The following is a 144,179-nucleotide window of genomic DNA, read 5'->3' as shown; positions in this document are numbered from 1 at the left end:
CTCCTGATTCGCTGCTCTGTTTCCCCTATCAAAAGGTTGCCTGTGGGAGAATGGCGGTGGACTTCTGCACTGGATGGGTCTCTGCGGAGGAAACACTTCTTCTACTTTCTCCCCTTCACTTGCTTGGTCTGTACTTATGCTTTCTCCACCAGATTCGGCAGCATCCTCTAATTTTGGCTGGTAAGACCATCTGTGGAACTGACGTCTGTTGGGAGCAAACTGGCTTCCTTTAACTGGTACGCCGCCAGGGCCCGTCACGTTGGCTGCCTCAGCACCCTTCTCTCCTTCTACCACATCAAATTCAACCGTCTCGCCCTCTCCAACACTGCACAGAAATTTCTGGGGGTTGTTTCTCTTTATGGCTGTCTGATGGACAAAGACATCCTCTTTTGTATCATTCCTGTTGATGAAGCCATACCTCTTCCGGACATTAAACCACGTGACAGTTCCTTGTACCTGAGTAGCCAGCACTGTCTTCTCTACCTGGCTTCTCCGGCCATAGATAGTGTGCTGCATAATTCGGTTCAGAGTCTGAGGTGGGCTGTACGATTTTCGTGTCAGTGTCGAGATTAGTTCTTCCGGGCAATTTCTTAGGACATTCATTCCAATAATTATGGGCGGTAACCATTGTTCTTTAACGGCCGTAATTAAACATCCTTGATTGAGGAGATGAGCTTGTCCTATCTTGATCTCAGCTTCGAAGTACCCGCAACACTCGATACTTTGTCCATTGCTGGCTAACAAATTCAACCTGGCCGGTGGTGTTGCTATGATACTTTCTTTCCTCCAATGCTTAATGAACTCATCCCATCGAATCGTAGTCACTTGTGACCCGGTATCCAACAATGCTGGTATGCTGACTCCATTCACTTTGATTTCAATGGTAGGGCAACACCCAATGAATTTTGGTATCCATTCTTGCGATGTGGGACCTTCTACTGAAGATTCTCCCGATGGTTGGTCCCGGACCTCGGGAGTTCTGTTTAAATGTTCCATACTGCGGCAATTTAGCTCAATATGCCTGCTCCTTTGGCAATGCCTGCAAATGGGTCTTCCTTGTTCATCGAATGTATCTGTAGGAAGTCGTCGAGAGCTCCATAAAGCGTTTCTCCCATCATCTCCGTAACAAGGATCTCTCTCCATCTGCCAGGGTCTCTGTGGTGTCTGCGTCTCTTTCAGTGTTCTCAATTCTCGACAAAGATCAGTCATGCCTTGTGTCAATTCAGCAATTTGTTCTTTAATTTCTTTGATGGGGTCTTTAAAGGCAGCAGATTGAACTTGCTGAAAAACGGTTTCAACGGATCCGAGGGTAGTTCCTTTTTTGGGCTTATCACCTAACACCCTTGTTATCAAGTCCTTGAAGTCTGCAAAGCTTATAGGTGATTCTTGTCGATACAACATTTTTATTTGTCCTTTCATATTTGCGTCGTAGATTCCATCGAGGAATTGATTGGTTAACGTCCCATCTTCTTCAATCGCTTCTCTTGGGGCACACAACTTTATATCTCGTAATGCCTCCTGTAATACTACAGCATATTCTCGAAGCGTTTTTTATACGGTTGCTGTTTTCTGGAATAAAACTGTGTTTTAAGTTCTGATAGAGTCTTCTCATCGAACACTGTTGCCAATTTGTTCAGTATGTCCTTTGCCGATTTCTTTTGGCTTTCCGGCCATGACTTCACTTCCCTTTTTGCAAACCCCTTCAGCTGAGCCAAAAGGATCTCCACTTGTTGGTCTTCATCTAACCTATATACTTGGAACATGGTCTCAATTTGTTCCCTGAAGTCACGGAACGCATTGGTTTCAGTCGTCCTCATATCTCCAGTATAAGTGGGAAGCCATGGCGCCCCCAAGTAATAGGGCATAGTTATCACTGCCGGTTTACGTGGCGTTGAACTTATTCTAGCCGCTGCATCTCCTTGGTCCTCGTTGCCAAGCATATCTTCTTGTCTCTCCTGACTATCGTCTTGAGACATTTTGAGTGACGCTGGGTTGGGTTTTCTCCGATTTTGATATACGTATCCTGTTCGTGACGCCAAATGTGAAATCTATCACAGGTAAGTATTTCTGTTCTGCTCTTTACAGTGTTCAATTTATTGTAAGCAAACAATTTGGTACTTTTTAAATAAGCAAACAATTTATTCTTCAGGAACAGATACCGTCAATATGCATAGAACATTCAATATGTGCATCAAATAAAGCTACAATCACAATTCAATTTTTATTATACAGGAACTGAAGTTCGATGCCGACCTCTGACCACTATTCACGAACTATTTCCTTAGGAATAGAACATTAAGCAACCCTACCTTTCCTTCCTAAACCAATAAATAGATTATTAACATACAAATATTACATTAAATTCTCAAATAGATATATGAATTTGCTCAAGTACGTTGAATAGTACTTATGGCTACTATTATTGCGCAATAATATACACTCAGTGTACACTATAGTATATACCTTAAGCAGTCAGTAAGAAGCGCTTCTGTGTTTGTTTTCAGAGTCCCAGGGTGTACCCTGTTTCACTGTTCCTAATGAGCTCAAAGTTCTGCACTAAACAGTCCCAGGTAAATTCTAATCCTCTGTAGTAGCAACTAGAAGCACTGGATTTGTAATCCAAAGGGCAACTTTGTAACCGGAGGCAATGTCTGTAGTTGTAAGTATGGTATCCACTCCAGTAACTCTGTCTACAATAAATCTTTTCTCTGTTGAGTGTTTCCTTTCTCCCTTAATGTAGTTGATTGAACTAAGTTGCTCTATTTTGTTGCACGGATAGATCAATTGCTAGTAGATGGACCACAGGATATAATAATATATTGGGGATAACACGTTAAATATTCAGGATTCTGTTAACTGTGCTGTGTGTCACACTGTCCTTAATAAGTCTTTCTTCCACGCTTGACTGCTTATCAGCCTAACATATACTGCAGTGATATTAGGCAGTTTTCTGAAGCTACTCTGTCCTCTCAGTACTGGACACTGTTGACAGTGAGTTGCTATGGTGACAAACACTGATGTCGAGCACTAGCAGATCTGTATGCCTGGACTGCAGTCACCACACTTTCCTTGTTATATATTTATGCCAATGTAGGATTCCCTATGTCCATTAGGCTGGAAGCTTTATGTGGCGATTTTCTACTTTAGCCGTAGTATATTTCACCTCGCTGCTGCGTACCGGCTTTCTTCCATAATAAGATGTATGGGCCACCTCCAGATAATTACTCTGCTGTGTAGTATATACTGCTAGGCTGTACTGACTTGAATGTTAACTCTTTAACAAAAACAAATGACAGTCTCTTTTTCAGCTAAGTAAATAAATACTGTCCAGCATTTATCATCCTTCTCTCTCTCTCTCTCTCTCTCTCTCTCTCTCTCTCTCTCATAAAGACTGCGGGCTGGCTTTGTAATGTCTGTCACTCTTCCTCAGTGACTCCCCTCTCTATGCATAAGCGGCCTGTGTAGGGGCTGTGCTATGTATTTTGCGGAAGGCTGGCCTGAGGAGATGTTAAATTGCATAAGGGGCTGGAGTACCACTCACCGCGCCCCTCTCCACAGAGACTCTCCATCTTCCCCTCACAGACTGCACAGCCCAACTCTTGCTCCCTCTCAACTGTCATCCCCTGACCCTGGTCATGAGACCAACTCCTGACCTCTTCAACAGTTGCAGAGACTGCTGGGAATTGTTTATCACTCAGACAATGTCCACTGTGGGGATAGCATATGTTTATAGCACAATATATCTTATATTAAGAATAACTAGTATGGCATTGTATGCCTATAAATCACTACATGCACATATATATGAATTTATCACAAGAGGCCCCATAGATTTTTATATTTTTTGCTTTCCTCCCAACTCTGTCAGCCCCATTGTTTTAATGCATACTAAGTGCTTATTTAGTATAACGGAAGCCAGTGGTGTTTCAGGGAAAGACTAAGAGAAGGATGATAATATGAATTTAATAATATAAATGTTATTATACTATACTTATCCACTCTACTTAACCCTACAGTATCTCTGATATACACCAATCACAGCATGCTCACCAAACTGCTACTTCTCATTTCATTACATGGAATACTCACCAAACTTCTACCATCCTATAATCTCCCTGACACTCTCCACTCAGTACACATGACCGCTTCCATTATTCACTCCCCTCTTCTAAACACTCATGAGCTCTTTACTTACTTCTCTACTTGTACTTTCACATCCACATCCTACCAACAATACCAAAAAACACAAACAACCACCTTCAGATGGGGCAGGTCCCATCTTTGCAGGGGATGGCGATGGTGATGCCAGCCGCCATCCCCCGCCAGCTCCATCTCTATAGCGAGAAGGGGACGCGCGCACACGTCCCCTTCCGACTGCGCTTCCAGCGCTTCCCCCGGGTCACCGCCGGCTTGTCGGCGGTCACCCGGGGTCCCCGCCGCCTGCCCCCCCCCCCTAACCCTGTCCATCTCCCTGAAGCGGAGACGGACAGGGTTCCCGTCGCCCCACCGACAGAGATTGAGACGCGCGTGCACGTGAGACGCACGCGCGTCTCAGTCAGATGGTGAGGCAGGCTGCTGGCGGATCGCCAGCACTGATGTTCTGGCGATTCGCCAGCAAAGAAGAGGCCTGCCCCATCTGTATATCTATCTTTCCTTCCTAATCTTATTAGCTGGTGACATATCACCAAACTCAGGTCCCAACCACCTGTCCCACTCAGATTTTACTGGTTGTAAGCCTAGAAATTCAGCTAACCTCATAAATATCACATGCCTCCCACCACACTCCAAACAACTTAAATGTGCCCTATTGAATGCACGCTCAGTTTGCAATAAATTAACATCCATCCATGACCTCTTCATCTCTCACAACTTCAATCTGATGGCTATTACAGAAACCTGGCTCACACAATCAGACACGGCCTCGCCTGCAGCACTGTCACATGGGGGTTTCCACTTCACTCACACCTCCAGGCCTGGTAACTGTAAAGGAGGTGAGGTTGGTATATTACTGTCACAAGACTTCACATACTCTGTTCTACCACCAGTTCCTTCACTCACATTTACATCATTTGAAGTTCACTCTATTAGGATTTTTTCCCCTTTCTCCCTGCGTGTTGCTGCTATCTATCGCCCACCTGGGCTTCCCAAAACTACATTTCTAGAAGATTTCTCTGCCTGGCTCCCCCATTTCTTATCCTCTGACATCTCCACTATCATCCTGGGTGACTTCAATATTGCTATTGACAGTCCACCATCTTTGCATGCTTCCAAACTCCTCTATCTAACCTCCTCTCTTGGCCTCTCCCAGTGGTCCGACGCCTCTACTCATGAGGAAGGCCACTGCCTTGATCTTGTTTTTACCAGGCTGTGCTCAGTCACTGATTTTACTAACACTCCCTTCCCTCTCTCTGATCACAATCTCATTACCCTTTCGCTCTCCTCCATTACCCCAAGCTCACTGACACTGAAATCATGCAAGCCTACCCTAACCCGCAGAAATAAAAATGCTATCAATTTTCCACTTGATGAAATGGCTCCAGCTACCCATTACAGTCCACGTAGGCTTAGATGCCAACCATGGCACTTCAAAACAACAAGACAACTACAAAATCAGTCACGTAAAGTAGAATGCCAATAGCGTAAATCTCGTAGTATGACTGATTTCCTCACATATAAGACTAGCTACCACTCCTACTACAATGCTTTGGACACTGCCAAACAAACATACTACCAATCTCTCAACTCTTCTTATGCCACCAACCCTAAGCAACTTTTTAACACATTTAAGTCTCTTCTGTACCCTCCCCCTCCTCCCCCACCGGCTACCATCAGTGCACAAGAACTTGCCTCCTACTTTAAGGACAAGATTGATAACATCGAGATGAAATGGTATGCTCCACAACCTCTAATCCTCTTTCTTCCCCAGCTGAACCCTCTGGCACTTTCTCTTCATTGAAATGAAAAGGAAGTATCCACACTCTTCTTATCCTCCTACTTTACTACTTCACCTCTTGATCCTATACCTGCACAAGTCATTAAAAATCTATCTCCTGTGCTTATTCCAACCTTCACTAAAATCTGCAATCTTTCTCTTGCTACTGGTACTTTGCCTTCTCTGCTCAAACATGCAGCGATTACTCCCATTCTGAAAAAACACAATTCTGACCCTAACTCTCTCTTTAACTATCATCCTATCTCAGCTCCCATGCCTCTCCAAGCTACTGTAGAGACTTGTCTACTCTCGCCTCACAAACTTTCTTAACTCTCACACCCTATTAGACCCGCTTCAGTCAGGCTTTCGCTCTCAACTCTCCACTGAGACAGCTCTGACTAAAGTGGTGAGTTATCTGGTAACTGCTAAGTCTAAAGGCCATTACTCACTACTTTTAGATCTTTCTGCTGCGGATCACACTCTTCTCTTTCAAACACTACACTCCCTAGGTCTTAATGATACAGCCATTTCCTGGTTCACATCTTACCTATCTGATCGCTCTTTCAGTGTTCGCTTCTCTGACTCTACTTCTTCTTCACTACCTCTGTAAGTCGGAGTTCTGCAAGGCTCAGTGTTAGGTCCTCTGCTTTTCTCAATCTATACTTCCTCTCTTGGCAAACTAATCAGCTCTTTTGGATTTCAGTATCACTTATATGCGGATGATACAAATCTATCTATCAACCCCAGAGTTGTCACCAGTGGTTTTGAGCCGAGTCCCTGAATGTCTCTCTGCCATCTCATCTTGGATGTCTTCTCGCTAACTCAAACTCAATATTTCCAAAATGGAATTACTTATATTCCCGCCAACTAAGAACAGTTACCATCCTGACATCTCCATCGCTGTTGACAACTCGACAATCTACCCTACCCCACAAGCTCATTGCTTAGGGGTCATCCTCGACTCTGAACTGTCCTTTCTTCCCCACATTCAATCTGTTTCAGAATCATGTCACATGTATCTAAAAAACATATCCAAAATACGACCATATCTCACACAAGATACTACCAAATCTCTTATCCATGCACTCATTATATCCTGCATTGATTATTGCAATAGTCTCCTAACTGGTCTTCCCAAGAACAGACTCTCACCACTACAATCCATTTTAAATGCTGCTGCTAGGCTGATCTTCCTTGCAAGATTCTCATTGTCTGCTGATCCGCTCTGCCAGTCCCTTCATTGGTTGCCTGTATCTTACCATATTCAATATAAAACACTTCTACTCCCATATAAAGCTATAAACCATACTGCACCAGCATATATCTCTTTACTTATCACAAAATATCTCTAATCTCGACCACTCCACTCTGCACAAGATCTACGTCTCTCTTCTGCACGGATTACTAGCTCCCATTCACTATTACAGGACTTTCATTGGGCTGCTCCCATCCTATGGAATGCCATTCCACGCACAATAAGACTCTCCACTAGCCTCCAAACTTTCAAGTGTTCCCTGGAAACTCACCTCTTTAGGCAAGCCTATCATATTTAAATTCTACACGCATAACCCTCTGAGGCACTTACTATATAGCTTCCCTTCTGGACCAACAAGCTATGCTATTACTGGTGCCTGTCCTTGTGTTTCCCTCCTATATCCCTATAGATTGTAAGCTTGCAGCAGGGCCCTCCTACCTCCAAGTCTGTCTGTCTGTTACCCAGTTTGTTTTATCACTGTCTACAATTGTAAAGCGCAACTGAATCTGCTGCGCTATATAAGACACTAACGGAATCTGCTGCGCTATATAAGAAACTGTAAATAAATAAATAATAAATAAATAAATAATATCAGCCTCTTGAAACTTTTTCAGGTGATGTCAGTAGCCCAGATTAGTTGTATAACAACATAAGAAGATAAAGTCACTACCACAATGGATGCATCATGTCTCGGTTCTGATCATACCTTTATGTTGTTTTGCTGCATTGACTTGTTTCTATTATTTGTGGAGAAAATAAAAATGTATGTAAATTCAACTATTTTTATTAAGTCGTGCCAATAGTAATCAACATTTTAATAAATGCAGCTTCATCAAGGATACAGTTAATTAATGCTGCTTTCACAATGCCTAAAAGACCCGGTATTTCGAAACGGTATTTAAAACGGGTCCGAGCCACTAAACCGCTTTCACATTGCAGAAGAAAACCATTTTAAATAGCATGTAATACCATTCACACATTCAACCCGTTTGACCCCCAAAGGAACACGTTTCAAGCCATAGAAATAGAGCCATTCACACTGCATAAAAAATGGCTCTGAAATGGCTAGGACCCTGCTTTTTAACCGTTTAAACAGTCAAAGCACCCTGGAGCTTTCACACTGCAGCTCTAAACGTTTCAAAAGGCAAAAAACCCAGCAATATACCATTTAAGAGCTGCAGTGTGAAAGGGGTATTAGACTGCTGCTTTGCATTTAAAAATATACATTTTCTATAGCAATTCAGAGGTTTTGTGTATCAATTTAAATAAATAGTAACATATACTGTACTGTTACCATAGGCGTGCGCACATAGAGTTAGGGGTGCACAGGCACCCCCTAATGCTGTGCCCACCCTTTTGGACACCTCCCTGCCGCTAGCAATACCAGCAATACCTTTTACCATAGACTTTTGCTTTTTAGAACTGTATTCCATTAAAACAGAGGTGGGCAATAAGCGGCCCTGCAGCTGTTGATGGACTACACATCCCAGCATACCTTGCATCAGTTTCAGCATGGCCAAGTAGCAAAACTAAGACAATGCATGCTGGGATGCGTAGTTCATCAACAGTTGGAGCGCCGCTTATTGCCCAACCCTGCATTAAAAGAAGCGCCCATCAATCAATTATGTGTGTTTTGCATTGTTACTGGAACTAGGCCACTATCATATCACTACATACCAGCGTCATTTATATATGTTTTTACTTTCTTTGCATGTACTGTTACATAGAGTAATTAGAAGATTAAACTAAAACAGGCAGGAGATTATAGTCAAAGAGCCACAAGAGGGCCTCCAAGTATTTGTAGACCTTTATTCAGTCATTTCATGTATACAGTACAAACTATAATTGCCGGGAGAACCTGCAGATGAGGGTACAAAACTGTAAGTGTGTTTAGTATATTGCTAAATTATAAAATACATTACAATCTTGCATAAATTGAGCTGCACTGCTAAACAGAATTTTTGTTGAGATAAAGTGATGGTTATAATGTTTTCGAGAAAAATGAATGGGTCTGATTAAAGGTTCCAGGTGCCCTAGTCTAATACACATGTGGCTCCCCTTGTAATGCTGCTAAACACATGTATTGGTGCTCAGAGACTTGCCATTCATACTGCCCATGTGCATGTAACAAAGGTTTTAAAACTACCATGTACGATCTAATGCTTGTGGCATGTGAAGGAGACTGGGGGGATGGACTATCCGCCTCCCCCACTTTGCCGCACATCATTGGCTACTGCATCGATAATAGTTGCATATGCAGTAATAAAGGCCATTATTATGACAAAGGACAGCTCTTGCGTTAAGAGCTGCCCTTTGCGAAGCAGTCAGCGACGTGTCAACGAGTCCCTGGCGGCTCTCCCCCTCCTCCTGTGGCTGTGCCAGGCTGCTAGCTGCAGGTACTCTGCCAGCTCCACCTCCCTGCCTGAAAGGGGAATTTACAGTGCTAGGGAGGAGGAGCTCACTTCAGGTGAAGGGAAGTGGCTCGGGCAGTGTAGGGCAGTGGCGGAAGGCTTGAAAAGAAGTCTTTATCCCAGCATGCGGGTTTTAGTGCATATGAAAAAGTGGTAAAAACCCAGATAACGTGGTTCTTCTGTATTTTCGTGTTAGAACATCCCACCCTATCTCCACTGTAGCATAAAATACATAAGGTTCCATCAGTAAGTTACATTTGCACAGCCATCTGGCAGTCACCTTAAGAACTTTATCCCCACAGTACATTGGAATGGGTTATAGCTAAGAAGAATGCAATAAATTAGGCCCTCATGTTATTCCTCGGCTGTCACTTGCAAGGTGTCCACCCTAGACTTCAGCCTAATCAGCCTATTGTTTAATCAGGCACTGGTCTAAGATCACCTACACTTCTCCCAAGTGTCTTGTATAAGCTAGGAAAGGACTGATTCCAATAGTTTGTTTTTACTGCTAGTAGTATTGGGAGATACTGTACATCTGCCACAAGCACCAACAATGTGCTTGGCAATGTATGCATGTAATTATGGATGATGGTTTGGGCTGCAAACTGTAGACAACACCCAGGTAATGTATTGGTGGTTCAAGTTAATAGATCTACAGTGATTTACAGAGTTAATAGATCTACAGAATAGATTTACAGTGCCTGCAACCCATGGCAACGAGCATGTAAGCCCCTGATGAGCATGGAAACCCCCGGAAAAAAGAGCATGTAGGTAAAAAAAAGAATTAATGTATGGGGGGGGGCGCAAAATTTCTAGTTACGCCACTGAAGTAAAGAGATATATGCTAGTGCAGCATGATTAATAGCTTTATATGCGAGTAGAAGTGTTTTATATTGAATACAGTAAGATTCAGGCAACCAATGGAGGGAATGTTTCCATTCTATTGTTTAATTCTCCCACAATGCACTCTGTTTACCTCAGAGCTCTCACTCCTGTACTGAGACTTCAGGGAGATACCAGCATTGTGCAGTCTGCTGATATGAAAATGTTTTTTATAGGAGAATTTGCGTTTTTAACAAGATATCTACTTTCATATCATTGACTACAAAAATTGAGCCTATCTCTGATACAATTGCCACTTTCCTCTTTGAACTTCTTGTGGTCAGATGTCGTCATCAACAATAGGGGAGAACTCGACTTGTCAAGCTAAATTTTCATGTCAAGCAAAATGAGAAAAACAAATGCTCGACAATTCGAAATGTTACTGGTGGGATTGAATACCCCCCTGACTCTTGCGAAACTCCAACTGAAAGAGGTAGTGAAGAGGAAGTAGAGTCAGAGAAGTGAATACTGACCAGATAGGTAAAATGAGAACCAGGAAAGTGCTGTATCATTTAGACCTAGGGAGTGTAGTGTTTGTAAGAGAATAGTGTGATCCACAGGGGGAAATTTACCAATATGAAAAACCTAGTTTTTCGTATTGGTATTTCCCCTACGGCTGCATACGACTGTTTGAGTCGTATGCAAAGTCGTGTTCCGGAGGGGAAATTACAAAGCAGTCAGATACGACTGCTTTGTAACCCTCCGATGGTGTAACAATTCGTATTAGCTGGCCATATATACGGCCGCTAATACGAATTTTTCTAGCAGTCTGCACGGATCAGGCAGATCCGTGCAGGCTGCAGTGTGTAAAAAAAAAAATAGAAAAATAAATAAAAAAAACGGCGTGGGGCCCCCCCCCACAGCCGAAACCAGCACTAGGCTGAAGGAGCCGGGGCCGGTAATTAAAAATCAGGGAACCCGACAAATAGGGGTTCCCCAATTTTTAACAACCAGCCCCAGGCTCCAGGTCCGGGGCTGGTTCCCAAAATACGGGGGACAAAATGACTAGGGGTCCCCCGTATTTTAAGAACCAGCCCCAGGCACAACCAGCCAGCAGGGTAATGCCACAGCCGGGGGACACTTATGATATAAGGTCCCGCGGCCAAAACATTAACCCCCTGACCGGTCAGCCTGGCCAGGGGCCCTGGGGGAGTGGGGACCCCCCCAATGAAGGGGTCCCCCCCCTCCAGGACTTACCTGACCAGGCTGAAGCCTGGTACTGTCCCCGATGCCCCTGGGCGGTGGGCATCGGGCTGATTCAAGTGTAAAAAATAGATGAAACTATTGTTTTTTACTGTGGCACTACAAGTGCCAGCAAGCCTCCCCAGCAAGCTGGGACTTGGAGAACCACAAGTCCCAGCCTGCTGGGCATTAAAGGGCCCGCTGGCACTTGTAGTTCCACAGTTAAAAAAATAGTACACAAAACACACTGACACACATTTTAAATAAAACTTTAATACATACAAAGCCCACACATACTAATACCTATCTTCTTTCCGTAGGTAGCCCTGGTCCTGATGTCCGGTCTGTGTCGGCGTTCTTCTTCATGTCGATGTCCTTCTTCATGTCGACGTCGCTGTCGGCGATGGCGTCCGGTGTCCGGGTCCGACGAAATCCATGGAGGAAGCTGTGGAAGGAAACCATACTCACCTGTCCCAGCGCGACGTAGTCCAAGTAAGGGTCTTGGCAAAAAAACAAACCGAGAACGCGAAACCAGCCGGACAGCAGGGAGCCGCACGGTGTTTGTTTACATCGTGCGGCTCCGCCTCCCGAATGCCGCTATTGGCCGCCTTGCGGCCTAGTGGCCAATCAGGAGCCGCTAGGCCGCAAGGCGGCCAATAGCGGCATTCGGGAGGCGGAGCCGCACGATGTAAATAAACACCGTGCGGCTCTCTGTCCGGCTGGTTTCGGGGTGTCGGTTTGTTTTTTTGCCAAGACCCTTACTTGGACTACGTCGCGCTGGGACAGGTGAGTATGGTTTCCTTCCACAGCTTCCTCCATGGATTTCGTCGGACCCGGACACCGGACGCCATCGCCGACAGCGACGTCGACATGAAGAAGGACGTCGACATGGATCCCGAAGACGACACAGGACTGCAGGACATCAGGACCAGGGCTACCTACGGGAAGAAGATAGGTAAGTATTAGTATGTGTGGGCTTTGTATGTATTAAAGTTTTATTTAAAATGTGTGTCAGTGTGTTTTGTGTACTATTTTTTTAACTGTGGAACTACAAGTGCCAGCGGGCCCTTTAATGCCCAGCAGGCTGGGACTTGTGGTTCTCCAAGTCCCAGCTTGCTGGGGAGGCTTGCTGGCACTTGTAGTGCCACAGTAAAAAACAATAGTTTCATCTATTTTTTACACTTGAATCAGCCCGATGCCCACTGCCCAGGGGCATCGGGGACAGTACCAGGCTTCAGCCTGGTCAGGTAAGTCCTGGAGGGGGGGGACCCCTTCTTTGGGGGGGTCCCCACTCCCCCAGGGCCCCTGGCCAGGCTGACCGGTCAGGGGGTTAATGTTTTGGTCGCGGGACCTTATATCATAAGTGTCCCCCGGCTGTGACATTACCCTGCTGGCTGGTTGTGCCTGGGGCTGCTTCTTGAAATACGGAGGACCCCTAGTCATTTTGTCCCCCGTATTTTGGGAACCAGCCCCGGACCTGGAGCCTGGGGCTGGTTGTTAAAAATCGGGGAACCCCTATTTGTCGGGTTCCCTGATTTTTAATTACCGGCCCCGGCTCCTTCAGCCTGGTGCTGGTTTCGGCTGTGGGGGGGACCCCACGCCGTTTTTTTTAATTTATTTATTTAATTTTTCTATTTTTTTACACCGAAGCCTGCACGGATCTGACTGATCCGTGCAGGCTTAAAGCAAATACGACAGGAAAATGGTGTTCTATTTTTCTGTCGTATTTGCGTGGGTGTTTCACACCACTTAACAGACGTATTATTAGTACGGCTGCTTAGTACATCAGGAACCACCATTCTTTTGAATGGTGATTTCTGTCGTATCCTATCGATGGTGTAGACATTCGTATTTGTAAATACAAATACGAATGTTCCATCTTTAGGAATACGAATTGTTGTATTTTTGGGATTGTAAATCCCGAAAATACAAATTCGTAAAAAAAAGGTGTATTTCTCCCTACGAATACACCTTTTTTCTACGAATCCATTTTGGTAAATGTCCCCCACAGTGTCAAATGCAGCAGAGAGATCGAGAAGAATAAGTAGTGAGTAATGGCCTTTGGACTTAGCAGTTACCAGATCATTCACCACTTTAGTCAGTGCTGTCTCTGTAGAGTGTTGGGAACGAAAGCCTGACTGAAGTGGGTCTAATGGGGTATGAGAGTTAAGAAAGTGTGTGAGGCAAGAGTAGACAAGTCTCTCGAGTAGCTTGGAGAGGCATGGGAGCTGACATATAGGACAGTAGTTAGAGAGAGAGTTAGGGTCAGAATTGTGTTTTTTCAGGATGAGAGAAATCACTGCATGTTTGAGCAGAGAAGGAAAAGTACCAATAGCAAGATAAAGATTGCAGTTTAGATAAGGTTGGAATAAGCACAGGAGATAGAGTTTTAATGACTTGTGCAGGTATAGGATCAAGAGGAATGGTAGTAGACAAGGAGGATAAGAAGAGTGTGGATACTTCCTTTTAATTTGTGGGCTCAAATGAAGAGAAGGTGCCAGAGGGTTCAGCAAGGGAAAAAAGGGGGTTAGAGGTTGAGGAAGAGCATACTATTTCATCTCGGATGTTATCAATCTTGTCCTTAAAGTAGGAGGCAAGTTCTTGTGCACTGATGGTAGCCAGTGGTGGAGGAGGGTGAGCGTAATGAAGAGACTTAAAGGTGTTAAAAAGTTGCTTAGGGTTGGTGGCATGCGAAGAGATGAGAGATTGGTATTATGTTTGTTTGGCAGTGTCCAGAGCATTGCTGTAGGAGTGGTATCTAGTCTTATATGTGAGGAAATCAGTCATATTACTAGATTTACGCCATTGGCGTTCTATTTTACATGACTTATTTCATAGTTGTCTTGTTGTTTTGGAGGGCCACTGTTGGCATCTAAGCCTACGTGGGGTGTAATGGGAAGCTGGAGCCACTTCATCAAGGGCTGTTTCAAGAGTCTGGTACAGGTGGGAAACAGCAGAGTTAGGAGAGGTAAATGTAAAAATTAGTGAGAGCTGTTGTTGCAGGGAGGTGAAAAGTTGTGGAAAATTAATAGCATTAGTATTTCTGCGGTTAGTGTACTTCAAATTATGTGAATGTGAGTGAAGGAACTGGTGGTAGAATGGAGTATGTGAAGGATTGGGACAGCAATATACCTACCCCACCTCCTTTACAGTTACCAGGCCTGGAGGTGTGAGTGAAGTGGAAACCACCATGTGACAGTGCTGCAGGGGAGGCCATGTCTGATTGTGTGAGCCAGGTTTCTGTAATAGCCAGCAGGTTGAAGTTGTGAGAGATAAAAAGGTTGCTGATGGATGTTAATTTGTTACAAACAGAGCATGCATTAAATAGGGCAAATTTCAGTTGTTTGGTGTGTGGTGGGAGGCATGTGATATTTATGAGGTTAGTTAAATTTCTATAAGGCTTAGAACCAGTTAAATCTGAGTGGGACAGGTGGTTGGGGCCTGGGTTTGGTGATACAGTATGTCACCAGCTAATAAGATTAGAAAGGAGAAATAGATATACAGTAGGTGGCTGTTTGTGTTTTTTTGTATTGGTGGTGAGATGTGGATGTGAAAGTACATGTAGAAAAGTATTTAAAGAGCTCATGAGTGTTTAGAAGAGGGGAGGGAATAATAGAAGAAGTAGGGTTACCACCTTTGTGTTGAGCGATTCCCGGACAGTGACCCGCCCCTTGACACACCCCCAGCCCACCCATTGACCCGCCCCCAGCCCCGCCCCTTGACCCGCCTTATTATTATTATTTTTTACATTTGCTTCAAATCTATTCTTGATTTCGCACACAGTAATACCACATACACGTTACGTCACACACACTGTAATGCCCATTACATGTTATGCCACACACTGATGTCCATTATATATTATGGCACACACTGTGATGCCCATTACACGTTATGCCATGAGTGGACAATTTTTTTAAAAAATAGGGAGAAGATGGACAGTGCGCGCCGAAGGCGCGCACCAAAAATTTGCCTCATAATGCCTATTACACGTCACACATCCATATTATACCACATGCCATAGTGCCTATTACACATTATGCCAGGGCTCAACAATTTTTCCATAAAAGAAGGACAACAGTGACCGTGCGCACCAGAGGCCATGATGACCATTACAAGTTATGCCAGGGCTCAACAATTTTTTAAACCTATGGATAACACCGTAATGCTTGTTACAAGTCCCACACCCATTACATATTATACCACATGCCATGATACCCATTACATGTTATGCGACACACCGCAGTGCCCAATTCATATTATGCAACATGCTATAATGCCCATTACACGTTATACCAAACACTGTAATTCCCATTCCACATTATGCCACACACTGTAATGCCCATTACATATAATACCACATGCCGTAATGCCTATTACATATTATGCCACATAAGTGCCGCTTACCTACATGCTTGCTGCTACGGGTTTCATGCTCTATGCCAGGGGTTGCATGCTCTATCAGTCAGGTCAGCAGGAGCAGAAGAGAGGGTCCCTGTTGAGGGCAAGAGGGGACCCTAGGGCCTGCTAAGGCAGGGGGGCAGCCTCAGCCACAGGCAGCCCACACAGGGCTGGAGACAGCACTGGCCTGCAATACACAGTGGTGGGGCTGGGGTGGGCAGTGGAGGGTGCCTCAGTAGTCTGTCAGACAGACACTGACTGGGACTTGGGTCTCTGGGACAGCTGGTATGGTGTCAGTGTCACTTAGTCTGGACAATAGGCCAAGCATTAAAGCAGCAGGGGGCAACTTAGGGCTCCTCAGATAGCCAGTGCCAGTGTGCCACACAGCAGCAGCCATGGGGGGGGGGGGTGTCACTTTTACTGTTACTGATGGTAGGCAGTGGAAGCACACTAGAATGGCTGGACATGCAGCATCCAGCCTGATGTCAGCCAACCTTATAATTATAATGTCGTCGGAATCCTTGACACTGACCGTGACAACTCTCTGGCACAACTCACTAACAATGCTCCCTGACACATCTCTCTAACATTGACACTGCTCCCTGACGCTGACTGACACTGCTCCCTGACGCTGACTGACACTGCTCCCTGACGCTGACTGACACTGCTCCCTGATGCTGACTGACACTGCTCCCTGACGCTGACTGACACTGCTCCCTGACACATCTCTCTAACATTGACAATGCTCCCTGACGCTGACTGACACTGCTCCCTGACGCTGACTGACACTGCTCCCTGACTGACACTGCTCCCTGACACATCTCTCTAACATTGACAATGCTCCCTGACGCTGACTGACACTGCTCCCTGACGCTGACTGACACTGCTCCCTGACGCTGACTGACACTGTTCCCTGACACATCTCTCTAACATTGACACTGACTGACACTGCTCCCTGACGCTGACTGACACTGCACCCTGACGCTGACTGACACTGCACCCTGACGCTGACTGACACTGCTCCCTGACGCTGACTGACACTGCTCCCTGACGCTGACTGACACTGCTCCCTGACGCTGACTGACACTGCTCCCTGACGCTGACTGACACTGCACCCTGACTGACAATGCTCCCTGACGCTGACTGACACTGCTCCCTGACGCTGACTGACACTGCTCCCTGACGCTGACTGACACTGCTCCCTGACGCTGACTGACACTGTTCCCTGACACATCTCTCTAACATTGACACTGACTGACACTGCTCCCTGACGCTGACTGACACTGCACCCTGACGCTGACTGACACTGCACCCTGACGCTGACTGACACTGCTCCCTGACGCTGACTGACACTGCTCCCTGACGCTGACTGACACTGCTCCCTGACGCTGACTGACACTGCTCCCTGACGCTGACTGACACTGCACCCTGACTGACACTGCTCCCTGACGCTGACTGACACTGCTCCCTGACGCTGACTGACACTGCTCCCTGACGCTGACTGACACTGCTCCCTGACGCTGACTGACACTGCTCCCTGACGCTGACTGACACTGTTCCCTGACACATCTCTCTAACATTGACACTGACTGACACTGCTCCCTGACGCTGACTGACACTGCACCCTGACGCTGACTGACACTGCACCCTGACGCTGACTGACACTGCACCCTGACGCTGACTGACACTGCACCCTGACGCTGACTGACACTGCACCCTGACGCTGACTGACACTGCACCCTGACGCTGACTGACACTGCTCCCTGACGCTGACTGACACTGCTCCCTGACGCTGTCTGACACTGCTCCCTGACGCTGACTGCTCCCTGACGCTGACTGACACTGCACCCTGACTGACACTGCTCCCTGACGCTGACTGACACTGCTCCCTGACGCTGACTGACACTGCTCCCTGACGCTGACTGACACTGCTCCCTGACGCTGACTGACACTGCTCCCTGACGCTGACTGACACTGTTCCCTGACACATCTCTCTAACATTGACACTGACTGACACTGCTCCCTGACGCTGACTGACACTGCACCCTGACGCTGACTGACACTGCACCCTGACGCTGACTGACACTGCACCCTGACGCTGACTGACACTGCACCCTGACGCTGACTGACACTGCACCCTGACGCTGACTGACACTGCTCCCTGACGCTGACTGACACTGCTCCCTGACGCTGACTGACACTGCTCCCTGACGCTGACTGACACTGCTCCCTGACGCTGACTGACACTGCTCCCTGACGCTGACTGACACTGCTCCCTGACACATCTCTCTAACATTGACAATGCTCCCTGACGCTGACTGACACTGCACCCTGACTGACACTGCACCCTGACGCTGACTGACACTGCACCCTGACGCTGACTGACACTGCACCCTGACGCTGACTGACACTGCTCCCTGACGCTGACTGACACTGCTCCCTGACGCTGACTGCTCCCTGACGCTGACTGACACTGCACCCTGACTGACACTGCTCCCTGACGCTGACTGACACTGCTCCCTGACACAGCTTTCTGACACTGACACTGACTGATTTAAAAAAAAAAAAAAAACTGCTTGTAAGGTAGCGGAGGCTCGAGGTCACAGGGATGAGGTGCTGCCCCGTCAGGAGCACTGACATGGCGCTTCTTACGCAGCAGCAGCAGCCGCAGTTACACTTACTGTCTAGGTCTCATGATGTAACTAGCAGCGCGTCTGCTCCCACAGGTACCACACATGTCCCGCCTGCCAGTGCAGTGCCTGCTACAACGCCACCCCCGCCCGGCTATTTCAAATCTCACGGTCTAGCAGCCAATCAGGATCCACCACTCCTGATTGGCTGAAGAACCGCGAGATTTGAAATAGCCGACGAGCAGACTGTCAGACAGGTCTGCACAGCGGCGATCTCTCCCCGTGTCAACTCCCGGCGCATCTCCTCACCTCGGCTCGCGCGTCGCGCTCTAGTAAGTCACTAGTAGTGGTAGTGACATTGCGGTTCCCGGACACTGTATAGTCCGGGAACGTCACCCGTCCGGACTCCGGACATCTGGCTTAATTACCGGACTGTCCGGAGTAATCCCGGACGGGTGGTAACCCTAAGAAGAAGCCATGTGCACAGAGTGGTGATTGTTAGGGAGATTATAGAATGGTTGAAGTTTGGTGAGAATTCCATGCAATGAAATGAGAAGTAGCAGTTTGGTGAGCATGATGTAAATATGGGAGATACCCACGTTTTTTCTCCCTCTGATTGTTCCTCAGCCTGTTTATGCTGAAAGCAGTGGTTCCCAAACTGAGTGCCTCTGGGTTCTTGCAGGGGTGTCTTAGATTGGTGGTCCAGGACCAAGTCAAATTATTTAGGGTCAATGTAATAGACAAAACCATTGCTGGTTGCTGCCAATAATAAAATATGTGTACAATCAGAAGCAAATTCCAGTCCCTCACCACATAACTTAACCTAAGATGACATATATAAACACAATCTACTGAATTTTATAATATTTTTCTCTACATATTCTTTCTCATAGGGGTGCTGTGAAACAATTTTGATACTCTAGGTCAGTGTTTCTCAACCTCGGTCCTCAAGGATCCCCAACAGTTCACATTTTCCAGGTCTCCACACAGAATCCAAAGTGAAATAATTAGCTCCACCTGTGGATCTTTTAAAATGTGTCAGTGAATAATGAATGCACCTGTGTACCTACAGGGTAACCTGGAAAACATGAACTGTTGGGGGTCCCTGAGGACTGAGGTTGAGAAACACTGCTCTAGGGTACAGTGATTCAAAAAAGTTTGGCCTAAAGGGTCAGCACTGGTTATGACTGTTCATTTCACTTATTTTGTCAAAATCATGGGCTCCATGAAACACTTTGAAACTGTTTTTATGGACGAATTGCACTGAATTAGAAACCAACATTGCTGACAGGTTGATTTTAGTAGATCTAGTGATTTTAAACAGTAATCTATTATCGATCCACTGTGCTTCGAACCCAGTCCAATAAGGATGCTCAATAAATGTTGCACTACAGTATACAGTAACTTATTTCCTCAGCTTGGATTTGCAATGAATACACACTGAAATGGCAAAAGGAGAAAGTTGTGTTTATTAATAATAACTGTGCTGCAGTGACCCTGCATTTGTTCCCTGAAGATGAATTATCTCAAATCCACTAATTGCTCTAACGACCAAAGGAGGAATCTGAAAGTTTGCATAATTACCGGTCTCTTTTGATAGCTTGTATGAAAGCATCTGTGTACAGCATGTCTTGCACATTTTCTATGTCTACTAATAACTATTTGACACATTTCTTGTATATTTCTGTTTTAACTTTAAAAACTTTTCCTTTTTTTATCATTAAGCATTTGCAAACATAAATCCGCTTCGGTGATGGGAGTACCTGACCCTTGGATAACCTCTAGAATGCCAAAAATGAAATACAAAATCTGTCAGGATGATTGAAAGAGAAGCTTTATAGCAGCAGCAGACTAAGAGGATGAAAGAGAAAATGTATAAGAAGAAGCCTCAGGGTAAAACAGCTCGAACTACAGATACTTTATTTAATGCAAGTCAAGGGACCAAAGAACTGCTTCCAAGTTTAAGGAAGTACTGCTGATTACTACTGAATGGCTAAATAATTAGGGAGTCAGGACTGTGAAACAGTATGTACCCCTTATATCTGTGTTATAAGCTATAAATTATTAAAGTATATACTGAAAAGTATACAGAAGCAAAGTCGAAAAAGTGTCAGGCAAAAGAGACGTTAATTAAATGTAAAATAGCAGAATTATGTATCTAAGCTGAAGGGAGCAATGAAAATGTGGAATAACTTTGGCTTAAGCAATGCCAGGTCCTGAAGCCAAGGATCAGCTGTCTAGGTCCTGAAAGCTCAATAAATAAAATGCCGATATGAAGCAGTGTCACAGAACATTCCAGACGTGGACCTACTGTACCACTAGCCGGTGCAAACAAATTGTTTAGATATGTTTATGTTGAACTGAAATCATATGCGCCATAGTGGTATGAAGGAGCAGACACATGCAAGAAAAATTGGGCTGACATATAGGGCCTGAATCACACCTGATCGCATGGCGGAGAATACACACAGCCAACGTTCAGTTAAGATTCTGCCCCGCTAGAGTGAAATCCCACCTTGCAAATTGATATGCTTGCTGTGTGAATGGACGTGTATGGCTACAGGCTTACCATCAAATGATTTTTACACTGGGCACAAGTCATTGCATTTTCCGGACTTGCCCTGGACTTACTTGGCTGCTACAATGAAAACAGGTACATCAGGACTGGAGCTGACGTCATATATCCTCCCCTAAAATGCTTGGGCATGCCTGCATCTTCCCTGACACTCCCAGCGGTTTCTGTGACTTTTTTTTTTAGCACTCCCCCTAGACGGCCAAAAATGAAATCCTGTTTGACTTTACACAAGTCCTCATACTGTATGTGAGTGTATTGCTAATCGGGGTTGAGAGTGGAGTGGTTGAGACTGGCAGATGTGAGGAGCTCCTTCAGATGGGCATGCACACTGAACACAAAGCCTGTTTTGGCGGGGGGGGGGGGGCTCTTTCTAAATGGTCTGGCAATGTAATGGATCACTGGATTCCTTGTTTATGCTGGATCAAGAGAAAAATGTATGAGAAAAACAGGCAGCAGACTTACATTACAAGGGGTGCCGGATGATTAGCCTGACATCAGAATCCTGGCTGTTAAATCCCCGACAGTCGGGATCCCGACTGACAGGGGCTATTCTCCCTCGAGGGGGTCCACAACCCCCATAGAGGGAGAATAGAACCTGTGGAGAGTGCAGCAGGCATACAAGCCCACAGAGTGACGAGCACAGCAAGCTTGCAAGGGCCTTCGTAGAGCCCACCCCCCTGGCGGAGTCCTGGCAGTTGGGATTCTGATTTCAGACTAATGACCTTTGGAATCCCGACTGTCTGAGCGTCATACCACACCCCATTACAAGGGTGCAGGTCAAAATGTGCATTGCACATGTAAATATGAGTCAAGGGTGCCCCACACCACTCAATGCACATATAGACTACTTACTGCTTCTGACACCACAACAGAAATCACAGGGAAAATGGCGATGGTGTATTTTTCTTAGAGCATTGCTAGAGTATACTCAGTGCTTGCACTGGCTTGAGAAGAGGGCCCATATGAGGACTTTCTCTTGAGAATGCTGAAGAAAAGACTTCACAAATACATGTGGACAATAGAACTTCTGATGATCACACAAACCCTAATTGTGGTTATGTGAAAATAGATTATACTGATGTAGCTATGCTAATTGTTGCTGCATACAATATGCCCCTGTGCATTACTCTTTTATTTCATAAAATGCAGATGTGAGTTCATGCACTTACTCACTGAACTATAATGTCAGGTAAAGATAAATGCTTTATTCAGAGGTATTGTACATTTCTGTACCAGGTGTAAAAACAGACATACAAATCCACCAATGTCACTTACCAATATTAAAACCGGGATAGTTTGTTTCATTTGATAATGTAAATGATAAGTAATATATTTTGATATTTTACAAGACAGTGGGGATGAATGATTAGCAACATTTGACCAATCAGAAAATATTTTAAAATGATGATGTACAGATGTTTCATTACTTTTATTAAAAATAAAACCTCTATGAAAACAAATATCCTTGTATTATGTTTGCCTGTAACAGGTCCAGTCTTATTCGTATCACGGTTTCATTATAAGAGAAGTGTGTTGGGTAGGGTCTTTTATAGCCACTAACAGAGATATTATGGAGGATTATCAAAGAGATGAAATAGAAAGCAACCTCTTTTCCATGTGTAGATGTTTAGGATACAGATTTCCATGGAAACATATCTTAAATATTTGTAATATTTGTTATCATTTATATTATTGTTTTCAATATTTTTCTTTTGTGGACAGATATTAATCACTCAAAGATTGTATACTATATACAGATGTGGGGCACACTGCTGCCCCTGTCACCCACTCGCTCTCCCTACCTCTTCCTGTCACCCTCTGCCTCCCTAGGGGCCATATTCTAATTCACTCTTTCTGACAAAATCCTTCTTAGATGGACAAAACCATTTTCACTGCAGGGGGGCAGATGTAACATGTGCAGAGAGAATTAGATTTGGGTGAGTTATTTTGTTTCTGTGCAGGGTAAATACTGGCTGCTTTATTTTTACACTGCAATATAGATCTCACTTTGAAGTAAAACCCCACCCAAATTTAATTATCTCTGCACAAGTAACATCTGCCCCACCTGCAGTGCACATGGTTTTGTCCATCTAAGAAGGATTTTGTCAGAAAGAGTGAACTAGAATAGGGCCCTATGTCACTGCTGTGTTGAATATTGTGAACTTGCGTTGGAGTGGATGGAGCCCAAATTATATTTTTGCACCTGGGCTAACCACCCACATATTCCGCCACTGCCCCCGATGACATAAGTGTGACAAGCATGCCCATTTACTAGCATGTGCAAATAATCGCACCAGTCACCCATCATGAAATACACTAATACTGAATGTGGGTGTGACTTTTCCCACCTGGTTGCTTGTAATCATTGTTGCGATGCCTGTGCACATGCAAATGCATTGCAGCAAAAATTAGCATGGCTAAATCGGTATAATCTATTTTCACATAACCAAAATGAGGTTTTGGGAGATCATCAGAAGTTCTATTGTCCACGTGTATTTGTGAAGTCTTTGCTTCAGCATTTCCAAGAGAAATTATACAATTTTAATAACTGATTTAATTGATATAATATAGCCAAAACACTAATGAATTAAGTAGTTTCATCTAGAGGTCAAGCCAAAATTAAGGATTAGAAAATGTTCTGTTAGTTCCCATCATGGTCATCATAGTGTTATCATCGTATTTACAACTGAACCCTGAACCTATAACCTGCATCTTATACCACTTCTGACAGGCAAATCTGCAACTATATCCAGTTCTAATAGAATCAGGAACATGTTGGGCTACGAGAAAGTGGGAAGTTCCACCTGGGCCGAGCCCATGCTCTCCCCTGTCAGGCTGACTTATGCTGCAGGCCCTGGACTGATTGATTCTTCTGAGTGGCTGGCTGACACATTTCTGGGATTTGCTTTCCACTGTGGATTTCAAATTGTAAGTTTTTATTTGCTCTGGCTAGCCAGGAGTTGGACAAACTGCAGTTGCCTCTATGGTTGAAAGTGGCCCACAAGGCATTTCATCCTTGCAGCACCTGATAGGTTAGTCTTTTGTGGGGGGCTGGGGCAATTAATGTATGACCCAAAGTGTTTTATATTTTTCCTGTGATCGACAATATATTTAATGTTTTCCCATGAGGGAAATTGTTTTTTTTTCTCTGTGGGGATCAATGTTTTAAGGCATTGGATTTAGGCGCCAGTCTCTATGGAGATGTGGGTTTGAATAACACCACTGCAAATTTATGTTTTAAAGGTGCAGACTTAATTAGCCAAGTGGTTCTTATCTGCTGTCAAATTATGTTTCTATTTTTCCTTGTGGTGACCAATGTGTTTTATTTTTGTCTTGAGGAGGCCAGTATGTTTTCTTTTTTATTGTGTGGCCTATTTATTCATTTTTTCTGTGGGAGCCAATGCTTTTTTCTTGAGAGGGCCAACATATTTATTTTCCTGTGGTGACTACTTAATTTTATTGGTGTGTTTTATTTTTACCTGTATGAGACTATGAGTGGTATTGTTATATCTTGTCCGAACTCCCATCTAAAATGACAGAAGATCATAGGGCGATATTAAATTGATCTATTTTCTGGCATATAGTGCACATTGTCGTTAGGTTTAACCACACATTTATGCATTTTTCCGCTCACCACACCAGGGATAGTGAGCTGAAATGCTGGTGAAAAACAATCGAATACCTCCCAATGTGTTTTATTTGTTCCTGTAGGAGCCAATGCATTTTTTCTTTTGCAATGATTTTATATCTGTGCATGCATCTCAGTTGCACTGTGCATTTGTCCCGATGGTATTCATACAGAGTCACAGTACAAATTCAGATGCCTGCACCAAGAAAGTATATTACATATTTATTTATTTATTATTTATTTATTAACAGTTTCTTATATAGTGCACACATATTCCGCAGCGCTTTACAGAGAATAGTTGAACACTCACATCAATCCCTGCCCCAGTGGAGTTTACAATCTATATTCCCTACCACATGTACACGCACACACAGACATTCTAGGGTTCATTTGTTGGAAGCCAATTAGCCTACCAGTATATTTTTGGAATGTGGGAGGAAACCGGAGTACCCGGAGGAAACCCATGCAAGCATGGGGAGAATATACAAACTCTGCACAGATATAGCCATGTTGGGAATAGAACAGTGCTGTGAGGCAGTAATGCTAACTATTACACCGTCCGTACTGCACGGTGTTCCAAAACATTTACAGGGGGTTGGCTAGTCACACACAGATGTAACTTAGTAGTATGGGTGTTTTATTGGGGGGACATGGGCATGTTGCTGATAGTGGCTGTGTACATAGGCACTGAATTGCTCACACTAAAGACCAGACAGCTAGCTGATCTGTACCTAGCATAAAGCTCATAAAAATTTCAATGGTGCAACCGTTGCTGTCATCTAAAGGCACATAGAGCATGAGTGCAGCGTCTGTAGGCACTGACTCTAAATAGGGTTAATAGAGTCTGCAGTATATATTAGAGATATGTCATGTGGTCCAGTGACACAGTAGTCCCCATAGGTGTATGTGGGTTGCTATATGGCTGCTTGTTCATAATATATAATGACATTATTATGTGAAATTCACTGGTATTCTGTTGCTTGTAAGCTAATGGCCACTCATGCACAGGTCAACTTCCAGGTTGGAAATTCAGAAGTAACTACATCATCGGGACAGCTGTATTGGAAAATCTGTCACAGCAACGAGGGGATTATACTGTACACACTGGAGGACGCCTATTCTGGTCACAGGGGTGAGATTGCAAAATAATTGTGACCATCTTCCCATAAACTCGCATTTTTGGTTATTTTTCACTTTGTTGGATGATCTACAGAAAAGAAAAACATTTTGAAGTTTTATATATTGCTGAGGGGTATATGCAATAAACTGGACAGAAGGTGCTAAAACATACTTGCCTACTTTTGAAAAACAGTTTCAGGGAGATTATAGTTGGTAATAGAATTTTCCAAAGCGCCCCATTGAGGGGGCGTGCCATGCTCCTCCCAAAGGGTGTGTCTAGTTCCATATATGGAGAGATTGTGAAAAGAGATTGTGCATGTGGCACTTAGAAGTGTGGGTGTGCACTGCTACATCTGAGAGGAATCTTTTAAAATGACTTATATCCAAATGTAGATAAGCCCCAGAGCAGTTAGTAAGAGCTACTACACTTGCTAAAGTGCTGGGGAATGGCGTTGATGATTCAATGTAATTGTATCTATTACTCATTCCTTTTCCCCCCAAAAAATGCAAGATTGGTTGACTAATGAGGGAGAGAGGCAGATTGCTGCTATTTCAGGGAGTCTCCTGCAGAATGCAGGTGGGTAGGCAGCTATGTGCTAAAATGGTAAAAATTTATGAAAATTCCTATAGAAATTGCTTCTCTATATACAGAACAGGGCTGGCTCTACAAATACGCAGCTACCTCAGGTGCTGGCATTTGAAGGGCAGGACAAAATTAAGGATGCCTATGATAAGACCTTGTTGTACTTAGTGCAGGTGGAACTTCTTATGCTGCCCATACACTTATGCGATCGGATGCGATGCGACTTTGCAATGCGCTATCCATCGCATCCGATCGCATATTATGGTGCAAAAAATGCCCTCTTCCAGCAACCGATGTCACATGCTATCTTGCGATAAAACATCAGGTGCTTGAAGAGGGTGTCAGTTTAGCGTTGTGCTGTAAAGGAGCACTAGCAGGCGGCGGGGGTCAGTGTGGCGGCAGAGTTTGAAAAAAAAAAATGAAAACACTGGCCGGCCCTCTGATTGGCTGAGAGAGCTCAGCCAATCAGAGAGCTGCCCAGTGTTTTAAACTTTTTTTCAGATCCTGCTGCTGACCCCCACCGCCCTCTAGCGCTCAGACAGACGCCACCATCGGTCCCTCTGGCCCCCTCTTCCCACACCCAATGGCGCCAAAAGCGGTCCCTCTGCCCTCCACCCGCAGATTGCATTTAAGCGATCGCATGTGGTTACTCCTGCAATTCTATAGATATTATGTGCAGCACATACAGTACTACCACACTTTTGCCTGCTAACAACAAATATCTAGTTTCTGTTGCATGTTGAATAATTCTGTATAATTAATTTTTGTTCCCATAGTCAGAGTCAGACTGGGAGCATGAAGCACTTGTGCATGCCAAGCACACAAACCCACGTTTATTTACAAGTCAGTAGCAAAATATCTGTGCTTATATATTCCTAAATGTAATGTCACAGGGAGTGCACATTTCCTCTAAAGCCTCAGGATGGCATCTGCCTGCTAGTGCTACTAGTGGCCCTAAAGGGTTCAAGAAAAGTTTAATGTATTTTTAGTTGCACTTATGACTCCAGTATTGGAATTACAATTTGTTATAGTAACCTTGCTTAGTAATACATGTATTTTTTAAATTTTCTATAAAAAATGTTGGGTACTTGTTTCCTAGCACGGTGCCACCGATTTTAATTGTATGGCATCGGGTCGATGAGATCGGGTCGCATCGCGCGAATAGACCCGATTTTTAATTGTACAGCCACCCTGATGGGTAATTAGTCTGTCTAATGCACCCCCATTGTTAACGCCACGCCACTATCAACGCCAACCCGAAGCGTGGCGAGCGCAGCGAGCCCGCGAGGGATGGCGGTATGCGTCCTCCGACCTTTTCATACCCCCACTATCCACGCCGGCGTGGAGTTGATTTTAGATAGTGTGGCGAGCACAGCACGCCACCGAGCCTGAAGTGTGGCGAGCGCAGCGTGCCCCGCGAGGTGCCGCGGATTACTTCACATGTATTCCGCGTCCCCTCGCGGGGCTCGCTGCACTCGCCACACTATCTACAATCAACTCCACGCCAATGTGGATAGTGGGGGTATGAAAAGGTCGGAGGACGCGTACCGCTGCCCCACGCGGCGGTATGCGTCCTCCGACCTTTTCATACCCCCACTATCCACGCCGGCGTGGAGTTGACTTTAGATAGTGTGGCGATCACAGAGCGCCACCGAGCCCGAAGTGTGGCGAGCGCAGCGTGCCCCGCGAGGGGCCGCGGATTACTTCACATGTATTCCGCGTCCCCTCGCGGGGCTCGCTGCACTCGCCACACTATCAACAATCAACTCCACGCCAATGTGGATAGTGGGGGTATGAAAAGGTCGGAGGACGCGTACCGCCGCCCCACGCGGGCTCGCTGCGCTCGCCACGCTTCGGGTTGGCGTTGATACTGGGGTGACGTTAACAATTGGGGGGGGGGGGGCAATTTGACATAATAATTACCCATCAGGGTGGTTGTACAATTAAAAATCGGGTGTGTGGGTGCATTTAACAATGTAATCAATGGCAAATCGGTTGTAATCGCGTCGCATGCGATGCAACGCAATTTTTAAATTGTATATGATGGTGTTAAAACCCGAATATCGGGTCAGATCAGGTCCCATTGCATACCTTAAGTAATGGTATGCGATGGGACCCGACGGGCGCCGTGCTAGGAAACAAGTACCAAAAGTTGAGTTAAACCATACCATACTTACCTACTTTTTTAAATGTATTTCAAGGGTAGGGGTGGGGCTAAATGACACAATTTGCAGCATTATTTGTGCTCCCTTTACTCCCTCACTGTGATTCCTGTGATTTTAGGGCCTGATTCTGATTCACTCGCAAAGGCAAACTCCTTCTTTAATGAACAAAACCATGTGCACTGCAGGTGGGGCAAATGTACCATGACACCGTTGGGTTTCGGACATGAATGTCAATTTAAAAATTCCCTTTGAAATGAATAGGCTGGCCGCTGATTGTAGATTGAGAACTGTACAGTATCTTACTGTAATCAGCCAATGGATCTCTGTTGTTCACCCTGAGGCTGCTGCTTCGCTGCTATAAGTCCAGCCTGACAACCATGGAGAGAGTGCTGTGCATACTGCAGCACTTGGCCCAGCATCATCCTTACAGACACCATCGGGAGCATATAAAATAATAAATGATGTATAGAGCAAGCAATATACTAACTACATGAGTGTCAGTGCCCATGGTAGGGATTTAGGTGACTACACAAGGATTACTGTAATTATCTGATATGACCACAAGATGGTGCTTTTGATTTTATTAGAGGCTTTTTTTTGTGACCGAGAAATACATTTATAATTGGAGATACCAACACAAACAAAGGAAAAGGAAAGTAGAGAAATTTATTAAATACATTTTTAGAAAATCTGCCCTTGGCTGGTAAACTGTGCACACTTTATAAACCCAATTTGGTACTTATGTAGTAACTGGGCTGCCGATTTTGAAATCAGGTCCATCGCATCGCATCGCACCCGACCATATCGCATGCGATGCGATGCGATGCGATGCGATGGACCCGATTTTTCCATAGGATTCAATGTTAAAATGGACTCTGTCCATTTTAACATAGAATTCAATGGGAAAAGGGGTCCTTTTCATACCCCTACTATCCAAGTGGGCATGGAGTTGGATATAAACCTGTGGCGAGCGTAGCGAGCCACCGAGCCCGAAGCGTGGCGAGCGTAGCGAGCCCCGCGAGGGGACACAGAATACCGTCCCCTCGCGGGGCTCGCTTCGCTCGCCACGCTTCGGGCTCGGTGGCTCGCTACGCTCGCCACAGGTTTATATCCAACTCCATGCCCACTTGGATAGTAGGGGTATGAAAAGGACCCCTTTTTCCCATTGAATTCCATGTTAAAATGGACTCAGTCCATTTTAACACTGAATCCTATGGAAAAATCGGGTCATCGCATCGCATCGCATCGCATGGTCGTATGCGATGCGATGCGATATCGCATCGCATCGCATCTGATTGTATGCCTTAACTTAAGGCATACAATCAAAAAATCGGCAGCCCAGATACTACATAAGTACCCCCAATTTCACTTTACGTGTCCCCAGTCTCACCTCAGCCACACAACACTGCAGAATAATCTAGCTGTCATCGCCCGAACTCTATTCCTAAACTATTAATTCTGTGAAATTGAAATTTGAATTTACAAACAGTGCGAATTATAATCCTATTTAACATTTAATTGTGGAACAAATGCTAAACCCAAATGATATTGCTGGAACATCCTATTGCTGCAAGACACCTTCTGCTGTAAAATTCCAAATTTGTGAAATTTCACAGCATCTTTGTCCTGTTCACGTCCAGTTTAAACCTGTCAGTCATAAGGTATCACTAAATTGTTGTACACCAGTCTTGCTCTACTTGTTAGCGGAAATTAGTAATTGGTCTTAAATTAAAGTATGATGTATTCTAGTATGATGTGCGCCAGTAGCAAATAACCTACTGAAATACAAAGCGAGGAGGAGGCCCATATGCAACATACATCACACAGCATGTACACACATAGCATACATACACATATCATGCACACGCAGCATGTACATGTACACACAGCATATACTTGTATACAAACACCGCATATACATCAGGGTTGCCGACTTTCAAAAAATCCTCTCCGGGAGAAGCCCGGAGAGGTATCTTGCATTACGAGTTTTGGGGGCTGGGCTTAATGGTGACGTCATTAAGCCCCGCCCCCATTACGGCAAATAGCCGAAATACCTGATATCCATGGAGGGGGCGGGGCTAAAATGACACGATTGTGCCATTTTAGCTCCGCCCCCTCCCCCGAGACCCGCGGATTGCAGCATATAAATGCCGCGATCAGGGGGCTCAGTGGGGGTCCACCTGATTCCGGGAGGGTTGCCCACCCTTACGGGGGCCGGGAGAAAGGACCCGATTTTCGGGAGACTCACGCAAATTCCGGGAGGGTCGGCAACCCTGATATACATATAATATACATATATATATATATATATATATATAAACACATACAGCATATACACATACATAGCAAACATATACACATCTTGTACACACATATGCACACCAGCACAGGGACGGCGCCACCACTAGGCAGGACTAGGCTTTTTCCTAGGGCGCCGGCCACTGGAGGGCAGTACCGAACCACTGAGGTACCATAGAGAGGTACCAGAAAGCAGGGAGCGGGGAGCGGGTGAGTATGTAATCCTCCTCCCTCTCCCCTCCCTGACCCCCATCCCACCCGTTAATTAACGCTTCCCCCCTGCGCGCCGCCCGCTTCCTGCTCCCCACTGGGGGGATTTCAGCGCGGCAGTATCGCCCGCACACACAACCCCCCCCGTGCCGCAGTATTATCCGCACCATCCCCCCAGCCGGGCGGCGGGTGGCACAGGGGGTTTTGCTTGGGGTGGGCGGGGGGCTTGCACCGGCCCTGTACCAGCATAATTATTATAACTCACAACCCATAACACAACCACCTGGGGACAGTCCCTGCATCACCGGCAGCTATCTCCCACAGCTACATGTAGACCAGCCTGGGAGTAGCAGCAGCAGCAGCCTCTCACTGTAACAGGAGGCAGCTGCCAACAGCTGAGCCTCCGTTTAGAATAAATAAAATTAGGTCAGTGGCACAGGGGATTGGCAGTGGCATTGGCGGGTGGGCGGGGGTTCGTTTATGCACTCAGAACCTCCGTGCATGCGCTTATGCAGACCCTACTGCGCATCCGCAGATCTCTGAAAAAATGACACGGCAGCCATTTTTCAGGCAATTTCCACACCAGCAGCAGTAAGGAGTCTGAGCACTACAGCATTCAGACTCCATTGGGCATGCGCAGTTCTTTTTTTAATTGAGTTTTTATTTGTGAAAAAAATATTTTTTGAAATAACATATAATACAGTCATAAAACAAACAACTTTCATACATTAAAGCACATATCCATATCGCATATCTAACGAATACAAGACACTTTTTAATTCATATAAAATTTACGTCGGGGAGGGTGAGACATCTTGTTCACTTTAATAAAGATATTTACCGGTATGGTAGATGTATTAAACTTAAAGATTTCAATTTTTTATCACATGTATAGGTCGCAATTTAGTAAATTTTCTACCGGCCCTAGATGGCTACTGCACGTCACCTTAGTGGCATTGCGGGCTGACAGCTCTGCTATTTGGGCCTTTGAATTGATATTGGGTGCTTTTATTTCGGGGTGGTATATTCTTTATTATTTATTATAGATGCGCAGTTCGCTGGAAAAACGGCGTGATGGCCATTTTCCCCGCAACTTCTGTAGTACTGCTGCCTCTGTCACTGGATTCCAGAGGGTAAGAATTAAAAAAAATGGATGCAGTGTGCCCGATGTGGGCCCACTGCACCCATTATAAATATGCCACTGTTGTGAGTGCACAGAACCAGATGTATCAAGTTCAAAAAGTGGTAAACAGCAATACAATCAGCTCCTAACTGCCATGCTACAGGCTGTGTTTGAAAAATGACAGGTAGGAGCTGATTAGGTGGTTGTTCATTACTCTTCATTTTATCACTTTTTGAAGCTTGATACATCTGGCCCACAGTATGGATCTGGGGTGTGAATCTATGGATTAGCTCACAGGTAAGGTCTAGGTAAACAGCCAATAGGTCCACACCAAAGGGTCGGCATACACACAGTCGACATTGGTAAAAGGTCAACATGCACAATGTTAACATAGAAAAGGTAGACATGAGTTTTTCTCATTCTTTTGTGTCAGTGTCGACACTTGAGAACGTGGACCTCCAATTAGTGTAACATGTCCCCTCACATGGCTTGCTTCATTTCACTTGCCATTATTATGGCCGCTTTACCGTTCCCAATCAGAGTCTATGTGTATGGTAAAGTATGAGTCAAAAAAAAATTGAAAACAAATATCAAGAAAAAACTCTTTTCTGTATCAACCTTCTCCATGTCAACCTTTTGGCTTGTTTCAACCTTTTGTCAATGTCGACCTCATGCATGTTGACCTATTGGTGTCGCCCTATTGACCTAGATAGTCTGTCAGACATCTAGATACCATGGATATGTTACTGTACATCTACGTCAGCAATGGATTACATTGTCACTTTATGAAAGATTATCCTTCCCACAAGCCTATTGCCATGTGTTATCAATGCAAAATGGGTCTCCTAGGTCTGGTTATCAGGGATTTTGATTAATCCTTGATAAATGCAGGCTTCTCATGGCTAATTAAATAGACCCCAGGGGATTCATTAGCATCTAATTGCATAATTACACCCCCATTATTCTCTTAAAAGAGCATCATTGACTGGTACACTGTGTCAGCAAGTTATCTGTCAGCGTATTTATTCAAGAAGAGTAGATTCTTTTAGGGAAATACTTATGGGCCCTACACACTTGACGACATTCAGGCATTTTCTGAGCGATTTTACTAAATCACTCAGAAAATGCCTGAAAACGCATGTGAATCACTGTGTGTATCCCACACATCTAATTAAATGCGCCGCCCGGCCGTTCTGAATCTAAAGATTCAGAACGGACCGGCAGAAAATTGAGAGCAGTCGCTCAGAAGCTCCTGCATTTGTGGCTTTGGGCAGATGAGCAGGGCCTTTTGAGCAACTGAGGATGCCGCAGAAACCCCCCCCCCCCCTTCTGCACCTGCTGGCACCCCTGACCCACCCCACCAGCGGAAGCACCAATCCCCTCCCCATCTGCGGCACCACCACCAACCCCCATCTGCATACCTCATTACCAAGTGTGCCGAGAGGAGGGGAGCAGGTACAGTTTACCTGGGTCCGGACCTGTCAGGGGGGCCCTGATCTGGACACACATTTTCTATTTATTTGGTGGTAAGTGCGCCGGGTCTGAGTGCGCCGGAGTCAGCTGTTCAGCGGCGGCATTGTGAGTGCAGATGTAGGCAGACGTGGGCCAGCCTGGGGGCAGTAGCATCACAGAGGTTCTTCTGAGCGTAGTTCCGCTCTCCAACTCCAGGGCCTGCTGCAAACCAGCAACGTGACTTGGGAGTTTACAGTGGCTCGGCGACAGGAGGATAATTAGGGTAGGTAGTCCCTGGGTGCCGGGAGGAACTGGGTCAGAGAGAGGCCACCTCCAGCGGGAGTACCACCCACTCTGCAGAATCCAGCCCACCCTGCTCCCCACATTCCCATCCCAGCCACCACCACCAGCAGCAGGTGCCAGTGCCATGTCTCCAGCCCAGCAGTCCCAGACCTGGTTCCCCACCCATGTCCAGGTCACTGTGTTCCAAGGTGGAAGGTGGGTGGCTGGTTGCTCTGTGTCTGCTGCCTCCCTGCATGCTGCTGGGGCTGAGATCCAACTCTGGAAGTCAGCATGTAACCCCTGGGAGAACATGTACTGTAACTCCATGACAACGAGCGTGTTAAACCCTGGCATAGCATGTAATCCATGGCAGAGCATGTAACTCCATAGCAACGAGCATGTTAACCCCTGGCAGAGCATGTAACCCATGCTATGGCTAGGAGTGCAAAGTAGATCTGCGGTCCCGACTCCCAGCCAGGAATGTGGACAGGTTAGACAGATGGGAGAAGGTGGGCGGAGACGGACGGATGAGGGGGGGCGCCAACATTTTGCGGTAGGGGTGCGCAAAATTTGGCGCTACGCCACTGGTGCATGGGATAGCCCCGGGCTTCAGCCCAGGCCTGGGGTGCCCTGGAGAGGGAGGACCCCTTTATTTGGGGGTCCCCACCTCCTCAAAAACTCCCGGCCTGGGCTGACTAGTTAGGGTGGGTAATGCTTTGGCCACGGGACCCCATCAAGCGTGTCCCCTGGCTATGGCATTACATTCCCTGCTAGTGGAGCCTGATGCTGGCCCCCAAAATAGAGGGGACCCCTATTTATTTTGTCCCCCGCATTTTGGAAACCAGGGGCGGCTTAAGAGCCTGGTTCCCAAAATACGGGGGACCCCCTCTCACTTTGGCCTCCGTATTTTGGGAATCAGGGCCACTCCAAGAGCCCGCGGCTGGTCATGCTTGTGAGGGGGACCTTAACGCCATTATTTTTTAAAAATGATTTAATTATTTCCACCAGGCTCTATTCCCACCTATTATTTCAATTTGAAGAATTGTTTTATTCCTGAAGTCGCCGAAATACTTTCTGTGAAAGATTTGAAATTTCTCATGCTGAATCTCCCATTATGAATCTCTGGCACAAATCTCTTTGTGTGTGGGCTCATTATCTGAGAGATTCAGTTTAAGGGAAATCTATCATGCTGAATCTCCCATTATGAATCTCTGGCACAAATCTCTCTTGTGTGTGAGCTCATTATCTGAGAGATTCAGTGTAAGGGAAATCTCTCATGCTGAATCGCCCGTTATGAATCTCTGGCACAAATCTCTCCATGTGTAGGGCACTTTAGTCATTCTCTTCAACATTGGTTCAAATTTAAAAAAATATATTTTCATCACAATGGAACTGTGTTATGGCGTCAATGTGCAAATGCAGAAAAGCAGTTCTGGAATCACAAATAGCAACATATCTGGCAGTCTGTGATGATTGGGCATTTATATATGACCCCTTGAAATGTCAGGGATGGAGTGAAACAGTGCTAACCAAGGGTGGACTCTACAGCAAGAGACTAACTTTATGTTCTGCACCCATATCTGAGCCACCAACCACTGATGCAGGAAGATGCTGAATGAGATTAGTCTCTCACTAGCGCAGTCATACTGTACTGTACATCATGTTCTTATCCATTTCTGTTTCCCTATTTTATACTTTAAAGTTATGCACTGGCCACTTTTAGTGTTTTGTGAAACGTATTTTGGGTCTGTATCTCTGGATCTTTTCCTAAATACCACCCTTCAGTGTTTCGGATTTCGTGTTTAGAATCTGTATTTTTTTTTAAACTTAAAAATCACTAATATTGCAGAATTTGTGGTTTTTTTTTTGCTCCTACACTAATATTAATCTCAATAACATTAATTTCCACTAATTTCCAGTCTTCCTGAATACCTCACACTTCACAATGCTGTTTTGAGGCCAAAAGGTTGCACAGAGGTAGCTGGATGACTATGCTAAGCGACACACGTGTGCAGCACAAACTCATCTAGGAGTGGCACTGCTGCAGCAGACAGGATGGCAGTTTGAAAAACTAGGCCCCAAACAGCACATAATACCAAAAAAAAGAGGTACAAGATGGAATTGTCCTTGAGAATATGATGCATGCACACTTTAACAAACCAATCATTTCAGTAACAGGGTTTGTCAGACAACTGTGGCTGAAATGATTGCTTTGGGCCCCCACAAAAAGATAAGCAAGTCATCACTCCCTGTACAAACTGGTTCTACAGAGGCAAGATGTCATCCTCATCCTCAGATTAAACCGGGGTTTAATGAAACTATTGAAGCGCTACTAGAAGTATTCAATGCTGAAATTGATCGGCATAAACTGGACGGTGGAGGGTGTAAGAGGGCGTGGTACCTGTCACTTTTATGAAAAGTGGTTCTTTCCCTATTTATGTCTAGTGTCCGTTTTTGAGTCTCCGAATCAGTGCCATCTCACACAAGCACAAACACAGAGGCAATCACAAGGTAGCAGACTAGCTAGTGTAGCATAATTTACTATTGGTATTATTAATATAGGTTTCTTAATTGTTTAGCTTGGTACAGTATGTATTGTACTTATTGGTGTTGGTGGTCCAGGACCAATTCAAATTAATTGTCATTGTAAATGGCAAAACCAGAGCATGTGGCCGCAAATCATAACATATATGGACAAACTGAAGAAAATATTGTCCCTCACCACATAACTGACCATAAGGATGACATATGAACACAATTTAATCGCTGGATGTCAGCTGCCTGCCCACTTCCTCCCAAGGGTGCATGCAAATCTAAGTTACCTAACAGTCATATACAGTATGTGTGCACGTTCCACATCATTTGATGGTCACAGGGTTTGGTGGACTCGCAAGCCTGCGAATTCGCCGCCTTGCTAATCAACCTGTATAACCCCCTATGTTTGCAATTTGGGGTGCTATTGCATCCTGCCCTGCTTAATCCCCTATAGTCAACAAGCAAGGTTGGGAAAATGACAATTACTAAAATACGTACTGTGGTTGAAAAAAAAATGAAGCTCAACTTTCTCTTCCTCTACTTTTTAGGAATAAACTCAATCAGAAAGAGCAAGTAACTGTGCGTCTGCACTAAACCATGTTGCACAGCAAGGGATGCAAACACATGTGTGTTGAATTCTGGCTCTTTTTGCATGTAGCCCACAAAATGATGGACAGGTTTATGTTTCCAATGCCCTTTAGACAAGAATATGTGTTTAAACTGCTATTTAGACAACAATATGAGCACAAATCTAATTCTAAACCTTCTCAAATCGAAATCTGCCCCACCTGCAGTGCATCATGGTATTTACCAATGTGGGCATTTAGAAACATAGAATTTGACGGCAGATAAGAACCACTTGGCCCATCTAGTCTGCCCCTTTTTTAAACATGTTACCTCAAACCATATTTGATCCTTATTTTTTTGTAAGGATATCAATATGCCTATCCCAAGCATGTTTAAATTGTACTACTGTATTTGCGTCTACCACCTCTGATGGGAGGCTATTCCACTTATCTACTACTCTTTCTGTGAAGTAATTCTTCCTAAAATTTCCCCTGAATCTTCCTCCCTCTAGTTTCAGTGCATGTCCTCGTGTTCTGCTGCTCCTCTTCCTGTGAAGAATGTCTCCCACCTGTACCTTGTTAAAACCCTTGATATATTTGAAAGTTTCTATCATGTCCCCATTTACTTTACTTAGTCCTTACTTTACTAGTTAGCAGCCGGGAACAATATAACAGTAACATCATCGTGAACACCTGAAAAGAGCAAAACTTGAATTTACTCCATCATGTAACACCTAGTGGCTGCCGGCACAAAAACACTTGTATTACCCACACGAGGTGAGGAGCCGTTTTAGTCTTTTATTATATAGGATTCCCAAATCAGAATCAATCCCTTACTCAGTTGACTGCTGACAAAAATGTTCCTTTGTAGGTGTATAAACTATGAGGTCAATCCTATTGGGTCCTATTGGTGTTTTAATGGCAGTAATGGCACCAGAACTCACACCCTCCACGTGCTGAAATCAGCCCGAATTCACACAAAAGTGTTCAGAGCCCTATGGGGTAGCAAGCACTTTTGTGCAAATCTCGCTGCCGAATTCATTCACCCATGTATGAGCAACACTCTGTACAGTGATTGGTGGTGCTATATAAAGTACAACAACAATAATAATTATAATACATTTACAGCTGTGTTGATACAAATGACAACAGGAAGAGATCAAAGGAGCATTATTATTTTGTTGATGCTAAATCATAAATAAGTGAAAACTCTTCCTCAGGTTCTACTGTTTGTCCTAAATTGGATATAGCTGTGAGGTTAATATACTTACCACTGATACAGTCAGGGCCGGATTAAGGTTTGTGGGGGCCCTGGACAACACAAGGTCCAGGGACCCCCCTCCCCCTGGGCTCGGTCAGTCGGTCGGGGGCACAGTCCACACACACACCGCCTCTGTCACCCTGTGGATAATCCGCCGCTGGATACAGTATACTGTAGTGTGTTGCTCTAATTTTACTACAGTAGATGTAATATCCAAGTATCATGTTTACTGCAATATTTTGCTCATCTATTGGTAGTTAGACTAATGGGCCCCATACATCAGCAATCACAATTTATGGATTTTCAGATATTGGGATATTTTGGCCAGATAAATGGATTTTACAATCTATCTGACTTTGCCCACACATTACAGATTTATTTCAGTGATCGGCAGATTTTTCCATCTAAAGATTGCATCTTCATATCTGGAAATTGCCCCAATCGATTGTCATTTCAGCTGTTCATAATGTAAATAGATGAAGAAGACGAATTGGGAATGCCCACACATATAAAAAAGATCTGCAGATAATACCAGATTATTAAGCATGTTTAAAAACCTGATTAAGCAATCGATTGGCGATTTTGATTGGGATTGCCAAAAGGGGGAGCCCACACATCTAAAATTAATTGTGGCAATCATCTCCATATCTGAAAATTGTCACAATTAATTGCTGATGTGTGGGGCCCTTAACTATTAGCTAGAGATTTTATATTGATCAACCCTAAGCATGATGAGTGGGTCATTTGAAGTTGTTGATATTTAGTATTATCCCAGTCATTTATGGGCTGATGGTTTGTTATTTTCTGGCAAATAGACAAATCATTTGCTAGGAATTACATATTGATCAATTATACGTATAATAGGCTGGTTGTGTGTTTTTGGTTAATAGTCTTTTGTACAGTGTGATAACCAGGTATTTGCTGGGTGTTAGACTGATTATTTGCTACACATGATGTATTGATTAATTCAGGTATAATAGATTGGTTGTCTGCTATCCATTCATTGATGCAGTGAGTTTTTTTAATTTGTCATCCATATATGTTTTTCTGACAGTACTGTGCTATATTATACTACTGGACTAGATGCCTAATTCAGACTTGTTCACAAAGCACATTTATTCTCAAATGGACAAAACCATGTGCATTGCAGGTGGGGCAAATGTTCTGGGAGAGTTAATGTTGGGTGGGCTGTGTTCAAACTGAAATCTAAATTGCAGTTACCTTGCACAGAAACAAAATAACTCACCCAAATCTAAATCTCTCTGCAGTAACTTTTGCTCCACCTGAGGTGCAACATGGTTTTGCCTATTTAAGAAAAAATATGCTTTCCGATCAAATATTAGGCCCTAAGCAGAGAGGAACATATGCTCATTTGAAAGTATTTTGCTTATGTTCACACTGCACATGCTCCGACAATGAACATTGGGGCAGGTAAATTTAGATAAAGTGGTGATAAAGTAAAAGCTGTGAACACACCAACAAATAATCTCCTAACTGTAATTTTTCAAACACAGCTGTTTGGTTGGTGCGTTATCACCTTCCACTTTATGACCATTTATTACAACTTTATTACTTTACCAGACTTAATACGTCTGCCCCATAGAGTGAAATGAACCGTGAACACACACTACCATTCATTAAATTAATAATAAATACACTCTATACATTGTTAATGTGGTAAATTACTACACTATGCTAGGTGTATAGAGGCCCATTTCCAGCAACCATCACTCCAGTGTTCTAATGGTACATTGTGTTTGCTAATTGCATTAGTAGACTAATGGATGATTAGAAAACCCTCGAAAACCCTTGTGCAATTATCTTAGCACAGCTGAAAATGGGTTTGCTCATTAGAGAAGCTATAAAACTGACCTTCTTTGAGCTAGTTGAGAATCTGGAGCATCACATTTGTGGGTTTGATTATACTCTCAAAATGGTCAGAAAAAGAGAACTTTCAAAATGAAGGCTGTTCCATGTGAGGAGGTGCAAAGAAACTGAACATGGTGTGTACTACACCCTTCAGAGAACAGACAGGCTCACAGTTCCTCATCTTGGCAAAAAAAGCCATATCTGAGACTGACCAATAAAATTAAAATATTAAAATGGGCAAAAGAACACAGACATTGGACAGAGGAAGATTGGAAAAAAATGTTATGGACAAACACATCAAAGTTTGAGGTGTTTAGATCACACAGAAGAACATTTATGAGATACAAAACAAGTGAAAAGAGACTGGAAGAGTGTCTGACGCCATCAGTCTACATGGTGGAGGTAATGTGATGGTCTGGGGCTGCTTTGGTGCTGGTAAAGTGGGAGATTTGTACAAGGTAAAGGTATTTTTACTAAGGAAGGCTATCACTCCATTTTGCAACCCCATGCCATACCCTGTGGACAGCACTTTATTGAAACCAAATTCATCCTCCAACAGGACAATGACCCAAAAGCACACCTCCAAATTATGCAAAAACTATTTAGGGAAGAAGCAAGCAGCTGGTATCATGTCTGTAATGGAGTAACCAGCGCAGTTTCTGGATCTCAACCCCATTGAGCTGTTGTTGGATTGCTTGGTAAGCAAGAAGTGCCCATCAAACCAATCCAACTTGTGGGAGGTGCTTCAGGAAGCATGCGGAGAAATTTCTTCAAATTACCTCAACAAATTAACAGCTAGAATGCTGTAATTGCGGCAAAATGAGCATTCTTTGTCTAAATCAGTTTCAAGGACTAAATTATTATTTCAAATAAAAATCATTATATCTAACATTGCCAATGTCTTCACTATATGTTCTGCTCATTTGGCAACTCATTATCCAGCTTATACATGGCATATTCCAGTGAGGAATGACTAAGAATAATATGAATTTTGCTTGGTATCTCTTTAAAAAATCGAGAATGAGACTAAAACATTGAAAACTATAAGCCATAATTAAAATTATTTATCTGCAATACTGGTGAATGCTTTTCAATATATTTTGGATATTAAAAGTAAACATATTTAAAGTAGCCTGAAGATTAACCAGTAGCTCAGCTATATCTAAGTACATTTAGGTTCTTTTGTATTTGGAGACAGACAAATATTTTGACATTTTAGCTTTTTGCTAAAACAGTTACAGTAAGTTACAGTTATATAATAAATATGGTTTTAAAGTACAGTTTATTTTTAAGTTGAGTGTGTACACATCCAAACTGGGATTAATGTCATCACACACCTATTACATATTATACCGCATGCCATAATGCCCATTACACATTATGCCACACACCGTGATACCCATTACGCCACAAGCCATAATACCTATTACACCACATGTCGTAATGCCCATTACAGGCTATACCAAACACCATAATGTCCATTACATGCCCAATACACGCTATACCAAACCCAGTATTGCCCATTACACATTATACCAAACCCTGTAATGCCCATTACACTCTATACCAAACACCATAATGCCCATTACATGTTATACCAAACACCATAATGCCCATTACACGCTATACCAAATACAGTAATGTCCATTACACATTATACCAAACACTGTAATGTCCATTATATATAATAACAAATGTCATACTGCCTATTACATATTATGCCTTATAAGTGCCACTTACCTGTATGCTCGTTGCTATGGGTTTCATGCTCGATGCCAGGGGTTTCATGTTTTGTCTGGGGTCTCTGCGACAGGCAGCCAGTGACACCTGTGTGGTGTCAGTGTCACGCAGCCTTCCCTGTGGACAACAGGCCAAGTAGGAGGGCCCTGCTAGGACAGGGCAGCAGGGGCCAGGGGAACAATTTAGAGGGTAGGCCCACAATCACAAGGCTGGAGCCTGGCTGGGCTTTGCTAGGGCAGCCTGATCTTTTGGCAGCACCAGGGGCCAGGGTGGCAAGGGCTCCTCACAGCCTACCAGTGCCACATGGTGAGGGCAGCTGAGCCACAGGGTATGCTGGGCCCCACACACAGCACTGCACTGTCTAAGTTTTTTGCCACAAATTATCAATTGCACTTACAGTACATATACTGATTATGTGGAGGCACTGGGACTTGTCCGCACGGGTGGTGTTCAATAGTCAGGGAACATCGGGCAGTCACACAGACTGGCAGCCTGCAGCCCCATCACCCGATTCTCCGGGGGTGGCGGCGCAGCGCTGTGTGCACTGCAGCCCGAGCGTCCGTGATGTACTTCTGCTAGTTCATGTATGCATGTTTATCAGCGTGTAAATAAACATGCTTTAATTATGAAAGGCAAACCTTTAATCAGGCTCTAAAAATTCCCATAATTTAGAAAATCATTTGGCCAACTAAATAAATGAAAACTTGCAACAGGAAAGCTGTTTAAAAAAAAAAAAAAAATGATTTAACAGTAAAACAAACTTCAAATTCAAGCATTTCTGTTCAATATTCAAATCAGAAAAACTACTGTGTCAAAATGTAATTGTAAAATCTTGAATAAGCAACATTTTGAAATAAAATGCAATACCTTTGTTTTAACTCCAAATTTCAAACCTGGAACTTCATTTGTGGCAATCATAACCAAATGGACACTTCAAGAAAATTGGCACCTCAAGCTTTGATTTAAACAGCTCTGCATATTTTGTTGAGTTTCTCACTGGAGTTAGGCTGCTGGAAGTGGGATTAGGTTTAAGGGCAAAATACTTATACCCCTTTTACACTGAGGCAAAAACCCAGGTTTTTGCCTTTTGGACCTGGGTCAGTGTCGGTGTCGAAGGGGTACTGAAAAAAAAAAAAAACCCGGCTCCATTTTCCCAGGAATCTTACCCTGGCCCTGACCAAGGTGGAACACGGGGAGGACCCAGGTGTGTGTGTGTATGGGGGGGGGGGGTTAGCAGTGTAAAAATGGGTATGCCGGGTCATTCGACCCAGCTCCTGCTTACACCAATGGGGAGCACAATCTCCCAGCTGCAGCATTCTGCAGTTTAATATGGAGGTTGGGCAGAGGGCACGCATGCTGTGCAGACAGCAACGGAACCAGGGAAGAGGTGAATGGATGCCTGTTTGTGGCATCCATTCACCTCATGGACAGGGGCTAGGGGGTGCACAGAAGCTGGGGGCAGCCCAGTGGCTTACCTTGTTGCTAGGCTTGCTCCCAGAGCAGCGGTCTCTGCGCTTGGAGAAACTATCTCCAAGCGCAGCACCCTGCACCCGGGTCGGCCCATGGTGTAAATGGGGAAAATCCTGGATCCAACTCAGATTTGAACCATGTTCCAAATACTAGGTTGGAGCCAGGATTTCGGTGTAAAAGTGGTATTACTCGGAAGCTGTTGCTTTCTCAGCATCGAGTCTTCCACATCGGGATTCCAACCATCGGGATCACGACCACTGGGAGTTCTGGATTTCATACCCAACCTTCTTTTAGTTATCTATTCCTTGCTGGGTAAGGCATAACAAATGAGACACAACTCTACCATCAGTATTCAAAGTATTGGATTTCTATTGTGGCATTCATGTTGATTGCCTAGTATTGAATTTGGTGTGACAGTGAATGCAAATAATCATGTAGTAAAATAAAAAAAAATAGTGGGGCAGATGTATTAGGCCTTAAAAAGAGATAAACATGAGGGTGATAAAGAGAGATAAACGTCCAGCCAATCAGCTCTTTACTGACATTTTTCAAACACAGCCTATAACATGACAGTTAGGAGCTGATTGGCTGGATAATTATCTCTCTTTATCACTCTCACATTTATTTCTTTTTAAGGCTTAATACATCTGCCCCAGTGTATGCTAATTAGATTTTCTGTCTAATAACGTCACTTAGCCATTTACCAAAATGTTCCAAGAAATTGAGAAAAATTCATATTTTTCCCTGAGAAACTGAGTGGATCTGTAAGATTTTTGAGTGACACATAATCAATCAGCAGCTAATGTGCAGCAGTATGTAGGCACTTCATCTCTCAGGTGACATTATAAATATCACTTTAGGACAGCTATTAGAAATTGAAGTGAGAAATGAATATAATTTAAAATAAAATAAAAAAAAATCAATTCTATTTTCAGCATTGGTGTATGTCATATTACCATTTAATTTTTCCCTGCATACTGTGAATAAGAAAATAAATAGGAAAGCTTACATAGCTGTTGGGAAGTGGCCTCTATTAACCGATGATCCCTGAGGCATTTCTCACTATTAAAATAATGGAACCTAAGCAACATTTTCCTGCTGCACAATTAGAGACTGTCTGGCCCCAGATGCCTGCCTGAAACCAATATGGCACAAGCATGATTCACAAAATAATATCCTTCTTTTCATATGGGATATAGGATTGAAATGCAAATAGATTTCTTTTCCCCTGACCTAGGAGACAGATAATTTCTCTATGATTGTGCCAACACAATAATAGTTCTCAGAACCATCTTACTGCCTCAATCACATTTTTTAATTGCTTAATACTTTTGCAAAACAACTATATATTTAAAAGTATTAGAGTTGATGATAAAAGAGAGCACTTTCAATTCAAAAAGGGAGCAAAAAAAACACACAAATAGCTTCTATGTGATTTTCGTCTTTCATCTATTCACTTATTAACTGCAAAACAGATCACTATACTGTATAAAGACCTGTGGCTTCTTCGTACTCCGTTCCGCAAGTGGAAAGTTAAATGTCATTAATTTCAATCTTGTCTCATATATATGCATGTCATATTGCACGTTGCCTGTGCTCACATTAATCTTCACATCATCACTCTTTAGAAAAAAAGATTTAATAGGGGTTATGTGCACAGCGACAGACATTTGTTATGCTAATCTTTGTCATTTATCTAGCATGTGCGTGGCTATAAGACAGGATACAAGTCACAATTGTAAAGTAGTCAGGTGTACGCTGGCGCTATAACAATGAGTGTGTTTGATAGGCATGAAAAATTGATATACCTGTATTGCAGACTACAGCTATTCATAGAGCATGCATTAGGGGGCACTATAACCTTTAGATCAGTGGTTCCCAAACTTTCTTGCATCACGCACCCTAGAGAATCAGCATTTTTTAAGGCACCCCTAGTCCAAAAGTTTCTTATTGATAGGTAAATACTGGCTGCTTTATGTTTACACTGCAATTTAGATATCCATTTGAATATGAACCACCCAAATCTAACTCTTTCTGCATATGTTACATCCGCCCCACCTGCAGTGCAACATGATTTTGCCCAATAACATGCTTTTTTTATTTTCTATTCAAGTTAAATCAGAGCTTTTGACTATGTTCTAGTAAAGATTGAGGGGCGATGTGCAGCTCACCCCCTCCTCTAAACAGCAACAACCCCATCCCTGCATCATAGGGTGTGGTATAGATTTCCGACAGTCGGGATCCTGACAGTTATTAGCCCCAAGTCGGGATCCCGACTGGCCGGACTCAGGCAGCATGGCGAGTGCAACAAAGCCCCTCGTGGACCCCCACAAGGGAGAATTGCCGGTGGATGTTGGGAACCCGTCTGTCTGTGTTTTAACATGCCTATGTTGCCGTGTGGAAAATCCGCCTCTGGTCTGTAAGGAGCACCTGCTCTTTTGTTCCATGTAGTAGTACTATGTCTCAGCTAGGTAGCAAATCCCATTATATGTAGCTAGGGTGCGCAATCCAGACCCCCTCCCCTCAGTTGTGGGCGTAGTTGGAGTCCATCCCGCAAGAGCAAGATCTGTGAACATAAGAAAATGAAGAAAAAAAGTACATTTATCCAGTGTTCCCATTAATCTCTTTAAGATTCAAGTGGTTTTTTTAAATACTAAAAATACTACACCATGAGCACCTTCCTAATTTGCCTAATTATGTCTGTTCTGTAGGTTACTGGATATCCTCTCCACTGGAGGATGCTGCTCTTCCTGAACCCAAAATTAGGACCAGGGCCAGATTAAAGGGCTAATGGGCCTGAAGCAGGAAATGTTTAAGGGTCTATTATTGGAATTAGGGAATGTAATGCTAATGCCATGTAGGCATGTAGAATCCATACACTGTATGCCCTAAATATATAAAAGTCCAAAACTTGCATACATTTGTAACATAGGAATACATTTTTTTAACAATATTTTTCTTTATTGAAGCATGACATACAATAAATGTGCATCGTAAATGCATATCCATTATGTAGACACAATCTGCAATCACATAAATTTGTGCAGAAAAAGAATACCATATATACTCGAGTATAAGCCTACTTTTTTAGAACATTTTTTATGCTGAAAAAGCCCCCCTCGGTTTATACTCGAGTGAGGGTCCCACTTGAGTCAATAAGTTTTCCCAGTTTTTTATTGTAAAATTAGGTGCCTCGGCTTATATTCGGGTCGACTTATACTCGAGTATATACGGTAAACAAATTGTTACAAACATTCAGCAGCAGTGTCTTTTGTTACAGACAATCAACATAATGCGTAAAAGGGAAGATAGAGATGTATTTCTGGATCCGTGCCTATACCCTTCCTAGTCCCAATGAAGGAAGCACATCATGTACAGCAAGTGATATTGGGGGGTCCTGAACACACACTCGTGTTTCATACCACATGGTGTTCTTGAAACACTTCCATATTTGTTCCTTCATAGAATCTGACAAGGTCTCTATGCAGCTTTCCCACGTTTCGAAAAATTTCTCCGTAAATTTTTATTTTTGTAATGAAGCCTCCAGCCACTCCATTCTAAAAATATGGGACAATTTATCCAAAAACATTGAAAACGGGGGGGCTGTAGGTTGTATCCATAATTGGAGGATGTATTTCTTTGCAGCCGCGGATACTATTATTAGTAACTTTTTGACCCCCAATGCTATTCGAGTACGTTCCGGTGTTATACCGAATATCGCCCATTCAGGTGTCAGAGGTAGGCAATTTACTAGATGTTGAGTGACGAATCTCCAAACCTGGATCCAAAACCTCCTTATTATCGGGTAATCCCACAAGCAGTGGAATATGTCTGCCCTTTGGGAGCCACATCTAGGACAGGAATGATTTGCTAGCGTTCCCATAAGATATGTACATTTAAGAATAACTCTGTATAGGATGTTGCTGATACTAGCTTAACCGATATATCAAATATTCACAATATTTTTTTAAGGGTAAGGGATGGGATTTGGCTTTTTCATTGTGCTAATCCTGTTTGCTGGGTCTCATAATTGATGGGAGGAATACATTTTTAATACTTACCATTTATGGCTAACCGTGTGGCCAGCTGGTTTCTATCTTTTGATCATCATTCTGTTATGATGGTGGGCCTATTTTTATGTGGAGGCCTGGAGTTGTAGCTCCATCCAAACATTGTTTATCTGGCCTTGGAGTAGGGGGACACTATGTCCTACCATTAATAGGACATTTCCGTCAGTACCTTGTACCAGTGGCGTATCTATAGCCCCGTAGCCCCCCGCGGTGGCGGGGAGGCGCTGAAGGACAGTGGGTGCAGGCTATAGGGCGCAGGCCTCCTCTAGCATCCTTAAAAACTGTCTGCTGTTAGGGGGCAGCCATTTTGTGAACAGAGAAAAACATGTAAATCATTATGTCATCATAATGTAAAAAATTAAAAAATAAAAGGTGATGTGTAGGTCGATTTAATTATTTATCGTACCTCGCTCACCTCACGTTGAGGAAATGTACAAAGATTTCTTTGCCTTCTATATGAGTTGTTATATTTCAATGAACTTTAAACAATGCTTCAATCAAAGACAAAGAGGCGTACCCCACTCACAATAATATGAGAATGGGTCATACATCACACACTAGTGTTACCCAGACACCAGTTTTAAAATTTACAGTGAAATGCATGATGTCACGGTATAACCTGGAAGTGCGGCGACGATATACCCATGTCCGCGATCGCTAGGTGTTCCCTAGTGTGATCAAGGGCATGGGGGCTGCACAGAGGGGCTGGTGTGCACTGGGCAAGGGCTGGGGCGGACCACTGGAGATGAAGAAACGTGCATAGAGGCAAGGCATTCGACTGTGCACGGAGGTCATGTGTTGTATATCACATGCCTCTGCTTACTGCTGCCTGAAATAGGCTAAAATAATCATATCAGGCAAAGCAGTAAATAGGACAGGTATACACAACAAGTGTTGTGACAGCTGTCAGTGTGCAGCTAGCAGGGGTCAGACAGCTTGACAGGGGGGGGGGGGGGGGGGAATAGATCATAAACAAATACAATCATGCTCCACTCCAGGCGTGGTTGAAAATAGATGGGTATGTAAATTTTTTTTTACATGAAATGCAAAAAGATAAAGAATAAAAAATAGAATAAAATCAAATAAAAATAAACATTAAAATAGACATGTAATGGAACAATAGAAGTAAAGTATAAATAAACCTAAAAATTAACAATAAATATAAATGAAAAAAATATTAAACAATAACAAAATAATAGTATGCAAGATGAAGGTAAATAAATCAAACATAGTGCAATATTACAAAATAGCTAGATAAAAGTGTGATTGACAGAAATGCAAATAAATGAAATAAGACAAATCAGGTAAAAGTATAATGAGGTCAGAGGAATTGAAGGGTATGGGGACTAGAGGTCCAAGCATGGTTAATGATCGTGATCATAGAGGGGAGCGGAGTACAGTACCACAAGTAAAAAACTAGGTGATCCATGGGTGGGAACATAATAGCCTAATATAGCAGTAGCTTATGTGTGCTGTATCTTGTGACTGGTGAATAGATTCATAAGTAATCAATTTCTGACTTTTGGGCAACAAGGCTGTTTTTGTAACTTCTTGTAGAAGACCCACTTGTTCCTTATTGTTTTATAGTCACTTGGCCTATCTAGTCCATGTACTATTTTCATCCAGTTCTAACAGCTCTGTGTCTATGGCTGACTTCCACTCTGTCAAATCCACTGCTTGACTTAGCTTCTTGGATGTTTTGAGGTTCACGGTAAGCTATATGTGCATACTCCTCGCTGTATCTCTTGGCGAGTAAGCCTTTGTTACTCCTCATGGAAACTCTGTTCCATGATTGGTTTTCCACTTTGACAGTCTCTGTTTCAGACAAGCTTTTTGCTGCCTGTATATCCAGCAATACATTTCTTCTTGCTCCACTACATTAGTTAGTGGTGCTGTTTCATGGAATACCAAATCTCTGGATTATAGAGATACTGTATATGTATATGTGCAAAAGCTTTACTCCAAAAGACACTAAGATGACTGACACTTGACTTTTTCCTGGACCAGGCCTCCAGCGGTGTTTTACCTTTACCAGTTACTGTAGATGCTTGATTGTTTAGCTAAACTGCAGTTACTGCTTCTGCCCAAAATCTTTTTTCCAGGTCAGCATCACTTACAGTAACATCGCCCTTTCTCTTTCAACAATTGTGTGGTTTGCCCACTCACTCATGCCATTCAGTGCCAGTGTGTAAGCAATTGTTAGTTGATGCTTTATGCCATATTTTTTAAGGAATTTGGCTGACACTTTGTTGTCGTGTTCTCCACCGTTGTCGGATCTCAGGATCTTTAACTTCAGACCCGTCTGAGTCTCTACTAAGGTTTTGTACTCCACAATTTTGCTAACTATTTAACTTTTTTCTTTAATGAAGTACAAGTGCGTCATTCTTGTAGCTTTATCAATGAGAGTCATAAAGTATCTGTAGCCACTAATTGATTCCACTTCCATTGGAACACACTCGTCGGTGTGCATTAGAGCCACCTGTGCCCCCACAGATGCCAACTGCTGAGCTATCGACAAATCTTATCGATGTAGTCATTAATATTCTTGAAGGCACTCAACTTCATTCCATACAGCATGCGCCTTAACTTATTCTTCTCATCAGACCTTTATCTTCGTATGCACTTTGTAGGGCAGTCCACATGTACTTGGCGGATGCTTTCCCACCAATTAAGGAATAGACATGCTGCTCCACAGCTAAACCTATTGTTCCAATGGCTCTGTCTACCTCATCTGGGTCTGGACTTTCCCCTGGCTCTACCATGACCGTCCAGAGCTTTTCCCTCTTAAACTGCAATTCCATGGCAAACTTTCACATGTGTAGTTCTCCGAGCCTTTTAGCTAAGCAAAGCTCATACTGTGCCTTGTGCTATACATCTCATTAACTCTTCTATAAAATGTCACTTCAGTCTTGTATGTGTGTTCTTTTATATTCAGTGCTATCACTCGGGTACTTTAGGGGTTGATCTTCAAGTTTGCGGGGTCTGAACCCATAACCTATTAGCAGAGTATATAGGGGTGCTTGTAATGTTGTTAGATGACACACTTTTGGATGCTTAGGGGGAAATTTACTAAAGGAAATTTGGGTACTTATGTAATATCTGGGCTCCCGTTTTTCTTATGAGACCGTGTCCGCTCGCCACGCTTCTGGCATGGTGGCTCGCTGCGCTCGCCACACTATATAAAATCAACTCCATGCGTAGTTGGATAGTAGGAGTATGAAAAAATGGGGTGCATTTAACATGGGAGTCCAGATAATACATAAGTACCTAAATTGGTAAAAAATAGGTGTATTTGCATTTAGAAATACACTTATTTTTGACATTTACTATCCCGAAAATATGGCAATTCGTATTCGTATTGATAGCACATCAATACGAATACCAATTGCCGTATTTTCGGGATAGTAAATGTCTAAAATAAGTGTATTTCTAAATACAAATACACCTATTTTTTTTACAAATTTCCTTTAGTAAATTTCCCCCTTAATCAGGAATGTAGGTTTATTTAGTAATATGCACAGAATATCAAGGGTTAACATGCAGTTATGAGAATAGCAGTTATAACAGGCTGGTGTACACAGATGTATGGGTGCAGGTACTTATCATTCCAGGGATAATGGAATGATGGAGGTCTCTGTAGCAGGAATGTCTGCACAGCCATGCAAACTTGTAGCAGGTCTGTGAAGGCTTACAGCGGGGCTAGCATAACATACATAGGGCCTTATTCTGGTTGGTGCGGCCGGGCCGTACGCGTACGTCCCGGGGTTTTTTATGATCTGCGCATGCGTACATTCGCTAATGCGCAGGCGCGAACACTCCACAACGCTTACGGACGGGTCTCAACGTGCGAAAAAACCTATACGCGAGTGTACGGGCATTGGGGGCGGCATAGGGGCGTGATGAGGGGAGCGGCCGAAATAATGAGGGAAAATGGGCGTAAATATGGGCGTACACGGGGGTGTGCACCAAAAATGAGCGGTGCTACTACCGCACGATCGACTAAAGCACCGTTCATTTCGGACACAAAACAGGCGGCCGCCAACCGCCATCTCAAACCACCCCTACAGATACCGCATGCCAGCGTGCGCCTGGATTTGCTAATTTACGCTGATTACTACCAAACACATACACCTGAATGTAATAACCAATGCTGCAGTCTATTAAGTCCAAACCATGATTTCACTACCTGCAAGCCACACACAGCACTCAAACACATTGGAAGCTTATCTTTCTATACTTCTCTACATTTAAAGGTTTGTTTAATTTAAGGTAAGAATCTTTTTAAGACCTGCTTATATATGCTAAGGTAGGTATTTGTTAAACAGTTAGACACATTCACTACGTGCTTTCATAGACTTTACACAGTAGCACACTCAATCTACACAAGTCGACATGTGTCAACGTGTTCACTCTAATACAAACATAGGTTTTGTATTTAGGATACAATAACATAAACCACATCTAACACCTACAAAGGATGTTTCAGCAATGTTTTAAGCCCATGGCCACTATTTTGCACATTAATTAATTCAATCAATTAATTAATTTTCATAATTATAGTTGAAAGCCAAGATTTGCAGGTCCATATATGTGAAGGGTATGTCAGCGTACACGGACGTACGCTCACTCTCACGAGCGGTGACATAAGCTGACTTTTCTATTGAAAACAATAGGGACCCGTCCGTGCAAGCTGGCGTACGCTCAGATAGCCGCAAGAAGTCGGTGGGAAGACGGACGAGAGACGTCCGTAAACGGTGGTGTACGCTCAATTGTACGCCAGTTGTCGGAGTGTAAGGGCTGGCCCGTCCGTGTACGTTGGCGTACGCTCAATTGTACGCCACTCCCCTTTGACGTTGTTTCTGGCCGTACGTATGCGGCTGAGTTGTGGGTGGACTTAACCCCAACGGCCGCGTACGGATAGCGTACGTTAATAGCGAACGTACGCACGTTTGGCCGCTCCGATCAGAATAACCTCCATAGTAACATAGGGGGTTATTCTAGTCCATTCTTTCTGACAAAATCCTTCTTAGATGGACAAAACCATGTGCACTGCGGGTGGGGCAGATGTAACTTGTGCAGAGAGAATTAGATTTGGGTGGGGTTTAAAACATAGAAACATAGAATTTGACGGCAGATAAGAACCATTTGGCCCATCTAGTCTGCCCCTTTTTTACCCTTCAGGTAAATTCAACCCTTTTTAATCCTTATTTCTTTGTAAGGATATTCATATGCCTATCCCAAGCATGTTTAAATTGTTCTACTGTCTTAGCCTCTACCACCTCTGATGGGAGGCTATTCCACTTATCCACTACCCTTTCTGTGAAGTAATTCTTTCTAACATTTCCCCTGAACCTACCTCCCTCCAGTTTCAGTGCATGTCCTCGTGTTTTATTACTTGTTTTCCTTTGAAGAAAATTTCCCACCTGTACCTTGTTATAACTCTTGATATATTTGAAAGTTTCTATCATGTCCCCCCTTTCCCTTCTCTGCTCCAAACTATACATGTTAAGATCTTTTAGTCTATCCAGGTAAGTTTTGTGATGTAGGCCATGAACCATTTTAGTTGCCCTTCTTTGTACACTCTCCAATGTATTTATATCCTTCTGAAGATATGGCCTCCAGAACTGGACACAGTATTCCAGATGAGGTCGTACCAATGACCTATAAAGTGGCATTATTACGTCTTTTTTTCTGCTACTGATTCCTCTCCCTATGCAACCAAGCATCTGACTAGCCTTCCTCATTGCTTTGTTACATTGCCTCCCTGCCTTTAAGTCACTTGAAATAGTGACTCCTAGATCTCTTTCCTCCTCAGTAGTTTCCATTATAGTACCCTTGATACTATATTGAGCCTTTGGGTTTTTGAGTCCCAAGTGCATAATTTTGCATTTTTTAGCATTAAACTGTAGTTGCCATTCTCTTGACCAATTCTCAAGTTTACTTAGATCATCAGTCATTTGATTTACCCCTCCTGGTGTGTCTACTCTGTTGCATATCTTTGTATCATCTGCAAAAAGGCATACTTTCCCTTCAATACCATTTGCAATGTCACTGACAAAGATATTAAAGAGCACTGGTCCAAGTACAGATCCCTGGGGTACTCCACTGGTAACATGTCCCTCCATAGAATGCACTCCATTTACGACAACTGTCTGTTTCCTATCCTGCAACCAGGTTCTTATCCATTTAATTGTTTTATAATCCAATCCCACACTTTCAAGTTTATTTAGCAGCCTGCGATGTGGGACAGTGTCAAATGCCTTACTAAAGTCTAGATATGCCACATCTACAGCCCCCCCTTCATCTAGTATTTTGGTCACGGAGTCAAAAAAGTCAATGAGACTTGTTTGGCATGATCTTCCTGCAGTAAAACCATGCTGTTTTGGATCCTGTAAGTTGTTTAATTTAAGATATTCCACTATTCTTTCTTTTAATAGTGTTTCCATTATTTTCCCTACTACTGATGTAAGGCTCACTGGTCTGTAGTTACTTGCTTCTTCTTTGCTTCCGCTTTTGTGCAGTGGAACTACATTTGCTTTTCTCCAGTCCTCTGGAACTGCACCTGTATCTAGTGACTGGTTGAATAAATCTGTTAATGGCGCTACCAACACATCTTTACAGTTCTTTTAGTATCCTTGGATGCACTCCGTCTGGCCCCATTGATTTATCCACTTTCAGTCTTGAAAGTTCTGTTAGGACTTTCTCCCTAGTAAATGTACCTCCATCTACCTTATTTTTATGAATGTCCTTGCAACTTAACTGTGGTCCCTTCCCTTCTCCTTCTATAGTGAATACAGAGCAAAATTAATTATTTAGATGATCTGCAATTGCCTTGTCTCCCTCCACCAAATTCTCAGTGTCTGTCCGCAGTCTTATTATTCCTCCATTTGATTTTCTCCTTTAATTTATATACTTAAAAAAAGTTTTGTTTCCTTTATCTACCGACTGAGTCATTTTCTCCTCAGCTTGTGCCTTGGCACGCCTGATCACTTTCTTAGCCTCTTTGCGTCTGGCAAGATACACTTCTTTGTCATTATTATTTTGAGTCTGCTTGTATGTCCTAAAGGCCATCTTTTTTGCTTTTACACTAGTTGATACCTCTTTTGTAAACCACACTGGCTTCCTTTTCCTGGTACTTTTCTTAACCCTTTTGATACAAAGGTCCGTTGCCTTTAGTATTGCACTTTTTAATTTTCTCCACCTCTCCTGCACTCCTTTCAAGTTCGTCCAATCCGCTAATGAGTCGCTTAAACATCTCCCCATTTTTGCAAAGTCAGCCTTCCTAAAATCCAACACCTTAGTTTTTGTGTGACTGGAGTTGGACCCTGACTTGATACTAAACCATACTGCTTGATGATCACTGGATCCCAGGTTCTCACCCACATATATGTGTGATATCCTGTCACCATTTGTGAGTATTAAATCTAATATTGAGTCTTTGCGAGTAGGCTCCCTCACCAATTGCTTGAGAGAGGCTCCCTGTAGGGAATTTAGAAATTTGGCACTTGTAGATGATCTTGCAAAAGACTCCTCCCAATTCACATCAGGTAGATTAAAGTCTCCCATGATTATGACTTCTCCCTTTAAAGCCATTTTAGTGACATCAAGCAATAGGCTCCTGTCCAAATCCTGCCCCTGGCCTGGTGGCCTATAGATGACCCCAGTACGAATAATGTCCTTCTCCCCCATTTCTATGGTCACCCAAAGGGCCTCAGTTTTTTCTTCAATGTTTTGTATTAAAGTAGCATTTATGTTTTTCTTTACATACATTGCTACCCCTCCTCCGATTCTTCCCATTCTGTCCTTCCTAAATAAATTGTATCCTGGTATAGCTACGTCCCAGCCATGGTTCTCATTCCACCATGTCTCTGTGATAGCCACAATGTCTAGGTCATCCCTTGTCATTATTGCGATTAGATCAGGAATTTTGTCTCCTAGGCTTCTAGCATTTGCACACATAGTTTTAAAAATTTTGCCTGTGCATCTGTTATTCCTAGCCATGTTCATACAGTACAAAATCGAAATCTAAAGTTGAAATTACCTGTTTGATGATGTTGTTCAATGTCTGTTTTTATTTTTTACTGTTCAGAAAAGCTGCAGGTCACTAATTCTAAGAATATAGTGAGTCTGTTCAGGTCAGGCTACACCTGAACACTAATGGCCAAAGGAGATAATTTGCACTGTGTTTGAGTAGACATCAGGCAGAATGCAACACTAAACTATGCTTCACTGAACAACTTCACCAAACAAGTAATAACAATTACAAACAATTCATTAAATCAGAACTTCTCAAATCATACAAGAGTTTGCATAACACAGAAATAAAGAGAGCATATTGGAGATGAATTACATACTCTTGAGGTATCAATGCAGTCCATGTGTGTTTTTGTTGATTTGTAGTAGTTTGCCTTCAGTTTTCCTTCGGTGTAACGCAGGTATAACGCTTGTAGTTATGACTCTGTTTTCCCACTTTAAAACGGCCCACTTCAATACAGGGCCACAGCTAAACTATGGCCACAGCCGTATGCAATGAGAACTAATATACTCTAACAATGCCTTCTTCCCAATTTCCAATAATTGGAATCTACACCCTCAGTCCCCACCCCCTGCTATACAGAGCAATAAAAGTGGCTTACAAAAACAGTTCTGGCATTCCAGGATACTATATCTCTTTTAGAATAAAAAATACATGCCTCACTACACACAGGCAAGGTACTGGATTTATTTACACAGATCAGATATTTGGTTGAATTTACCTATAAGACAATCCCACACACAAGGGATGCAATGTTCTGCAGTGAAGACACTTGCTTGCAAATGTACCCAATAGAGTTCAAAAGCATGTGGATGTTACAGCAGAGAGAGATAGTCTGCACGTATGCCTGTGACAAAGTTGGTTTTTCTTCAAAGTGAGATCTATATTGAAGTGTAAAATCATGCAGTCAGTATTTTCCCTGCACAGAAACAAAATAACTAACCCAAATCTAATTCTCTCTGCACATGTTACATCTGCCCCCCTGCAGTGCACATGGTTTTGTCCATCTAAGAAGGATTTTGTCAGAAAGAATGAACTAGAATAAACCCCATAGTAATTAAGGCTGAAAAAAAAAAAACGTTAGTCCATCAAGTTCAACCTATCTAACTTGTAACTACTGATTGAGTAAGTCATATCTATAGGATTCCCTTAGTGGCCAAAAATGCATTCAGTTTGATTTAAATTCATTAACAGTAGTTGCTGTAACCACTCCCACCGGCAATGAGTTCCAGAAGTTTACTGCTCTAATGGTGAAGAATCTTCTTCTTAATTCAGTAGGGAATTTATTTTCCTCGAGACTCAGTACATGCCCGCGTGTCCTAAGTATAGGCCTGTTAGTGAACAATCATCTTCTAGTTCCATATTATTCCCAATCCAGTATTTGAACATACTAATCATATCACCTCTCAAACTCCATTTCTCCAGTGAAAACATATTCAGCCTGGTTAACATATCTTTGTATTCTAGTGATTCAAGACCTTTTACTAGCTTAGTCGCCGTTCTCTGTACCTGTTCCAATTCATTTATGTCCTTTTTAAGGTGCGGTGCCCAGAACTGAACACAATATTCCAAGTGTGGTCTCACCAATGCCTTGTAAAGAGGCACTATCACATTGGCATCCCTTGAATCCATTCCCCTTGTAATGCATGCCAGTCTCCTGTTTGCTCTTGCTGCTGCACCCAATTTTTTTTATCTATGATGACCCCCAAGTCCTTCTCTACAGCAGAATTCCCTATAATAACTCCATTTAGCCTATAAGTAGCTTGTTCATTTTCGTTCCCATAATGAATTACTTTACATTCATCAACGTTAAACTGCATTTTCCACCTTTCCGCCCACCTTTCAAGCGTTGCGATACTATCTGCAGGGAACTCCCGTGGTGATTGACAGCTCCCTCCAGCAGGGATAGCTGTCGGGACACACTGCGGGGATAATGGCAGCATGTTATCTCCTCACACAGTGCAGGACTCCTTGGCGCACTGGGGGCACTGTCACTCACTCTGCTCCCAGTCAGGAAGACGCACAGTCTAAGTGACCTATTGCGCGGGGACTGGAACTGCCTACACTCTAGGATGGGGAGTGCAGATGGACATACAGCCTGCGGGGTGTGGGGACAGGTGCTGATCGCACCATACTAACAATATCTGCCAAATTGGACCTGTGTATGGGCACCTATTACACATCTTGGTAAATCACCCCCAAAGTGATGTGCAGATTGGATGTAAGAGTAAATATTCTTCCAAACTAGGGTAGGTGCATGCACACAATGATGATGACATGATGTGCACATAGGGGGCAAGTGCACTGCAAGATGCACACAACTGTGAATACAGGGAAATATATGTATTTTTTGTAATGCTTGCAGTGCTGGATTATATACTGTATGCTGATTTCCCTCCAATGCTGCCCTTAGCATTTACCAGTTATGCATTTACTAGTGATAGGTGGGCTAATGTAGGACATGCAGTCTGTCTCCAATGCGTGATGTCTTCTGCTATCCAGTAACACTTTTTTCTGTTGTTTTGCTCACTGAACAACCTAAATGTGTAGAATTTGACTCTACCCCTTATAAACAATGTGAGCGAAAATATGCTGTAGTATTTCATAAAAGAAAGTTAACAACCAATTTGGATAAATCATATTTTCTCTTAAAGCAATAAAACATTACTTTGTGTATTTGAAGTAGTATAAGTCTACTCTTATAATATATTAATGTCCTTAACATAGAAATGAAGGACATGTCATTAACACAGCTTGAACAAATGCTTAAGTCAAAAGTCCTCAGGCCTCAACGCACAAGCGGTATCGCTAATTTCTGTGTTTCTCGCTGACACATCTCAGCGTGCAGTCTCTGGGAAGGCTGGATGTATTACTTGGTTGTAGGCTACATATCTGCTCTCAGCTGTCTACAATCTTGGGAAAATAAAATGTGCCTGCCCTATAGTCATCAGTTATATCATGATTGAAGGTGTTTATCCCATTGAATTGTCTTTACTGGGTGGCAAAATTATTCAGATGATATAAGTAATAAACATTAAAAATGGAAGTGTAATGTAAATACATATTGGATAACAAAACGGGTTTCTTAGCTATGGAATAATTCTGAGTCACGTTGGCTGTGCTAAAATACTGTACAGGACTAGACTTCTCTTACAGAGGTTCGACCGATAAAAAGTATTTTATCTCCTTTCTGAATTAAATTTTTTATTTAAAACACACAAATACAGTAGTAGGTAGATGACATGTGGAAATTCTGTTTCTAGTATCAACAAATACCTATAACATTTCCATTATTAAAACTTGAGCTTACTTTATTGGGCAATTTTGTGCCAACAGAACATCTAAGAAACGACAGGATTGTTGCAAATGTTTTAAAAAATACTTTTTCCCTGAGCTACACAGCTATGACACTCCTTTTCACAGAATGTGTTTACCCTTAATCAAAGTGATGGGTTCCTTTTGTGCCATATGTACAGATCAATGTGCCTTGGCGCCTGTCTTTACAGTAAGAATTGCATGTATCTTGTGTCCCATGGAGATCGACTGAGGTCATTAATAGGGAAGTTTAATACATACCTCCCTTCAACTTCGGTGACGTGGTAAAAAAAGGTGGGTGAGGCATCATGTAGATGGGGAAGGGTCTTGAATAGAACCACGTAGATGGGGAAAGGTCTTGAATAGAACCACTTTATTTGGGGGTGTGCCCATTGCTCGCTGTGCAAATGGGCAGCCCCTGGTTCCCCTCCCCACACTGTTAGATGTCACATGCAGCTATTCAGTGATTACCTTTGAAAAATCTGCATATATGCTGCGAAACCCGATAGTTGCCTTTACCGATACCAGACCAGAATGTCTACCCTTCGTTGCTGCTTGAACCAGTCCTAGACCTTCACCTCGACTCAGAGGCATTATGACCGAGCCATTCCTCTCTCCGTATCAAACGGCTTTTCATAAGGAGGAAGATCACCAACTGCTTCCCCATATTGGCTCTCTAGCTCACACTGCTAAACACCTCCACACTGCATCAACAGTTTGACAGGAGGGACGGTATGCTACCCCATTAATCAGCCATTGCTATAACATCATTATTGAACTGAGGAATATAAGTTGCTTCACATCCGGGACACCATATGAACGGACAATGAACTTTTTCAGCTATATGACTATACAGCATACACCACATTGCTATTTTAATCATTTGTTTTATTCTGTTATGTGATATTCATTTATTATTAAATGTTTACTGTTTGCCCAAATTGAGCACCTGGTTCTAGCACTGTAATTTATCTTCATTCTTCTTGTGCTTAATTTAAGTGACTGCTGCTTGACAATTCAGTCCAGCAGTGGATTCAGTGATCACAGTCTGCTTTATGGAGCAGAAGCTCTTCCAACTATCCCCCAACTGGCAATACACTGTGGCCCACGAAGTGTGACAGCGGGACAGTGTCCAAATAGCGGGCCTGTCCCACTGTAATTCGGACAGTTGAGAGTATGGGGGAAATTTACTAAGAATACGAATACAAAAAATCGTATTAGTATTCTTAATACGAATTAATATGAATGAATGCGACTGGTGTCATATTTTCATTCGCATTCCGGAGGATAATTTACTAATCAGTCATATTTGACTGATTCGTATTATCCGATGGCGTACTGATTAGTATATTTTCCAATACGAATTCGTATTTTAAATACAAATTTGTATTTTTAAATACAAATTCGTATTTAAAAATACAAATTTGTATTGGCTTCAGCCTGCACGGATCAGTCAGATCTGTGCAGGCTGCAGTGTGTAAAAAAGGAATAAATAAATACATTTTAAAAAATGGCGTGGAGTCCCCCCCCCCTCCCACAGGCATAAACAGGCTGAAAGAGCCGGGGCTGGTTTTAAAAAATCAGAAAACCGACATAGGGGTTCCCTGTATTTTTAAAACCAGCCCCAGCCCAAACAACCAGCAGGGTAATGCCACAGCCAGGGGGTGACTTTTTATACAAGTCCCTCCAGCCAAAGCATTCAACCCTCTGACCGGTCAGTCTGGCCAGGGGTCCTGGGGGAGTGGGGACCCCCCAATAAAGGGGTCCCCCCCTCCAGGACTGGTGCTGTCCCCGGTATCCGAAACCCGGCTCCTGATTGGCTGTCTAGCCGGGTTTCCAAAACCCGGCTCCTGATTGTCCGCCTAGCAGCCAATATCGGCATTCAGAGTGACAAGCGTTGAATGTAAACATTCAGTGCTTGTTACTGTAGCGATGGTCCGAGTGTCGGCCTTTTATTTTGCCAAGTTTGCTGGACTACTGCAGGAAAGAGGGGCCTTTATTGGGAGGGTCCCCACTCCCCCAGGACCTCTGGCCAGGCTGAACGGTCAGAGGGATGAATGCTTTGGCTGGGGGGACTTGTATAAAAAGTCTCCCCCGGCTGTGGCATTACCCTGCTGGCTGGTTGGGCCTGGGTCTGGTTCTTAAAATACGGGGGACCCCTATTCATTTTAACCCCCCATATTTTGGGAAACAAGCCCAGGCCCTGGGGCTGGTTTTAAAAATACAGGGAACCCCTATTTCATTGGTTTTCTGATTTTTTAAAACCAGCTCTGGCTCTTTCAGCCTGGTGCTGGTTACGGCCATGGGGGGGTCCCACGCAGTTTTTAAAATGTATTTATACCTATTTTTTACACTGAAGCCTGCACGGATCTGACATCCGTGCAGGCTGAAGCCAAATACACCTGGAAAATGAAGCGTATATTCCAGGCGTATTTGGCTGGCAATTAGCGGGCGTATACCGCTAATTGATGATAATTACCGGCCGTTTTTTCAATAGTAAATTAGTTTGGTTAGGTTAGTAAATTAGGACTCAACATTCTTTTGAATGGTGATTCCTATCGTATTCTAAAAACACCATTAGAGTTAGAATGCCAACCTAAAGTGAGAATGCTCTGTATTTACAATACATTAAGGGCCTGATTCTGGTTCACTTGCAAAAGCAAACTTCTTTTTTAATGGACAAAACCATGTGCACTGCAGGTGGGGCAGATGTAACGTGCAGAGATAATTCGATTTGGGTGAGTTATTTTGTTTCTGTGTAGAGTAAATACTGACTCCTTTTTTTTACACTGCAATGTAGATATCAGTTTGAAGTACAAGCCACATCCAAATCTATCTCTCTCTGCATGGTTTTGTCCATTAGTGATTTGCGAGTGAACCAGAAACAGGCCTTAACTATGCGGTAACCATAAGAGTGAGATCGCCAAACAAAGATGAGAGTCCAGATGCACGAAAAGTTAACCGTCACTGCCAACCAGAAGTAGAAACTCAGGGCCGCCATTTGAAGGGTGGAAGTGCATCACTAGTTGAACCTGCCATTGTGAACTATGCAGAAATCGGAAATGTGTCTATGCCAACTGGAGGACGGAAGTGCGCCTGCAAACCGAGTGCAGAGACATAAAAGGATGTTCTCCCCTGCAGCATACAGCATGCTGGGAAATATGCATTATGCCCACACCTATCATGTGGGTATAACACTTCCTGCTTTGACTCTTTACCAACAAGAAGCAGCAGTGCTGAGATGTTTGAATATCTCAGATGCCGAAGTGAGGGAATGAAAACTCCCCCCTCCGACGATCGCAGCCCGACCTCTCACAGCGCATCAGCCTAGTTACATGGTATAATGTGCTATATTTTAACCCGCACAAATTTCCAACATTGTATCTTGTAAGTCTGAAATGTCATCCATCAATCTTCTAAACTGCAAAGTAAAATACAAGGCAGTATTTGAGTAGACCACCTGGTTATGTTATAATGTTGTAGACATAATAAATCTTAAATTGTAAACATCAATATTGTACAGATTATGCCTTCAAAATAACACATATTTTAGCTTATTAATGAAAAATATAAGCCTTGGGCTATTCTTGTTCTAGGGCAGCACAATAAATGATGAGCGTAGCTAGTGCCTGTGGGATGCTGTCAAAAGATTGGAATTAATTCTTGTCATCTTGTGGGTTTCACTGGGGAAGGTAACTGATCTCCTTTAGCCTAAGAAAAGGACATTCCTTGAACTTGAATGCACCCACACCGTTACTTGAGAATAGCTGTGTACGGTATATAGACAGTGAGGAGAGAGCTAGAACATAACACACTGTTTTGTACTGTGGTGTATAAAGTTTATCATGAGCTTCTTGACAAATACATGTGTTTGCTGTTTATGTCAGAATGTTCATCCGTTCTCTATTAATAGAAGCCCAGGAGACACATGCCCTAGTTTATGCAATATATTCACTTCATTATATCTGTCTACATTTGTTGTAAATCTAAAATTCTGAACAGATCAACTTTTCAAATACACAAATAATAAATAAATCAGTAAATAAATAAAGGACCTCACAAAATGTATTCTGTATTTCTCTTGGTCCACTACAAACCTTTTATAAACTAAAAAAGGAATTGCCACCTATGAAAGGAGCAAGATCATAAGATCCTCATGAGATCATCTACTTTCACCAAACATGCCCTATGTGATTACATCCTGTGGAAGAAGGGCATCCGCCCTTTCAGTATACCACCAATTGACCACCCAATCTGGACACAGTCTCCTAGTTAGGAACTTACAGTAGTATAATGATGATGATGACAAACTGCAACATGACCTTATGGATTCTCATTGGATGGTTTCTAAATCATCCAATTTCTAAACCAACTGCACACCTATAAACACTGCTGTCATTAAGCATAGAGGGGTAGATGTCCTGTATAAAGCAGTGATAAAGGAGGAGAAGTAATACAGTGCCTGGTACTTTATCAACAGCCAATCAGCTCCTGACTGTTGAGATACAGGCTGGGTTTAAAAAGGGACAGTCAGGAGCTGATTGGACGGTGATAAGGCACTTTATCTCTTCTCTTCCCTTATCACTACTTCATACAACTACCCCACAGTACCGATACCAGCAGTGGCGTAACTACAAATTTAGCTCCCCCCTGCCAAAAAATGTTGGTGCCCCCCCCTCTTTAGTAAAACATGACAATGGTGCAGACTGGTTACCTGGGCCACCGTGCGCCACCATGTGTAGTGACGTGCCCAGGAGTGACGTGCACCCATGCAGCATAACAGGGAGGACATTCCATCCACTGACATACTGTAGCCTTTCGCCACCAGCCTCCACTTCCAAGGGCCGACCAGGGATACTAGTGGAAGTGTGTGCGGGTAATGACACTGGCCACCCCCAGGCGCAGAGGAGGCGAGGAGGGGGGGAGGTGGGCTGTCACCTACGGTATGCAGCCACCACTGCCCACTACTACTGAGTGACACCAAACTGTGTATTCATATATGACAGCAGGTATTTTTCAGTGCGCCCTGAGACCACTGGCTCCCCCAAGCCACAGCTGTGGCTGCCACACCATAGTTATGCCACTAGATACCAGATTGAGTACAAGGGCTAGCAGAGGGTTACACTAATTTGCTCATTTGTGGTGTATCAGTACCTGAGTGATTATTCTCAAAGAGGAATAGTTAAGCTTTATCGTTCTCATTTCATCTTAGTACTATCGTTTCGATTATTGTTTAATATTTTATAGTTACAGTTTAAAAAAAAAACTCCCCCATCCATTGCACAAACTTGCCATGTGTTTATCACAATGCATATCCTTTTTCCTATTCAAAATAACATTCCTTTAAGATATTTGCAGCAGCAACAACAACATACCAATTGCAGGGAGAGTATTTACACGTTACATGTTTTGGTATGCTACATGCAAAGGATGTGCATTGTGTCATCATGGACACTGCACATTGTGCGAAATCACCTAGTGCATAGCAACACCACCACTGACTAGTGTTACATTTCTGGCTGTTGTGGTAGGAATGTCCCAAACATATTTACTTTGAGTTCTCAAGCACCTGCCATTGGCTGAGTAATGCTTGTTCCCACAAAGCAGCTGGTTTTCCATATACCATATGGCCCATGGATGGCATATGGTGTATATTGCCTGCCTTGTCTTAATTAAGAAGTGGATATATTTTGAGGAACAGAACACATACAAGCTGTCTCTTCCAGAAAGACCTTGGTTATCAGTGCTAACAATAATATATAACAAATCCCTCTGTATCTAGCAAATAAAAGCTTGGGGATTTTTTTCATATTTTGATCAAAACATATATCATCCAGGGAATCCAACTATGAAAATTTTAAACTAGCATATCTACCCATCGCACCCTCACATTCAAGGGTGTAACTACCATAGGTGCAGGGGGAGTCCATTGGTTGGTACATAAGGGCAGCGGCGGCTAATAGGTCATTGCAGGGCTGCCGATGTCTGCGGTTGGCTGCTTCAGCTGCAGCCCATAGAAACCAAATCATGGTCCCAGTGCCTGTACAATGCATGTGACAGACATCAAGACTGGCGTATGTGCAATATTGGTATCAGTACCATGCGTGCACATACCCAAGGTTCTATGGGCTGCTTTGGCTGCAGTCCATAGAAGCCAAAGAGGCAGCCCGGAGGGAGGAAACGCCTCCCAATGAGACTGCCTTGGGTGACTAACAGGTGGTCTGACTTCCAATAGGAAGTCACTACTAGTCACTGTGAAGCCAGTGCAGTCGCACTGGCTGCATCGGGCTTCACTACAGTTGAAGTTTTAGAAATGGTGACACATTGCGCTGCTACAGAGAGTTAATTTAAGCTACTGAGTGATATACACTGCCCAAAAATGAAACGGACACACTGATCATGTAGATGAATTTATAATCAAAATCATTAAAATAGCATACACTTTACAAATAAATATAAAACTTAACATGAAACTGTATAGCAAGTCACATCAGAATCTGAATATTAATACTGAATGGAATTCCAAGTATTAAAAGGCAGTATGGTCCCACTTTGGTTATGTTATTTGCTGCCAACTGGTAATGTAGGGTACCAGGAATTGAAGGGTTAATGTGCTCAGTTATTTCTCCGCTGGTTAGCATGTAAGCAAAACACGCAAAGCAAACTTGTATAGCAATTAGAGACAGTTAGTGAGCACAAATGGGTTAGAAGTGCACTACGTTAGTTCACCCAATGGCTGATAGATTTCATCTCCCGTACTTGGTATATTGAAGAAGCATCCGCTGCAAGTGAAACCAGTCAGCTCTGTCCCAGTCGGGTTAGCCACTTCAGTGTCAGTAGTCGCCAGAGAACTTTGACTGCCATAAAGCGGCAGGTAGCGGACCTCAGTGCAAGGTTCTTGGGGAGTGTCAGACCTGGGAGTGCGGTGAGCTAGCTGTTTTGGGTTGGTGGCAATTCGCAGGCAGCTTGTAGATACACGGAAAGAGAAGGTTGCGTTCATTAACTGAACGGGGATTCCGGACGTGATGTAGAAATCGGAAGTAGTCAGTCAACGCGTTTCATAACCATAGAGACTGGAAAACGCCTTGAAAAAGTTTCCGGCTACTCATGAACACTTTGCTGCACCTAAGGTGCTGATTATATATTTTTATTTTTAATTACATATTTGTAGAATATTACAATTATTTTTTAAAGCGCCAGGATACCAGTTTGAGGGAGTTTGGTCCTGTGACTATTCACCCCCACTCTATATCTAGTAACGGATTTTACCTGGGGGGCTACAGTCCTACAGCCCATAGCTAAAAACCGCCACTGGATAAGAGCCCTTACAAACTTTTGCCCATGATTAAATTGCAGTTAAATGCAATGAATTCTGAGAAACAGAAACCACTTCTAGATATGGGCTGACCCATCTCAAAATTTGTAATCAGAGATCATTCCTACTGCTGCACAGAGGTATTATGTATAATATGTGTAACACAGAGCACACATGCATATTTATATTCTGTTTCCTGTTTCCTTTCAAATCCAAAGCCTGGTTACCAAATAACTAGGGAGAACACTTTATTTCTAGTGATCGTAATCAGTCATATGACACAAATGGTGACGGAGACCGTAGGTTCTACACAATTATTTCACAAAATACATATAATTAAATAGTAAAACTGATTACAGGTTGAGTATCCCGTATCCAAAATGCTCGGGACCAGGAGAATTTTGGATAACGGATTATTCCGTATTTCAGAATATTTTAATATTTCAATTATGTATTTTGAAGTATCTTGCATTTATGCTGTATAAACACATCAAAAACATGAAATGCACACAAATATATTTTATTTGTTCAAAAAACAAGGTTTTAAAACATGAAACAAAATTTGTGTACTATCTCAGATATTGAATTTGAATGCCAAGCAGTCATTGACTTGCACATATATAGTGCCAGTTACATATCATGTCCTCAGTAGTGCTGTTACAAATGTCCCCAGAGAGTTTTTAGCAAAAAAATAATAATAATTTCACTTTCTGGAATGTATGGTTTTCGGAATAATTCGGATAACGGATATTCGGATACGGGATACTCAACCTGTATTACTCAGCAACCAGCAATAACCCAGACCTTTGCAGACATTTAGTTTAAAATGAACACACAGCATACCTCCAGTCTCACTTGCAGCGGGAACGTCCCATTTTTTGGGGTTGTTCCCACGTCCCTACCGCGGCTGGCAGTGTCCTGTGTTGCAGGGAAGGGGCAGTTGGGAGTCCCCCCCTGTCATCCATTTTCACTAGGCAACGCCCCAGAAAAAACAGCACGCGGCCACGGTGTGCACACATTCCCGCCTCCCTGGGTCCCAAACTTGGGAGATATGCACACAGTGCTATCGTTGGTTAGGTGGTCACTGCCCTATAACATGCAAGTACTGTACTTGTGCTCCACTATTGGCGAAACTAATAGGAATCTCATTTAATTCCAGAGCTGACACGCTATATCCAGTTCTTAGAGTTACTCTGCTGGCACTTCTGTTGTGGTCCATAGTGCACCATCATAGATATTTAGTGGTGCCTGGCAGACACTTCAGAGGTGCTGTTTGCTCAGTTTCTCCCCTCAGATACTCTTCTGCTGGACTGCACAGTGTCTCTTAATCTCCAATGCCCATGTGCAAACGATTCTCTGTCTGTTGCTGACTTGTCATTTGTTGGTATGTTTAGGCTCCACCTAGTGGTAGTCTCCTAAACTACAATTTATACTTTGTAATTTGTATAATACTTTGCAATAGTAAGGATATATTTACATAAATAGAATATGGTGATTTGTCTTTTACATCTTAAAAATGCTGTCTTAGGAGTTGTTACAGGATATAGAAAATGCCTCAATATTAGAAGACACTGGGATTATTAGCAGTACTTCTATTATATGGTATATTTGTGTGATTTTTATTACATTTCCTGAACATTAGGATATACTTCTTCCTTTACTTCTCTCAGTGTTTTTCTTTTTCTTACTAAAATATAAAGTAAATATAAGTGTTTCTAGTGATTTCCACGGTCTTTTCTGGTAATTGCTTTTAAAATCTGCCCCTTAAAATGAGGTACAATTGTTATTTGCAGTTGGTACAAATCACTTGGTTTGATTTTCTAATTCAAGTAGAATACACTTGGTTCTTTTTGCAAAGGCGCTGAGAGTACTCTGTACTGTTTTATTGCTTTTCATTAGATGGAATACAGTATTTGCCCAAATGACCTTATGTCCTCTTTTCATTAGCTATGCCCATGTGGCTCCCTGAACCTTTGCTCAGACAAAAGGGAAATATAGTATATGAATATAAAATATTTAATGTAATATGAAAAGACTATTACATTGCTGGGGAAATTTCTTACAGTTTTCTAATGAGGTTAATAAGCTCCCTTGAAACCTACTTCAAAGCTGTGTTTCTGTTCAGCCAAATAAGACGCCAGTCTCTCATTTTTATTTTTTACATATTTAGAGAGGCTTTACCATTATCTCACATGTTTAAGTGGACTTGTCCACTAGCTGATGTGGCCCACAGTATATTTTGCCCACAGTCAATCCATTTATAAGTGCATAGAATTAGATATTATGGCACAGTCATTTCCTAATTTCATACCATGGGGCGGGATGCACTAGGATCCGCGCGCCCAAGTCCGCCGCACATTGCCAGCTACTGAATAGATAATTATCGCATATGCACTAACGGTACTTGTTTCCTAGCATGGCGCCCATTGCATTGTATACCATAAGACTAAATATGGTATGCGATGCGATGCTGCGCGATGTTGTACAATTAAAAATTGTATGGCATTGTATGCCATACAATGGCATACAATGCGATGGTATACAATTTTTTATTGTACAACCACCCAGATGGGTCCTTACAATGTTAAATGCCCCCCCCCTATCAACGCCAACCCGAAGCGTGGCGATCGCAGCGAGCCCGCAAGGGGCGGCGGTACGCGTCCTCCGACCTTTTCATACCCCCACTATCCACGTCGGCGTGGAGTTGACTTTATATAGTGTGGCGAGCGTAGCGAGCCACCAAGCCCGAAGCGTGGCGAGCGCACGCGGAATACATGTAAAGTAATACACGTAAAGTAATACATGTAAAGTAATACGGTGGCTGGCTGCGCTCGCCACACTATCTAGGTTCAACTCCATGCCAATGTGGATAGTTGGGGTATGAAAAGGTCGGAGGACGCGTTCCGCCGCCCCTCGTGGGCTCGCTGTGCTCGCCACGCTTTGGGTTTGCGTTGATAGTGGGGGTGGCGTGGGGGTGCATTTAACATTATAAGCACCCATTAGGGTGCTTATACAATAAAAAATCATATCGCATCGCATGCATTGTATGCGGCTATATGGCATGCAATGCGATGCGATGGCATAAGATGCCATAAGATGAAAAAATTGGGCGCTGTGCTAGGAAACAAGTACTGCACTAATATATGCGATAATTATTGCAAAGGACAGCTTTTGCGTTAAGAGCTGCCCTTTGCGTTGCGCTGGCAATGTGCAACGGGTCCCCAGTGGCTTCCCCTCCCTCCCTTACCCGGTGCTGCTGCTGCTGCGGGGCAGGCTCTCCTCCTCCTCCCTGTACTGTGCAGGGAGGAGGAGGTCACTGGTCCGCAGCACAGCACTGTGCTGCCTGGACACAGATGATTTTGACTCAGCTACTAATTGTCAACGCTTCAATGTTTGTCCATTTTCATCAGGATTAGGTATACAATAAAGAACTCACTTCTAAAAAAAAATTATATTATATTGACTATATTCTCTACATACAAAAATGAATTTAAGTTCACCATGATATATCATTATACACCTTAATATGTCTCATCCTATATGATAGCAGATAACAGCGGCAAGTTATACAGTAGATGTCTATTAACAATGTGATTTGTTTTGTTCCAATAAATTGTATTTTCCCTCTTCATTACTCAAGACTATTGGGAGTCTGTGTATTATGACAATTTGTCAGTCCCCATGCACATTATGCTGACTTGTAATGTTCCCCTTACTGAGCAGTGACTCAGCGTGAGAATCTGTGGCTACAAGTAAGCTTACATGAAAATCACGTAACCGATGATGTGGCCTATAGGTAAACCTACTGTATTTGGGTGGTTTTCCAAATGCACTCTTAAGGCAGATGGGTGAAAGTTTATGCTTATGTAATTCTTGTTCCACCTACCCTCCCCAACCCCAGCAGGGCAAAAGCTGCTGCAGCATCCAGAGTAGGTCTCCAACTATCCACCTACCCAACCACAGCAGAAGCTGCTGCAGCAGGCACAGCACGTCTCCAACTACCCACTTTTCCTTCCCAACCACAGCAGGGCAGAAGCTGCTGCAGCCAGAGCAATTCTCCAGCTATCCACGTACTCTTGACAACCACAGCAGGGCATCAGCTGCTGCAGTAGTTACAGAAGATCTCAAAAACCCTCAAAGAATAATCAAACAATCAAGAGAAAAATTAAGGAACTGGGGATCGATCTCACATGGATTTCACAACGATATCAGTGTTCAATTCAAAGACCACTCTGGGTCGCTTATTCATTTGAGTTTGTCAAAAGTTTTGTAAAATGTATTGTTTTTCATTTAATGGACCCTTATAGGACTTTAAGGGTCCATTGAAGGAATTGGTTATTGTTTTGCATTCAGAAAGTCATCAGCTTTCCAATGACATATCACAATGCATGAAAACAACAGACATAGCATGGACCCTTATGACAGCACCCTTAAAGACTCGTCCGATTAAACCCATCTTCGAACTTAGATCGTCCCTTAAGATGATAAGGTAGTATACAAAGTTTGAAGATTAATAGTTTTCGAGTGTTAGCGTGGGACATCCATACACACACACATCATTCAATTACACCTATTTTGATGCATGATTGATGAGAGTTGCATTACATCCTATTTGGATGCCAACCACTGTTCTTTCGCTACATGGCCACTAAATTGGCCGCACAAACTCATAAGGGTCACAAATTAAGACTACCATATGCATGGTGTTTGTGTGTTCTGAATATTGTGTATTTACTAAGCTTTACAGTATCATCTACTGCCCAGAGTTTGTGCCACCACATAAAAACCTACACATGAGCCTTATAGACTGTTTATATTATAGTTTGTGTTGAATATTTTTTACTTTCTGATATCAGCATTGGTGTTGGTTGGTTTTTAGGGTTTTGTTTCAGTTTATTATTAGTGGTTTTATATATATTTAAATAGTGTTGCTTCATGTCTTCCGAAATATATTAAAGTACAAAAATGGGTAAAATAGAAATGCAACTGTATAACTCATGATTAATGGTTTCTCTCTGGTGACTATCATTCTGTTATGATGGTGAGCCTATTTTTTATGTTAAGGCCTGGAGCTGCTCTCCATCCACACTATGACTAATCTTGCCCACGAATCTGGTATCCTTAAGGAAATTTGACATTATTCCCATACTTTCCATTACCCCCCAGAGATTAGCTGGGAGGCTCTTTATAATAGGATGACGCTCCCCACAAGAGCAAGTCTTCCAGATGGTCAGCACCCCACCCACACCCTCACATAACCCCCATCATTGAAAGGGGTCAGTTATACAGCTGTCACTGAATCACATCATCATAGCCTGCTCCATTCCCCACAATGCCGGTAGGCTTGGCATTGTGTAGCAGGGTGTATGGCCACAATGGTGCAATTTTGCAGACAGCCCCCCTCTCTGCCCCTTTGTGTCAACATTACACCAGTTGGCACCTCCACCCCTCAATGCCGCAACACGCCCCCCCCCCCCTCCATAATACCACCCGGCTGCCTCCACCATGAGGAGTATGATTATACAGTTTGTCTTGCTCCCTGAGTGATCTATTCCTATTAATCGTACATACTGTAACTAGTCATTTTTCTTTTCCTCTTTATTTGAGCTTCTGAGCACTTTATAGTGTTCTTATCAGTCAATTAATTCTTATTTTTATACATTTTAGGTAGTTTGGGTAATTTTAGAAAAGTACATTTTGCTAAATGTATTCATTGTATAAAATTAAATGTGTTAATTAAAAAAAATCACTCTCAAATCAACAAAGATTTTACCTAGAGTTCTTCTAAGCACAGGCTTCCCTTATTTCAGCATATGTCAGCTTGTGTAGGAACTTATTGGGCCTCTTGATTGAGTTGTTTCATTAACGCTATAAGATGAGACAAGGAAAACACTGGGGATAGAAATGAGATTTAGAACCAAAGAGAAAATTCAAAGAGATGATTTGAAGGTTATGCGGTAAAATACTATGTTTCTACAACTAATTAGGGCTGCAGGGACAGTTGGGTAATGCAGTTTCTAGGTCATAATAAGTTTAGAGACTTCATCTCCTTTAACCAATAGCAAAAAGAAAAAAAAACTAAACAGCTTTTTTACAATGCAATTATATCTATCCTAGAATTTTGTTCTTACACTAACCTTATAACCAGTCTATTGGGGCATTGGATTTAATTATTTTTTCTGATCAGTAAAACACAACATAGGTAGGATTGTCTCCAGCACAACTGAATTGTGTTACTTTGCTGTAATAGGCAGTGGATGTTTCCTGTAAATAATCTTCAATCTTGTTGCCATCACTGAACAAATGTTAACGTTATCTAAAAGTAAAAGAGAAATCTTGCACAACATTCACAAAGATGTTCTCATTTAAACTGAGCAATTTAGAAATGAGAGAGACCATTTATTTTAAGTTGGATTATGAATATTATGTTCCATGCAAGTTTATGGGAAGTGTTTTCTTTTTTATCATCTTGTGTATTCCTGGAATGGGAACAATGAATTCATCTCCTTTTTATATCATATAAATATATCTTTATATTATACATTATTTACATGGTGCCCCAATGATTCTGTAGCTCCACACTTTGGGCCTTATTTAGTATGGGTCGTAGAAGTTCGAAAATTTCAAAAGACCAATACTGTATAGTATATTGTTTTAATTTATACTATAGCAGTGCACACCTCTGTGTCACAGTATGCATTATTAGAAGCTTAGTTTTTCCAAACTTTATCAAAAAGATTTACTGAGCCATTATCATCAACAGCAGAAATGGCTAGCACTCCTGTCTTCCAAGTGTAATACCCCGGTGCCTTTTCTTGAGGGTCTATGCGGACAATCACAAATATATGCAGGAGAGATGGACGGCACTCAAACGGATTTCAAACACACGAATAAAAGACCAGTCTTTGGTAAATTCAATTCCAACGTTTCAAATCTAATTCAAGATTTTTCGTCAGGGACAAAGAATATGTGATACAATCTTGCCTTTATACCTTACATCAAGACAGTGCAATTCCCGCAGTCCAAGAGGACTCAATGAGCAATTGTCCTGGACTCCTTTTCATTGAGAATAGTTTTTTGAAACATACCCCTTTTTTTCATCATGTAGATTTCTGATATTTTCTTCAGCTATTTAGATAGTGTTTGGGACATTTTTTCTGATAATATTTTTGCAAGATTAGCAAAAAAAAATTTTCAATAGTGTACACTCTCCCCTTTTTCTCCAAATAGTGTTTCTGAAACAAATGTTTCAAAAAATCTTTTTTCATAGATGCATTTGAGATAATGAGTATTTTTTCAATTGATACACTTGAGATTAAAGTTTTCGACTTGATGAGTATGTGATGCTTAGTATCCATCAAGCAATGTCCCTAGTAAGAAAACAGTTGCCCTTACTAACATACAGTATATGAAGTACCTGCACTGAAATCTCTTTCTTTAAGCATTATTCACCTGAAACACTTCTTACATAGTGGGAGCGATTAATAAGTTCTTGGATGATTTTGTAAACTTTTTTTATTATTTGTGGTATTTTTTCACTTTAATAAATGCTTTATCTTCTCCAGATACCCCAAAGCTATACACACTCGGCGATTCCTACTGATGCCCCTCAACTCCAACCATTCGGCTGAGACATGGCAAGCGGCAGTAAGCAGCGTCCTAAACAGATGGAGCGCATGCTTCCTGGTGCGTTGCGCTCCAGTGACTGTGATTGTAGAGGCGGGGTGACATCATCGGTGATGGACGGCGGGCGTGCGGCGGCGGGACTGTGGGAATTGTCTTGATGTAAGGCAGGCATGTCCAAAGTCAGGCCCGGGGGCCAAATGTGGCCCGTGCTGTCATTTCAAGCGGCCCGCAGCCTCCACCTGGAAGCGGGCAGAGCATCAGATGTGGGAAGCGCAGCACAGGACACTGAAGGTGGGGCCCCGGCGAGCGCACCTTTACCTTGCTGTCTGCTGCTGTGAGGAGGTGCCGGCTGCCACAGTCAGATGTGTTTGGTGTCCTACCCCTGCTTCTGCAATCGTATATATATATATATATATATATATATATCACCCTACTCCACAATCACAGTGACAGCAGTATTTGGGGAGGGGGCAGCAAGGGGGAAGCTTGCTCCCATAAATGCAGAGTGGAGGAGGGCAGCAGCGGGAGCCCAAGCATCTCCTGTCCTTGCAGTGCTTGCTTTCTGCTTTGCCTCTCTTTCCTCTGGCTCACACAAGGGGCTGGGAAACATACAGAGAAGGGAGGGGGCAAAGTGGGGGACATACAGTGAAGGAGGGTCAGGCTGGGGGACATACAGTGAATGGAGGCAGTGATGGCCATTCAGAGAAGGGGGAGCAGGGGCAGGCTGGGGGACATACAGTGAATGGGGGCAGAGTGGGGTACATAGTGAATGGGGTTCATACAGTGAATGGGAGTCATACAGTGATGGAGGGTCAGGCTTGGGGACATACAATGAATGGAGGCACTGATGGACATTAAGAGAAGAGGGGCAGGCTGGGGGACAGAGTGAATGGGTGCAGAGTGGAGAACATACAGTGAATGGTGGACATACAGTGAAGTAGGGGCAGGCTGGGGGACAGAGTGAATGGGTGCAGAGGGACATACAGTGAAGGAGGGGCAGGCTGGGGGACATAGAGTGAATTGAGGCAGAGTGGGGGACCATTCTGATGTGATTAATGTTTCAAAGAATGTCAGGCTGAATGGTCGGCCCCCACACATTTACACTTCACCAAATCTGGCCCTTGTCGCAAAAAGTTTGGACACCCCTGATGTAAGGTATAAAGGTAAGATTGTATCACATATTCTTTGTCCCTGACGAAAACTTTGAAACGTTGGAATTTAATTTACCAAAGACTGGTCTTTTATTGGTGTGTTTGAAATCTGTTTGAGTGCCGTCCATCTCTCCTGCATATATATATATATATATATATATATATATATATATATAGACTTTTGAGGGTGTAGACGTAGCACTCCAGACACTTGTATAATCCAAAGAGAGAAACCTTTATTAAAGACTAGCAACGTTTCAATACTTGCGTATTATCGTCAGGCTCAATATAAAAACTATTCACAACCATTTATATAACCCTCAGGTGTATGTCACCTACAAAAGTATATATATATATATATATATATATATATATATATATATATATATATATATATATATATATATATATATATAGTCCAGCAATGCTCTGGCACTCCCTGCTTAATGGCTATATGATCCCGGTGCCTTCCAACAGCTGCACAGGTATCCACGCTGATAGCCAAATACAAGTCCCCAGCGGCGGCATTTAGATAAAGAAATCACACAAGCCAGCAATTCGCCAGGCGAATTGCTGGCTTGTGTGATTTCTTTATCTGAGTGCCGCCGCTGGGGACTTATATATATAAACAAAACACAAAATTCCCAGATTTGCGCTAATTTCACAATTCTATAGTCCGTCGCTAATAACACTTAGCCCCCTACTAGAGAGGCTATATCAACCAATACCACCACAATAGTGTTAAACAGCGCCCAATATCTCTTTGTCTTTCCTTAATTTAAATCATCCATGAACCAACAAATTTTGCAAATATATAAAACATTTATTAAAAATACATTTTTTTATATAAAACAGTAGCAGTAAATTCTTGTCAGAGGATTTTCCTTTTTTTAGACAATGGATGAGAGTAATAGCCCGACGCGTTTCGTCTCACTAGGAGACTTCATCAGGGGTGCTTTACAAACATCTTAATTGGTCTGAATGAGAATTTTCTCTTTATTTCAAAGATTATAGTTCTCTTTGTCGATTATTTGTAGTACCAAATGTGTAGATTTTTCCTACTTTTATAAAGAGTATTTTAGCGTGATCTTAAGATGCTCTTCTTTTAGGCAACAGCCTATAGGAATACCAAACGGTTCAGGACTCAAAGGTTTAAGATCTCAAAAATTGAGGGCTTAACATTGGCCGGATGACCATATAATCGATAGAACCATTCTATTTTAGATCAGAACTGAAATTCCAGCTTTATTCTCCAATGAGCATACAATAGAACAATCTCTTTGGGATTAAACTTCAATTTTTCAAAGTAGTAGTAATCCCTGGTTATCACCAGTAGTAGTGTGCTCCTCTGTGTCCAATGTGCACATTATATATATATAGAGAGAGAGAGTGAGATAGATATCTATATATAGATATCTATAGATTGATACTGTAGATATCTATAGATATATATATCTATATATCTATATATATATATATATATATATATATATATGTATGGATTAATTTAGACACTCATTTTCTCTTTATATATATATATATATATATATATATATGTATATTTACACAAAATCGGGCGGCACTCACGGAAATAACGAGACTGACACTCAAAGTGCGCTTAACGTTTCAATCTTTACAGATTTTATATATATATAAGAGTAATTTACCCTTTGAGTGCCAAGTAATGTTTACCTTATTTATTTGAAGTTATATAACAAATGTGAGCGATGCTTGCATTATAAGTAGATATTTTGCACATCTCTCACAGAGATGTTGGTACTCAAAGGGTTAATAGGTTACACAAAGGGTAAATGTCTACGGTAGGTGCAGAAGCTATAACAGCAGCAGTGCTATAGTCTCACAGCAGCAGTGATCTATTCACAAATTAGAAGAACTGGAGCACTCATGAGGAAAATGTAATACTCCCATAAATTGTGAATATTCCAAATAAAGGAGTTATTTTTTCAGGAGTTAATTTTTCAGCCCTTCATGGCTATTATATTAATTTGCTCTGTGGTGGTGCTTACATTTCAACCCATTGCTAGTGAAATAGGTGTCAAATAGGCATCTCCTATAAAACCATAATGATTAAATTCAACTCTCACAAAACGCACTCACAGTATGGAGACCTCCGTGTAGCTTCATGTGGAACTTTTTAAATCATAAAAACAATAGCTGCAGCACATTACAGCATGCTAAACCACAGAGTGATACCACAGAGAATTCCTTAATATACCCAGTGTATTACCATGTACATCTGAGCGTATTAAGGTTACAAATCAGTTAATTGGTTTAACATATTATTTTACAAAACAAACAATGTCAAATCAACCACATACATGGCTGTATGTATGTAATATATTTGGACACCAACAATATATAATTTTAATTTACATTATAGCAGTGCGCACGGCTGTGGCACAGTATGCATTATTAGAAGCTTCGTTTTTCTATACTTTATTAGAAAGATTTAGTGAGCCATTATCATCGTAATCCTGCTAAAGATTAATAACCATAATTGATTTTATTAAAACTTTAACTTGCCTCTGCTGAATTAACTTTCTCCAAATCCTGTTCTAGCTTGGATTACATTTTTCCCTCTTAATAAATTCCTAGATTCATACATTTTTTAAGGTTTATTTAAACAGAACCATCTAATTATGCAACAAAAAATTGAAAGTCAATTTTTGTGTTTAATTTACTTCTTCACTTTTAGCTGCTGAGTGTTTGCTTGTTATTTCAATTTATAGTAGTTATTGTAATGGTCCTAATGTTTCTTTAATTGTCAATTTATAAACACTTATATTAAATTGGAATTTTATCTAGTATATTACTCACATCAATTTGGTGATCTATTACAGTAATAAGGATTACATAATAATTAAAAAATATAAATTACATATTTCAGTTACTTTTTCAAATAAAAAACAGAAAATTGTTATGCAACCAGATGCTTGCTGAATATATATGTTGTTAAAATAAGAAGTATATATTACCGGGCTCATCTGCGCTGCCACAGCGGCCTGTCCTGGAAAGTTTCCGGGCATACTACCAATACACAGGTGTGCGCCAATGGTGCTTGCAGCTGTGCACCATGGGTGCATCACCTCTCGTGGCACCCCTCCCAGTGGCAACTCCTCCCTCCCCTCCTGTCGCTCCTTCCCTCCTGTCACTCACCCTGCCCCTCCGCTCCGACAGAGCTCAGCTGTCGCTGCCCCACCACCATTTGATGCATTGCACATGTGCCAGCAGCAGGTCCTGCTCGGAAAAGTTTGGGTGCCCGAATCCCCCCGGCTTCGGGCCTGAGGCTGCTACCTGGTCACTGCTGTGAATGGCGGCGGAGGGGTGGGGGGGCGACAGGAGGGATGAGGAGGGGAAGTGGTCTGCCCCGTCTGCGGTGGGTATTTCTGGGGCAGGAAAAACCTGGCCTGGTAGGAATGTCCTGCCCCAGAAAAATCCACCACTCAAGGGGTTAATAAGTCTCCAGGAACAAATGTGAGGAACTAGCACTAGTAAATGGAAATTGGTCTTATGTTACACAACAAAATGGGGCTGAAGAATGCCATTGAAGGCAGACAATCAATGGTTTGTAGATATTGATGGATATAGCTACTTTGAAGTAATGTAATACCCTCAAGAACTACTGTCCTCTACAGCAGCAATACTGACAGCTCAGAAAATCAATAAAAATACAGAAGAAGAGGAGAAATTATACATTATACAAATAATAAACAGTGGATCGCTTGGACTGCTACAGTAGTTGATGCATTCACATATTACAGTTTCTTCTAGAACCTGGCTGTTGCAGTTGGATGCCTATACTTGATACAAATTAATTGAAGTAAGAAGTACAGTACAAGTAGGGGACATCCTTAAGAACCAATTTACCTGGATATGTTCCATAGGGTGGCATTAAGAATTACAGACAATGGTTTTATCCTGTTGAGTCCATATCCCCCCCCCCCCCAAAAAAAAAAAAAATCACTTCACAGCTGACTTACTATATACATTTATAGTACTTACCTCATCTGTACCTTATTCAATGTGCAGTCTAAAAATGCTAGCATCCCTACTTAAAATCATCAAGGACAGGCGAGGAGGGATGCTAATCTAGGCTGAAAGTGCCACATGCTTTTAAGTGTACATAAAAATACAAAATATATGATATAAAGGGAGGGGCCCTAGATTGCACACCCTATGAAATGAAAGTTGCTACTTTGCTGAGGCTTATAGTGAAGAGAAAAAAGATGAGGTGTAATTTTCAAATAGTACCAATTAGAATTATAATACATTTTGCAATAAATAAAGTACCCCTTCACATCCAGGTAACCTCATTGGGCAAGTCCCTAACATTGATCCCAAAAAGTATTTGTACACACTGGGACAGATGTATCAATCTGCCTATAACGTTTTTTAAATAACGAGTCCTGCTTCTACAGCATAACGTGGAGAAGCGGGCAAATGTTATATACAGATGTATTAACCCCCTGAAGCGGATAATGAGAGCTGTTATGCCCAGAGTGAACGGCTCTCCTTATCGGCTTCCCCGGCACCCCGCGCATGCGCACTCATGGCTCTACCCCCGGCTGGCTTTCTGGGCATGCGCGAGATCTCGCTAAAACCTCGAGATATCCAGCACAGCCCAAGCCAGAAGCAGGGCTACCGTTGTCCCCACAGTCGGGGATAGGACAACGCTAGCCTTGAGCTGGCAAAGTGGCCGGGGCGATTTAACGCCTATGCGGCTGTTAATACATCACCCTGGCCGCTAATCACTGGGAGGGATTGCAGGGGACAGCCCCGCCGAGCGCACCTAACGTGTGCTAGTAATACATTGAGGTAAACATAATCCCCCCCAGTTAACCAGTGTTGAGTGCAGAAATGCACTTAACACTGGTTAGTGCATCTGCCCCAATGTTTCTAGTTTTTCCTTCAGGGTTTAGCACAAAAAGACGCTTGGTGCTACTAACTGGTGAACTTGGCATGAGTCCATGGGAGAAGCAGCTAGTCCTGAAATCTATGCCTGCACCACTGAGCAATTGCCCCTGCAACTTATTGATCATCATAGCAAAGCAGACGCTTACAGGAAACTACAGGTGCTTGAATTGAAAAGGAGATTGTTGAGAATAAAGGGTATATCATAGCATAAACACATCTGATTTGCGTCACTTCCCATTACAGTCTCTGCTTCAATTAGATTCCTCGACAGCAAGGTTGGGCAATAAGCGACCCTCCAGCTTTTGATGAATTACACATACCAGCATGCCTTGCATCAGTTTCAGCATGGCCAAATAGCAAAACTAAGGCAAGGCATGCTGGGATGTGTAGTTAATCAACAGCTGCTCTACCCATCGGGTTCCATTGCATAACTTGGGTGGAGACAAGTTTGTATCTATCTATCTACAGTATATTCATACTTAATGCTACATAATTGTTTTTTTGTAAATTTGTGTTAGATGTTTACAAAATAATAAATGTATTGATTCGATTGATTTAGTAATATTTAGTAATTTATGTTTCTACAAGTGATTTATTAATAATTTCTCTGTTTTCTTTGTCTTTTACTAATCAAAAATACCAATTTAAGAGCAGCAATTACTTAATACATCAGTATATGATTTTTTTATAGGTTGTAATTTTAACTAATTTTTAGTTGCCTTATCAGTAAGGGAAAGAGGGTGATTTCTGTCAGTCTATCTGTCCTGTCAGTCTTTTAGCCAATCCTATCAGTTTGTGTAGTAAGCCTGTCTCCAGGCACTGTCAGTCTGTCATGGATGGAGTCAAAATCCCGGCGGTCGGAATCCCGGCGGTCAAAATATTGGCGCCGGAATCCTGACCGCCGCAATGCCAGCAATTTCTCCCTCTATGGGTGTCCACGACACCCATAGAGGGAGAATAAAATAGTGTGCCGAGTGTAGTGAGGGGAGGTGATCCACGGCCACCCTTGTCGGGATTTTGGTGGTCGGGATTCCGGCATCGGTATTTCGACCGCTGGGATTTCGTACTGAATCCGTCTGTCTGTCTAGTCAGTCTGTATGTGTGACTATTTTTAGTCCCTATCAGTGACTCTGGGGTCCATTTACTAATCCTTAAAGGAAGATATAGTGGATGGCAATAAAGTACCAGACAATCAGCTAATAACTGCCATTTTACAGGCTATGTTTGAAAACTGATAGTTGGGGTCTGATTGGATAATACTTTATCTCTGTCCAAGGCTTACTAAAGAGACCTCTATCTCTTCTCTTAGTCTGTCTCCAAGTCCGGCCATTGTGTTGGTCCTCAAGATATGTTAGTCTATTGGATCTACCAGCAAATCTTCCCAAGAGCTGCTGTATCTACAGATAATGCAGAGCAACAATCTACCCCCAATCATGAGTATATGTATGTTTACTAAGTTAATTATATGTATCTGTTATTTTGAAACTAAAACCCTCTGGTAATGATGAAAACATAGAAATATATATTTTTTTTGTGCAGTTCTATCCACAACATTGACCACATGGTGCAAGACATCCCCAACATTATTGTTAAATGTGACTTGTTGCATACTTACTGCAGTACTGGGCGTACCTGAAACACACATTAGGTGCCAGATTTACTGTAGCTTATCGTGGGAGGCAACTGTGTTTTGTATGTATACGTTAGCTACAAAGGTCAGTTTTATGCTCACTGCAACAGTTTTTCTTTACTTGGTTCCTGAATCAAGCATCTGGACACCCCCCCTGTAGAAGTCATGCATTTGCCATGGCAGAGATTAATGTAAATCCATTAGTGTATTTTTGCTCTGTGCATTGACTATAGTACATGGCTATACCAACTTCACCATGCCCTCTATTCAGGACCATGCGCTTTTTTCGAGCATACTGATTTGCAATGGCCGACACCAACACTAGTGATGCCACGGTGCTCAACTATGGATTCAGAATCATGTGCAAACTGAACGCATCTTCTATTGCCACTTAAGGAGCATAACTACTAAGCCTGCTTTTTTATGAATTTTTTGCACCTAGGACTGGCGCATGCCCTGATGATGGTAATGACAGCCATAAACCAATCACACGGATAGGTGCGACCACATGGATGCTTTTATCTCTGTATGCTCAATTAGTTCTGTGCGTGCAATGTGAAAGCATTATCGTCCATATTACATTCAAATCTGCATCCCCACCAAAGTACCTCGCAGCACATTTTATAGTGTTAAAAAACACATGTGAGATTATTTGGGATGTGGAACATGATGCAGACTTTGTCCATGTGTGTGCTTTCATAAATCAACAGCTTGATTCACTGCAGTCCCTAGTGCAGGATGTCTATTCTTTAGAGACACAGCCCACATAAACACATAGACATGTAACTATTTTTATGTATGGAAATATTGAATGGGGGCTCCATCTTTCAAACTTGTACTATTTCAAGGTGCTGTCATATATATATATATATATATATATATATATATATATATATATATATATAATATATTGCTTTATGTGTATAAAAAAGAACAAAAAAAACCAGTTCACTAATATCACAAACATATTTCTTCCAATAGGAATTTAAACACATAAAAGAATTAGGTCACAGGAGACAATAAGATAATAATCACGTGCTCCATAAAGCCTGCTATTATCATATCGCAAAAACAAATTAAACATTTTTATGTTAACATAAATCATACTGTGTGTTGGTGACTACTGTTTATTGTCAAGCTTAATGATACAAATCTACCCTTGTTAATACAGCCCATCTACTAATTTATCATTCTGAACCATTAACCCATAGAAAATTGTGATTAATGACACTGCAGAAAAATAATGAAAAGGTTTGTAACACTGGTGTCATTCTGGTTCACCTAATAATGCAACATAATTAACCGATATAATATATGATCGTTTTTATTTAAATTAAATGTTGATTATTCACTTGATGGTATTTAATGGCATAAGACAGCAAGTAGACCAATATTACATTTATGTTCAATTCAATTTCTTTATTAAATGTATTTAATTACTAAAAGAGCAGTATCATAATAGTCAAATTAACAGATTGCTTTTAACATTCACTCATTTCTGTGCCTACACATGGGCCATTTACGAATAGAAACAAGATAAATATTTGTCCGAAAGGTAAGAAACAGGATCAGAACAAAAGGTTTGCAGTTGTGGAGGTTTATGGAGGTGAGACTCAGCTCTTCTGAGCACACTCAAGGACCCAACAGCACTTCACTCATGCCATTCATTGTGTACAGTATGTATGTACGACAGAGTTGGGACTCAGCAGTTTGACAGCACCTTAACCTCCAAAGCACATTTCTTCCACTGCATTTAACTTGCAACATTCAACATTTTGCTGTATTCCTAGCTATGCACTTTTTGGAAAAATAAAAAATTCAGGGAAGACTATGTCCTCTCCTATTTTTTCCTTCCATAGCTGTTGCTTTCCTAGAATGAGTAAATAATTATTGGGTTTACCTGTTTCTATTTACTTTTTGATTCTTTGTTGTTACTATTCATAATGTACCTACGCAGTGCAAATAATTATTTTACACGAAGTATATATGTGTTTGCTTATATAACTGATGCAAAATGACCCACTGAAGAAACCAATAAACGCTGCCCTGATCACTCAGGACTAAGGGCTTGATTCACGTTAGCTAGCTAGCATACATTGGCTGCCTAGCGAGCACCTTATCACTGCCCCACTGAAAGGCCCACCCCTCCCGGTGCCCGAACTCCTTCACTACCATGTGAGGGGATGTGTTCGCTAACATCCCCTTGCATGTGCCCGCTAACAGGAGAAATCATTCGATGGTCGCCTACCATTGAATGATTTCTCCTGCCTTCGGAAATAAAAGTCAGTCAGAACTGACTTATTTTTTCTGCAGATCGCCGAAGACAGGTGCATGTCCTGAGCAGGCATCAGCCAGCCTGCGTTCTCAGGGAACGCCCAGCATTTTCATGGGGACACCCATAAAACTCTGCTCCGAGCCTGTGTCGATCACCGCCTACCCCCCTCCCCTACCTGTGTGAATGCCTTGGTGAGTGTAACACTCACCGAAGGTGTTTGCACAAGGGTCTGCACATGCGCAAATACCTGCATGCACAGAACCCTCTACCATCAGAACGCGGCCGAATTTGGCCCCATCCGATCACTGTTGTATCTGCCTATTGTAGGCTGTAAGTTGCACATTTTTCAAGCTCTGTGTAAGTCTGCAAATGACTTGCGAAAATATCGCCAATCACCGGTCAGCTGCAAATCCATTCGCAACTCACTTAGCACGAAATTAATTTTTCAGTCTGTGCAAGAATACGTAACCCTGACCCGTCCACAACTCTGGATCATAATCAGGCTGATTGAGGCTAGAGCTGGCCTCACACACCGTCCCATTTTACAAAATGTTCGTTTACCACCCGCAAAAGGTGTCTTCCTGTCAGTCAACTTGTGAAGGGATTGAAAAAGAAAACCCGCTGATTTTTGTTGCTGTTTAGCCTTGCCCATGCATGCTATCATATGTATGCATGCACAGTCATTCAATAATCAAACCACTTGTGAATTCACACAACAGTGTTCAGCTCTGAATAACCCCCTATATAACCTGGACACTTAACACTGAACTGACTGCTAGAACACTGCATGAAATTTCCATTTGACTTGCATCTATTTGTGCTGGCTTTCTGTTCTTCACAGACATCTGTTTGCATATACTGTACGTTCCAATGTCAATTTGCCTTTTTAAACCCTGAATAAACCCTGTCTTAATTACCTTTTCTCTTTAGTTTATCCTCTGCCTTCTATAAATGACTTTTTTAGTATTCCATTTCTGCACCCATAATTTCTTCATAAATATTCTACAAATAGCTTATGGCTGTACATACATATTTGCCAACACTCTATCTTCACCTGGATTTTAACAAATTTACTGCATAGTCTCTAACTCGTAGTGCTTCCTTCCTGCTTCCAATATTCTAGCCCCTATTTCCACAACTCCCTTCCTCACTCATTATCTGCATAATACTTTATTAACCCTGTTCTCACCTCTATCCCTTAGTCTCCTACGCATCCTTCTTCTCTTCTCTCCCCTCCATTGTCTCCCTTCCACCCCATTTCCCACTTCTCCTGTTCCTCCTTTGTCATTCTCCCCCACCAGTCTTCTAATCCATTAATCTCTGTTCCCTGTCTATACCCCACACTCTCTCCCACTCCTGTCTTGAAGGTCACCTTGGTGGCAATGCTGGGCTCATTCTATTGACTGTTTACTCCCACAAAATCATATCATCTGTACTGTGCACTTCATTTTCAACAGTCAAGGATCATCTCTATGGTGCTCCGACTAAATTCCTTGACAACCTTTCTTCCTGGCTCTCCAGCTTCTTCTCTTCTGACCTTCCCTCATCGTAGGGGAATTTAACATTCCTATCAATATCACCAAAGAATCCTCTGCAACCAAACTCCTTACCCTTACATCATCATTTGGTCTCTCCCAATGGACCTCTTCACCGTCTCATGTTAGCTTACACTCACTTGATCTGGTCTTCACTAACCATTGTGATACTTCTATCATTACCTTCACTCTTTTACCTTTTCCCTCAATACTTTTCCACCTCTGCGTTACAAGGCTACCATTACTAATAATAACATTAAGGCTATTTCCTCTATATCCTTATCCTCCTTGCTTGACTCATTTCTCTCCCTCTTGTCTCTCTCTCTTCTACAACAAGCTATTCCCTTGCAATGTCTCCCTAACTTTGTGCTGCAATCCTGTTGACAGTCACTACCCACCCTTGCAGATCAACACCTCAATCCTGGACAGTGCTCATGATCAGTTGAGTGATAGTAGATGAAATATCTCTTCTATGCAGTCTTCCTCCTTTTCAAATGTATGCTTTCAACCTATAGTGCTGGCATCTCCCTCTCATTTCAAACACCTTATTTCATCACAATCCTTAAACCACCATATTTTTGTCAGTTCCAACTCCCTTCCCAGTTGGATTCCTCGTCACCTCCCCTCCTTAGTCTTTGCTTTTGACTTTGCCACTTACTTTATATCTTAAAATTTGCTCCATACTGTACATCAGGCAGGTTATTGGCTAAAACCAATGGAGGAGGGTGTCAGACTAGATCCTATAGAAACATAAAATTTGATGGCAGATAAGAACCCCTTGGCCCATCTAGTCTGCCCCTTTTTCTAAACATGTTACCTAAAACCATATTTGATACTTATTTTTTTATATACCTAACCCAAGCATGTTTAAATTTTTCTACTGTATTTGCCTCTACCACCTCTGATGGAAGGCTTTTCCACTTAGGCTACTATTTTTTCTGTGAAGTAATTCTTCCTCACATTTCCCCTGAATCTTCCTCCCTCTAGTTTCAGTGCATGTCCTTGTGTTCTGTTGCTCCCCTTCCTTTGAAGAATGTCTCCCACCTGTACCTTGTTAAAACCCTTGATATATTTGAAAGTTCCTATCATGCCCCCCCTTTCCCTTCTCTGCTCTAAAGTATACATATTAAGATCTTTTAGTCTTTCCTGGTACATTTTGTGATGTACAGTAGGCCATGCACCATTTTAGTTGCCATTATATAGTATTTATATCCTTCTGGAGATATGCCAAGTACCGGAGGACTACTGCATGAAAGAAGAGGACAGATCTACACCAGAGGAGACCCGTGAGTAGAATTTCCGTCCACAGGTCCCCTATGGATTTCGGCGGACCACTGGACCCCGGAGCCGGACCCCTGGACCCCGGAGCCCCAGAACCAGGGACCTACTTATGGGCTCAAGATAGGTAAGTATCAGAATGAAAGGGCTTTGGATGTATTAAAGTTTAATTTTTCATGTGTCAGTGTGTGTTTATTTGACTATTTTTAATACTGTGGAACTACAAGTACCAGTGGGCCCTTTAATGCCCCGCATGCTGGGACTTGTGGTTCTCCAAGTCCCAGCATGCGGGGGAGGCTTGCTGGGACTCATAGTTCCACGGTATTAAACAATAGTTTATTCTTTTTCATCAGCCCAGTGACCACAGCCAAGGGTCACCGGGGACAGCACCAGGCTTTAGCTTGGTCAGGTAAGTCCTAGAGGGGGGGACCCCTTTATTGGGGGGGTCCCCACTCCCCCAGGGCCCCTGGCCAGGCTGACTGGTTGGTAGGGATGAATGCTTTGGCCGGGGGGACTTGTATAAAAAGTCTCCCCCCAGCTCTGGCTCCTGTATTTTGGGAGCCAGCCCCGGCCCTGGAGCCTGGGGCTGGTTTTTAAAAACCGGGGAACCCCTATTTGCTGGGTTTCCTGATTTTTTATTACCAGCCCGGCTCTTTCAGCCTGGTGCTGGTTACGGCTGTGAGGGGGACCCCACCCCGTTTTTTAAATTATTTAGTTTTTTTTTTCAATTTTGTTTACACACTGCAGCCTGATTGATATGACAGATCCAGACTGGCTATACAAATTCGTATAAGCGGCCGTATATACGGCCGCTAATACGAATGGATATGCCATCAGAGGTTTACAAAGCAGTCGTATTTGACTGCTTTGTAAATTACCCTCCGGAACACGCATTTGCATACGGCTGAAACAGCCGTATGCAGTCGTATTCATTCATATTAAGAATACAAATACGAAATATCTTTTTTGTAATCTTAGTAAATGTCTCCCTTAATGTCAGTTTATACAGAAAAGGTTACTTTCTAGAATAGGATCAGAAGTAGGAATAATAGGGACACGTCACTGTTTGGCAGAGCTCCCTGATATGTCACAAGCCTAGCAGTACATAAATTATGAATGAAAATAAAATGTCACAACCGAGATCTTTAAACTGTGATGACACACTAAACACAAACTATGTTTGCAATTGTCAAGTAAGTTTATAGCTCAGGTATTTCTTTCTGTTTCTTAGAGAGCAGCATGATGTTAGGACAAAGTTTTCCGCCCATAGGGTGAATAAATTCCTCTCCCTTGGCAGACTGATTCTTTTTTCTCTGCCAAGCTGTGATAGTTCCATCATACACTCAATGGCTTCCTTCAAGAGTGATGTTGTATTGAGGGATATACTTTGTAATAGGTCTAAAAGGATTAGAGGCCCTTATTCTGATTGACGCGGACTTTACCGCGTACTTACGGATCGCGTCTTTACGGCGTCTGCGCATGCGTGGAGAACGCTACGCGCATGTGCCACGCCTTGACTCGGTACCAGTTCGGGCAAATCCCGTCCAAAACTGTTCACCGCTATCAGTCGGGAAATAGGGGCGTATTATGGGCGTCATGCGGAATGACACATGGGCGTAGTTTCAAAGTGGGCAAAACTGGGCGGAAACATGGGCGGACACGGGGGAGTACACTTATGTTGGGGGGCGTACATTCGGAAACCACTCCGAATGCACGCGATCAAAAAGGGCAGAAATGTGCGGTGTCCACAAGTGTACTATTGCTTTGCGGACACCACTCGTTCATGCGGTAGGCGAACGTACGCCTAATGACTACAACCATTAACACCTGAACCCAATAGAATCTACTCCTTTACTCATTACTCACTAATAGGCCGCTTGTCAGTGCTTTAATTGAAACCATTGCTGCTTCAAGGAAACCTTACTAGTCCCCCACATATGCTGTACTTGTCAGACACTTTCAAACTGCTAACAATGGACATGACAGAATATTAATACTAGCAATACACATGTGTATTTGACATGTACTCATGAAACCACACATTTTGGGTAAAGTAAACACATTTATTTATATTCATGTCACAGTTAATGCCAGTGTGATGCAATGACCATAAAATAATACATACAAACAATAAACAACATGGCAGGAATGCAGCAAAATAAATAATAATACAAAACAAATATAATTGCACACAGATGGACTCCAGCACCTCCTATGTGCCACTGCACATGCAGCCAGTGGGAAATGAGGAGGCTGCTGGCCCTTCTACAGCAGGGCAAGCTGCACCTGACCATTCAACAGCAGGGCACCCTACACCTGGCCCTTCTGCAGCAGGCCAACCTGCAGCTGGCTCATATGCACCATCAGCAGAATCATTTGGAACACAACCGGGGACTTCACAAGATAGTACCATGGCCATCACTTCAAGTACAGCTGACAGTAATGGCAGGCAAAAGAGGGCAACAGGGGAACCACAAAGGACATATGAAGCAAGGGCTCAGCTGGTTACCCTCAGCACGTGATTGGACACAAGAAGCTGACACACACAGCACAATGGAAGATTTGGGAACACATAACGGCGGAGATTAATGCAGCCACAAGTTCATTTCCGACCACGTTTGGCCTTGGTAGGCTCCTTGGCCTGTGCAGCAGCTCTTCGGGGACGGCCAGATGCTGGGGCAGGTGGAGCAGATGATGTGGAGGGGTTGGCTGGTCTACCCCTCCTGCCAGCAGGGAGTGTTGCCGGTGGTAATGCACCAGAAACGGATGCCATTAGGACCCTGTTGCTGGTAACCAGCTCCACCATAAGCTCATTATGGTGGAGGAGGAGATCATTTTGGCGGGTGGCTTGCTCGGCCAGCACCTGAGCACTTGCAGCCATGGCCTGCATGCTCGCAGCCATGGACTGCTGGGTGCTGACCAAGCTCGCCAGGATCTCCTCGGTCCTACGCACCCGTTCTGATGCCAAGTCTCCCTGCTGGTTGATGTCCCCAAGCACCTCGGCCAAGGCGGCCAAATCGGCTTGGCCCGATGCCTGCTGCTGCACAGGCCTACCTCTGGGGCCAGGTGGCACGGACTCCTCCACCTCCTGAACAGAGTCGTCACCAAGCGGTGGGGTGTCTGTGGGAAAAGATAAACACAATTAGGAGACATTCTACGATAATTACTTGCACAAGTTTATGGCATGACCAATATTTACCTTCCAGAAAAGACGCAAACACTTCAGCTGGGGCCTCGCTATCCATCGTGCTCACCCCCCTGATCTCCTCAACTGATATACAGCTCTCGGCCATCACCTCCAGGGGGGTGAGCTCTAGCCCTGATGGCATGGGGCCGGCCCCAGATGTCTGGCTGTGTTCCCACCGCTTGGTCATCTTCCTCTTCAGGTTGGTTTTGAAGTCCTGCCACCTGCAATGTAAGTTGACATATTAATACATGTCACTCCCAATGTTAGCTGTTGCAGCCATTGCTCTGTGCTACATATTACAACATGTGATTAATGTCCCATATATAATATTACATGCAACTATGATATCAACCGTTACAATACACATTCACAATCACCCTACTCTAACTCTCAACGAAATAACATGGCAATAATGTATGTGTATCGTAACAACCTCACGGCCCATTTGCTAAATGCATCTAAGCATCAATTCAATCATTACTTGGCTATTACTGGCCACATGTATCACAAAACAACTTGCCTCTTCTTCACATGGTCCGTCTCACGAACTTGTGGCGCTACTTCATTAATCTCTGCCGTTATCTGTTCCCAAATCTTCCATCTGCGTGTGTGTGTCAGCTTCTCGGATGGACACTCTATCCAATCACGTGCTCGGGGAACCAGGATGGCCAGCTCCTGTGCTTCATATGCCTTATTTTTTTTGGGTGGTTCCGCTGTTGCACTGGCTCGCCCCTTGCCACGTCCCTGGCCACGCCCCCTGGCACCAGTCGCTGCACTTGAAGTGCTGGCCATGGTACTACCTTGTGAAGTCCCCTGTTGTGTTCAAAACAATTCTGCTGATGGTGGATATGAGCCAGCTGCAGGTTGGGCTGCTGCAGAAGGGCCAGGTGTAGGTTGCCCTGCTGTAGAATGGTCAGGTGCAGGTTCCCCTGCTGTAGAAGGGGCAGCAGCCTCCTCATTACCCACTGGCCGCATGTGCAGTGGCACATAGGTGGTGCTGGAGTCCATCTGGTCAAATAGTTGCTGCAGCACTGGGTCCACCTCTGGTTGGGATCCAGACATGTTAGCAACAACATTGTCACCTTCTAATACACCTTTATATACTGTTTGTGTAATCTGTTTGGCGGACATCAGCGGCAGCTGCGTTCCGTGCGTGAGCGTACGTCGCTGTTTTTTCGCGCCGCATACGGTGGCGGAAATTCCATTGTGTAAAACCTGGCGAAAGTTCTACATGAAATACTGGGCACCAATGCTAACATTGCATAGAATCTTCTGATACACCTGTGACTATTGCACAATACACATGCTATTTGCTAGCATGACATGACATTTCATTCATGACTACTGTGGTATTGTGGCGTTTTAGTGCAAGCTAAAAGTAGCCCAATCCCTTAGAGAATCCAGCCCACAAGTCATGCAATACTCATCTCTACTGTTATAGACCACACATGTGAGAGCCCTATAAATAGTGACTTCCTGCTAGAATCATTTGTCTCCAGATCTGGACTTGTCAGGGTCTAAGGTAAGCTCTTCCATGCTCCTTGTAGATATGATATCCATTAACAATGTAAGTGTATGAATGTATGCACCATTGCCTCACTGACTACAGATTGTTGGGCCAGCAAAGTGGTGTATCATTATTGCAACATGTCACATGTTCACTATTTCACTCACAGGTCTTCAACCTGTGTGGGTTCATCTATTGCAGGACAACATGTCCCAGCAATAGATGAAATGTGTCATAGTACATGATGTCGGCAAAAAATGCTGACACCTTTATCTGTGTGTTTTGGACGGTGTGTATTGAGTTCATATTATTGTGTCATCATTAGAGAGTCAAATGGATCTGCGGGATTTCACGGGGCGGCCATCTATTGTACGTATTGAAGGCTACAAATCTATTTGTAGTGGGATATGGCCATTATGTGCATAGGTGCATCAGTATTTATGTTCATTTCTTTATAGGTTGCTGAAGCTATTATGCGCTACATGGAGAGGAGGCTAAGGGCACTTGCGGCTCTCCCCACTCGTCGCCCAAGGAGGCCAGGACGTGCTAGAATCTATCGCACACGGGTGACTCTGTTTGCTATGCCCGATGATGAGGTACTTACTAGGTACCGGTTACCGCCACATGTAATTCTGGATCTGCTCACCTTAATTCAGAGCGATCTGGAACCTCTACACGGGATCACGACAGCAATTCCGCCTCACACACAGCTGCTGGCGGTGTTGCATTTCTGCGCCTCAGGATCATTCCAACAAGTAGTGGCAGTACTTGCTGGAATATCTCAGCCGGCCTTCTGCCGAATCCTGAGGCGTGTGACGTCGGCCATGTTCAGGCGCAAGGGGCACTTCATGGCCATGACATTTGCCACCGAGACCCTGCGCAGAAGCCAGCAGGCCTTCCATCAAATTGCTGGCTTCCCTAATGTGATAGGGGCTGTGGATGGCACCCATGTACCATTTGTGCCTCCATCTCGAAGTGAGAAGATCTATAGGAACCGCAAATTGTTCCACTCACTGAACGTGATGGTGGTATGTGGCCCATCCATGGAGATTCTCGCCTTCAACTCGAAGTTTCCCGGAAGTGCCCATGACTCTCATGTCATCCGACAAACCGGGATATGGCAAAGACTCCAAGAGCTGGAAGGCCGTGATGCGTGGGTTCTGGGTGACTCCGGTTACCCATGTACGCCCTGGCTACTTACGCCGTACAGCTACCCAGCACCGGGCCCACAGGAGGCATTCAATCGGGCGCATGTTGCCACCAGGCAAGTGGTGGAGCGCTCAATTGGCCTTTTAAAAGGTCGATTTAGAGTGCTCCACCGCACTGGTGGTGACTTACAATATGCGCCTGAAATGGTGTCGAGGATCGTGGGCCTGTGTATATTTTTCCACAACATTGCTGTGCGGCGTGAGATACCCTTTGATGAGTGGGAGGTACCATCTGAGCCGCAAGATCCGCCCATGCGCCCATCCCGCGCCCCTGAATGCCGGAGGGGATACCAGCTGCGGGACTCTGTGGCGCAAAGATACTTCAGGTACATGTTATCGAGTTGACAGAACACACCAATTATTGTACAAATCACCCCTTCAAATAAGTACAGTGTGTTAGTTGTCAGTGTTACAACACGAAAATTAGCCAGCCTGCCCTCCTAATGGCAAAGAAATAGGAGATATTTATCATATGTGCTTAGTTTTGGGGGAAGGTAAATATTGGTGCTAATTATTATACCTTGTTCAAGGGATCTTATGTGTTTGTTATATCTTCATTATTGTAGTTGATACTATCCCTGATGACTGGTGAGTACATTGATTTCTTCTGTAATGTGTTTGGGATTTTTTCATGTGTTGATGTCTGATTTGTTTGCAGATATATATATATATATCTATATATATGATATTAGAATTTATTCACATGTTTCAACATTTCAAGGAGCAGGCAGCCAGGCAGCCAGGCAGGCAGGCAGGCAGGCAGGCAGGCAGGGCTGTTGTATAATGGTGGTCTCAGGATACCTGCAAGTGTGTGTATGTGTCTTTTACACATAAATGTACGCATACACATAGATGCATAGAGTAAATAATGCTAAGTACAGCTATGCGTTGCTAAGCTATAGCACGCGTTGCTTGGCGGAGCGAGGCGTCATTGGATTTGCTAAGTGCATACACACTGTGTTTTATATATATCAGATTTGTTCATTGCCATACATCAACACTACTGTTTTGAAGGCAAGCGAATTTGTCACCATTTGTGTTGGCGCAGAGACGCTGTTCATGTAAAGATGAACAATAAAGTTATTAACACAAATAACTGTGATCAACCAATGCTACCACCTGATTGGTTGATAGATGCCATTGTCAACATGGCGGAGACACGAAGGGCAGAACCCTTCACACATGCGGAGCTGAGGGTTCTTGTCTCCGTCATGGAGACAAGGCTGGGCCGTGCAGGGCCCTTTATCACGAACCGGCATAAGCGGAGGGCCTATGCTGCGGCAGGGCGCCGAATTTACGCCCGCACTCGGGTGCGGAGGTCCCTCGGGCAGCTGGAGAGGCGGTGGTCGGACCTCCGCAGGCGCCAGCCCCAGCTGCTCCAGCAACTCAGGGGCGAAATTGCTGATTGTGAGTATTTTAGCTATGAAATTTCGCACTTACAACATAGCATATATAAACAATAAAATGTGTCTCATGATAAGTGGGTGTCCATGGGTTTAAAAGTCCATAGACTGTTATGTGTGCTTCTTCCTGGTTAACATGCAGTCATGTGGCTTTTATATGTAATGCCATAGCATTGAGGATTATGATGCATACAATGTGCCAGATCTAATATGTGTTACACATTGATAAATGCCTGGGTTGTAATGTGTGAACAAATTACTACCAATCACATACTAATTTAAATGTCACAATTTGGAATCCATTAACAGTAAGGAGCTACTTTCCTGCATCGTTTGCCATCATTATCACCCTTCCATGTATGTCTTGTTATGGATTAATACATGTGCCCCAATGACCCCACATTGACCATGATGTTTTTTTCTACCACACAGCACGAGCCCAAGCACGACAGGCCCGTGAAGAGGCGGAGGCAGCCCTGGGCCAGGAGGAGGCCCAAGACCCGGAGGAGGAGGTGGCGGCAAGGGTGGAGGAGGAGGAAGTGGAGGAGGAGGAGATGGTGGTGGAGGAGGAGGAGGTGCGTGAGGAGGTGGTGGAGGAGGATGTGGAAGCGGAGTTGGTTGCGGAGGAGGAGGTGTTGGTGGCGGAGGAGGAGGTGGAGGAGGAGGTGGTGGTGGTGGTGGTGGTGGAGGAGGAGGAGGAGGAGGAGGAGGAGGTGGAGGAGGAGTTGGAGGAGGAGGTTGTTGTGGCAGAGGAGCTGGCCGAGGAGGGGGCTGAGGAGGCCACGGTTGCCCCGGAGGAGTCGGATGACGATGGGGAGGAGGCGTGCCAGGCCCCGGAATACCAGCAGATCGGTATGTTAACATGATGCATCATTCATGAAGTAGTTGTACTGGTATTTGTTATGTTGCACTGGTGATAAAAATTTTTGGTCCCATACTATTCATATAGACCCCAAAGTGGGTAGCTACAGATACAGGTACGGGTTAGATGGGGTGTCCAAGGCATCCCTTTCATCCAGGACACCTCTGAATTACACCGGTTTGTGGGATGGCTTGGAGCTCCATTTTGACTGCCACATAACCGTTGTAGTTAAACAGGATCCTGGAGTAAAGGGATGAGTGGATCATTTGTGGATTAAATTCACCTGCTGCAAGCGTTGATTATGACCCATCAAATAGTGGAATCTATATTGTTGGTGAATGTTATTTATAAACTATAGGATGTATGCTATAAATGGAGTATGGCCCGGCCTACCTTGGAATGGAGTCAGAAGTTGCCAGTGTCCCAGGAGCCTCCTCTACCTAAACACCCCCTGTAGTTCTGATTGTTTTTTTGCCCTCACAGAATTGTAGGTTGGTTTAGACAGAATTATGATTTTGAGGATGTGTACTGTGCATTCCTGACATTTGCATAACTCCCATGCCACGAACCATCACTGAACTTAGACTGAGCAGATTGTGACAAGTTCTTATTGACGGAGGCCATGACCTGGTTGTCATTGGTTAGTCATGGGTGGGTTGTGACTGAGAAGAAACAATATGACTGTTATGTCTTCTGCAGAGTAAAGGGTATAGGCCAAAAAATACAGTATGTAGTAAATAAGTTAGCATGTATGTATATATGTATGTGTCATATCTATTTATCTATGTGTGTCTCTATCTCTCTACATCATGGGTCCTCAAACTGCGGCCCTCCAGATGTTGTGAAACTACAAATCCCGCCATGCCTTGCCACAGTTTTAACACTTCCTTATAGCAAAACTGTGGCAAGGCATGCTGGGATTTGTAGTTTCACAACATCTGGAGGGCCGCAGTTTGAGGACCCATGCTCTACATAGATATATATATATATATATATACACACATGTCACCTAGCATTTGTGCAATTTATGTCGCAGTATGTGAAATGTATGCAAGAATAACATGACTAATTTTTGCCCCTTTGACATGCCCACAGATGACACCACACCGGCAGATGAGGGGGTGCGTGGGGCCCTCCTGCGAGTGGAGCACCATCTGAGGCTCCTTCAAGCAGACCTGCAGGACCTCAAAGACCTGCTTATTTAATTTATAATTTTATATTTTTTTATTTATGTTAATTGTCTGGTTAAATAAAATCTTTATGCAAGTTCACAGTTGTTGGTTTTATTTGCACTTTAAATAGTATATGTGTAGATTGGTTATAATCTTTTACACAGGGTGTAATACAAACCATTGCACTTCAATTGCTGTAAGGGTTAATGTGTGCAATGCATGTGTTAGGCATGCTTGTAAGGATATATTGGAATCTAATTGATTCCAATTCCAAATAAGCAGTTTTTTATGAGGATAGGTAATTGAATAAGTGGGTCATGTGATGTATTGCAGAAGTTACTTCATAGTGGGTTGTTTGGCGTAAATACTCCGCTTACGTGCGGTAGCACCGCTTGGCTCCCGTTCGGATGCGGTATTCCCGAGCATACTCTGTAATACTCTGTAATACCGTGCCGAATCGGAGTGTTTCTCCCGCACACGCATGCTTTGTATGTCGTCCGTAAACACGCCCTGTTCTTAAAGAGTGAGTCCGTCCGAATGCGGAGGACACGTGGGCGTTTCTACGGACGATGGCCGCACGCGGCAAAACACCGTGGCGTGCGGACCGCTCCGTAAGAATGCGGGAATATCCGCACCGATCAGAATAAGGGCCTAGAAGAGATATGTGCACATTAGTCATCTATCACATTTCACCATGGGAACCTTCATGAGGCAACCTTGCTGCAAACTCAATCATACACATTAAATTACAGGCTTGTGGTTACTTTTTTTGTTAACAGCTCATTATGCAAATTGTATTACAAATATTAAATCCCCAGGGCTCATTTAATGAAGTAGATTCAAAACTTAGTTGGAAATACCTATCGTATTTTACCTTGAAAACAGATTTGGCTTTCTCGATCTTTCTTTTGCAGGGAGATACAGCAAATATTTTCTTACATCTTAATGAGGTTACATTAGGTAATTTCTGTGTGGAAGGAAAAGATTTCATGCTGAGATTGTATCATTTTCTTGTTTTTAAAATTCATAGACACATTTTACTTTGCTTAGATAGTCTAGACTTATTAACCAATTAAAAGGTAATGATCTGTACAAAAAACACTGTTCCCTTTTAATATTGTAGCTCTATTAAAGCCCACTAGGCTCTGGAGAACTATTTCAGGATTGCTCTAAATATATATATATATATATATATATATATATATATATATATATATATATATATATACACCTGTATGTTCCAACACTCCTGGCTCCCCCACGGGGATAATGGGCTCTGGTGCCTTCCTTGGGAAGAAAATCCTATTATGTAGCCAAATAAAACTGTAAAGTTCCAAAAGGAACTAAGGTGTAGATTTATTAAGCTCGAAGAAGTGATAACGGGGGAAATTTACTAAAGGAAATGTGTAAAAAATAGGTGTAAAAATAGGTGTATTTGTATCCAGAAATACACTTATTTTTTACATTGACTATCCCGAAAATACGGCAATTCGTATTGATAGCACATCAATACGAATTGCCGTATTTTCGGGATAGTAAATGTCAAAAATGAGTGTATTTCTGGATACAAATACACCTATTTTTTTACAAATTTCCTTTAGTAAATTTTACCCAACATGTCTGTTTTTTATCACCGGCCAATCAGCTAAACCTCTCAGGCGCTCCACCCTAGGATGTTACAGGTTTCTCTCCGGTACGTGAATTACATGGAAAGAAGAGAGAAGAGAGAGTAAAGAATGCAATAGTAAAGCAAGTTTTTTTCAAAACTCTCTCTCCCCCTTTAATGAACAATTTAATTTGTGATACAGTGATTAAAAACAATTTCATAAAAATACTTTCATAAAATGCATAAAGTGCTGTGTGCATTCACGAGTATTATCCAGGCAGGACATGGGCAGATAATTACCAAGTCTGTTGGGAACTGGTGATCAATCAGTTCCTGTAAGCGCATGCAACACACTTGCACAGTAGTGTTGACACTGAGCCCCTTCTGGCAAAAACACTTCCAGGGTCCTCCGTCCTCCGTCCGTCACCGGCACCAATAACACAGGTCTGCCAAAGTTCACCAACGCGTTTCGTCCTGTATATAGGACTCATTCAAGGTGTGCTGACATTAGGCAATGATCCTGTTTTTATACCCTACCTCCGTATACCGGCTGGACCCTAATTACAGATTTCCTACAAGTCCCATGGTCCTCTGCCGGCATTCGGACTTCCGGCTCACATGCTAATGTGAGTCGGGTTACCATGGAGACACTGGCATCCTGACGCAGCAGGACGCCAGGTCCCGATACCTCATATCCGGTAACAGCTTAGCTGCTGTACCTCCGGGTTTCCATAGTAATTTCAGACGCGATTGTTTATGCCTGTGATCCCCGGAGCTTGGTCCCAATACCTTACATCCGGTAAGGGCTTTCTTGCGTCACTTCCGGGTTTCCATAGTTATTATAGACACAATACTTAGGTTTCTGGACCCTAGAACTTGGCGTTCTTAGTTACCAAGGTGATCTCGGATGTTTTTTCTGTCACTTCTGTTTTCAGCAAGTTTTAATCTTTCTCGCATCCACATGAGATAAGAAGAAAAAAATGGCATAAAAACATATTAAAACATCGGGTCATCTGTTTTTTGCAACTTTAGTCATTCCCACATTTGTATAAAAATGACATAAATATATATGAAAAACATAAAAGCAGGGCCGGCGCTACCCACTCAGCAGAGGATGCAAAGCAGGTAGGCACCGTGCAGGAGAGGCGCTGTCCCTGCTGTGCATCCTCTGCTGTCCTCCGTGCCTGCCGGCTGCTGCTGCGCCTGTTACACTTCATCACAGGCAGCCGGAGGCACAGAGATCCCTCCTGGCTCATTATCAGCTGGTCATCGGGAGGGTCCGAAAGGGGGCGGAGCTACACTGACGGAGGGGGCGGGGCTACACGGACCAGAAGGGGTGGAGCTACAAGGGAGCAAGGCTGACTGAAGACACCAGGAAACAGGAGAGGATGAGCTGCCAGTGCCACCATTGTAAAGTGTGAGTGTACTAATGTCGGCAACTGATGTGGGCACGTGTGTAGGCAGCACTACTAATGTCAGCAACTGGTGTGGGCACATGTGTAGGCAGCGCTGCTAATGTCGGCAACTGGTGTGGGCACATGTGTATGCAGCGCTACTAATGTCAGCAACTGGTGTGGGCACGTTTGTAGGCAGCGCTACTAATGTCGGCAACTGGTGTGGGCTCGTATATAGGCAACGCTACTAATGTCAGCAGCTGATGTGGGCACGTGTATAGGCAGCGATACTAACATCGGCAACTGGTGTGGGCATGTGTATAGGCAGCACTACTAATGTCGGCAACTGGTGTGGGCACGTGTATAGGCAGCGCTGTTAATGTCAGCAACTGGTGTGGGCACGTCTATATGCAGCGCTACTAATGTTGGCAACTGGTGTGGGCACGTGTGTAGGCAGCGGTACTACTGTCGGCAACTGGTGTGGGCACATGTAGAGGCAGCATTACTAATGTTGGCAACTGGTGTGGGCACGTGTGTAGGCAGCGGTACTACTGTCGGCAACTGGTGTGGGCACGTGTAGAGGCAGCACTACTAATGTCAGCAACTGGTGTGGGCACGTGTAGAGGCAGCACTACTAATGTCGGCAACTGGTGTGGGCACGTGTAGAGGCAGCACTACTAATGTCGGCAACTGGTGTAGGCATGTGTACAGGCAGCGCTACTAATGTCGGCAACTGGTGTGGGCATATGGTTACACAGTGCTACTACTGTCGGCAACTGGTGTGGGCACTACGTATAAGCAGAGGTACAACTTTTAGGCAACTGGTGTGGGCATGTGTATAAGCAAAACAACTACTTTTGGCAACTGGTGTGGGTGTTATGTATAAGCAGAGGTACTACTGTCAGCATCTGGAGTGGGTATATGGTTACGCAGCGCTACTACTGTCGGCAACTGGTGTGGGCACTACTTGTAAGCAGAGCAACTACTTTTCGCAACTGGTGTGGTTGTTATGAATAAGCAACTCTACAAATGTGGGCATATGCAGGAGTACTCGGGGCTTTATGTGTAGCATAATGTGTGTCAATGTCATATGGGCATTATAGTGCATGGCATATTATGTAAGGGGAATTACAGTTTGTGGCATAATGTGTAATGGGCATTATGGTGTTCTGCATATTGTGCAAGGGGCATCATGATGTGTGGCATTACGAATAATGTGCATTACTGTGTGTGGTTACTATAATGTGCTTTGGGTTTTGAGGTGTGAAGCATAATGTGTTATGGGGATTATGGTGTTATTGGTACTTTTATGTGACCACGCCAATTCCCCATGAATCTACGCTTCTACAATTTTGCACGCACCTTCGGCGCGCACTGTCCCGATTTTTTCACACATGGCACCAAAATGGCTAGTTACGGCACTGGTGAATAAGATTGTGCTACTGTGTAGTGTAATTTGGAGTGGGAGCATTATTGTGTGGCCACACCCCTCCCTTTGTAAAGTTAGGGTGGGCGCAAATTTATAGTTTGCAGGAGGGCGCCGAACCCCCTAGCACCGGCCCTGCATAAAAGCAACTCCAGATCCACATTAACCCCTAACATAAAGTGCAATATGGTGCAACACCCCCAAGTACAGTGTATACTATAGGAACCATTTTATTTCAAAGTCTGACTTTAACCCTCCAGGGATAAGTGTGCCGAGATCATAAATAAGCTGCATTTCGGCCTTTTCTAATTGTTTTGCCAGCCCTTTATGTCTCCAATTTTCTTTAATTTGCCTAAGGCCGCAAAAACTGACAATCCCTTTCGGGTCATTCTGGTGGTGTGTCCTAAAGTGTTCTGATAAATCATGGGTGGTCATCCCCTTTTTGATGTTCCTGAGATGTTCACCCAAGCGTACTTTCAATGGCCTAGACGTACGGCTTATGTACCATAAGTTACAGCTACAATTAATAGTGTAAATAACGCTGCTGCCGCTCCCTGATTTTGAAGTCCCTTTTGTTGATGATGACCTCATTTATCTTAGATGACGTTCCTGGTACTGCTCTACATCCTAGGCACATCCCGCATTGAAAGAATCCCTTCTATTTAAACGTGGTCATGGGCCTTGTTGGTGGAGCTGCACTTTTAACCAGGCTAGATCTAATGGTGGGTGCCCTTTTATATATGAACTTTGGGTGCTTGGGGAGAAGTTCCCCTATTATGGGGTCCTTCTGTAAAATTCCCCAGTGTCTTTTAAGGGTTTTTTCGAGTGCTTTATATTGATTCTTATAGGTAGTCACAAATGACCATTCAAAATTCTTGTTACTTTCTCCTTCTTTGACTTTACTTTTTAGTAGATCTTCCCTGTCGATTTATGCCACTCGATCTTTGACCAGATCAATACTTTCCCCCCTGTACCCTGATGATGTAAATTTATCCTTCATGGTGGATGCTTGATTTTTGTAGACATCCACCTTGGTACAATTCCGCCTTAACCGTCTGAACTGGCCCTCCTGTATTGATTTAAGCCAATCTGTATGGTGGCAGCTGGAGGCTTGTATGTACGCACTTGAATCGGTCGGTTTGTTATAATTCATAGTGTGTATTTCGTTATTTTCAATATATATAGATATATCTAAAAAGTTGATTTTGTTAAAATCCATCTCGAATGTGAATTCTATATTAAAACCATTGGTGTTTAAATATATAAAAAATTCATCCAATAAAACTTCACCCCCCTTCCAAATAAAAAACACGTCATCTATATATCTTCTCCAGAGCACCAGGTTCGCCCATAGGGACAGTGGTTCCAGATACATTCCTCCTCCCACTGCCCCATGAAGATGTTTGCATAACTTGGGGCGAACCTGGTGTCCATAGCCGTGCCAATGTTCTGTAGATAAAAGTTGCCATTAAAAAGAAAATAATTATTTTCCAGGATGAAGCGAACCCCCTCCAATAAAAATTCTTGTACAGGTGTTTCCAGCTCACTATTAATCAGGGTCCCTCTTAGTGCAGTTAAACCCTTCTGATGGTCTATTATGGTGTAGAGGGACTTGACATTGGCCGTAACCAATATCAGTCCCTCCTCCCATCCAACCTTCTTCAGTATATTCAGCACATCACTTGTATCCTTCAAATGGGATTTATTTCTGACAACTAGTGGTTGTAAAAAGAAATCTATATATTCGGACAGGTTTGCTGTCACCGACCCAATCCCCGAGATTATTGGTCGCCAGGGGGGGGCACTCTGGGTTCTTGTGCACCTTAGGGAGGATATATAGGACTGGGATGGATGGTTCCTCATTAAGGAGAAATTCATATTCTTTTTCAGTCATCCAACTTACAACAATGCATACAAATGCATAAAAATCACGTTCAAATATTTAAAGAATTCTAATGTGTTGTTGACAAAGTTTGCGGCAAATCCTGAGGTGTCGGAGAATGCACTATCAGCCACATTGGATGTAGCAAGTCTATATATGTGAATTCCCCACTCTGGAGGATTGGACAAGGTACGGGGTTACCCTGATGATATTTTACAACAATTGCGATACATTGAAACCCCCAAACCCTGTTACATTGCTCCACTAAAAAGAAAAAATAAGTAATTTTTCCTTTAATCCCAACAGTAGATTCACTTCTAAAAAGGCTAAACAATTATGGTCCATGATTTCCAGTGACCCTAATTTAAAATCACTCCGCAATACCCATATCCTTCCCAGCTACACCCGGGGCAAAAGCATCAGGGATTATGTAGTTAAAACCAACATTTATGAGGTGAAACCTGAGGTCAAAATTTTGGACCTGCAAAAAAGGATGCTTTAAATGCCTAGGATGTACTACAGGAAACCTCATGGCTATGGGGGACACCATCATTTACCCTCATTCTGCCCAAAAAATTTAAATTAATTGGTCACTTTTATGTAGCACGAAATTCATGATATATGTCATAATATGCCCTTGCCAATGTGCCCCTTTAAAATCCGTATGGAACAACTTCGGCTAGCATCTGATCACTCTTTCAGTGTTTCAGTCGGAGTTCCGCAAGGTTCAGTCTTAGGTCCTCTGCTTTTCTCAATCTATACCTCATCTCTTGGCAAACTCATCAGCTCTTTCAGATTCAGTATCATTTGTATGCGGATGATACGCAAATCTATCTATCAACCCCAGAGTTGTCACCAGTGGTTTTGGGCCGAGTCTCTGAATGCCTCTCTGCCATCTCATCTTGGATGTCTTCTCACCACCTCAAACTCAATATTTCCAAAACGGAATTACTTATATTCCCGCCAGCTAAGAACAGTTACCATCCTGATATCTCCATCACTGTTGACAACTCGACAATCTACCCTACCCCACAAGCTCGATGTCTAGGGGTCATCCTCGACTCTGAACTGTCCTTTGTTTCCCACATTCAATCTGTCACCAAATCATGTTACATGCATCTAAAAAACATATCCAATATACGACCCTATCTCACACAAGACACTACTAAATCACTTATCCATGCACTCATTATATCCCGCATTGATTATTGCAATAGTCTCCTAACTGGTCTTCCCAAGAACAGACTCTCCCCACTGCAATCCATTCTAAATGCTGCTGCTAGGCTGATCTTCCTAGCAAGATGCTCATCGTCTGCTGAGCTGCTCTGGCAGTCCCTCCATTGGTTATCTGTGTTATATCGTATTCAATATAAAACCCTAGCATATAAAGCTATTAACCATTCTGCACCAGCTTACAGTATATCTCTTTACTTATCTCAAAATATCTACCATCTTGACCACTCCGCTCTGCACAAGATCTGCTTCTCTCTTCTGCACGGATCACCAGCTTTCAAGCGTTCCCTGAAAACTCACCTCTTCAGGCAAGCCTATCATATTTAAGTTCCATATGCATAACCCTCTGAGGCACTTACGTATTATATAGCTTTCCTTCTGGACATACAAGCTATGCTATTACTGGTGCCTGTCCTTGTGTTGCCCTCCTATATCCCTTTAGATTGTAAGCTTGCAGCAGGGCCCTATACCTCCAAGTCTGTCTGTTGTTACCCAGTTTGTTTTATCTCTGTTTACAATTGTAAAGTGCAACCAAATCTGCTGCTCTACATAATAAACTGTAAATAAATAAATAGCAATTCGTACAGTGGAGACCAACCAGTGGCATGGCATTTTGATGATGTTAAACATGGCATGGCCACATTGAAACATAAGATTATACATCATATACGAACCTCTTTGCTTGGTGGGAATAGAACCCAAAAATTTGCAACTTGAATCCAGTGGATTTTTGTTCTAGACACCCTGTGCCGATTGGATTAAATGAGACTAGGAATCTCATTAACTTTATCTAAAATATGAAAACCTCTATATAGGTCTAGTCAGTGCTCGAAGTGGAAATTTTAAAGTGGGGGTATGGCAAAATAAGCACATAAATTTTGCGCGCGCGCCCCTGAAAAGGGTGTGTGGCCAATTTAAAAAGAGGCATGGTCCATCAAACAGGCTTCTGACATTCCCTCCCTCCCTAGAGTTGACCGTGGCACCGCACAACACTCCTCCAGTACAGTACAGGAGGAGTGTTGTGCGGTGCCACAGTCAACTCCAGGGAGGCAGGGAAGGTCAACATGTTATGGGTGTATGTGCACCATATATACTCACAGCTAATGACACTTTATTCACTTTTCCCAAATATTGACCTATGAAAAGCTGATCATGGAAGACATATTGCGTGGTCCATCAAACGGGCTTCTGACCTTCCCTCCCTCCCTCCCTGGAGTTGACCGTGGCACTGCACAACACTCCTCCAGTGCAGTCCAGGAGGAGTGTTGTGCTGTTCCACGGTCAACTCCAGGTAGGGAGGGGACCCCTGACTTCCTGCAGCACAAATCGTCAGAAAGCAAATTAGTATATTAAAAAAAAGCATTCACGCTCACCCAGGGGTATGGGAGATAGAGGCGGGTAAGGAGGTTCTGTCCCCGGCTCCCCACCACCCTTTCCCCGGAATCCAGGCACACACCTCAGTGCCTCCGCAGGTACCCGCCGCCATCTTGGGTTCGGGCGGGTGCGCTCTCCTGCCTTGACCGCCCTCGTCTGTCCAGTCCGTGTGCCGCTGGTGGAGCACGGACAAAGGCGCCATCCCTGCCACTGACCGCCGGGTGTAACTCCAGCCCGCGATCCTGCAGACGCCCAGGGACTTTATCTCAGGCGGCCGCCATCTTGGGTGAGGCGGCTGCCTTCTCCTGCTCCCCTCACACTTTACCTGCAGCCACATCTAAAAAAAAAAAGCATTTCCGGGTCGGGGAAGGAAAAGTGACGGTATGACATACCGTCCCATACCGCCCCACTTCGACCACTGGGTCTAGTGGTATTGTTAAAGAACAGAGGCCATGAGTTGATTTGATCTATATATTTTTTCAATATTTTTTCAATAACATTGATATCCTAATTAGGAAACTTGATATCTTCATACATAATATATTAAATTTATGGCATTTGCCTAATGAATTTATAAATAGTCTGTTTGTCTGTGCAAATATTTTAAGTCTGTTTACATGTTTTTTATGAATTATTCTCAAAGCTACATGTCATGCATACTTATTTCATTGTTGCACTTGAACTGTATACCTACGCTTTTTTGTTCTTCATGATTATTCACACATGGTATTCACTTGTTTTTCTGTATATTTTTATTACAGCATTTCCACGTAAACTTGGCCGGGCATGCTAAAGTCCGTTCCGCCGTAAGCAGAAGTCCGGGACCGGTGATGGACGTGGAAGGGATGCGGGTGGCATTGCGGGTGGTGCTGCTGTGTCATACAGTACATGATGATGACACTAATGGTAAGACTCTATTTAAGTTGTTTATGTACACTTTAATGTATCCTGATGAAGGGGAAACTCTCCCTGAAATGTTGATTCATTTGAGGTTTTGAATAACACTATTTGCTGCTTCACAAGCCTCTGAGTGCCACCTTGTTATTTGGCTATGTATATATACATATATACTGTGTGGTGCACAAACAGCGCTACCCCTCACTTAGTGACTAATATATGTGACAAACTTTACAATGATATAAACAAGTGGTATTATCAACACTCCAGAATATATACTGTGTCAGCAAAAGTTTTCAAAGTGGCCTAATTCCCTTAGGACCAGAAAAAACGTCTATTTGGTGGTAAAACTTCTGCGCCTTCAGTGTTGACAAGGAATAAATCTGTGACAATCCTTAATAAATTCTCTATGTGCGTACCGCGAATAATATGCAATTTCACGTGTAGTGGTGTCTTTCACTCCCAGATATTCATCCTTTTTCTCCTTCCAGAATCCGCTGGAGGCGTGGAGATGTTCATGCGTTTATAGGAAAGGATGATATCAGGGTTTCAGTGAAAAATTATATGAATCTGTGCAAAAGTGCTTTTTCTCTAAAGTGCTTAGTGCATAAGCACTAATCTCATGCACTAAGCACTTTAGAGAAAAAGCACTTTTGCACAGATTTATATAATTTTTCACTGAAACCCTGATATCATCCTTTCATATAAACGCATGAACATCTCCACGCCTCCAGCGGATTCTGGAAGGAGAAAAAGGATGAATATCTGGGAGTGAAAGACACCACTACACGTGAAATTGCATATTATTCGCGGTACGCACATAGAGAATTTATTAAGGATTGTCACAGATTTATTCCTTGTCAACACTGAAGGCGCAGAAGTTTTACCACCAAATAGATATATACATATATGTCTAGTGTCCGTGTGTAAACAAAACACTGCTGTCTGTTGGCAGCGAGTTAAACTACATCTCTTTCTCTTTCACACATACAGAAACACAGAGGCAAGCACACATACAGAAAAACAGAGGCAATCACAAGGCTCTGTTCTTTGCAGGGGCTGTTGATTCTATCAACAGGCCCCTCCAGCCCCCAGCCATCACCAGCTGTCAGAAGGGGGCACAATTAAACAAGACATTCTCGCACCCTGTTCTGATGTAGCTCCCCACCGCTGTCCGCCACCTCCCCGCCACCATTGCCGGTCTCCACCGCCGCCCTGAACCCCCTAATGACAGGCAGAGTCCCGCCGCCCAAACGCCGAGAGACTGGGACGCGGGTGAGCATTAGATACAGGCGTGTCTCAGCCTGATGGAGTCCCTTTCCACCAGTGCTCGCCAGTGGGGACATTCTGGCGAGCGCCGGGCAAAGAAGAGAGGGGCTCCATCTGTGTATGTATATATATATGTAAAACTTCGGGCTGCACTCACTGGATTTCTCAAAGAATAAGACACCTGGACACAGGTCTGTTCTAGTTCAACGTTCTAGTTCAACGTTTCAATCTTTACGGATTTTTATCAAGAACACAAATAGTAAGACAAACTCACCAACTTTTAAAGAACAAGTAGTGCTCCAGCGTGCAATGACGTGCGGTATCCCTCTCCCAGTGCCGGGCGGGGTTGCCGTAATGGACGCGATTGCGAGTGGACAAAACCTCTGTCTCCCTGGGATGTGCGTCTTACTGCGCATGTCAATCCCATAGTGACCATGTGAAGGGCATTCCCCGTCACTCCAGGGATACCCTTTTATGATGTGTAACATGAAACTGTGTTAGCCAGAGACTGAATAAATCCAGTGATGTCAGCTACCCGCCCTCCACACCCGCGTCACTGCCTCATTACCATGTGAATGCCCAGCGTTCTCATGGCAACGACTATGGAACGCTGGGCATTCCCATATGGTGATGGAGCAGCCTGGCGCCCCCGCCCATCTCCACCCCCCACGCCGCCATGGGTGCGTGCACCCGGCGAACCGAAAGGTTGCCGTGGGTGCACGCACCATACACCTGCACATGCGCAGATACCCGCCTGCACATGCGCAGACGTGCACCATCGGTACTGCACGCAGTACCGATGAGATCTGAATGAGGCCCAATGTGACATATTAAACAAAAACCCCAACATGCTGTCAAATATATTAGACAGCCAAAAAAAAAACATTCATGGTTTTAAAACACATTACACCTCGAACCCGTGCTATGATCTGAAAATAGCTAACTTGTATAAATATAAACTTCAAAGTAATACAGATGCATAAAAGAAAACCAACAAATGCATAATCAAGGTGCTGCAGGTAATGATGGCTTAAAGAGACAGTGAATACCAGTAACCACCGTCAAGGTACCACGGTGCCGCATTAATTCTAATATCCAATACTGTATGCGTCTCAATGGACATACTTTAAATGAATAATTAGCCACCACCAAAACCCGTTTGAATAATTATTACTAATGGAGTGGCTTGTCAAATTGGATCTACAGAATATAAATGCGGCTCATTTTCTGGGTGTTTAAAAACAGGTGTTTTCAAGGGGGGGGGGGGGGGGTGAGATATCAGCTCTGGCATTGATCAGTCCATCTCTGTAGCTAAATTGTTTAAAGGTGACTGGGAAAATCATTTGAGCGAGTTACAAATGTAACATAACATAGTAACATAGTTAGTGATGTTGAAAAAAGATGTTAGTCCATTAAGTTCAACCTATTTTATGAGTTCAACCTATTTTATGGCTTTGCAGCTAGCGGACGATTAGATATCCATTTTTGCAGACTTGCACAAGGCAGGTTTTCAATCTGTCTAAGCGGCAGATATCCCCGTAGATCAGTATGGATTGGCAGAGAACTATTCTTAATAGTCACCCACTGTTTGGAGGAAGGACTCACAAAGAAACCCAACATTGATCCATCAATTATTCGTGTAGTAGTGTGGCCAAAACACATGCAACACATAATATGGACAAGAGTTGGTCGCACATTAGTGGGATTAGAACCTTCCTGTTGGAACGTCCTATCAACATTAATTAACTAAAAATAATAATAGCTGATTAAGTTGCATATACACCCTGCTACATTTAGATCTAAATTGAAGCATATCATTGCTTACATGGGCTTGAAAATAGTGGTTATAATCACCATTTCATAAAACACCTACTAGATATCACTGAGTACGGAGAATAAATCTGGTTACCTAATGATCCATCTGACCTTGTATGGTCAAATTTCATAAATAATCCCAACTTTTATATAACACCTGCTCAATACAGTACTTGTGATATGAAAGCTTGACCACCATGATTTCTACCACTTAATGTCCTTAGACTGTCCATAAGGCTTGGTAAGGATGCCATGAGCTAGAACAGGCAAACACAAGTCTGTGCACATGCGGGTTAACTAAACATAAACAGGTGTAAACCAGTAAAGTCATGTGGGTAGTACATGAACACAGGTGATTAAAATAATGGTCCGCTTACTGGGTATTTAAATTATTTCTCTCTATTTCATTACATAGGGGGAAATTTACCAAAATTGGAGTTCTATTTTACATGGGATGTTGCTATGGGAAACCAATCAGAATCTAGTTCTTATTTATATAGCACCTTATTGAAGATAATAGATAGTATCTGATTGGTTGCCAATAGTAATGTGGTATAAAATAGTAATTTTAGCAATTTGGTTGGAAATAAAACATTTCCCCCATAGTCTCTATATACTCCATCAAACATATAAAATGATTGTATTCGGAGCTGAGTTACACCGCCACTCAAAATGATTGCGCAAAAAAACATCTTCCGTTAAATTATTACATTTTATATCCAATTAGAAGTTCTTTGGTGCCAACTTTGTTAATTGAAGGCCTCTTTTAGATACTTAACTTAAAACTATTTCCTGGCTTCTATTAGTTATTCAGTGAGCTTGTAAATAAATACAGTTCATGGACACAGATTGGTATGGGACTAAACAGATGGGAAACAATCCCATATGGTGATAGATCAGACACCAAGCTCACAACACTCTAGCTGACTAGATATTAGAGATGACATATGATAATGGCTCTGCTGTTGAAGTGTACAGTGAAAAAAGGATATTGCATCTTTGACAAAAGCATAAATCATACTTTAACCCAGTAATGAGATTTTTATCTCCAGCAATCATGTCATCTCTAACATTATCTTTAAAATGCAATTTTTACGTTCTTTTTTAATTACATGCAATTTATAAATTTTGTTTGTAGTATATATATTTTTTCCAGATTTGACCTGTTTATTGGGATGATTCATTGTTTCAGTTGACAATAGTTACCGCAATATCTGACCATTATGGATTAGTTGTAAAGTGTTATTTATAATCATTAGAGTTTGTTGTGATGTTTCGCTCAAACTTTAACTAATACTAAAAATGGGAAAACAATGACATTGAAAATTTTGTTGAAAACATTACTCTACGTCCTGTTGTCATGTCCCCTTGACCTTGGGCGAGTCTCTTTAACTTTTGTGAAGCATAAAATGTAAATGTTATAAAAAGTGCTAGTCATTTAATGTATTTCTGAATACATTGATTTGGAGATATTTAGTCACTATATATATATATATATATATATATATATATATATATATATATATATATATATATATAGAATAGGAGGGTTCCTGGCACTCGCTGTATTAATCAGCGACCTGGGTGCCTTGCTGACCCTGTATGGGCAGGGTAATGTAGTAAATGCTGGATGGCTGGCACTCTCAGGATTTGTATATCAAGTGAAATTCATTCAAAGAAGATACCGACACAAGGGTATGGTGTCAACGTTTCGGGCTGTGTGCCCTTTATCAAGACATATAGGTGAATAAAAAAGTACTTACATTTATAGTGGAACAAGCAAACAGCAACTCGTGTGCAACCATCACCTGTTCAAACGGCTGTCGGGGAACTGATGACGTCGGGGTGTCAGCAGGGTGAAGCCGTGAGGGGGCGGGTGCCGATCGTTGTAACGGGTAACCATGGTGACCCAATAACAAAGGGAAAATAATGTGAATGGTGAAAAATTCAATTTATGCGCACGTGATGCAGTCTGGAAAAGTTGCAACAAACTCAATGTGGAGGGAGTATTGAACAGGTGACGTTTACATAGCGGGTGATACAGTACGGCATAATGAAAAGATAACGGATGAGCTATGGTGCTGAACAGTCTAACGTAACAAACACAGGCAAAAGAGTCCAGCACATATGTCCAAAATCAGCAGACAGTAACCGAATGTCCATGACTGGTGCTGTATCTGTGTCAAACAGGGCGCTATGTCGACCAGCTGTATCTCACTTTAACAGTCGGTAGATTCGCAGACTGTAAACGGCTTACATGGGCAATATGGGTATAATAGTCCAGCGTGTAAGTCCAATCTCAGCAAACCGTAACAATAACATGAATGTAAATGGGTGACACTGCGTCTATGTCAAACAATGTGCCATGTCGACAGGCTGTGTCTCACTTTAGCACACGGTAAAAAAGCAGTCTGTGGACAGCTAGGGGTTTATAGGAAACAGGACATGGGTTGTAATTCGTTTAAGCCGTGTGGCTTAACAGTTCCAAGTTTGTGTATCCAACGTGCCTCTAGTCTGAGAAGTGATTTACCTCTGTCACCTCCGCGGACGTTGGGTGGTACACAATCGATCATTTTGTAGCAAAGGCTGGGTATGGTATGTTTATGTTCTTTCCAATGCCTTGCTACAGGCTGATCCGAACCTTTGCTTCCAAGTGCTGCTTTGATGTTGGATTTATGGAGCGCAATACGCTCTTTAAACTGTCTAATCGTTTTACCGATATACAATAGTCCACAGGGGCATTTTATATAGTAGACCACGTACTGACTACTACAGGTCAGTGGATATCGTATTTGTAGTTTTACTCCAGTTCTGGGGTGTTGGAAGGTATCGCCAATCTCCAATGCGTTGCATGTCACACATTTTAAACATCGGTAGTTTCCATTCTTGCGCACTAAGAAGGTTTGCACACTGTTATCCTTCAGAGTAGAAACGTCATTATGTACAATGATGTCTTTTATGTTTTTGCTTCTTTTAAATGCCGGCATTATTCTATTATTTCTCAAAGCTGGGAGATTGGTGTCCGTGGTGATGATGGGCCAGATTTTTTTGGCTTCTGTGATCAATTGTTTGCTGTAGGTGCTGAAGCACTGCGTCCACACCATGCAATCTTTCGTGGACTGTTTTTCTTTAGGTTTCAATAATATTTCTCTGTCCAGGATCATTACTTTATCTTTGGTTTTTGACAACAGTTGTTTGGGGTAGCCTCTGTTCTGAAATTTATGTGTCATGAGCGAGATTTCTTTTGCGGCATCTTCAGTGGAGGTACAGATGCGTCTAGCTCGCAGAAATTGTGAGTAAGGTAAGGCAAATTTGGAGGCTGGTGGGTGGAAACTGTTAGCAGACAGCAGTGTGTTTCTATCAGTGGGTTTGTGATAGACTTTGGTGGTTAAGTGATAGTCACTGGTTTGTTGGATCAACACATCTAGGAAGTTGATCTCTTCGTAGCTGGAATTGCTGGTAAATTTGATGTCAGGATCTTTTGTGTTGATTTCTGCCATGAGTTCTACAAAGGACTCTTGGGTGTCCTTATAGATTACAAAAATATCATCTATATAGCGAACAAAGGTGGTAATTTTTGATGAAATATTCTGGTCAGTGAAGAATAAGTCTCTTTCTATGTCGTGCATGAACACGTTGGCAACACTAGGGGCCACGCAGGATCCCATCGCGACCCCCGACTGTTGGATGTAGAATTTATTATCAAACATAAAGTGATTATTTGATAATGCCTCTCAGACTAGAGGCACGTTGGATACACAAACTTGGAACTGTTAAGCCACACGGCTTAAACGAATTACAACCCATGTCCTGTTTCCTATAAACCCCTAGCTGTCCACAGACTGCTTTTTTACCGTGTGCTAAAGTGAGACACAGCCTGTCGACATGGCACATTGTTTGACATAGACGCAGTGTCACCCATTTACATTCATGTTATTGTTACGGTTTGCTGAGATTGGACTTACACGCTGGACTATTATAACCATATTGCCCATGTAAGCCGTTTACAGTCTGCGAATCTACCGACTGTTAAAGTGAGATACAGCTGGTCGACATAGCGCCCTGTTTGACACAGATACAGCACCAGTCATGGACATTCGGTTACTGTCTGCTGATTTTGGACATATGTGCTGGACTCTTTTGCCTGTGTTTGTTACGTTAGACTGTTCAGCACCATAGCTCATCCGTTATCTTTTCATTATGCCGTACTGTATCACCCGCTATGTAAACGTCACCTGTTCAATACTCCCTCCACATTGAGTTTGTTGCAACTTTTCCAGACTGCATCACGTGCGCATAAATTGAATTTTTCACCATTCACATTATTTTCCCTTTGTTATTGGGTCACCATGGTTACCCGTTACAACGATCGGCACCCGCCCCCTCACGGCTTCACCCTGCTGACACCCCGACGTCATCAGTTCCCCGACAGCCGTTTGAACAGGTGATGGTTGCACACGAGTTGCTGTTTGCTTGTTCCACTATAAATGTAAGTACTTTTTTATTCACCTATATGTCTTGATAAAGGGCACACAGCCCGAAACGTTGACACCATACCCTTGTGTCGGTATCTTCTTTGAATGAATTTCACTTGATATACAAATCCTGAGAGTGCCAGCCATCCAGCATTTACTACATTACTCTGCCCATACAGGGTCAGCAAGGCACCCAGGTCGCTGATTAATACAGCGAGTGCCAGGAACCCTCCTATTCTGTACTTTTCTCTGTGACCAGCGTCCCTGGACACCGGGAATACCGAGGCACCGCATCCTTCGTCTACCTCAAGACAGCACACGTTGTTCGTCTCCCTCACCACCGATCACCGTCACCACTACACACCGCACTGAGATTGGACATGACCAGTGACAACAGCATCCCTGGGTTCAAAGATATTCAACTACAAATTGGTGAAGCCTTAGTCTTGACAGACTCTGATGCAGACACCATTCTGTTTAAAGAAAGATTCACAGATAAGGATGATCTACCTCCAACTGAACATCTGATAAATTTACTTACCCGCCTGAAAAAACGTTAAATTGATTTCTTTTTACATGGTGTAACTCTGTCGGATTATTTTCGGGAGAAAAAAATCCCAAGAGGATTCCGGATTAAAAATGTTCCGACGATTGGCAGGCATAATCCTGACTTCTGTAAAAGATGGACCTCAGTACTGAACAAATGTTCATACGATTTAATTCTCTTGGTAATTGAGGAATCCAAACGGGAACTAAACAACACCAAAGAGAAAATCGCCGAATTTGAGAGCACCTACCTACCCACCATTGAAGCCGACAAAAGCCAAGATTGGCTGTCGCAGCTAAACATACAAATTACCAAATACAGACAGGAGTTGATCCAGTTCAAAAAAACAAAATTAGAGACTGTGAACAAAGACTATTCCGAATTCAAGGTCTACAGCTGGGTATATGGCAGAGGACAAACGAATGAGAGATCTACCCGTCCCAGGCGTAGATACAAACCCAAATTCGACACTGATAATTCCAGTGACAGATCCTCCAGCGATACAGACCGTTCAAAAAACTACGGTGGTGCAAGAGCCAAGAAACCCCCACTTGGGGTCAGCACAAGAGCCAGAGGAGGCCCATTAGAAGAGGGTTTACCCGTAGGGGCGGCCAAAACCTCAGGAACTTCCAAAAAGAAAGCAGGGAAGAGATGATAGTGTTCAATCTATCAAACCGTATCCTGACTCCCTCTGAATTGACTGTTCTCAATAAAGGACTCTCATTCGTTCCCACTCGTAACCCAGACCCCTTTGACGACCAAATTGACCTTTATCGCTTTGGACGTAAACTAAGGTTGAAAGAACACTTTGGTGGTGAAATCACCACCCCTAAACAGAACCCATCACTGCAGAAAAAAAGTAACTTTGACCCGGTCTCCTACAACCCTGCAATTAAGAGTTTTACCAACTGCATGCAGCAACAAATTCAAACCCTGCAAGCTGCACCGGCTGAAACACAGAAAAATCTGACAAAGGCTGAAAATCAAGCCTTACTTAATCTGAGTAAATATACGGATATTGTTATCCGCAGTGCGGACAAGGGGGGTGGCATTGTGGTCCAAAACACCATGGATTACAAAAGTGAGATATACCGCCAACTGTCTGATGGACAGACTTACCGTGAACTACCTAAAGACCCCACACCCACCTTCAAGCGACAATTGGATATGTTTCTCTCAGAGGCCGTCATCAACAATCTGATTCCAGACTCTATTAAAAACCGCTTTGACAGTAGACTTCCCTAAAGTCCCGTTGATCTACACCCTTCCCAAACTACACAAAAATGCTACTAACCCCCCTGGCCGCCCCATTATTGCCGCAAGAGACTCTCTATACTACACCTCGTCACAATTCTTGGACATGTTTCTACAGCCTATAGTGCAAAAACAGAGTACCTACCTTAAGGATACCAATTCTCTATTACTGCGTTTGCAAGAAATTTCACCTTTACCTGCACGTAGTCTACTCTGTACCATTGACGTGGTATCGTATATACGAGCATACCTCACCAGAGAGGTGTCAGCGCGGTGCAGCGAGCTGTCCAGGGGAGTGGTATTTACAAAGGTCCAGACAGCAGCTTCTTTATGGAACTTCTGGATATGACATTATCAAATAATTACTTTATGTTTGATAATAAATTCTACATCCAACAGTCGGGGGTCGCGATGGGATCCTGCGTGGCCCCTAGTGTTGCCAACGTGTTCATGCACGACATAGAAAGAGACTTATTCTTCACTGACCAGAATATTTCATAAAAAATTACCACCTTTGTCCGCTATATAGATGATATTTTTGTAATCTATAAGGACACCCAAGAGTCCTTTGTAGAACTCATGGCAGAAATCAACACAAAAGATCCTGACATCAAATTTACCAGCAATTCCAGCTACGAAGAGATCAACTTCCTAGATGTGTTGATCCAACAAACCAGTGACTATCACTTAACCACCAAAGTCTATCACAAACCCACTGATAGAAACACACTGCTGTCTGCTAACAGTTTCCACCCACCAGCCTCCAAATTTGCCTTACCTTACTCACAATTTCTGCGAGCTAGACGCATCTGTACCTCCACTGAAGATGCCGCAAAAGAAATCTCGCTCATGACACATAAATTTCAGAACAGAGGCTACCCCAAACAACTGTTGTCAAAAACCAAAGATAAAGTAATGATCCTGGACAGAGAAATATTATTGAAACCTAAAGAAAAACAGTCCACGAAAGATTGCATGGTGTGGACGCAGTGCTTCAGCACCTACAGCAAACAATTGATCACAGAAGCCAAAAAAATCTGGCCCATCATCACCACGGACACCAATCTCCCAGCTTTGAGAAATAATAGAATAATGCCGGCATTTAAAAGAAGCAAAAACATAAAAGACATCATTGTACATAATGACGTTTCTACTCTGAAGGATAACAGTGTGCAAACCTTCTTAGTGCGCAAGAATGGAAACTACGGATGTTTAAAATGTGTGACATGCAACGCATTGGAGATTGGCGATACCTTCCAACACCCCAGAACTGGAGTAAAACTACAAATACGATATCCACTGACCTGTAGTAGTCAGTACGTGGTCTACTATATAAAATGCCCCTGTGGACTATTGTATATCGGTAAAACGATTAGACAGTTTAAAGAGCGTATTGCGCTCCATAAATCCAACATCAAAGCAGCACTTGGAAGCAAAGGTTCGGATCAGCCTGTAGCAAGGCATTGGAAAAAACATAAACATACCATACCCAGCCTTCGCTACAAAATGATCGATTGTGTACCACCCAACGTCCGCGGAGGTGACAGAGGTAAATCACTTCTCAGACTAGAGGCACGTTGGATACACAAACTTGGAACTGTTAAGCCACACGGCTTAAACGAATTACAACCCATGTCCTGTTTCCTATAAACCCCTAGCTGTCCACAGACTGCTTTTTTACCGTGTGCTAAAGTGAGACACAGCCTGTCGACATGGCACATTGTTTGACATAGACGCAGTGTCACCCATTTACATTCATGTTATTGTTACGGTTTGCTGAGATTAGACTTACACGCTGGACTATTATACCCATATTGCCCATGTAAGCCGTTTACAGTCTGCGAATCTACCGACTGTTAAAGTGAGATACAGCTGGTCGACATAGCGCCCTGTTTGACACAGATACAGCACCAGTCATGGACATTCGGTTACTGTCTGCTGATTTTGGACATATGTGCTGGACTCTTTTGCCTGTGTTTGTTACGTTAGACTGTTCAGCACCATAGCTCATCCGTTATCTTTTCATTATGCCGTACTGTATCACCCCGCTATGTAAACGTCACCTGTTCAATACTCCCTCCACATTGAGTTTGTTGCAACTTTTCCAGACTGCATCACGTGCGCATAAATTGAATTTTTCACCATTCACATTATTTTCCCTTTGTTATTGGGTCACCATGGTTACCCGTTACAACGATCGGCACCCGCCCCCTCACGGCTTCACCCTGCTGACACCCCGACGTCATCAGTTCCCCGACAGCCGTTTGAACAGGTGATGGTTGCACACGAGTTGCTGTTTGCTTGTTCCACTATAAATGTAAGTACTTTTTTATTCACCTATATGTCTTGATAAAGGGCACACAGCGAAACGTTGACACCATACCCTTGTGTCGGTATCTTCTTTGAATGAATTTCACTTGATATACAAATCCTGAGAGTGCCAGCCATCCAGCATTTACTATATATATATATATATATATATATATATATATATAGAAGCAGGGGGTTAGCACTCCAATGAGCCCAAGCGTATTAGCCAGCTTGATAAATAAATATCCAGTAGATCCGGTGCCTTCCAGGTCGGGGAGAACCAGCGGGGGTCTCTCGGTGCAATATTGGAGGTGTGGGGCGGCGGCACTCAGATGAGAAAAAACACACGAGCAGGCGGTATTAAAACCCATCTCATCTGAGTGCCGCCGCCCCACACCTCCAATATATATATATATATATATATATATCTGTGGTCTCACAAGCGTATCCAATTCCGGACCAACTTGTGAATAAGAGGCGGCACTCAATGGGTTGACCCATTGAGTGCCGCCTCTTATTAACAAGTTGGTCCGGAATTGGATACGCTTGTGAGACCACAGATATCTACAAACCCACGGAGGGCACCTTGGTCTTATCTACAATTGTCCAGAGTGCCAAACTACAACTGTTTCTATATATATATATATATATATATATATATATATATATATATATATATATATATATATATATATATATATATATATATATATATATATATAAAATGAAAATGAAATACCGTACATTTGTATCACATTTGCTGAGGCTAAATTGCTATTTACAAAGTGTTGTAAGTAGCAAATCATGACAGTTTAGGGAGAACAAAAAATATACACCACTAGGTCGACATGAATGAAGGTCGGCATAACTGAAGGTCGACATGCAGGAAGATCGACATGACTGAAGATCAACATGGGTTAGGTTGACATGTGTCGTTGGGTCAACACAAGCATTATGACGACATGGGGGAGGTCGACAATCAAAAGGTTGACATAGGGTTTTTCACTTTTTTATTGAGCCGACATGTGTTTCATGATGGGAGAATTAAATAGTGTACCGATCATAGCGAGGCACCATGCTCGAAGCATGGCGAGCACAGCAAGCCATGCGAGGGGATGTGGTGCTTCATTTCAGTGTCCAAATTCACTGTGTCAAAATTCAGGACAAGAAAATGAACCCCCATGTCAACCTTTTGACTGTCGACTTTCCCCATGTCGATAAATAAATCAATCAAATTAAAATAGAAATAATATGAAAATAACTACTGTATAAAAATAAACTAAATTGTAATGCCAGTGTTTATCGCTCCTTACAAAAGGTAAATGGTACCGAGTTAGAGAAGAAAAAAGTACTCTCTTTTTGGTTGGGGGCACTCTTTTTGATTGTCCAGGACCAATTCAAATTATTTATGATCAATTATTTATGGACAAAACCAGTTCTGGTGGCTGCCAATCATAAAATATGTACAATCAGAAGCAAATCCTGCCCTTTAACACATAACTGAACCTAAGAAGCACATATAAACAATCTACTGCATTGTAGATATATTTTTTGTTGGGCCTAGGGGTGCCGTGGAAAAATTCTGATACTGTAGGGTGCCGTGATTCGAAAAAGATTGGGAACCCCTGAGTTAGGTAATAGTAATTTTATGGAATAAATTTACAATAATCTGTTTATTATCGTTGTAGACCTCAGGAGTATCTATTTAAATTATTATGTATACCGGGTCTCTAAGATGATATGGAAACTTTAGTTTCAATTCAGATAGGGAGAACAGTATATAGGCAATTCCCACGGCTATACATTGTATTAGCCTATGTGTATATTGGGGTTCCTGTCTCTTTGATCAGGGAAGTCAGCTAGCGAAATATAATTCAAATATTGTAAGACCAGGGAGGAATTGTCCTACCCTGGTGCAGTCCGGACACTTCTAAGTATGCTTTTTGCAGTCTCTGTTATACATGACAATGGATATATAGTACCGTGGATGGGTAATATATTGCGACGGTAACGGCTATAAAAAGGATACAGTAAGTGGTATAGATATGTTAAAGAGATAAGCGACACTCACAGTAGTTAAGATCACTGAGGCTGCTGCTGATTCTCTCAACCGTCATGGTTCCCTGAGAGTCAGTGAGCATTCAGTGATATTCTTCCTGTATGAAAAGAGTGTCAGAAAGAGAAAATTGGGGCATCTGCTTTCTCCTTTTGGTAGATCAATTAGCCCGTTATACTTAGGTCAGTGCAGGGTTAAATGCTGTCAGTACGTATAGGAGATGAGAGTACCCCTAGAGGTTGGGATGTGTGGATGGGAGATAGTTATGAGGCGTCTTACTCTTGGGGGTAGGTGTGCTGCTTTCTGCTATGTGCTATGTACTTGAGCATTGATAGCAGATGAGCGACACCTGACACCTGTCTGCGTGAGTTTAGATTAGAGCGATAGAGTAAGGAGCAGAGAGAGAGAGCGGGGCTGCTGTTTGCTTGCGGTACAACAAGGACAGTAATCAGCAGTTTGATAGTAAAGAATGTAGCGGTTACCGACGCTTACCTCTAACTTGTGCCCCGTCTGTAGTCAAGGGGTCCGGATCTGCTGGTGGCCGCAAGTGCAGCAAGGAGTGGGGGTGAGCCGCTTGTGCGGCTTGGTCAGATGGCCATTTCGCTGGGGGGTGGAGCTTCCTCAGTGCCTGTGCCTTATATATATATATATGAAATATTATTACACACACATAACCTGTCACGACCACCATCTCAGCTACCCTGGCTCCCTGTGCTGTCCCGGTCCTACAGACCTCTGACATGCTACCCTCTGTCTTGGCGCTCACCTCAGCTGCTGATACCCATGCTGGCTGTCTGCATTCTGACACTCTGTCACCACCAGGTGACAGCTGTGGTGTGCAGTCTCCTGCTGTGCGGGCTCTGGGTGGCGTGAGGCATGAGCCGCCATTATGGTGTCCGTGTCATGTTAGGCCTCTCGCGGCATCTGGCGGCGGCCATCTTCTAGGTTGCTACAGCCTATGCTGCGCAGCTCCAAAGTGTGAGCTCACGCACGCAGCCAATCACCGCTCAGCTCTACCCTTAAAGTCTGACTAGCCGGACCAGACCGGGAGTCAGTAGAATGATCCTGCAATCATCCAATCATTCAATTTCCCAATCATCTTCAAGCTCTTCAATAAGTATTGTTTATTATTGTCTTCTTTCAGTTTATCAATATCTACAGTTATTCTTTATGCCATCATTCATATCTTGTACCGCAGTATCTTTATTAAAAAAGGTTTCATTTTATCCAATTGCTTTACTCCAATCTGTCGTTCATGCAACAGCCCTACATTAAAGCACCCAGCCTCCGTTACACTCCAGCTGGTGCTCCTCAAAACATGACGGTTTGTACTGACTCCATGGATCCAGCATCGGGACAGGAGCGAGGAGCTGCTCCAGTTCAACAACTGGCGGCCCACCTGGATCAAAAGGAGGCCGCTCAGGAGCAAGTCATTCATGCCCTCCAAGGTCTGTCCAAAAGACTGGATACAATTCAAGCAACACTGCAAAAGGGCCAAGGGTCAACAACCACACCGGCGCAACTGCCTAGACCCATATCTCAAACGACAGGAATCACAGCTCATCTTCAACTTTCTACTCCAACTAAATTTGATGGCAATCCAAAAAAACTGTAGAGGCTTTATTAATCAATGTGAAATTCACTTCGAACTTCTATCCTCATATTTCCCTACTGACCGTACCAAAGTGGCTTACGTAATATCTCTCCTCTCCGGTTCTGCTCTCAATTGGGCATCTCCCCTGTAGGAAAAAACAGATCCACTCCTAGCTGACTACTCTCGGTTCATTCCCACCTTCAAAATCATCTTCGATGAACCAGGCCAACTCAGCTCAGCTGCAACTGAGATCCTTCGCTTACGTCAAGGTTCTAGAACAGTAGGACAGTATCTAATACAATTCAAGATATTGGCAGCTGAATTGGCCTGGAATGAGGAAGCCTTTCTTTCGGCCTTTATGAATGGGCTCTCTGACAAAATCAAGGATGAGCTTGCGGCAAGAGATTTGCCTTCCAGAGTAAAGGACCTGATCTCTCTTTGCACAAAAATTTATCTAAGACTCAGAGAGAGAACTCAAGAAAGGAAGCGAGCTACTCCCAGTTCATCTTTTCATGTTTCTAAACCTCCACCACCAGCGGAGGAACCTATGCAGGTTAACCGCTTCAAATTGACTCCAGATGAACGCAAACGTCATCATAATGAACGTCTCTACTATGCCGATCCCCAGCACTCCATTGATTCCTGTCCAAAGAAACCGGAAACGCCAGAACCTAACCTGTAAGAGAGAGGGCAGGTTAAGGGTTGTTATCACCTCTCCAAAAAATAAAGTATCGTTGCAAGTCAAACATCAGTTCAGACAATTGCCGGCTCTCCTAGATTCTGTAGCAGCAGAAAGTTTCATCACCACTGATGTTGTCAAGCGTTGGCATCTACCTACCACCCCTCTCCAGCATCCGGTTTATCTTACCGCTGTAGACGGAAGCCGTATACTAGGTGAGACTGTCACTCTGCAAACTCAACCACTAACTTTACAAGTCTGACTGCTACATTTTGAAAAAATTCAGTTCTTTGTCATTCCCAAGTCCTCCTACCCAATCGGATTGGGTCTCCCCTGGTTACGTGCCCATAATCCCAGTATCAATTGGGTAATGTCTCAGGTCCAAGCCTGGGGTGCCACTTGTACCAAGTCATGTCTCAAATCCGTGGCACCTACACGTCAAGTCTCCCTTCAAATTCCTGAAGGGTTACCTACTCCCTATCAAGACTTCTCTGATGTTTTCTGCAAAAAAGCTACTGATAAATTACTTCCTCATCGTCCATGGGAATGCTCAATCGATCTAATAAGAGGAAAGAACCCTCCTCGGGGTCGCACTTACCCTTTGTCTTTGCCTGAGACACAGGCTATGTCTGAGTATATACAGGAAAACCTAGCCAAAGGGTTTATCCATCCCTCTTCCTCTCCTGCTGGAGCCGGCTTCTTATTTGTCAAGAAAAAGGATGGAGGGTTACGACCATGCATCGATTATCGAGGGTTAAACGAAATTACCATCAAAAACCCTTACCCATTGCCACTCATCACAGAGCTTTTGACAGGATCAAAGGGGCTACCATCTTTTCAAAATTAGATGAATGGAAGACCGCTTTTAATACCAGAGATGGACATTATGAATACCTTGTTATGCCTTTCGGCCTGAGTAATGCACCAGCGGTTTTTCAATCTTACATGAATGAACTTTTGTGTGATCTTCTGTACAAGCATGTTGTGGTTTACCTCGACGATATCCTGATATTTGCCAATAGTCTTCAGAAACATCGAGAAACTGTCCAGGAAGTGCTTTCTCGCCTCAGGAAGAACCTCCTTTTCAGGAAATTAGAAAAATGTATTTTTGAGGTCTCATGTATATCCTTCTTGGGGTATATCATATCAGGCTCCGGTCTGGAGATGGATCCAGCTAAAGTTGAAGCAATCCAGACGTGGCCTCATCCTCACACCCTCCGAGGGGTTCAGAGATTCCTCGGATTCGCCAATTATTATAGAAAGTTCATCAAAGGCTTTTCTACTATTGTAGCTCCTATAACTGCTCTTACTCGAAAGGGTGCCAAGCCCTCCAACTGGGATTCAGAGGCTTCTAAAGCTTTTACCCTGCTCAAAGAAAAGTTCATCTCAGTACCAGTTCTGGCCCAACCAGACATCAGGTTACCCTTCACTCTGGAAGTCGACGCCTCTGCTATTGGCATGGGGGCTGTGCTTTCCCAGACTAATACTGATGGACAGTGACATCCATGCGGTTTCTTTTCTAAGAAGTTTTCCCCAGCTGAACAGAACTATGCTATTGGGGATCAAGAACTGCTATCAAAATGGCCTTAGAGGAGTGGCGGTATCTACTCGAGGGGGCAGCCCATATCATTAACATTATCACTGATCATAAGAACTTGCTATACTTGAAAAATGCTCAGTGTCTCAATCCATGACAAGCCAGATGGTCATTATTCTTTTCCAGATTTAATTTTAAATTGTCTTTTTCTCCTGGAGCAAAAAATCGCAAGGCAGATGCTCTGTCTAGGTTGTGGGAGACTGAAGAGGAGTCCAAGTAATATGAAGGAAGTCCAATTATTGATCCTCTCGCTTTTGCTGCTACAACTGTACAAGCGTCAATTCCCCCAGGTAAAACCTTTGTTAAACCAAGCTCAAGGAAAGAAATTCTGCATTGGGCTCATGATTCCAAATTCTCCGGTCATCCGGGGATTCAGAAGACCTACGAAGTCCTTTCTCGAAGGTACCAGTGGCCTGCCCTCATTGTGCCCAACATAAGTCCTCCCATTTAGCTCCAGTTGGTCCATTGATGCCACTCTCCATTCCTCAGGGTCCGTGGACTCATTTGTCAATGGACTTCATTAACGACCTTCCATCATCTGATGGTTATACCACCATATGGGTGGTCATAGATCGATTTTCTAAAATAGCTAATTTCATACCGCTTCATGGGTTACCATCAGCTCCAAAATTAGCAAATCTTTTCATAAAGGAGATCTTCAGAACCCACGGGCTACCGAAAGAAATAGTTTCAGATCGAGGGGTACAGTTCATCGCAAAATTCTGGTGAGCCCTACAGTATGTAAAGTCCTCAAGCTTCAACTTAACTTCAGCACAGCCTACCATCCACAATCTAATGGCCAAATGGAGAGAGTCAATCAAAATGTATAGACTTTTTTACATTTACATGTTTCATCCTCCCAGGATGACTGGGTCGAGGTGTTACCATGGGCCGAGTTTGGTCATAACAATCAGTACCACTCATCTTCTTCTTCTACACCTTTCTTTGTTAATTATGGCTTCCATCCTAGGGTTCCTGACTTCCAGCGGCTACCATCAACATCTGTTCTAGCGGTAGCGTTAACTCTCCATCAGCTTCGTCAGCATTGAAAGAAAGTCAGGAAATCATTGTTGAAAGCTCTACTGAAATATAAGAAATTTGCTGATAGAAGAAGAGCTATTCCCACATTGAGAGTGGGTGACAAGGTATGGCTGTCCAGTCGTAACATTCGTCTTCGTGTACCATCGATGAAATTTGCACCCCGTTTTATCGGTCCTTTCCCGATAATATAGATCATCAATCCAGTTGCCTATAAGTTAAAATTACCACATTACTTAAGGATTCCAAATTCATTTCATATTTCATTGCTTAAACCTTTAGTATTAATCAAATTCCATGCTGCTCTTCCCAGGTCTCCCAAAGTTTTTACACATAGGGGCATTGAATATGAGGTGGCCCGAATTCTGGACTCTCGTATTAGGTACTTGATCGATTGGAAAGGCTATGGGCCTGAAGAGAGATCCTGGACCAATGTGTCTGAATTACACGCCCCCAGAATGATACGGGACTTCCACAAGAAATTTCCAACTAAACCCAAAGAGTGTCCTGGCGCCACTCGTAAAGGAGGGAGTGCTGTCACGACCACCATCTCAGGTACCCTGGCTCCCTGTGCTGTCCCGGTCCTACAGACCTCTGACATGCTACCCTCTGTCTTGGTGCTCACCTCCACTGCTGATACCCATGCTGGCTGTCTGCGTTCCGACACTCTGGAGGTTATTCTGATCGGAGCGGCCAAACGTGCGTACGTTCACTATTAACGTACGCTCTCCGTACGCGGCCGTTGGGGTTAAGCCCACCCACAACTCAGCCGCATACGTACGGCCAGAAACAACGTCGAAGGGGAGTGGCGTACAAATGAGCGTACGCCAACGTACACGGACCGACCAGCCCTTACACTCCGACAACTGGCGTACAACAGAGCGTACGCCACCGTTTACGGACGTCTCTCGTCCGTCTTCCCACCGACTTCTTGCGGCTATCTGAGCGTACGCCAGCTTGCACGGACGGGTCCCTATTGTTTTCAATAGAAAACTCAGCTTATGTCACCGCTAGTGAGAGTGAGCGTACGTCCGTGCACGCTGGCATACCCTTCACATATATGGACCTGCAAATCTTGCCTTTCAACTACAATTCTGACAATTAATTAATTATTCTAATTGTTATTCAATTATTGTTTTCTATTAACTCAATTGTCTACCTTAATAAAGACCCTAATAAAACAACATTTTAACCCTCATTACATGTATATTTGTTATGTTCTAATGTGGCATTTTAATCACTATCTATGTGTCCCCACATTGCTTTTACTTGGAAATAAATTTATGTTGGTGTTTGTGTGTATGTACTAAATTATGTCCCTAATTAGTTTGATCTGATTTTTTTAACATGTATACCTACCCTGATGTTATGTGTGATGTTTTCATCTAACAACAATAAAAAATCATGCCTTTTCACTATGTGTTATTTCACCCCAAAACACACACATTCACACATCATTCATTACCCCTCACCTCAAATTACCAATATAACTTACATGACACATCTGTATGTACCTGCCCTTACAAACCCTCTCACATATTTATGATTCAAAACAGAGGCAACTTCTAACTGAATATCAACTTGTATTTTGTACAAACATAAAAAGAAAAATAATCAAAAAATTAAAGGAGACCCTCCAGGCGCAAAAAAAGAATGTTCAAATAAAGCAGGTTTAAAAATATTTCCTGCAAAATGCGGGCCACATCTTCCTGGTGCTGTTCAGTGTCTGTAGTGAAGGAAAAAAAAACATTATATTGAATATATAATATACACAAATGTTTGTTGTATTTGTACATAATAAGAAGTTGTGAGTTAAGTGTGAAGGCCACATACATTTTTTAACTACATTGAAGATGGGTCTGCTGTAAACACGGTACAAAAGACTAGTATGTTTTCACACACATAATGTACATATTACATGAAATGAAATAAATTCCTCCTTATTGGATAAATGTATGCTGTATCACCATTGGGAGGTTTGTTTTGGGGGAATCACCTCTAACCTCACAATTAACCTGTGCTATTTAAGGGTAATGACATTGTTGTGGCTTAACCACTCCTTACTTAGTAAAATGTTTGCCATTGCTGTACAAATTATAGGCCTAAAGCTATGTTTGTAAAGCATGCATCCGCATGGCCTCACACACTATTAACAAAACAATCTCTAAATTTATGTTGCACATCATGCTGGGAAGTGGAGTTACACAACACCTGGATCCACATAACTACAACACCACTAATGTCGGATATGTCATTGGATGTACTGTTATGTCAATTATTCAAGGGGTGAGGCATGGCCACACTAAAAAAAAAACACCAAGGGGACCCTTGTTCCTGGAGAAGGACAGGCCACACCTCATGGTCGCCCTGCAGTGATATGTTGCAACTAATGTTGATGTTGGATACACATATGTGGTTGTTGTGATTGTTTATGTGTAGAAATGTGTAGGTAAACATTAGACACATTATTTACTTACAGCTAGTTGAGCCATCCTGCTCGCCGCTGGTTGGGTGTGCGGTGGTTGGGGGGGTCAGGAGCAAGGGGGATGGGATAGGACTTGGGATACTGGTAGTGGGTTGGAGTGGGGATTGGAGAGGTTTGGGGGTGGGTGGTGGAGAGGTGTAGGGGGGTTGGAAATGGGGTGGGGGTAGGGGTGTGGGTGGGGGTTGGGGAGGGGGTGGGGGTTGGGGAGGGGGTGGGGGTTGGGGAGGGGGTGGGGGTAGGGGTGTGGGTGGGGGTAGGGGTGTGGGTGGGGGTTGGGGAGGGGGAGGGGGTGGGGGTAGGGGTGTGGGTGGGGGTTGGGGAGGGGGTGGGGGTTGGGGAGGGGGAGGGGGTGGGGGTAGGGGTGTGGGTGGGGGTAGGGGTGTGGGTGGGGGTTGGGGAGGGGGAGGGGGTGGGGGTAGGGGTGTAGGTGGGGGTTGGGGAGGGGGTGGGGGTTGGGGAGGGGGAGGGGGTGGGGGTAGGGGTGTGGGTGGGGGTAGGGGAGTGGCTGGTGGAAGGGGATGTAGAAATTTGGTGTGCCCCAGCTGGACCCATTGTCTCCTCCTCTTCCTACTCCTCTTCCTCCTCCTCTTCCTCCTCCTCTTCCTCGTCTGGCTGCTCCTGGGCTGCCTGCTCCCGGGCTGCCTGCTCCCGGGCTGCCTGCTCCCAGGCTTCTATGCGTGCCCTTGCCCGTGCTGAAATGTTCATGTTGATGGCATAGAAATCGAAGATTGGGTTTCATAAAAAAGGGGGAAAGAAAAATTCACATTAGTCATGCTCATAACCTTTCAAATTATCATTGCTGTTATATTTCAGACATTTATCATGCAAACTAATTGATATGCTACACCCAAAAACTGAGCAACTACTTAAACCCCCCCTATACACCCCATATACACCCCCTATACACCCCCTATACACCCCCTATACACCCCCTATACACCCCATATACACCCCCTATACACCCCCTATACACCCCCTATACACCCCCTATACACCCCCTATACACCCCCTATACACCCCATATACACCCCCTATACACCCCATATACACCCCCTATACACCCCATATACACCCCCTATACACCCCATATACACCCCATATACACCCATATACACCCCATATACACCCCCTATACACCCATATACACCCACATACTCAGGAACATATTTATAAAAAGTACAGAAATCATTTGAAAAAAAAACGCAGACATACTAGATAATAAATACTTACATCGGGCAATATGGCGGCGAATTGAAGAGAGCATCACTGGCTGCCGCCGGCGCAGGTCAGACCAGCGCCGCTCGACTTGGGCCAGGCTTCTGCGGACGCCGGTCCGGGTGTATATTAGGCGGCGGGCAGCATTATACGCCCGCCGCTTGTCCATGTTGGACACATATGGGCCCCTGGGCCCCAGCCGACGGTCCATGACCTCAACCAAGGCCAACAGCTCCTGGGTAGAAAACGCCCTAGCCCTGGTTGAAGTCATATTGGCAATGGCGCAGTTATTAATTGCAGGTACATATATCACTTTTGGTGCTTGCTGATTGGTGTAAAAAAATTGTTTGTTTAGTATTAACTTCATTAATCCTTCTTACATTAACAAACTGGATGCGAATAGAAACTTACGCGGACCGTTCAGATATACACACACCATAACCAACAGCATGCTTTCAATGTATAGAGAGACGTACTGTATATACAGTGTGCGGAAAATAATACACGCAACCGTCTACTAATAAATACGCTGATAAAAGGGCACAATACACCGATTTCCATGGAGAGACGTACTGTATATACAGTGTGCGGAAAATAATACACGCAACCGTCTACTAATAAATACGCTGATAAAAAAGGCACAATGCAACATGTTGGCGTATGACAATTTCATACTCATTACATATGTAAGGAAAGCATTATAACGTGATGTTTTGAAATGTGACTCAGAAAGCATACACGAACTCCAACAGATACCAGCTGACAACACTCATCATTGGAATGACAGGTGCACACATTTCACGATGCAGTACACAATGCTCCACAACCTGTGCATGTGCATATACAGGTGATTGATCAGGTGCATTGAGACCTGCGTAATTTAAGCGGGAATTATCGGCGGGAAATATTGGCGTAAATTAGCAACTACAATGCGGGGAAAAATATACGCCCCCTTGTTCATGGCGGGAGATTACCATATAAATATTCAGTCAGATGCAGGCCAGAATTGCTGCAAACATGTCTAGCTCAGAGGATTCCGCAGCTAAGGACGCTCTACAGAGAGCTACAGCAGAATCCCTGCTTGAAGCTTTGCAGAAGAGGGAACAGGAGCGGAGAAGGAGGGCCCAAGAGAGAAGTAGCCTGCAAGACCAAGCGGGCCCCTCACTAACAGGCCCTGTTCAAACTGCACCAGCTCCACAAGGGCCAAGCAACCAGCCAGAACAAGAGGTTGCATCTCTCCAAACAGGTGTGACCCAGCAGGTGCATGGTGAGAGAACTGGGGCCACCAGAAAACGAGCTGCAACATCTAGGGTGAGGACTGAGCAGGATACCACCACCAAAAAGAGAAACCCTGCATTTGTAGAGGCAGAATTGCGAATTTTAGTCCCCAGGGCACGCGAATGGATAGAATTGGCAACCAGGAAGCCGGGTGCCAGTGCAAGGAGAAACCTTTGGGACAAGATCACAGAGGAAGTGAACCAGGTGTCACCAGTGGTCAGAGATTGGCTAGCGGTGAAGAAAAGGCAAGTGTGTTTGTCCCCCTGATAATGTCATATGTGTGTACATATGTTACATGTATGTTTTGAGAATAATAGAAAGGTGTGTTTGTAGATAGTGCTACACTTCAATGTCACATGTGAACACAACCATGTCTAATAACCCACATTTATATATGAAACATGCACCATTGGTGTGATGTGAGGTTATGGGCACAGTTCTGCTCATGTGAAGTATGTGAAGTATGTGATGGGACAAGAGAAAGTGTGTTTTTGAAAGAGTTGTTGTAACATGTTCCATATGATGCTACTGAAACAAGAATGACCAAACTGTGCACATGTAGCTGGTGAGAAACTACACATCCCAGTATGCCATCCCATAGTTAAATTACTCCATAATAACCACACTGTCAAGCTATGGTGGAATGTGTAGTTTCACAACAGGTGGAGGTGCATAATTTGGCCATGGATGATGTAATTTCTGCATAGTGATCTATGTATGTGCATTTAGTGGCCTAATGAATGAGATGAGACACTGAAATGCCTCCTAATGGAGACATTAATGTGTGTGTGGGACACATATGGCTAAAAAACATAAGATCACCCACACTAGGAAATGTCACGTAGCACAGTGGTGCACATATCTCATGGTGATATTTGTATTTTTAAACTTGTAGGTGGACAGACTTCAAAACGACACTGAAGAGGAAGATGACTGACCGGTACAACCACAGCATGTCCACCGGGAGGGGGCCTATGCCAGATAATTTGGAGTATACCCCCCTGGAGCAGGACGCCTTGGATGTCATTGATGTGGCCGAGGTCAGGGGGATATCCAATATGGATAGTGAGCTCCCGGCGGAGGTCTTTGCTGCTGCTTTTGATGGTAAGTCACAGTAATGCATTGTATTTTGAAAGATATTTTTTTGTGCGTATGTGATGGTGACATTGTTTTCAATTATTATTCTAGAAGAAGCAGAAACCCAGGATGAACCGGCAGCATCTTCCTCTGCAGAGCCACAGGTGGAGCAAGTGGTCCAGCCTCCACCAAGACGACACCCCCAGCCACAGGAGACATGGGATGCCAGCGTGATGGTGATGCTGGAGAGGATCGAGCAGCAAGGGGTGGATGCTGCGGTCCGTCAGCAGCAGGTTGGGGAATTTCTGGCGGATTGGAAGGCCACAAACAGGCAGCAGTGTGAGGCCTTCAACCGCATGAATGACACTCTGGCGGCTGGCATGCAAAGCATTGGCCAACACCTCAGCCGCCAGAATGAAATTCTTGCGGAGCTGCTGACCACCGCCAGGTCCCTAAGGGACAATCCCCCATCTGCTGGCCCACCCCAAGCTGCTCCCCAACCTTCCACCTCTGCTGACCCTCCTGTGTCCACTAGGGGAAGACGCCGCAAGCCATCTGAGCCAAAGGCCCCTGTCCCCAAGGCCCCATCTAAAAAGGGGAAAAAAGGGCCCAAATAATGAGACCTGGTTCACTTCCTCTGTGGTTGGACCCCAAATTTTTAAATTGCACTGGACATCCACTTCCTGAGTTGGCCATCGATCCATTTTCGTGCCATGGGCATTAAAGTTCTTATTTTGACCTCTACAAATGCAGGATAAATTTTTGGTGGTGTGTATCTTGCTTAGTATTCACCCTGTTTGTTGCAGTACGTATTCTGGTGTCCCCATTTCTTTCATCATTGCATTTGCAGGGTAACACATGTTTGGAGATATGCAACCTCTTGTTCTGGCTCTTTTTTTATTTTTGTGTCTATTTTATTTGTTTATTTGATTTATGACATTAACGTGTCAAATAAGCTGTGATGCTGAACAGCAAATAAATTTATTTTACCAATTAAAACAAAATTGTTGTATGTGTAATTTCTTGTGTGAAACAAATACTACATTTATGTGTACTTACTGACCAGGGTATTTTTGAACATTTGTTGAAGTGTGGTAGAAGTTTCCCATGTGTAACCCTCTCCATGGCCATTCCCATGTTCCTATCCAACTTTTCCCTGCTAATTAGTTTGTGTCAGCACATGTGCAGAGCAACTTAATAGGTGAGAAAGCAGTTTGTGTGCAGGTGAGGTAGCTCCTACAGTAGTAGGTAAAAGCAGGTCCAGAACAATGCTTTCCTCATGGAGTGGGTGAGGCAGACAAACAAGGGTCAAAAGGTACATTTGTGTAGGAATGCATATGTGTCCTCCCTAAAAAAAAGATGTGTGAATCGGCCAAACATGAGAAAATTGCTTGTGAACAAACATGTATAACTTTTTAAATATATATGATTTTACAGTGTCATAAGCAGATGTACAGTAGGAATCCTTTGTTAGAGAGATGTGAGTGCAATAATGTGATTGGTGGCATCTTACATCCAGAGTGTAGTAAAATCCAATTCATAGCAGATCAGATAGTGGTACAGTTCTGTATTTTGGGTACTATACAAAGATTGTGTGCAAAATAGTGGGCATGGGCTTAAAACATTGCTGAAACATACTTTGTAGGTGTTAGATGTGGTTTATGTTATTGTATCATAAATACAAAACCTATGTTTGTATTAGAGTGAACACGTTGACACATGTCGACTTGTGTAGATTGAGTGTGCTACTGTGTAAAGTCTATGAAAGCACGTAGTGAATGTGTATAACTGTTTACCAAATACCTATCTTAGCATATATAAGCAGGTCTTAAAAAGATTCTTACCTTAAATTAAACAAACCTTTAAATGTCGAGAAGTATAGAAAGATAAGCTTCCAATGTGTTTGAGTGCTGTGTGTGGCTTGCAGGTAGTGAAATCATGGTTTGGACTTAATAGACTGCAGCATTGCCTATTACATTCAGGTGTATGTGTTTGAGTAGTAATCAGCGTAAATTAGCAAACCCAGGCGCACGCTGGCATGCGGTATCTGTAGGGGTGGTCTGAGGTGGCGGTTGGCGGCCGCCTGTTTTGTGTCCGAAATGAACGGTGCTTTAGGCGATCGTGCGGTAGTAGCACCGTTCATTTTTGGTGCACACCCCCGTGTACGCCCATATTTACGCCCATTTTCCCTCATTATTTCGGCCGCTCCCCTCAACACGCCCCTATGCCGCCCCCAATGCCCGTACTCTTGCGTACAGGTTTTTTCGCACGGAGAGACCCGTCCGTAAGCGTTGTGGAGTGTTCGCGCCTGCGCATTGGCGATTGTACGCATGCGCAGATCATGAAAAACCCCGGAACGTACGCGTACGGCCCGGCCGCACCAACCAGAATAAGGCCCTCTGTCACAACCAGGTGACAGATGTGGTGTGTGCAGTCTCCTGCTGTGCAGGCTCTGGGTGGCATGAGGCATGAGCCGCCATGATGGTGTCCATGTCACGTTAGGCCTCTGGCTGGCAAGCGCCGGCTGCAGCGCCTCCACGTATATTCTCCGCCGGCTGGTTTTTGTCGCCGCATCTGGCGGTGGCCATCTTCTTGGTTGCAACAGCCTATGCTGCGCGGCTCCAAAGTGTGAGGTCACACGCACAGCCAAACACTGCTCAGCTCTACCCTTAAAGTCTGACTAACCAGGCCAGACTGGCAGTCAGTACAATGATGTCTACCCGCTAACATCATTGGTCACTCCTGGCTATCCCTGTAGTATACACTACAGCTCTCCTTCGCATCCTGGTGAAAGTCTTCTCTGATCTCCCTGCTGATCATCCACTGCTCCACCATATCATCACTGAACCCTCTGCCGCCTATTAGGATAGGACAAGGTTAAACCCCCAGAGGGTGTTATCTTCTTTCTTTATTCCTGACGGTTATTATCCGTGGTCGCATCCCTGGTCCTGCAGCTACGATCTCACTCAGCACAGATTCAACTGGACTTCATCTTCCAATCCTTCATCCAATCATCAAATCCTTCATCAATCATCCAATCCTTCATCCAATCCTTCATCCAATCATTCAACCATCCAATTCTTCATCCAATCATCCAATCTTTCTTTCAATCATCCAATCATCCAATCCTGCAATCATCCAATCATTCAATTTCCCAATCATCTTCAAGCTCTTCAATAAGTATTGTTTATTATTGTCTTCTTTCAGTTTATCAATATCTACATTTATTCTTTATGCCACCATTCATATCTTGTACCGCAGTATCTTTATTAAAAAAGGTTTAATTTTATCATATTGCTTCACTCCAATCTGTCGTTCATGCAACAGCCCTACTTTAAAGCATCCAGCCTCCATTACACTCCAGCTGGTGCTCCTCGAAACGTGACATAACCCCAGTACCCTGACACTTAAACCTAATCACCCCCCCACCCTGAAGAAATTAGATTAATTAAACATGACTTTTTAATAAATCTATAAAAATAGGTGTGAATAAAACCAAACAGACAAACATATGATAACATAGTGATTAAAAAAGGATGAAAATCCTCACCTAGTGGGACCCCACTGCACAATGTCCCTGTATTAATGATACAATGTGGCACGATTACTTGGAATAGTCTGTGGTGGGTAAATTGGCACCTTCACCTAGCAGGGGATAATGCCCCTGTTGCCTACTTATAGTCACAGTAATTAGTAGCATAGACAGTGTGTTTTACTGATATACTTTGCCATATGTTGAAGGGAAAATATCCCCAGCGTTCTGTATGCAGGCACGGCTGGCGCCAAATATGGGTGCTGATCCCGCTTCAGTGCTGCCGTAAGCTGCTGGAGCCGCTGGTTCCCCAGTCCACTAGGTGTGTGGTCAGCGTATGCTTCGCAAAAAGCTTCCTCAGGACCACTTTTTTTGAAGCATACACTGACCACACACCTAGTGTGTGAACCCCACTACCCCCTCCCCACATACCAATGTATTTTAATCTGTACTAAGCTGATGGAGCGATCCCGGGTATCCTTTGGACACGGATTCCCGTAGTCAGAGTGATGCGGTATCTGGTGCCGGATTCAGCGTCCTCCCTACCTCTACTGACCCAAACAAGCAAGGCAAGTGCACACTGGCACACCTCACACTCGGCTCCACGGGCGGTACGCAGACTGAGGAACCAGTGGCTTCAGCAGCTAACGGCAGCGCTGAATCGGGATCAGCACCCATATTCTGTGCCAGCCGTCCCATAGGGAATGCTGGGGTTATTTTCCCTTCAACTTACAGCATTCGCCAAAGTAAATCAGTAAACACCCTGTCTATATGTTACCAATTACTGTGACCGCCAATATAAGCAGGCAATAGGGGCATTATCCCCTGCTAGGTGGAGGTGTCAATTTGCCCACCACAGACTATTCCAAGTAATCGTGCCACATTGTATCATTAATACAAGGACATTGTGTAGTGGGGTCTTATTAGGTGAGGATTTTCATCTATTTTAAATCACTGTACAGTATGTTGTCATATGTTTGTCTGTTTGGTTTTATTTCGCAACTATTTTAATAGATTTATTAAAAGTCATGTTTTATTAGTCTAATTTCTTCTTGGTGCACCAGCAGCAGACACTCTTTCCTATCCCCAAAACTATAACTATCTAGTGTCAATGGTAGCACACCCTCACATCCTCTATACCAATTTGAGAATATAATAAAAGGAGAGTCCTTTATAAGTATATAACCGTTACTATCTGTGCGACTGACAAAACTCTCTTCTTTGTACCCCCCACCCTGCAGCCTAACTCTAACCTCCCCCCTCTCTGCAACCTAACACTAATCCCCCCTCCCCGCAGCCTAACCCCCTTCCACCCAGCCTAACCCTAAGTCCCCTATTAGTGCCTAAACATAACGCTCCCTTTCCAGGACTAACCCAAACCAACCCCCTGCACCGCAGCCTAACCCCACCCTCCCGTGCTCCAAGAAGCCTAATCCCAACCCCCCCACCCTCCCAGAAGCCTAACCCTAATTCCCCCACTGCCTAGACCTAACCCTCCCTTCTCTGGCTGAACCCAAACAATCCCCCTGCGCCACAGCCTAACCCTAACCTTCTGCTCTCCCAGCAGCCTAACCTCAACCTCCCCCTTCCCAGCAGCCTAAACATAACCCTAACCTACCACTCCATTCTTACCTTCTCAATAATGATGCTGGTATCCTTATTAATATCAGGATTAAGGTGGTGGTCTCCTGGTAATAGTCAGAATGCTGGCCTCGGTATTGTGAACACTCGTTCATGCCAAACAAATTTCTTAGGATTCTATGAGGATGTCAGCAAGAATCTTGATGATGGAAATGCTGTGGACGTGGTCTTCTTAGATTTTGCTAAGGCCTTTGATACAGTGCCGTATACAGAGAGAGTTAAAGTGTACTAGACTATGAGTGCGCAGTAAGCTGCAGTGCCAGTGACTCCTTAAAATGTGGAGTTTTCCCAAACCTCCACCAAAAAAGTGTACATGCAAACAGGAGTTACAAAGGTGTCACTTAGCTTGCGCTGGTTCAAATACAGAGGTATATGAGTCTCCGGGATGAAAAAAATGAAGAAGATATATAGTGAAGTATTTAATCACAACATCTAAAAACATTCATTAAAAACATCAATACAAATAAAAATTCATCACATCAAATATGGCAGTGGATGGGATAGATTTACAGGGAAATTACCAGAGAGGGTGTGAACTGGTATGAAAACACAGTTCATGTAGAGCATATGATTTGCAGAGTACCCCGGGTGATAACTGCTCCTCCTTGCTCCTGGTGTAAAGTGCCCGCGCTCTGTGCAAAATCAGCTGGATCTGCCGTCCGTCCACTGCCTCATCAACCAACGCGTTTCAACCCGTTACAGGGGTCTTTTTCAAGGTCCTGATGCTGCTCAAATGATGTGACAAGCGTCTGGCTTTAAATAGTGTCCATATTCCCGCGTCGCGCTGCCGCACACAGCTGAATCCTATACACAGTGTGCCTACATTGTCCATGATTCTTTGCGGTGCGGCAGCCGGCCGTCGCGTCATTTCCGGTTTGTAGTCCTTTATGATGCTACTGGGACTCTCTCTCCCAGTGTCCATTGCCTGCTACGATGTCACTTCCGGATTTGCGTCTTTTCTGTTAAAGATCCGTTTTAAAAACAGTGCTTTCGTACTATTTTTATCTGTAACAATAGAATCCACTTTAAAATCATGCATATGGTCTAAAAAACAATGGTCTGTAATGCCAATTCATCATAATTCAAATCGCATCATGCAAGATACAATTTTAAAGTGACAGTGCTCTCTTAAAGTGACAGTGCTCAGATCTTTCACAAGAACCATTTCACCTCAAAATCTGCATTAAGGCCTCCTGGTTGTAAGGTGTTAAGTTCGTAGATGGTTCTCATTTCCTCTTTGGCTAGTTGTTTTGCTAAATCTCGCCTACGCCAATGGCCTTTGACCCATTTAATTCCACAGAATTTTTTGATCCCTGCTGTGGATTTATTATGGACTTTAGAGAAATGATGCACTATCGGATCAAAGGACATTGCTAGATGGAGGGTGTTCTAGCACCGCAATCTGTTTCTTGGACAAAAACTGCTTCATGCAGAGAGCTGTGTGGGCTTGTGCCTTTTCCTGATATAGGATAAAACCATTTTTTTCACAACTCTGTCCTCTTTCTTTGATTCTTTCCTAAAAAAGTTAGTAATGTTGATTCACTGTTGTGCCTTCTGGTACCAAATTTGCTAAAACCACAGCCTTAAAATCAAAGAAAACAATGACAGTAACATTATTTAGAATTTTGAATTGCTTAGATGGGGATGCAGTTAATATCCCGGCGGTCGGGATCCCGGCGTTCAGAATCCCGACGCCGGAATCCTGACCGCCGAAATACCGACATATTCTCCCTCCGTGGGTGTCCACGACACCCCTGGAGGGAGAATAAATTAGTGTGCCGAGCGTAGCGAGGCACCAGGCCCGCTGCGTGGCGAGCGCAGCGAGCCCACAAGGGGGGGCGATCCACGCCCCCCTCTTGTCGGCATTTCGGCTGTCGGGATTCCGGCGTCGGGATTCTGAACGCCGGGATCCCGACCGCCGGGATTCAGTACTGAATCCCTTAGATGAGCTTTCTTCATTCTTGATGATTTTGGTTGCATTTTATTATTAAACTAGATTTTGTTTTGTTTTTCAATTGTATTTTTTACTCCGTGGTCAATAATATAACAGGTGGTGTATGCGTCTTCATTTAAGCAAAGAGGGCAGGGAGATAAATATAGTTGAAGGTAGGTGAGTAGCTATGCTTTAAATAGTGCTAGCCACACCCACAGCACAGGCCACACCCTCACACCATTAACCACACCCTTATATCAGTAGTCACACATCCCATCATACAATAGGCCCTTCATAAATTTCAGCTCCAGGTCCATGAGGACCTTAATCTGGCACTGCCTCCATGCATGCTACAAATGCTGTATAATTTCATCAATGTATATTAAATCTATTATATAACCAGCCTAATGAACATCAAGTACTGTAGATGGGAGGAAGAAGGGAAGAGAGATAGGAGAAAAAGTAATAGAGGGAAATGAAAGGAAGAAAAGACTGTTAGAATCAGGGCTGGGCAATTGCGGCCCTCCAGATGTTGATGAACTACACATCCCAGCATGCCTTGCATCATTTTCAGCATGGCCACATAGCAAAACTAATGCAAAGCATCCTGGGATGTGCAGTTCATCAACATCTGGAGGGCCGCAATTGCCCAGCCCTGGTTAGAATGATGGGTAGGTGGGACAAAAAAGGAGGGGGGGGAGTAGGAAAAATGCTGCAATGCCAGATACAACAGATAGCAAATATGGAATACCCATATGTACAGAACACATGGGGCAAAGTTTTAAAAGTTTACCCTATGATTTATAACTTTATACAACTATTATTGGACACATTTTCAATAGTGCCCTAACTCAGAAATTCAAAGTTTTCCCTTCATCTACTAGACACTGATTTATTAAAATGTCATTTTAGCAGTCAACTCATAAAAGTTGTTTGAAATGTATATAATCTTTATGCAGCTGATATAAAATATAATATAAAATATTAGACTAGAATATTAGACTAGAAGATTATCTTTCCAATCTGGCTGGTTGGAAAGAAAATCTGGAAATTTTTGGGAGCAAATGACAATTGACCATTTGCTTCTATACATGGAAAACAGACACAAATTGGTCCTACGGACACATTTGTCAATTTAAGGCACATACACACTAGAAGATATGAAAGCAAAAGATATTGGTGACCAATTTCCCTTGAGCGGATTATGAAAGATATTGTGCACCCACACTGAACGATGGGTGCAAACGGCATGAGCAATATTGGCAGATTGACCTGCATGTCCGGGCGATGTCAATATCGTTGATGGGGGGCTCAAGTTGTTAAAGATATTAGTCATAGACACTAGAAGATATTTCTGTCAATGTCATTCAGAAACCACTTTCTGAACGAGATTGATGCCTATATCTTCTAGTGTGTATGGGCTGTTATGCTGATAACTGCTTTTGTCCATTTTCCAGTGTCTGGGAGTAAACGGCTGATTGTAATTTGTTCCCAGAAATTTCCAGATTTTCATTCCAACCAGTGAGATTAGAAAGATAAACTTCTAGTGTGTATGGGCCATACTTTATACAGATCAGTCCACAACAGTGCACACACATTGTGGCAGCGACTACACATGATCAGGTGTGTATAGTAGCACTCAACATCGCATACTGCATATCCTTGGATCACAAGTGTTTGCACAGGCACATCAATCGTAGCAAAGTGGCACCTACAGTATGTCAAACTAATCACATATGCGAATAGTCCCAGGTGTGATCAGCCTGGACTTATCTGTATGTATCTCTATATCCCTCCAGTCTCACACTGACAATGGAATAATAAGATACTGTAGGAAGCAGCTTTGGCTAAATGAGGGGAGCTTATTTGTTGTTCTATCTTCTCACTGTACAGTTAAAATTTTAACCAGCACACAATGGACCGTCTGTACCAGGGGCGGATTGGCCTGCCGGGAAACCGGGCATTTTCCCGGTGGGCCGGCTCATTTAGGGTCAATTGCGGCCGCTCAACCTCCCTGCTGGGCCGCTGACCACCACCTATGCGGTTAGCGGCCGCAGCACTTTGCCCTTACTCAACACGGCCGCGGCTAGCCCCGGGTCGCCCAAACATAAAATGGCAGCGGGAGGGCTTGTGTGCATGCGCGGCTGCACGCAGCTTTTCCCACGGTACTTGGAGGAAGGAGCTGAAATCTGTAGAAGGCGCCGCGCTGGTTCTCCTCCCATCACAGCGCAGCAGCAATAGTCAGGGTCACCGGCTTCTCTCCTCACCCTCCTGTGTTCAGCTCATCTGCTGCAGCTTGCCCCGCCCCCTGTCACTGTGTACTAGTCCAGTCTAGTGACAGGGGTCGGGGCCTGGTGAGTGACTGTCAGTGTAGCTACCAAGTGTAGCTACCAAACTATGTGGTGGATGCTCTCCCAACTTAGACCATAAGCAGGGAGGTGAGGTTGTTTCCACCAGCCCATGACTGCTCACTCAGCCAAGCCAGTGCTAGAAGCTGGCTAATTACTTCCTTTTATGTCAGCTCTGACTCATGCCCCGGGCCTACAGGGAGAGAGAGGGCAGCGTGCAGGAGGATGAAGGATGAAGACTGCTGCTTCCTGACACAAAATATCACGTCCTGGAGGAACTTCCTCCAGCCACTCCAAAAGCCATCAAATTGTAAGTTCAAAGTGCATGGCCTCATGCTGCAAATATATGAGGGGTATTTTGGGGGTTATATATGTATATGGAATATTGTGGGGGTGGGGGCTGATAGGTATATAGTATAGGGTGTATAAGGGGTGTGTGTGGGAGTGGGTTATAGGACTGTAATATATAACAAGTGTGTGTCAAAGGTGCAGGGTATATATAGTATATAAATGGTGTGTGAGGTGTGAAGGGTACATACTATATATGGGGGGTTACATGTATATGGTTTATAAGGGGTGTGTAGGAGTGATAGGTATATGGTATATAAGAGATGTATTGGGGAATAAGTATACAATATATAAAGGGTGTGTGTGGGGGTTAATAAGTATAGAGAAATAAGGGATGTGGCATGGGGGTATAGGAATATATATATATATATATATATATATATATATATATATATATAAGCAGTGCGGGGGGCGAAAGGTACTTTGTGTATAAGGGGTGATGTGGGGGGAGTGATAAGCATTTATATAAATATGGGGTGTTGGGGGAGACGATAGGTATATGTGCACCCCTTGAGCTTACACTTGCTGCAGATGGCACCTTTTGTAAACAGGAGTATTTACGCTTACGACAAACTGAGTAGCTGCAGTGCTAACATCACATCCTCGCTGTCCCCCTGTTCATTGGTGATCGCTTAAGCGATCAGTAGCACAGTGTCCCTGTTATCGAGAAACTGCAAATGCACAGAACAGGTCCTGTGATCACATCGCAGTATTATTCCAGAACCCACACATAACCTAACATTCATATCTAATTGCATCCCATCAGGACTGTCCTGTAATCTGGTGGGACTTCCATGCTATGGAATTCTATCCCTATGTGTCCTTCCTATTATCCCTATAGATTGTAAGCTTGCGAGCAGGGCCCTCCTCCAGGGCCTAATCACTGTTGTTTTCAATTGTAAAGTGCAACGGAATATGCTGCCGCTATATAAGTGACTGGAAATAAATAAAAATAAATACATTGTGAACGTCTCTGCCTGATTGACAGAGGCATTGGTATTGCGGGCCGGAGGCAGAAGGTCGAAGGTCAATTTCTAATTCTTGTGTCGATCTAATGACCCTGTCGACGTAACCCCATGTCGACCTTTGGTAGTGTAGTGGCGGATATGTAGGGTTCATTAGTGTAGAGGCAGGTATAGAGGGGCCAGTAGTGTAGTTGTGTGTATAGTGGAGTCAGCAGTGTAGAGGTGGCTATAGATGGGTCAGTAAAGTAGAAGCAGGTATAAATGTGTGAGCAGAGTAGAAGTAGGTATAGAGGGGTCAGTGGTGTAGTTGTGTGCATGACAAGCCGGCATTTTTGCTAAAACGTTTTTGTTAAAGTGACCATGTGGACGTTTTGTTAAAACGTCCACATGGTCACTTTATTACAATCATTTTTTTATGAAAATCTCATTACGAGCAGGATTGCAGTGGCACCTTGGCGCATGTGCAGGGTCAGTAGTGTAGGGGGGTATAGAGGAGTTGGTAGTATAGAGGGGGTCATTACTGTAGTGGTGATTATAGAGGGGTCAATAATGTAGTTGCAGGTATAACAGGGTCAGTAGTGTAGAGTAGAACTAACGCCGCTCTTGGGGGCACCAACCAAAATCTTGCCTATGGCATCAAATTGGCTAGGGCCGGCTCTGAGTGGGGGCACAGTCACTAGTGGGGGCACAATGTGAAAGGCAGCAGTGAGACACTATGTGAGAGGCACTAGTGGGGGCACAATGTGAGAGGCACCAGTGGGGCCACTAAGGGGACATAATGTGAAAGGCAGCAGCGAGACACTATGTGAGAGGCACCAGTGGGGGCACTACAGTATGTGAGAGGCACCAGTGGTGGCACTATGTGAGAGAGAGTGGGGGCATTACATTACAGTGGAACTAAGATGTGTCAGTAAAATACCATGGGGTAGGACGGATGGGGGGTGGGGGTGGCCATGATGTGAGCTTGCTCCCGGTGCCATGGCTTCAGGCTACACCTCTGCTTGGAGGAGGATGGATGATGCTGGCTGGTGGCTGCGTCTGCTCATGTGATCCCCCACCCCAGCACGCAGCATGCAGCGCACTGGACTGGGCGGCTGGGGATCCATCTAATTGGCGACGGCGGGTGGAGCGTGAGCAGCAGCAACCTGGCCTGGGTTACAACAGTACAGTGAGTCAGTATCAAGCCAGGCTGTGCTGTGTGAAATAAATCAGTCTGATTCAGAGATTACCCAAATTTGCGGTCAGAGGTGTAGATCATCAAAACAGATCATCAAAAAAGATAAGATGTTCCAATGAGAACAATATTTTTATATGAAGGAAACCACCAATGCTGGTTTCTCAAAGGCTCACAAATTAGCTCAGGTATTCTGTGACCAAAATCTCTGTCAATTATATAGGCCCAGAGGAGAGTGTGTGCACTGCTGGATTCCAAAAAACTCGAGACTATAGATCAGAGGTAGCCAACTCCAGTCCTCGAGAGCTACCAACAGTTAACGTTTTCCATGTATCCTCACAGAATCACAAGTATTTAGCTCCACGCGTTGATCTTTTAAACTGTGTCAGTCAGCAATGAGTGCATCTGTGTACCTGTGAGGGGAGCTGGAAAACATGAACTGGAGTTGGCTACCCCTGCTATATATATGACTTGTTGTATGACTTTGCTTGAGAAAGGGGCGCAGCCCCGAAACGTTGCTGTATGTCACATTAAACCACCTTAGGGTTTTTTTGCCATTTACCACCGTCTCCGAGTGCCGCCTCTCTGTTTCCCCGTATACATGCACCTTCCATGTCAGGAAGGCACCGGGGCAATTTATGTCCTGCACAGCATCTAGGAGTGCCGGTTATCCCGCATCTTATATATATATATATATATATATATATATATATATATATATATATATATATATATATATATATATATATATATATATATATATATATATACACACACTTAACATCGGCACTCACCTTTCCTAGTTTTGGGGTGCCCTATGGCTTGTGACCACATTGTTTAAACAGACATTGGATGGGCTCTGCACACACTAAATTAACTAATAATAAATAGTGGAGATTTGGTTCATGAATTGATCAATGCATTTAAGCCTGCAGCCCCCGTCAAGGGACCCCACTGTTCTGCAGGCCTACCACTATCACTGAAAATGGCTGCAATACACATAGCTATCACATCAATGTTTGATACCAGGCATGCTATCAGGTCTGAAGCTCACAGCAGACTTTGCTTTTATAGGTGAGCAGCTACCAACACACCTGTCACTAATCATCTAGGGAAATGGCTAACACAAGCTATGGAATCTTAGTTAAAAACAGGGTGCATGAGAGAATGTGACCACAATAAGATTAATTAAAATAATTAATCTAATAAACAATATATACACTTAACATCGGCACTCACCTTTCCTAGTTTTGGGGTGCCCTATGGCTTGTGACCACATTGTTTAAACAGACATTGGATGGGCTCTGCACACACTAAATTAACTAATAATAAATAGTGGAGATTTGGTTCATGAATTGATCAATGCATTTAAGCCTGCAGCCCCCGTCAAGGGACCCCACTGTTCTGCAGGCCTACCACTATCACTGAAAATGGCTGCAATACACATAGCTATCACATCAATGTTTGATACCAGGCATGCTATCAGGTCTGAAGCTCACAGCAGACTTTGCTTTTATAGGTGAGCAGCTACCAACACACCTGTCACTAATCATCTAGGGAAATGGCTAACACAAGCTATGGAATCTTAGTTAAAAACAGGGTGCATGAGAGAATGTGACCACAATAAGATTAATTAAAATAATTAATCTAATAAACAATATATA

Source organism: Crinia signifera, chromosome 1, assembly GCF_055691185.1.
Source record: "Crinia signifera chromosome 1, ASM5569118v1, whole genome shotgun sequence".
Lineage (NCBI taxonomy): Eukaryota > Metazoa > Chordata > Amphibia > Anura > Myobatrachidae > Crinia > Crinia signifera.
This window is presented reverse-complemented; position numbering follows the sequence as displayed.